General features: G+C 34.2%; 3 protein-coding genes across 3 annotated transcripts; all 3 read left to right on the top strand.

Moving 5' to 3' along the window:
• Nucleotides 1-32,923: 32,923 nt before the first annotated feature.
• LOC142334639 (stress-induced-phosphoprotein 1-like) lies at nt 32,924-34,832 on the top strand. The gene has a single exon (XM_075382837.1). The coding sequence runs from the start codon at nt 32,997-32,999 to the stop codon at nt 34,653-34,655; it is 1,659 nt and encodes a 552-aa protein (XP_075238952.1). The 5' UTR covers nt 32,924-32,996; the 3' UTR covers nt 34,656-34,832.
• Nucleotides 34,833-35,091: 259 nt separating this feature from the next.
• LOC142334640 (lissencephaly-1 homolog) lies at nt 35,092-71,170 on the top strand. The gene is made up of 8 exons (XM_075382838.1): nt 35,092-35,247; nt 36,509-36,593; nt 36,868-36,939; nt 41,247-41,431; nt 45,407-45,812; nt 46,214-46,420; nt 49,232-49,388; nt 69,909-71,170. The coding sequence occupies exons 1-8, from the start codon at nt 35,219-35,221 to the stop codon at nt 69,980-69,982; spliced, it is 1,215 nt and encodes a 404-aa protein (XP_075238953.1). The 5' UTR covers nt 35,092-35,218; the 3' UTR covers nt 69,983-71,170.
• An 8,128-nt stretch (nt 71,171-79,298) lies between these two features.
• Nucleotides 79,299-85,989, top strand: LOC142335418 (uncharacterized). The gene is made up of 3 exons (XM_075383896.1): nt 79,299-79,595; nt 84,688-84,903; nt 85,344-85,989. The coding sequence occupies exons 1-3, from the start codon at nt 79,382-79,384 to the stop codon at nt 85,892-85,894; spliced, it is 981 nt and encodes a 326-aa protein (XP_075240011.1). The 5' UTR covers nt 79,299-79,381; the 3' UTR covers nt 85,895-85,989.
• The last annotated feature ends 30,983 nt before the right edge of the window (nt 85,990-116,972 follow it).

Genomic DNA, 116,972 nt, shown 5'->3' with positions numbered 1-116,972 from the left:
AGAAATTTTTATAGAGAAACCATAAAAAAACACTGGAATTTTGTCAGGGTCTCAATATTCCTCAAAACTCAAGTACATGCCTAAAAAATTACGTAAAAGTTCATTGGGTCACCATTTCATGAAAAATACACCTATTTGGCTAAAAGTTGGCAGGAACCTGGTATTTTGTGCGGCCAACTTGAATTTGAAATCCGAAATGAAAAAAAAAAAGTTGTGGAGCTATTCCAGTTCAAACCTCAAACATATCACAAAAAAGTTCAACCTAACTTCAGGTCTGAATAGAAACTCAAGTAATGATCACTGAGGGTTGTTTATAGGCTTAGAACAACCGCAGGCCAAAGTTAAACAAGAATTTAATGTGGAGAAACCATAAAAATTAATGGGATTTTGTCAGGGTCTCAAATTACCTCAAAACTCATGTACATGCCTCAAAAATTACGTAAAAGTTCGATGGGTCACCATTTCATGAAAAATACACCTAATTGGCTAAAAATTGGCAGGAACCTAGTTTTTTGTGCGGCCAACCTGAATTTTAAATCCAAAATCAAAAAAGTTGTAAGTTGTGGAGCTATTCCGGTTCAAACCTCAAACAAATCACAAAAAGTCAGAAAAAGTTAACTTACTTCAGGTCTGAATAAAAACTCAAATATTGATGGGTTGTATATACAGAGGGTTGTATATAGGCATAAATTAACCACTGGCTAATATCTAACAGGAAAATAATATAATGAAACCATTCAACTCTCTGGACACATCTCAAAACTCTTTTCCATGCCTCAAAAAATTCTCAAGAAATGGAAGTGTCGTCATTCCACAAAAAATGATCATGTTGCTATGAAAAGTTGCAGAAAGCTAGCACCATTTATACTTAAGTTGAGATTTAAATCCGAAGTCCAAAATCTTATTTTTTGGTGGAGAAATCGGCAATTCCGTGCTGCAAAAAAGTCAAAAAATTAAAATTTCTTCGAAGGTCAAGTGGTTGCCATATCATGAAAAAAGTACTTATGATTCTAAGAATTGGCGGGACTCTAGTATTTTGTTTGACAAAACCGATTTTGAAATCCGAATTCAAAAATCTTTATTATTTGTGGAGCCATTTCTATTTGCAAACTTCTAACGAATCACAAAAAGTGAAAAAGTGTTTTCTAAAGTTAAGGTCTTAATAAAAGCTCAAATAATAGTTACATAGTATTGTATATAGGCTTAAAATAACCAACGGCTAATAGCTAACATGAAAATAATATAAGGAAACCATTCAACTCTCTGGAAATTCGATAGTGTCTGGACACATCTCAAAATTTTTTTGCATGCCTCAAAAAAAAAGTGATCATTTTGCTATAAAAATTTGCAGAAATCTAGCACTATATATACCTAAGCTGAGATTCGAATCCGAAGTTCAAAAACTTATTTTTTGGTGGAGAAATTGGCAATTTTGTGCTGCAAAAAAGACAAAAAAGCAAATTTTTTCTTCGCAGTTCAACTGATTGCCATTTCTTGAAAAATGTACTTCTGGTTCTGTAAACTGACAGGACTCCAGTATTTTGTTTGGCATAAACGATTTTGGAATCCGAATTCAAGTCTTTATTATTTGTGGAGCTATTTCTATTTGCAAACTTCTATCAATCACAAAAAGTGAAAAAAATGTTTTCCCAAGTTAAGGTCTTAATAAAAGCTCAAATTATGGTCACACAGTGTTTTATATAGGCTTAAAATAACCACTGGCTAGTATCTAACATGAAAATAATATAATGAAAATATTCAACCCTCTAGAAATTCGATAGGGTCTGGATACATCTCAAAACTCTTGTGCATGCCGCACAAAATTCTTAAGAAATGAAAGTGTTGTCATTCCAGAAAAAATGATTATGTTGCTATAAAATTTTGCAGAAAGCTAGCACTATATATACAAAAACGAGATTTAAATCCGAAGTCCAAAATCTTATTTTTGGTGGAGAAGTTGGCAATTCCGTGCTGCTAAAAAGTCATAAAAATAGATCTTTTCTTCGAAGTTCAACTGAGTGCCATTTCAATAAAAATGTATCTTTGGTTCCAACAATTTGCAGGAATGTAGTATTTTGTTTGGCAAAAGCAATTTAAAATCCGAATTCCAAAATCTTCTTTTTTTGTGTTGCTATTTTCATCTGCAAACTTCTAACGAATCAGAAAACTGAGAATTTATTTTCCAAAGTGAAGGTCTTAATAAAACCTCAAATAATGCCACAGAGTGTTGTATATATGCTTAAAATAACCACTGCCTAATAGCTAACATGAAAATAATATGAGGAAACCATTCAACTCTCTGGAATTTTGATAGGATCTGCATACATCTCAAAACTTGTGTCCTTAATTCACAAAAAATGATCATGTTGCTACAAAAGTTTTTAGAAAGCTAGCATTATATATAGAATAAATGACATTTAAATGCGAAGGTGTATGTATAGCCGTTCCAGCTTAATTAGAACAATAACTTTGACTTCAAAAAATTTCGATGTTAAACCTAAAATTTTCCGATTTTTTTTACAGGTTTGACATGTCACAACCAGTAATCAGAACTTAATAAAATATATATTGTTAAAAACTACAACTCAATTCGAGTTCACATGCAAATTTTTAGGAGCCTAAAATGTTTTCTCAGTACGATTCGACATGAAAAAAGGGTGGATATGATAATATCAAAACAGATTATGCAAAATCCGCCGTTTTTGGTCCTAGTAACACCCTAGGACCTTCTAGGGAGCTGCAATAGTAACAGTTGCCATGCCTACTTATCAATAATAAAGACAGCTGCCATGTCTCCCTATCAATATTGGGGAGACAGACACGAAACTGGGGCTTGGCGCAACCTGAGGTATAGAAATTAGCTCCGGATTGCACTTCATCAAGTTACAAGAAGTGCAAAAAAACTGCTGATCATTTGTGACACGTAGGTATAAATATGACCGTTCCAGCATAATTAGAACAATAATTATGACTTTTCAAAAAAAAAGTCGAGCTTAGACCTATAGTTTTCCTATTTTTTACAGGTTTGCCATGTCACAACCAGTTATCAGATCTTGATAAAATATAGGTTTTTGCCAACTAGAACTCAATTCGAGCTCACCTGCAAATTTTCAGGAGTCTACGATGTTTTGTTACGTTATGGCATGAAAAAATTTTTTTTGCTGATAATATCACATATGAAAAAACCGCCGTTTTTGGTCCTAGTGACCCCCTAGGACGTTCTAGGGAGCTGTAATTGTGGCAGTTGCCATGCCTACATATGAATATTGGTAAGGCATGCACAAAACAGTGGCCTGGTACCAACTGAGATATAGAAATTAGCTCCAGATTGCACTTCATCAAGTTGCAAAAAAAAGTCCTGCATACTTTTGGTCAAAGTCATAAGTAAATTTTATCTATTACTGTTCGGAGGGCAGGAGGGCAGAAACTATTGCTCATTTGTGACACGTAGCTATACGTATGGCCGTTCCAGCTTTATTGGAACAATAGTTACGGCTTTTCCAGAAAAAATCGACGTTAGCCTTAAAATTTTCTAATTTTTTGGAGGTTTGCCATTTCACAACCACTAGTCAGAACTTAATAAAACGTATAATTTTGAAAACTAGAACTAAGTACGAGTTGAGCCCCAGAGTTTCAGGTCGCTGTGACCCCTACATCATACGTTTATCTACCGCAAAAAAAATCTCGAAAAAAAAATTCCTTACCATATCAGCACAATTTGCGGGCAAATTCGTTTTTTTTTTGCAAGTAAGTCAACAATTACTAGGAATTTGTAAGATTTAAGGCCAGATTCGTGTTCCCCGTGAAAAACTGAGCAGATATGGGTGTTTTCAGAATTAGGTTGGAATTCTTTAACGTTGATGTTACATTGGAAGGTTAGAGGTCGGGTGAAAAGTAAACTTCATATTACTAAGTGATAATGGTAATCGAATTTTTTTGGGGCTAATAATTATGAGTTTGAGTATTGGCTGCAAATTACATCTCGGATAAGTTACAGAACAGTTGGAATTTTGAAGATGTGTTTACTAGAAGTGGAGAAATCAACTTTCAAAAAATTTTCGCCAGAACCGATTTGGGGCTAATTGTGAGGTCAACTTGTGGAACACATTTGACCAACTTTTAGTGCGAATTTCTTTTGAAAAGTTATATGGGCGTGCTCCATAAAGTGTTTGAAAGTTCCAGAAATGAAAATGACGTCATTGCATAAAAAATGATAATGTTGGTATAAAAAGTTGCAGAAAGCTAGCACTATTTATACCTAAGTTGAGATTTAAATCCGAAATCTTATTTTTCGGTGGAGAAATTGGCAATTCCGTGCTGCAAAAAGTCAAAAAAATAACTTTTTCTTCGAAGTTCAAGTGGTTGCCATTTCTTGAAAAATGTACTTTTGGTTCTAAAAATTGGCAGGACTCTAGTATTTTTTTTGGCAAAAACGATTTTGAAATCCGAATTCAAAAATCTTTATTATTTGTGGAGCTATTTCTATTTGCAAACTTCTAACGAATCACAAAAAGTGAAAAAGTGTTTTCTAAAGTTAAGGTCTTAATAAAAGCTCAAATAATAGTTACATAGTATTGTATATAGGCTTAAAATAACCAACGGCTAATAGCTAACATGAAAATAATATAAGGAAACCATTCAACTCTCTGGAAATTCGATAGTGTCTGGACACATCTCAAAACTCTTTTGCATGCCTCAAAAAATTCTTAAGAAATGAAAGTGTCGTCATTCCACAAAAAGTGATCATTTTGCTATAAAAATTTGCAGAAATCTAGCACTATATATACCTAAGTTGAGATTCGAATCCGAAGTTCAAAAACTTATTTTTTGGTGGAGAAATTGGCAATTTTGTGCTGCAAAAAAGACAACAAAGTAAATTTTTTCTTCGAAGTTAAAGTGGTTGCCATTTCTTGAAAAACGTACTTTTGGTTCTAAAAATTGGCAGGACTCTAGTATTTTTTTGGCAAAAACGATTTTGAAATCCGAATTCAAAAATCTTTATTATTTGTGGAGCTATTTCCACTTTTAAACTCCTAACGAATCACAAAAAGTGAAAAAGTGTTTTGCAAAGTTAAGGTCTTAATAAAAGCTCAAATAATGGTAACATAGTATTGTACATAGGCTTAAAATAACCAATGGCTAATAGCTAACATGAAAATAATATAATGAAACCATTCACTCTCTGGAAATTCGATAGGGTCTGGATACATCTCAAAACTCTTGTGCATGCCTCACAAAATTCTTAAATGAAAGTGTCGTCATTCCAGAAAAAATGATTATGTTGCTATAAAATTTTGCAGAAAACTAGCACTATATATACAAAAACGAGATTTTAATCCGAAGTCCAAAATCTTATTTTTTCTTGGTGGAGAAATTGGCAATTCCGTGCTGCTAAAAAACATTAAAATAGATCTTTTCTTCGAAGTTCAAGTGGTTGCCATTTCTTGAAAAATGTTCTTTTGGTTCTAAAAATTGGCAGGACTCTAGTATTTTGTTTGGCAAAAACGATTTTGAAATCCGAATTCAAAAATCTTTATTATTTGTGGAGCTATTTCCACTTTTAAACTCCTAACGAATCACAAAAAGTGAAAAAGTGTTTTGCAAAGTTAAGGTCTTAATAAAAGCTCAAATAATGGTCACATAGTATTGTACATTGGCTGAAAATAACCAATGGCTAATAGCTAACATGAAAATAATATAATGAAACCATTCACTCTCTGGAAATTCGATAGAGTCTAGATACATCGCAAAACTCTTTGCATGCCTCAAAAAATTCTTAAGAAGTGGAATTGTCGCATTCCGCAAAAAATGATCATGTTGCTATAAAAATTTGCAGAAAGCTAGCACTATATATATATAAACAACCTAAGTTGAGATTCAAATCGGAAGTTCAAAAACTTATTTTTTGGTGGATCAATTGGCAATTCCGTGCTGCAAAAAAGACAACAAAGTAAATTTTTTCGAAGTTCAACTGATTGTCATTTCATGAAAAATGTACTTCTGGTTCTCAAAATTGGCAGGATTCTTGTATTTTGTTTGACCAAAACAATTTTGGAATCCGAATTCAGAAATCTTTATTATCTGTGGAGCTATTTCTATTTGCAAACTCCTAACGAATCACAAAAAGTGAAAAATTGTTTTCCAAAGTTAAGGTCTTAATAAAAGCTCAAATAATGGTCACAGTGTTGTATATAGTCTTAAAATAACCACTGCCTAATAGCTAACATGAAAATAATGAAAGGAAACCATTCAACTCTCTGGAATTTCGATAGGGTCTGCATACATCTCAAAACTTGTGTCCTTATTTCACAAAAATGATCATGTTGCTACAAAAATTGTTAGAAAGCTAGCTTTAGATATAGAATAAACGACATTTAAATGCGAAGGTGTTTTCCAGCTTAATTAGAACATTAACTATGACTTCAAAAAATTTCGACTTTAAACATAAAATTTTCCAATTTTTTACAGGTTTGACTTGTCACAACCAGTAATCAGAACTTAATAAAATATATTGTTAAAAACTACAACTCAATTCGAGTTCACATGCAATTTTTCAGGAGCCTAAAATGTTTTCTTAGTACGATGCATGAAAAAGGAAAAATTTGTGGATAATATCAAAAACTCCGCCGTTTTTGGTCCTAGTAACACCCTAAGACCTTCTAGGGAGCTGCAATAGTAACATTTGGCATGTCTACTTATCATTATTGGTGAGACAGACACAAAACTGGGGCCTGGTACAACCTGCGGTATAGAAATTAGCTCCAGATTGCACTTCATAAAGTTACAAAAAAAAGTTTCATACTTTTGACAAAAATCATAAGTAAGTTTTATCTATGGCTTTTCTATGTTCAGAGGGCAAAAATAACTGCTCATTTGTGACAAGTAGGTATACATATGACCCTTCCAGCTTAATTAGCACAATAATTATGACTTCAAAAAAAATCGACCTTAAACCTGAAATTTTTCGATTTTTAACAGGTTTGTCATTTCACATCCAGTAAAAAAACTTAACAATATATATTTTCGAAAACTAGAACTCAGTTCTAGTTCACATGAAATATTCCGGGAGTCCAAGATGTTTGCTTAGTACGTTACAGCATGAAGAAGTCAAAATTTGTGGATAGTTTCAAAACAATTGATGGAAAATCCGCCGTTTTTGGTCCTAGTGACCCCTCCGACCTTCCATGGAGCTGTATGAAAGACAGTTGCCATGTCTCCTTATCAATATTGGTGAGACAGACACGAAACTGGGGCTTGGCGCAACCTGAGGTATAGAAATTAGCTCCGGATTGCACTTCATCAAGTTACAAGAAGTGCAAAAAAACTGCTGATCATTTGTGACACGTAGGTATAAATATGACCGTTCCAGCATAATTAGAACAATAATTATGACTTTTCAAAAAAAAAAGTCGAGCTTAGACCTATAGTTTTCCTATTTTTTACAGGTTTGCCATGTCACAACCAGTTATCAGATCTTGATAAAATATAGGTTTTTGCCAACTAGAACTCAATTCGAGCTCACCTGCAAATTTTCAGGAGTCTACGATGTTTTGTTACGTTATGGCATGAAAAAAATTTTTTTGCTGATAATATCACATATGAAAAAACCGCCGTTTTTGGTCCTAGTGACCCCCTAGGACGTTCTAGGGAGCTGTAATTGTGGCAGTTGCCATGCCTACATATGAATATTGGTAAGGCATGCACAAAACAGTGGCCTGGTACCAACTGAGTTATAGAAATTAGCTCCTGATTGCACTTCATCAAGTTGCAAAAAAAAGGTTCATATTTTTGGTCGAAGTCATTGGTAAATTTAATCTATGGCTTCTCTATGGTCGGAGTGCAAAAACTGCTGATCATTTGTGACACGTAGGTATAAATATGACCGTTCCAGCATAATTAGATCAATAATTATGACTTTTTATAAAAAAGTTGAGCCTAAACCTATAATTTTTCTATTTTTTACAGGTTTGCCATGTCACAACCAGTTATCAGATCTTGATAAAATATAGGTTTTTGCCAACTAGAACTCAATTCGAGCTCACCCGCAATTTTTCAGGAGTCTACGATGTTTTCTTGTTACGTTATGGCATGAAAAAAAGATTTTGCTGATAATATCAACATATGATGAAAAAACCGCCGTTTTTGGTCCTAGTGACCTCCTAGGACATTCTAGGGAGCTGTAATTGTGGCAGTTGCCATGCCTACATATGAATATTGGTGAGGGATGCTCAAAACAGGGGCTTGGTACCAACTGAGATATAGAAATTAGCTCCAGATTGCTCTTCATCAAGTTGCAAAAAAAAGTCGTGCATACTTTTGGTCAAAGTCATATGTAAATTTTATCTATGACTGTTCTAAGGTCGGAGGGCAAAAACTATTGCTCATTTGTGACACGTAGCTATACGTATGGCTGTTCCAGCTTTATTGGAACAATAGTAACGGCTTTTCCAGAAAAAATTGACGTTAGCCACAAAATTTTCTAATTTTTTGGAGGTTTGCCATTTCACAACCACTAGTCAGAATTTAATAAAACGTATAATTTTGAAAACTAGAACTAAGCACGAGTTGAGCCCCAGAGTTTCAGGTTGCTGTGACCCCTACAGCATACGTTTATCTACCGCACAAAAAATCTCGAAAAAAAATTCCCAGCTCAAAAAAAAATTTTCCCTTACCATATCAGTCCCGGGGATAGGATAAAGGTTCGGAAGTAAAAGTCATAAAGTCTCCTTTTTATACATACTTTCAAAAAGCTCCACCACACACAAAAACTATAAAGTTAATATATACAAAATAGAAAACGCACAACCCAAAAGAAAGTTTACCTAGTAGCTTAGAAAAATTTCTCCAACAGTCCCCTAATGACGCGGCGCATTAGAGATTCATCCTCAAATGCTAAACATTTAGCATAGTTCTACCCCTTCATCTGCAAGTAGCAGTCCTGCAATATCGGCCGCACTTGCAGATCCCACCAGGCCCTTTGCAACGCCCACAAGCGTTTTTCGAACTGCACTTGCATGTCCCACCTCTCGTCCACCCCCTCACTCCTTCGCCTCTCGTACAATTTTGTGAAGAACTAAAACCATCATCTGCCCCTGAATTTTTGAATGTTACACCCTCAAACTCATTCCTACGCTCTATACCCTATGACATTTTTTTCTTTTCTGTTGCCCGGATGAAGGCCTCAAATAACAAAATAAAAATTGTTATTTAGAGTTTATGACACCGAGATTAAAAGTCTTCTCTCCCAAGGACAGAAACTCCCCCTCGCCCGGAGGATTCCATTAATCTCATCATCAGTAAACGCCAATGATGAAACCCTGTAGCTCGTTGAGAAAAAGAACAGGAAATGCTCAGCTCCTAAGCGGTCAACATCTGAATACACGAAGTGCAAATATTGTTCCCTTCGAACTTGTTCAACCGATTCAACCACTGGTTGTAACTCTACACCCCGAACAGCATTGCTCCATCAAGCAGAATTTAGAGCATCCACATTCTCCTGTTGCCCGCAGATAATGTACGGTATACCAATTCATGATTAGAAGAATATGGAAACGAAAATTATAAACAGAGATGAAAGTTGAAGAATATAAAATCAGAAAGTTGAAGGAAATAAAGAAAGGCTAAAGATCTGAGATAATTTCAAGCCAAGAATCAACTGTAGTGAACAAGCGTTAAAGGCAAACAGCAAATAGCCCACTCAACGCAAATCTTAAAGTTCGCGATTAGTCACAACTGCAAGCTGTTACACACATATAACTTCATTACATATTCAACCTGTATACAATTTCAATATTTACGCAAACCTTTTATTATAAACTAACGCTGAAAACACATGCTACCCAAAGCAAAACTAAGTAGAAATTAGTCCCCCATGAGCAAATACCTTATCTAAGTTGAATACCTTAAGTACAGAAATTTGTCCCTCGCAAACTAATTAATCACGCTAAATTGCATTTTGTCAGGAAACGCACATTTAGTCAACCTATTTAGTCAGCAAATAGAACTAAACATTACTAGTTTAAAGACTCAAGGAATGCTAAAAACAAATAAGCCACATATGAGCAAACAACGAACCGTAATTATATTTACTACACATTAGAATTTTGTCACCTATGATCAAACACAGCTTCTCAACTAAAGCAACTAGACTTGAAATGTTAACTTTGTTAAGCCCAGTACTAAATCCACCTTGTTGAGCGTGCATATCAATTCTACACTAATTTCAATTGATAAATGAGCAAAACCAAAGAGGGTAGACGAAAAAAAATCATTTTTTAGATACATTTTGAGCACTCATTTAAGAACGAATTTAGATAGAAACGTAATATTTTCTACATTAACGCACAAAAACAACAAACAAAATGTTGCCAGCAAATTTTCTATATCAAGATTATAAGCACAAATATCGCACTTTATAATTAATGTTCAACACTAAAGTTTGATATTTAAATTTCTCTCGTGAAAAGAACTCTCCGAAAATATTTTATGATACTAGACCCCTGAAAAATCCCTTCAGTTGTTCATAAGAGCTAGCACCTTATTTGTACATAGGAGATTTTTCAAATTCGATTTATGGTATGTTTTTTAAGATAGAAGTTTCATTTATAAAAGACATTAAACAGCAAATCCTCGGCATTAAGTTCTAAAAAAAACTATGAAAAATTTTGCTGAAAGAGAAGTGTTACTTTTTGGCTGAACCCAATCACACAGAACTATACTATAGTCTTACATGTGGGATTTTTCAAATTCGCATTAAAACTCCAATTTTTTAAGACATATAATCTGATAACCGAGGACATATAAAATAGCAGATCCTGCGCTTTGAAATTTGCGAATTTATTGAAATGGTCGTATAACGTGACCAGTCTATCACAATGCTACATAGCACTAGTCAAGGCTAGCCGTCAATCAATCAGATTTGAGCACACACATTTTGGTAACTTAACCCTGAGAACGCACTATATATGGGCCTTACCCAAAATCAAAATCACTTTTCTCAGTTACTTTCTGAAATCAGTTACTTCTTTCACTCTCAGATTCAGCTCTAACTCAATCATCTCTCTCTCTCTCTCTCTCTCTCTCTCTCTGCCCCAAACTCTATCTTTCATTTTTTGCCCCTTTCAACTAATAACTTAGAAACCTTTTTTTGAGTTTCCAAGCATTTCAAATTGTGACTACCGGAAAATACTTGTCACAACGTATCTCCACTACACACATACCAGGTATCTCAGCTAACTACTAATTCTTCACCTTCACTCCGCAGCCAACAACTATAAATTGAACATAGTACAAAACTGACAATTCAGAAAAATTCTAGTTCATTAAATCCCAACACACACTACTCACACTAAACAACTTCATCACCAGTTAACACACCACAGTACACAATAACAACCCCCTTAAAGCTAATCATTCCTAATTTATGACCGAAGTCTCATTCGACCAAAACGGTTTTCTTATTTCTCTATCAACCCTGATACACTTATGAAAGTTTCTATTAAGGCAAACCAAAAGCTGAAATTCAATAGTGAACTAAACACCTTAACCAGTTGTCAAATTTCTAACGCAGTAAAAACTGTAGTATACTTTGCTACTAAATTTAACGACGATATTATTGCTGTGTTCTGGGGAACGTATAATCCTCAACAACTTAACAGTTTATTAATTCAAATTGATTCTTCCAGTTTAGTTGACTTAGACATTACGAATGTCCCTTGTTTGGTTTTAGAAGCACCAACTGATCAATGAATATTCCTCTAAACCATTATTGGATTATAGCGTCAAGAACAACTTTCTCAACTTCTTACAGTCCTTATAACATCCCGCATAAAACCCTGAAATATAATAACAAGGCAGCCACAATTGATCGATCATATATTTCATATAAAGAAAACATTGTTATGTTCTTCGTTAAAGACCAACTTGTAAACTTAGAAATAATTATTTGTTGGACCCACTAATAAACCAGAACAACAGAAAAGAAATAAACCTCGATATCATTGGGGCTCCCTTTACTGTACGACCCTTAATCTATATTACCACTTACCCTTGAAACACTTTACTGCTCTTGCATACGACCCGCTATCTTATATTAGAATATTTCTTCTACAGAATTAATTAAAATTCGGAAATAAAATTGTAACACTTGATAAGTGTTCTGTTTCTAATCAACAGAACTTAATTGCATTCTTTGTAACATCAGAAAACTACGCGAAGTTTGTCATGTTTTGGGTACCCTATAATCCCGCTCACGTTTACGAGCTGAAATGTCAGATTACTTTCACTGATAATATCAACCTGATTTTTGTTAGACGCACCTTATACTGTCTTCATTTATTAAATGGAAGACGGAGAAATAAAAAAGTCACCAGCAATAGACGAAGTACTAAACTTAAGTTACTAAATGTTTCTATTATTTTCTTTAGCTATGTTCTCTCCTGTTGCCACTGATATTGAATCTGAAATCGCTCAGCAAATTGCAAGATTGGAATTGTTCTTTGAATATAACGATTCCCATCCTCACTTCATAGAATGTGTTAAAAATAAAAATGTTTACCTGAAGAAATTCCGTACCTCAATTTATTACAGAGTCCTGAAAAATATCAGTTGCGGAAATTTGGTCAAAAATCAACGATCTTTCACCATTATCACTCAGTACAGATCGGTTCCTTAAAAAAGAAAAAAATACCGATAAAAAGCTCTTCATTCAAAAGTAGAATAATTTTGAACTACATAGGAAACAAGTTTCGTTCTGCTCAGTTTCTTAAACTTAATACCTCTCGATCTTCTCTGTCTTAACTGCTTGCTATGCAAATTATTTGATCTTTATTATATTTCTTGCATTACTACTCTTAACGTCTCTCACTGACGCCAGACCTATTGAAAAGATGAGTATCTATGAAAATACAGCTCCTAAAATCCGTGTTAACCACTTTGATTGATCAAAAATGATCTCAAACCAGATGTAGTCTCTCAACAAAATAGCACCCTGTGGAATTCGCCCTGACAAAATTAGCACTAATCAAGCACGAGTCACTCTTTACCAAAAATTATAAGGTTTAGTTAGAAGCAACCAACTATGTGTAAATTAACCCAACAACAATTACGTTGGTTTTGCGATTCTTTTGACTCCAGTGGCATAGATGCCAGACATAATAATGTTACTATTTCAGTTAAGTTAGATGCTCAAAAATGTAAAATTGCAAAAGAAAAAGCTTTCTCCTTCCAGATCAGTAGATTTCGATTTTGACAAATCCTTGTTCTCAAACTTTAACTCAGGAAATGTTGAAACTGGCCACAATGAATGTAACTCCCGTGGTTGGATTACACACTACGCTTATGAAACATATATGCAAAATATTAGCCTGAATGTAAACTTATGAGGTTGTACAGTTACTAACTGGCAAAATATACATCTACCTTGTCCTTTATCAGCCGGGGGCTGCGATTGTGCATCTACTGATCCATTCGCATACACTTGGGATGAACCCAATAATTGTCTTTTCAATACAGTTTGTATCTTTGACGCTCAAATGATTAAAGCAAATGAGAAGTACGATATAGTAAAGGATCCTAAACTTCACTCAGCTCATTCAGATTTTGATTTCCAAAGCTTTGTGTTCAAAGTTTATAATAAACCAGTCTTTTTGTAGTCAACCACGAATAGTATACCCTAAGCCATCTGGTTCTCTATATATTAGTCTTCGTCAGGGCTTCGATATGAGCGCTGGAGATACCGGTGCTATCACTTTAAAAAATACATTATTCCAGTAACAAAAAAACAAAGTTGATACAAAGCATTTTCAAATTTATGTAAATTTCGACCTCCAAGTGCATCTTGTATCAAAGATTGACTACTTGCACTTTAATAATCTTCGGCAACTTCAAACGTCTACTCTAGAACTCTTAAGAAATGACTGTGAATTAGAGAGCTCAATTATTTTTTAGTGATTTCTCATGAAAATCCGCGTTTAGCTGGAAATACCTTAACAAGGAACAGATCTATGTTTATCAAAACAAACGGCAATGTTGCCTGGCTATATCATTGTCCTGAATTTCATTCACCCTTACAAATTCTTAGTAAGTGCTATAACCGAATACCAATTCTTTTTGAAGATGAAATACATTTCGTTGATCCGATTTCTAGACAAACCTTCACTGAAGCCGAAGAACAACTGTGCTCTGGTGAACATTCAAACTTATTTCACCTAGATTTTTATGATGATAATTCATGGGTTGAACTAAACCCACAAATAACAAAACAAGAGGACCTGCACTCTTTAAACCACACAGTCATTCAGCAAATTGCGAATATAATTACTTCAAGCATTCAGGCTTCTATTTACACATATAAAGAAATGCTGGTTTTTTTGCGGAATTCAATGAATTTAATCTCCAATATGAAAGGAGTTCTCAAACACTTTACTAAGTCATTATCAGGTAGCAGAGAATCATTTTCAAATATTTCAGGAGCAAATTATAATTCTATAACAATTTATCTAGATTCATTTACCCGACTTCTTTAATAATCAGTTTGTTGAAACCTTTGGTAAAATACAATATATAATTGAGCGACGCGGAATATTCTTTGCCGCTATCTTGTTCATTAAGCTACTCATCGACATATTTCTATGCCTAATTCGAGCAAAGCAAATTGATAAGATTACAGATGCATCTATTCACTGTGGTAAAAGCACTCGTTGCTGCCACATTTGATTTAGTGTCAGTCCCAATTCTGACTTCTATCTATCAAGCAACTAATTCAGAGGACAATAATACTGATGAAAATAGAGAACGAACAATGCAAAGTCCAAAATCCGAGAATTCTACTATTAAAGAACGAGTTGCTCAAAGCCCACCTTTTGATAATAGAATGCGAACTCTAACCCATTAGAATAAAAGTGTTTATCCACATCTAAACGATGAGAATAATCGAGACCAAAAAAGAAACGATCATAACGTTCCTACGTCTCCAGTATAGGATTAATTCCTCTATCACTCTTAATATCAAACTATATGATGATACATACTGACTTCATATTTATTACTGATTTATTTTGAATGAAAATACAAAAAAAGTAAGAAAAGGGAATACTTGCAAAATAACTTCAGAAAAATTTAATCTTAGAATAGAATAAGAGTAGAGAATACTTGACATTTCAGGAACTTTCTTCAATCCCTAACGAACAGATCAATTACAGTACACAATCCACTTCTAAACCACAATCAGGAGTTAAACAACTTGACCGACTAGTACACTTCATAACTCAAATTAACCCACAATTAAAATTCATCTATCAAGATTTCAGCAGTACAAACTCAAACAACTAGTGCAAATACATCAACGACAGTTACATCATCTAAAAGAACAAACTAAAACCGCAGAGACAATTGCAAAGAAACAACCACATAGACAATTAATTAGAGACAATCAGACCAGCGACACCGCTAGAAGTAAATATACTCAAGACAAACAATACAGTACCCAACGTATTAGCAAACACTACAACTACTGTCATCACGACCAAATTTTCGCAATCTTCAGTACACAACTACCCCCCCCCCCCCTGCAAGACCGCCTACAAAAACAACATCAAGCTGAGATGCAAGCTAAAACCCCCGGTTTCAGTGGACACCCAAACTACGATTCGAATCTCATCTAGCAGTTGCAACCCAACTTCAATAGATTCCATCTCTTTGGTTACTTGTCGCACAAGAGATCCTATTTACTAACTAATCAAACTCAACAACGACAAACCATACAAGTCCCGTATGACAATATTACAGCAAATCTCACTCCTCAGCTTCCTACCTTTACTTATCAGGTACAGCAAGACTTTATCACAGAAAGGCAACGCTCTCAACAGCTCGATCAACGGATTACTGAGCTCTAACTGGAGATCGCAAATCTGAAGCCTCAGCTCCACATCCTCCGCCCATCACGTTGAGCACTCACGGAATGGAATAGATAATTTGTGGTTGTTGATGTTCAGTACTTCCTTCATTATTTCTTCTTTCTCCGGCGGTGAGGCAAAATTATTCCTTAAATACATTCGTTTGAATCATTTTTTATCCCCAAATTATTAGAGTCATTTGGATTATTTCTTTGGTTCCAATACTTGCATCCAGTAAAGTACCGAATAGTTCTAATGAATCCGCATTTCTATCTCCATTGAAACTTTTTTCATCGATCCCGTTTATCGCAATTTATAGTAAACAATGAGTCCGTTCTTATCATCAAATTTTGATTTTGCTCTCAATGAAGTCATTACTTTGTCTCCATCGATTCCCTTACTTATAGCTTTTAGTTAACGCGAAATTTGTTTTATATTTCATCTGTTCCATCGAAATCCATCTTATTCTATTTAATGTCATACAATCTTTCAGTAGACGTTAAGTACTTTATAACATATTGTGATCTTGCTGATTTTATTGAATCGCAAGTTATTAATACTGCAAAAACATTCTTAGTTGGAAATAAATTCTATACCCCCGTGTCAGTTCATTGGGCATTTGAGTTACGAGTATTTATCTTATTTTTGCACGACAACAATCTCCATGAAATCGTAGTTTATTTTCATCAGTTTCCTGAGTATGATTTATTCGAAATACTCAAGCTTATTCATACAGAAGAAATTCTTAACATCAATAATTAGAACTTTCGACCACTTACTTATTTCATTAAATAATTTCGTTATTCGCCTTATTATATATTGTTATTTTCCCTTCTGAACTATTGAGCGTCCTTCTTCAAGAATTAATTTGTCTTCATTTTCCCCATTGCTATTGAAACAAAATTTGATATACCTTTCTTATTCAAAATGAACACATATTTTGAAGGAGACCCGGATATCGAATGGTTTAGAGACTATTGCCGACTTTCTGAACATATTGAATCCGTATGAATAAATTCATCTAAACAGATTAATTTGAACAATAAAGTCTACATAGTCTCTAATTCGTATTACTCCGAATTCCAATGCAAAATTAAGATTTTCCTTGAAGATTTAGAACAGAAAGATATTGTTATTTATTTTGAGATGATGACAAAACGCAAAATAAATCATTTCATGAAGACAATTAAAAACGATCAACCAAGTTTTAACATTAATTCTTTGAACTATAACTTTGAACTACAACTGAAGCTTACTTTGAGTAATTCCTTCTTTAGCAGTACTCAAAATGAATTACGAAAGCGAATTCTTTTTTTTGGGAGTTATTTCCGCAACACTAACCCCTATGGTGTTGTGCGCCTTAGTTTTAATTTCATTATTTATTTACATTGCTTTTCATTGTAGACAATTAAACTAACAAGAATATTCTTCAACTTACATTATCTTTATTATTCAACTTCAGTTGTATTAACAGCGCAACTTTTATATAAAATCTACAAACGGTCTACTACGACGGCCACCAAAAAAATTGGACATACTATTTTGTACAGCTATGCGTCTCAGGACATCGGCATCCCTTCTTCAAGAACTAAAATCAGTAAAAAAGAGGCTACGATGAACTTTAACCAATTCATCAACCTCAGAGACATTTAGTGCTGAATTATTATAAAGTTAAGCTAAATAACTTATTCATCTATGTCACATTTGATGTTTTGATCTAATACCTATGAACCGGGATTGGATGTACTGAAGTGTGCAACACTCAGTAACACTTGATATTAGTGCTATTTTGAGAATTTACGTTATAGTGCGTGAAGCACAAACTTGAATTGGACAAAGTCCATTTTTAACATGTGAACAAATTGCTAAGTAGTTTTGAATAAACTACTATTTTATGATCACTAACTCAAACTGAGAATACCATGACGTGATATTGTCACGCCACTTTGAGAACACCAACTTAAACTTGAAAACTATGTCGACACCGTTATCTCTATCCTATAGAATACTAGAGAGCCACGTGTCCACAAGTATAAAAGGAGCCTGCATGCTCAACCACCAGCACCATTTGGTCCTCGATAACTTCAGATTTGAATCATACGCCCGTATTGCTCCCTCGCTTAAATCTCAACTTACTTGAGATAATTTAAACACAGAATGTTTGGTGACTAGTTCCTAACTACGAACTCTCTTAGTCAGAAAATAGAAACTTTTTCGAAACACAATTTTTGAAATCAGGTAAGTTCAACTTAACTTCTCTAATTTATAAGTTAAGATCTCTTAAATTCTATCTAAGTTACAAGTTTAACTTAGAATAAATCAACCTGTGCTAACTAGTGCTATCTCAGTCTTAATAACTAACTATTCTATCCCTTCATGCTCGGTTCATATTTGATGCAGTTGAACATAACCTATTAATTCATATTTGCATATACCAAGAGTAGAAATAGGGGTTGAACTCTCAAGTTATGCATGTGGTCTCGCGATTAACCCCGTCGTTTAAGTATCTAATGCAAAGACCAGCAGTATACAACCAACGTTGTTACAGGGATATTTACATCACAGTTATGCCGACCTTTCTTGTAATGCACATCTTGTAAACATTTCTCAACATCTACCTAATCTGGAAGTTTTCCCTTGGGATGAGATATTGAACCCGCATTGTCATTAGTTAACTTTTCAAATCTCTTTCTGTACTTTGTCTTTCATTGTCATCATGAAAGACATTCCGTTTATTAAAACTTTTATCCTTTTTATTTTTCAAAATAGCTTTTAAGAGAAGAGGCTCCATTTTTAATCTAAAAAATCATTTTTGTTCATTGCCTTTTTTAATAGTTTTACATATATTCATTTTTCTGAGCATTCACCAATTTATGTCGAAGTATAAATTAAATTAAGTCAAGTCGTTACTAAAAGATACTGTTCTAACCAAACCTGCACAAAAATTAAAGCGCCAACCTAATACAAGCTAAACCTTAAACAGGTTTCAGTCAATAAAAAGTGAACTAATGGCCCATTTCAAAGATTCTATAAACTCTGTAGAACATGTACCTGATGAGAAAGCACGTGCATTGGCACATGCAGAACGCTGAAACTCCCAACATCGTAATTGTCCCCCAACTGACACTTTTGTCTCACCAGGAACATGCACTGGCCAACGACAAACTTTTGGTCCAGACTGCCATTATGACAGCAGAAAAGCCATTTGTCGCCACACAGTCGGCGAGCAACACATGACCACAGTAAACAATGAGCAAAAGAACATCAATTTTTCAATCTAGAAACAGCAAGATCACTTACCGAGAGAACACACTTTCACTTTTACCTGTTCTCACTCTACTCAAAACAAAGAGGAGTGAAAAATTTAAATCTGAAACAAAAAGAAACAGTTAATTACATTAAAAGAACCTTTTGTTTAGATGAGGCTTGCTGACACCTTAACCCTTTTAATCCTTACCATCCTGCTTCTCAATCAAGCAGCACTCTTCAATAGTACTACTGATTATGAGCCCCACTTTGACGATGTTTTGAAGAAGGGAGTATTTTTTAACTAGGAATCTAAGATTTTGCTGGCAGAAAAATTCATTCCAGTTCAGTTTCTCGTGCCCGTCCCAACCTTCAACTTCACATTGAAAACTGTGATGCAAACATTACTGAAAGAACTTAATGATCTGTGGACGGCGCCATCACTTCAGTTTCGGCGTGATATCTCCACTTATTTTTCATCGAACGTATCTTCATTCAGTGTTGACTGGATGTTCAACCAAAATAGTTCATGAAGTAAACCTGTCCAAATGTTTCAGGCCTAATCGACTCGATTATACTTGAAACCTCCACCTTCCTTTTTACTGACAATGAACAGGCAGGAAGCAATGGAGTCAGAAAATGTGCACATTTAGGTGCCTTAGCGGTAGCTGGCATCGGACTTTTTGGATCGGGGACTACTGATGGGAGGATCGGGACAATGTGGTCTTACAAGAGTTTTGTGCTCATGTCAAGATCAAGCCAAAACCAATGCTGCTAATATTGAACATCTGAGCAGTTACAACAGTTTTAACGGACTATGTTTCAAAGATGGAAACCGACACAGACAAAAAATTCGTAGTTTGAAACAAACTCCAAGGCATGATTGGCAGATTAATGAACAACAGTTTGAAACAATCAATAAGAACTTCCATATCATGGGAGATTGCACGCAGTTGTTCTTATCCAACCAACAGCTGAAGTTCAATTTTGATATAACGTCTTCCCTGTTAACGCTCTTGTATGCGGATGTCAAGAGCTACAGATCAGCTTTTTATACTGTCCGCATCTCCATACCAATCTTACTCCAACAACATCTCCCAATGTCTTAGGATCACTTCTCGCTTTTCTCAGATCTGTTGGAGATGAGCTAGTGTTGTCTGGAAGTAGGTTGTCACTAGCAATTCCAGCAAACTCTCTTACTCTCTTATTATGACTTAATCTCTTACTATGACGCCAAACTACTGAGATTTCTTTGCGGTACCAGGATAAATATTAAACCTCTCCATACCATTGGCATCTCGACAAACAGTCTTTTCAACGTACAGCGCCAGAGATATCCCAATGCCACATGAGGAACCTCGGATGGCTATCAAATTGGTTATTGAAAACCCATACTATGCAATCTCTGAGGACCAGATGGAGTCAATCACATTGTCTCAGACTCAATTCTAAAGCTACATTGGCTCTTCTAATTACCGAATTTGCTATGAACCTCTTGCATCTCAAGCTAATCACGCATCATGCTTTGCTAAGCTTTTACTCAGTTCATGGCTTAAAGCTGGAGAAACTCACTGAGGTTGTCTATCTCCCAATACAAGTTCAAGCAGAGAAATTAGGCTAGGGTATCTGGCTCATTACGTCAGCCACTGACGCATATGAGATGAGAGAGTACAGCGTCGAATCACAACGTAAAGTTTGGAATAGTCTGATACGCGGATGCAGAATCTTCATTTTGACAGTAGAGTGTGACTAGCTAGATATTGTTCGAGAGAACATTATTATCAGATCAGACTTGGGAAGTCGTGATAAGATTCCTGCTAAGTTCGTTGACATGCAATTACGAGACTTAGCATATATGATAGCTGAAGTTCACAAAGTTGCCAAAGAAGTACTGCCATATTTCGAGTCGCTAGCACTCCACTTGCAGGAGTAAATTTGTTGCGTAAAGTTTGAGCTGAACTAATCAAACGCCCAAAAGTCAAGAAGACTAGCGATAGATGTTGTAGCTATAGCTAAACCCTTTGCAACGATATGACTTTACTCAAGCCAACGCCCAAATCTCAACTGAAGAATATGTCTCAATCAAACTCTCTGTCCTTGACTGTCATTGTGTTCATTTTGAATTTGGCTCCTCATTTTCTATTCATGTGGGCATATCATTGATTCAAAGTTATTCGAAAGTATCTGCCATCATTTTTGAATCTTGAAACCACTCAGCTACGACCTTGCTTGGTAGTACGATCTGATGCTGATGAGATTCATGAAATCCATATTGAGACATCAGTATGAAATCGTAACCATTGATGAGAATGGTCTATCCGTATATAACTGCACATCTTCAAGACGCGCAAGCAATCGATCATTGTCTACCAAGGCTGAATCTAAACCTCCAGTCAATTCTGAATCTCATTCTGCTTACATATCAAGTTCATCAAACCTTTGATGCAGTTTAATTGTAATATATGATGTTTTACTGCCACTCGACGAAAGCATCAAAGATGAAGTTTTTTCTGAGCCCATATCTATTCGAAGACAAACCGATTCTGAATCCGCCTGTTTCAACAAATTGGAGTCAAACTTCTGTATTCTATTTTAATTCAGATTTTACAGCCTTCTTTATTTGTTTGTTCAACAGTTGACAGGCATTTTGTGGCATATTTTCTGGAAATTTTCTCATGGACGTCAACAAATGATGGACAACAAATAATTGGTCCGGGAGTTTCTTCAACGACGGGAGAGTAACGTCCTGAATAAATTTTTTATTTAACAAATTACAAACTAATCTTGTCAACTTCTAAAGTAAATATCAACAAGCCCCATCAATTTTATTTTTGGACATTAGACAAGCTCTGACGATCTACAAAACAGTTTGACAAGCTACTGATTAAAGATTCTTTCCATTCTATTCTCTTGCTTCTTTATTTTAACTAATTTTGAAAGAACTCTTTTGGTTTTAAGTTTTGATTAGAAAATTATATTAGTAGAACGATACTTACTCAAAAGTTGTCGACTCCGCATCCCGAAGACAAAAATCCATAACGCTGCTCTGTCATCCTCGCTGTGTTGAAACTCCTAAACCTTCACATAAAATAATTCATGCACAATAAACGAAGCAAGCAATCACTTGGTTAAAACTGCAGAGACCACGCAAACGCTTTTTTTTCGAATTCAAAGAAAGCAAGCAAATATCGTTTAAATTTATTAGCTTTGAAACCGGGGCCAATTCTTGTTACGTCAATGCAATAACACACCTGGTACATGAGTAAAAAAATGGTCTGCCAAAGCTCTATGCAGTTTTCAGTTGAGAGTATTCCAGTTTCATCCAGCTGCCTACCATTCGCTCCTTGTTTTAAAGTGACGATTGTTTTGAAGTGGCGCAATTTCATACGAGCGTTTACTACCATCGTCGCGATCAACTACATCCTCGTCAATGTCTCTGCTTTCTTTCGGAGTGATTTTTGAATCGTCAGTAACTTTTGAAAATTTTGTGGAAGTTGCGGTTTTTTTTAGCTTGATGGTTCCAATGATCGTTGTTGTTTTAAAAAGTTTTTTTGTTGTTACTAATTTTGAACAATTTTGTGTGTTAAAGAGGATTAAAAAAGTTTTTTTTTTCTTTTATTATTTAAGTATTATTATATAAGTACCGTAAAATCTGTGCAGAATCATAAACAAGGAGGCGCGTTAATGTGCGTTCGCACATGATGTTCTGACCCGAGCTCATCTACATTTTTGACTTAATTGTCAACCAAATGAAGAGATAACAAAAACAGATATTTGAAATTATAAAATTGTTACCAAACCTAACTACTTATTGAATTACATAATGCGATGCCCCATTACAACACTCACGAGTTCTGCCATTAAAAAGACTACGAGAGAAAAAAAACAAACAACAAAATTAGCAAAAACAAAAATTTCAAGGCAAAAACTCAATATCTAAATTTAAAAGCACCTAGTAACAACGTCAAAATGCAGTCAGATAAAACCTTAACTACACAAAGTTACTATTTCCTAACTATACAGCAGATGAAAACTTTCCATAATGAGACTAGGTATCAAGTCGACAAAGAGAGGAAATAATGAGGCAGAATTCAAAAATCGACTTCTTTTATGAACATTTTTTAAACCAAATAATTTCAAGTCTTAAAAATCATTAGCTTATAGCTAAACAATTCTGGGTAAAATTAGTAAAAGTCATTATGAAAGCAATTGGACCTGTCTTTGGGTGAAAAAAGCCATGGAAACGGACTAAAGATACAGAAAAACTCAAAAAATTACAAATAATTTGCGAAAACACAAAATTATTGAAGCCATTAAAATTATTAGCTATTATCTGAATAATGTATTTTTATTTCAGTTCTTATTTATACTAATCCAGCTGAATTTATACTGCAAAAAATAAATTCATTTGGGCCACATCTGGAAATCATTGGGATCTGTTATTACGCGATTGTGCTAAAGGAAGAGAAAAAGAAACAAATACACAACTCACATAACTTTTTATCAAAACGGATATTGTCCTGCAAACAAAACAACAGTTACGTCACAATACCAATAAGAGTGTTAATTTTTCAAAATACAGGGAATTGTATGGGGCCTCTAGATGATGAAAATAAATTACAAGTTGACAAAAAGAACAACAAAAAATGAAAAATTGAAAAATCCCTAAAAATGTATAGAATCGTAAATTTTAAGACTATTTGCAGTGAACTGACTGCTTCGGGTAACATCATTCATTCAATCCTCATACTCAAGCTAATGGGACCGGTCAGCTTTTTTTCTCCCTAAAGAATGAAAAAAGCAAAAAACAGCAAATTCGAAAAAAAATTGAGCGAGAAAAGTGCGAAGCAATTAAAAATGATTTCCTGTGGCAGAAACATTTCTACTTTCAAACAATTTATTAAGAGCAATGGGATTTTTCTGACTCCAAAAGATCAACAAACATGAAAAAAAAACATTAAAACCACGAATTGTTTGAGAAAACACGTAGTATCGACGCCATTAAATTCGATAGCTTTCAACGGAAGCTAATAAATAAGCTAATTTATGCCTCGATGAGACGACAAGGGTGGGTTTACAAATACACAACTCACATAACTTTTTATCAAAAGGGATATTGTCCTGCAAACAAAACAACAGTTACGTCACACTACCAATAAGCGTGTTAATTTTTCAAAATACAGGGAATTGTATGAGACCTCTCGATGATGAAAATAAATTACAAGTTGACAAAAAGAACAACAAAAACTAAAAAAATTGAAAAATTTTCGAAAAAGTACAATATCAAGAACTCTATGACTAATTGCTATAAACTGACTGCTTCGAGTAACATCATTTATTAAATGTTTAGTTAAATGCTTATGAGATAGGTCAGCCTTTTACGGCTACATAAAGAATAAGAAAACAGGCAAAAACGGCAAATTAAAAAAGCCATAAAAGTGTCGAGCGAAAAGCCATTAAAAAACTGAAAGTTTCAGTAAAAAAGTTTCTAATTTCAATTAATTTTTTAACAGCAATGAAATTCTTCTTTTTTTACAATATGACTTCAAAAAATCAACAAATACGAACAAATACATTGAAACCAGGAAATTTTTGAGAAAACCCGTAGTATCAACGCCAATAAATTCAATAGATTTCAACGGAAGCCAATACATATGCTAGACTATGCCTCAATGGGACAACAACGATGCCTGTCATACAAACGGCATCAATAAGACATTACAACAAATCACTGAGTATGAAAACAGCAACAAATAGTCAAAATCCAAAAATTCAAGAGAAAAGTGCGAGAAAAGGTCGGGGCCATTTAAACCATAAGCTTTGCTCTGAAAACATTTTCTATGATCCACCAACCGTCTTCTCTAAGCCAACGGGAGCTATCGTTTTTAAGATAATGTGACAAGGTTTCAAAATGAACCAGGATTACGAAAAAAAATACACAAAATTAAAAATAATAACTCGTGCATGGAAGTCATAAAACTAATAGTTAGAAGATAAAACCGCTAACTAGACATATTTTGATTGACGTAGAACGGAAAACAGACCTGACATTACTGAGACTGACTTACAGTTCACGAAAATAAGTTTACGATGGGTTAATGTTCAAAAAAATTTTCGAATTTTTTTTTTTAAGTTTTGACAGCGATTAAATTCAGTAGCTTTCAACGGATGTCAATAAATACGCTCAGTTACTTCGATGAGAGGACAAATATGTATGTCAGGCATACCTAATCAATAAGTCTTAAGACTATGAAAATAACAATATATATTTAGGCAAAAACCAAAAAATCAGTAGAAAAGTGCGAGAGGAGAGTGTCGAAGCCAATTAAACCATGCGTTTTTCTCTGAAAACTTTACATATGATCCAATGAACGTCTTTTTAAAGCCAGTTGGAGCTATCAATGTTAATATATTGTTGTAAGAATTCAAAGAGAACCAATAACACGAAAACATCCAAAAATTTGGAAAAAATTTTGTGAAATCTTGTGTCATTGGAGTCAAATAACCAATAGTTAGAAGATAATACTGCTAACCAGATAAATGTCGGTTGCATTAGGAAAGAAGATGGTACTGTAATTGCTGATGCTGACTTACAAATCAGGAAGATAAGTTTATGATTAGTTAATGTTGAAAAAAAATTCCGAAAATTTATTTTCAAAGTCTTAACAGCCATTAGTTGTCCAAGTAAAGCTAGTTAGGTTAACTTACTGATCATTAAAAAACCTATTGCACTTTTAGTCAATGAGTCTATGCCATAGGACTCCAACAATTTTGTAAAACCTAAAAATGAAAGTCAAAATTTCAATTAAAATTACGAAAGCTCAGAGTCGAAGCAAAAAAAACATGCGCAATTCCCTGAAAACGAATTTTTATCATTGGGCATCATTTGTCAGTAAAGGTCTGTTAGCATTAACTGAACCTCGATGTGAAATGTGACTAGTCTCAGAGTGACTAAAAAACAAAAAAAATAGGAAAAGTTTTCTAAAAAAAACAGCAGTTGAATTGAGTTCGATTTTTTTTTGATAGTAAACTTCGTTATCATATTTTTCCAAAAAAAATTGAGCAGCTAGTGCAGCTTTCATCTAACAATTCGGAAATAGCTGTAAATTAACAAGTCAGTAATGCTCAGTTTGTCCTGATTACTCCATCCTGTTTCAGGTACGCTAACTCATATAGTATTATATATGTCGAAAAGCTTAGTAAACGAGCTTTAACATGAGCTGTATATCATTACTATTGAGTCAATATATGTATACCTTTGGTACATCAAATACATTACCTTTGTCTCTAAAGCCTAACTAGTTATTGGAGTTGACCTGAACGTGCCTAATTGGTCAAACAATGCATTTTTTAAAACTCCCCATTTTAAACTAAATAATTGTTAATGTAGTTTCATCAGTGGTGTAAACCACGATTTCCAAATAATCCAAAGCATTGGTAACAAAGTTTGTTATAAGGTGGTGCGTTTTTGTAGGAGAAGTTGAAAGAATCTTGTTCACCGTAATCGTTTTATTTATCAATTTGTTTACTTTTTATTAGCCCAGCAGAATTCACATCATCTCTTTTTCAAAAATCACTGCTACTGCTAACAAATTTGGTGTTAAGGCGGTACCTTTTTTTGATAGAAAGAAAGAAACCGAAGTTTTGTTGGTGTTAAGGTTCATCGTTGCTGTACCACGCTTTCCAAAAAATGAAATTAATCGTTAACAAGTTTATTTTTAGGTGATGCATTTTTGTAGCAGATGTTGAAAGAATTTTGTTACCATACTTATTTTATTTGTCATTTTTTTACTTTTAATTAGTCCAATTGATGCCAATTATGTACAAGGCTCATCGGAATTGATATAAATCTTTTTCAAACACCACTTCTACTAGTAAAAAATTGGTGTTACGCCGGTGCTTTTCAATATAAAACGGAAGTGAAGTGTGTTGAGAAAACATCCCAATAGCTCAAAAATAAGTAATTCTGCACTGCACTATTGAATCGCTTTCTAAAAATAATATTATGCAAACATCATGACATAGAAGCGACTTTACTTAAAAGCTGCAAGTTGCCATAAGTCACGACGTCATTTCACACGTTAAGCGGCTCTATCCGTCTAGCTGAAAAAATGAAACATTGCTGGTATCTTTGAACAAAACGCTCTAATTATGTTACGAGTTAGTAGTTCTGCTGAGTGAAGATTGGAATTCCGACGTTTTAAGCATGCCCTTCTGGATCTATGAAGCTCTGCTTAATTTTTGAAGTGCGGGAGAACGAAAGCTGCTCATTATTCGACAGAGATTTTCTCGGCTTTCCCATTATATCACTTAATACGTAAATTCACCCACACCCGTCATAGTTGTGAATAATCGTCCACTGACCCCGGGGGTTAGAATAAACGAGCCAAAATCATGGGCGAGTTGCTGCAAAAAGCACGCTGAAATATTGTCACCACCTACTGTATAGTGCTTCTAACATTTAGATAGACGCTTTTATAATTTTCTACCAAATAGTCCTTAAATTGCTGCCTTTCTCTATTTTACTGTTTGACTCTTACGATATTCGATGCTTCTCTGTAAATTGTTTCTCCCAATTAACCATGTAATTATTTAAATTAATTAAATTGACAAATGAATTTACAATATCTTTTGCTGCTCTGACCGAAATTCTTTTCGACTTTGTTTTGAACTCCGACTTAAAAGGTGACCGTGTTTCGCTGAGGAATAGAAATTATCCCTCTGGCGGAAGTGTTGTTTTCTACCATAGTACCGTGCTGCAACATATTTTATTCGAAATGGCGAGGTGGGGGATAGTCTGAATATATCGGCAAAATTATTGTTCCAACATTTTTCCAAAAGAGGGTTATGTATATACGAGGCCGGCTTTTTTGGGTAAAACTCACTTTTTGTTTACGCATCGTAGCGAAAATGGAGAATCATTTTGTAGCTCTCAGAAGCTAGTTTTGATTTTTATTTGAAAGTCATAGTTTGTGGCATGTTGAAAAAGGGAAGGGAGGTTTCCGATATAACCTAAAAGAGCAATCTAATAAAAGTAGAATTGAAAAAGTTTGAACAGGACGCTAAGATTTTATAAGCTGAAACAGATAAGAAAATCCTTTAAATTCCTTTTTCTTTGAACTCTTGAAACTAATTCTTTCAAAGAATTGAGTACATTGTTGTTTTTCTATGGCTTAAAAGGTGACCGTGTTTTGCCGAAAATTGGATCCAAATGAAAACTGTGATTGTCCTTATGTACAAGAAGACTATAGAAAACATTTTGGAGAACAAAGAATACACTAAAAAAGTACACAAAAGAACATCGTTCATCTTGCTGCTGGTTTCTGTGGCTTCTTGAAAACACCATTTTGTATACAAATTAGAGCTTCTATGTTGTAGACAAATTCAATAAAAGGAGGCATTATAAGAACAATAATAAAACTTTTTCAAGAAAGACGAAGATATATGAAAAATTTTAAATTTTAGATCTGCGATTTCTATGGGCACTTAAGCTAAACTGGAAGCTTAAATTCCATATTTGTTTTCAAAATTGTTTCAGTGAATTTTTTTGATTAATTATTGGATACTTGAGAGAACAGAACAACAAAAAGTGTTTGTATTTGAGAATAACGGAAAAAGCTGTTTTTTTTTCTGTATTCTTTTGATTGATCCTGACGTTTTCACTGACTTTCTAATTTGATCTCTCCTCTGGCTCGCATTTTACGAGGTATTACAATAAGCAGAAAATGTGAAGCAGTCAACTGTATATTTTAGCTTTAAATTAGAGAGTAAAAAACATCCAATCAGAAAATTTGTTGGGAGAGGTTTAAATTCGTGCTTGTGTATACTCGTACGTACTTGTATATACTTGTAGCAATATACATTGGATTGGAATCCTGTCTCTTAGTTTTTGTTGATTTACATGGACAATAAAACAGCTCAATTGATCGGTAATGCAAAATTATAACCAGAGAAGAGCAACGTCTTGAAGGCACAAAAATTTTTTCGATTTTTTTAACTAAAGGCTGAAATTCATTTTTTGCTTGAGCAGGTCAACTTTTTTGTCATGTAGCTTTTTGTTGGTTTTGAAAATTAGAAGTTGAGTGCTAACGAACAAAAATTGAGGTCAGGCAAATAAGTACAATTCTCCTGCAAACTTTGCAAGGAAACATTTTCTAGTGAAATTTACTTATTTGTCTAGTAAATTTATTTCTTGCTCATTGCTGATCAAATACAAGGAATGCAAATTTTACTTCTTTTTCTCCAAAGTTGGGAACTAGCGGTGCGCAATCTAAGAGGCGCGAGCGTCGTTTTTAAATCGTCTTATCTCTCTATTTTTTAAAGTCTTGGCTGCTAAACTGATCTGAATGCAACGGGCGGTAATGAAAGCAGAAATTGATGCAAGGATTGTGCAATTCTTTTATTAATTGCCGCAACGCGATAGTTGGTGCTATTTTTTGGCTTTCTCTTGATTTTTTTAATATTCAATGATGGTATTGGGAATCTTTTATTTTTGTTAAGATCTGTTCGCACATTTTCAATTTGAAGCGAAGAAAAAAATTTCTTTGCTCGGCCTGCTTTGAACTGTTCAAAATTCAATGTTAGGACAACCGTTAATTTTTTTCTTGGTTTTTAAGAAAAATTTTCAAATAGATCTTGACTCAATCCGATTCGTATTGACTTTCCTTGTACTTTAATTGAGAATAAAGTAGAAAATTGATGTTGGTGATTGTAAAGTAGAAAATTTGTTGTTGGTTTTTCAGTTTGATTTTTTGAGTTCTTAAGTATATCATTAAGATCATGTTTTGTATTTTTTTGCAATGTTTAGTTGGTAAGTTGATCGTCAAAGTTTGTCGCGATTGACAAATGACTGCATTAATCAAAACGACTGTTATGTTTTTTTGGTTTTAATAATAGAAGGTTGTGGCCGTTTGCTACAAAAAAGTGCTTCAATTTGAGGTCCCAAATAGAGCGAAGGTTTTAACAAACGTATTTGGAACATTGTGCTATGCACAATCTCACCTCAGCCGTGTTGCGCGTCTGTGCTTGCACACTGTTAGGTCCCACCTTTAAAGAAGAATAATATATGTATGCATTACCTTCAGTATTTGACCGCTAACGGGCAAAAAAAGAAGTAATGCAAATAAGTAAATTTCACCAGATTTTGCAGAGAAACTTTTTCCTAGTGAAATTTACCTATTTGCCTAGCCTTATTTCTTGCTCGTTGCTGATCAAATACTCAAGGAAATGCAAACTATTTGTAATTTTCTCCAAAAGTGGGAAATAGCGGTAAGCAGTCCAAGACGCGCAAGCCTCCTTATTTTTGTATTGTCAGTTTTTAAGGGACCCGTAACTTTCGCTGCTAAACTGATCTAAATGCATTGAGCCGTACTGAAAGCAAAAATTGATACAAGGATTTAGCAATCTTAGATTAATAGCCGCAAAGCGATTGTTGGGGCTATTTTGGCTTTCTCTTGATTTTTTTTTAATATCATTGATTGTATTGGGAATCTTTTATTTTTCTAAAGATCTGTTCGCATATTTTCAACTTGAAACAAAATTGAACCGAAGGGAAAAGTTCTCTGCTTGGTTTGCTTTAAACTGTTCGAGATTTCAAAGTATTCTATTAGTAAAGTGACAATTTTAAAAAAGTTTTTTTGTTTTTTAAAAAAAGTTTGTTTTTTTTTGTTCTTAAGTATATCATTAAGACCACGTTTTTTAATTGTTTGCAATATTTAGCTTGTAGGTTGATCGCCGCAATTTGTTGCAACTGACAGATGACTTTGCATTTTTCTTCAATCTGTTTTTGTTGCGACTGATGGCTAATTTTGAATTTACGGTTGCTGTGAGAAGCTGTTCTATATCGCTTGATAAATTCATCTAGTAAAATTTTTTGATCAAAACTAATGTTCTGTATTTTTCGTTTTTATAATAGGTCGTGGCCGTTTGCTGCAAAAAGGTGCTTCACTTTCAGCTTCCAGATGAAGAGAAGCTTCTAACAAACATATTTGGAACGTTGTGCTATGCAAAATCTCGCATGAGCCGTCTTGTTGCGCGTCTGTGCTTGCACACCGCTAGCTCCCAACTTTAAAGAATATATATTTGCATTACCTTGAGTATTTGAGAGCTAACGAGCAAAAATTGAAGTTCGGCAAATAAGTCAAATTCTCTTGCAAACTTTTCAAGAAAATTTTGCTATTGAAATTAACCTATTTGCCTAGCTTTTTTTCTTGCTCAATGCTGATCAAATACTCAAAGAATTGCAAACTTTTTTCTTTTTCTCCAAAGGTGGGAATTAGCCGTACGCAATCCAAGAAGCTCGTTTTTGAATTATCAGTCTTTTAGGAACTTGTAAGTCTTGGCAATGCAACGAGCAGTACTGAAAGCAAAAATTGATACAAGGATTCTTTACTTTTTTTATTAATTGCCGCAACGCGATAGTTGGGGCTATTTTTTGGCTTTCTCCTGATTGTTTTTTATTCAATGATGGTATTGGGAATCTTTTATTTTTCTAAAGATCTGTTTGCACATTTTCAATTTGAAAAAAAAAAATGAAGAGAATGAAAAATATTCTCTGCTTGGTTTGCTTTAAAGTGATCGAAATTCTAAAGTGCTGTAGTATAGGACAATGGTATTTTTCTTTGGCTTTTTAAGAAAAATTTTCAACTGGATCTCGATCCAATCCGATTCAAATTGACTCTATTTGTACTTTAATTAAGAATTTTTTTGTTAGTTTCAAAGTTTTTTAAACTGTCTTTTTTAGTTCTTATGTATATCATTAGGATCATGTTTTTTTATTTGTTTGCAATGTGTATCTCGTAATCTGATCATCGCAATTTATTGCAATTCATAAATGACTTTGCATTTTTCTTCTATCTGTTATTGTTGCGACTCATGGTTATTTTTGAATTATGGTTGCTATGAAAAGCTGTTTTAAATTGCTGAATAATTTCATCTGGTATTTTTTTATCGAAACGAGTGCTCTGTGTTTTTCCTTTTTGTGATAGAAGGTCGTGGACGTTTGCGACGAAAAATTGCTTCATTTTGAGCTCCTAATTAATATTTGACTCCGATTTTTACTGTTTTTCTGTTTTTGATGGATTTTTTTTTCTAAATGATTTTTCCAATCCTTTCATGGCGCATTCTGGGTCTACTTGTTTGTTTAGTCAATGGAATGTCTTTGAATTGTGTCATGACTTCTCTTGCTATGTTTTTTGTTTCGTCTTCAAGATTTTTGTTAGACCTTTAGACGTGACAATCACTTCAAATCTACTTTTGTTCATTCCTTCAGGCAAGTTAAATGAATTGCGTGCGTGACACATTTTTTTCCCCGCTCTTACTGGTTCACTCTTAGTGGAGCAAGTTTTTTGTTCATTTGCGTGAATGAATTTTTGGTCACACGTGACTCAACTCACTCTCAAAAATGACTGAATCACTCTGAAATTGATGTTTTTTAACTTTAATTCAAAGAGATAGGGTCTACTGAGTGTGTGTCACTCTAATTGAATGTTATTTGATAACAGCTATTAGAAGCGGCAATAAGTTAAACAGAATTTTAATCAAAATATAGCATCTCCTTTAATAAAAAGAAGTTTCTTTTTGGTCTGTTACTATCGTTTTGAGACTGGAGGTCTACAGAGCTATTGCGGATATTTTCTGGCAATCTGCCAGCTGTGTTTACGAACTGGTCTATATACTCGTCCAACATTTATTTTTGACCTTTATCTGAAAACTTGACTCTTTTGCCTATAGGATTGCTGGTTTAAACAGTGAAGAAATCTGATTCGTTAGTTTCTTTTCCAATTTTGATTCATGCTGTTTTCTCCTTTCAGATTGTGCTATTTGTGTGTTCGTTGCTAAAGCGAATGCTTCCTGAGTATGTCTACTGCCGACGAACTGAAAGCTCTCGGGAACAAGGCTCTTCAGAGTGAGAAATACGAGGAGGCTATCAAGCACTACACGGATGCTATTGCTCTTGATCCCTCGAACCATGTTCTCTACAGCAACAGATCTGCTGCATATGCCAAGCAGGAAAAATTCGAGGATGCTCTGGGCGACGGAGAAAAATGTGTATCGCTGAACAAATCATGGGGCAAAGGTTACTCCAGAAAGGCAGCTGCTCTGGCGTACCTAGATCGGGTAGAAGAGGCGGAAGAGTGCTATAAAGAAGGCCTGAAAGTTGATCCCGAAAATCAGGCGTTGAAAGATGGTTTGAGTGAAGTTCAGAAGAAGAAACAGAAAGGCTTTAACCCATTTGGCAGCCCAGAAGCTATAATGAAGTTACGCTCAGATCCACGCACTCGCGAGTATTTAAACGATCCGTCTTTTCTCCAGATGCTAAGCATGGCCCAATCTAATCCCCAATTAATGACGTCATTAATGCAGAGCGATCCACGATTTATGACTGCTTTAGGTGTCATATTGGGCATTAACATGACTGATCTGGGAGCTAATGGAGACGAGGAAATGGAGACGTCTCCGGCTCCTTCGAAGCGTTCTGAGCCGGCACCGAAAAAGGAAGAGCCAAAAAAAGTGGAACCTGAAGTAATTAAAGATCTTTCGCCGGCTGATCGAGAAAAAGAATTAGGAAACACAGCTTACAAATCGAAGAAGTTTGAAACGGCCTTGCAACACTATGATAAAGCAATTGAACTGGACAATACAAACATGAGTTATGTTTTAAATAAAGCTGCGGTGTATTTCGAAATGGGTGATTTTGAGAAGTGTATTGAAATGGCTGAGAAATCAATCGAAGTTGGACGAGAAAATCGGGCTGACTTCAAACAAATTGCAAAGGGTTTCACTCGAATCGGAAATGCCCATTTTAAACAGAAGAATTACAAGTCAGCCGTTACCTATTTTGAAAAGTCGCTATCTGAGTTCAGAGATCCTCAAATTGTCAAAAAATGCAAACAAGTGCAGGATTTGATTAAAGAGGAAGAGCGTTTAGCGTACATTGATCCCGTGAAATCCGAAGAAGCTAGACAGCAAGGCAACGATTTTTTCACGAAGGGCCAATATCCGGATGCTATCAAAATGTACGATGAAGCTATAAAGCGTAATCCAGATGAGCCTAAGACTTACTGCAACAGAGCAGCATGCTACATCAAACTGGGCGAGTTCTCACTGGCCGATCGAGATTGTGACGAGACCCTGAAGCGTGATTCCAAATTCATCAAGGCTTACCTGAGGAAAGCACAGTCGTGGAAAACGAGAGATCTGGACAAAGCTGCTGATATTTTGCGGGAGGCTCAAAGTATTGAGCCGGATAACAAGGAAGTGACTGATGCTCTTTTGGATATCAAGGACCAAAAAGCGTCGCGATTGATGAATACTGGGAATCTGTCCGAAGAAGAGATTCGGCAGCGTGCGATGCAGGATCCTGCGGTTCAGGAAATCTTGGCGGACCCAGGAATTCGAATGATTTTGAACCAAATGCAAGACGATCCCAAAGCGTTTGCAGACCACCTGAAGAATCCGATGATAGCAAAGAAAATTGAGAAGCTGATGGAGGCGGGAATCCTTCAAATGCGATAAGATTCAGACAGTTTGAGTTGTAACCCCTTTTTATTGCTACTCGAATTGAAATCGAATCTGAATAAGGGTGCAGATTTGTACCATTAATTTCAAGACTGCACATCTTTTGATTGAGCTTCTCAGGCGATGAGACAGTTTTGTTGATAGAGCGAGCATAATTTAATATATTCAAAGCAAGTTTTATCATTAAGTTCTTTTATTTTAACACATTGTAGCTGAGACTAACTTGCAAGAAAGTTACGTTAAAAGATTCTGTTTTCAAGGCAATATTATTAATCATGCAATATGACGATGATTTTGATCAGGCAATGTGATGCTAGATTTGCAAGATTCCCACAAAACTTATAGAAACAAACCAAAAATTAAGTCTTCCCACAAAACAAAACTTAAGTCTGATAGCAACTGCGGCAAACTGATGTTTGAGCTGATGAGTGAAATGGAACTGCATTTTTTCAGATATGAATGCGCTCTCTAAACTGTCTGAGACAAAATTGCTCATTTGTTGGCTCAACAGAAATCGTGGCCTGTAACAACAAGCAGATATCTAATTCGAATCTGGCAAAATGTTAACAGAGAAGCAACGAGAAGAGCTGTAAGTATACTTTGATCTTTGTTATATAGTTAAATGCACAATTGAGGTTTCATCGAAACAATGAGGCTCGGTAATGCGCCTTTGCACATAATGTTCCGACTCCACTCCTCCACGTTTTTGACTTAATTGTCTATGAGGAAGAGATAGAAAATTTTAGGAAATTCACATATTGTTCGAAAATAATTGGTATCCATTTAAAAAATTGCTTTAAGCTCGAACAATTATACAATTTAAATAGTAGCTCATTAGAGCGCCGACGATACCTGCCATTAAGGGGAAAAAGAGACAACACAAATAACAAAATCAAATAACCATCACCTTCAACCAAAACTCAGGGTCTATTTTATTTTTTTTTTTAAAAAAGCTGAGAAAAATGTCAAAATAGCATAAGATAAAAATTAGACTAAACCAATTGACTTGGAGTTCACTAGAAAAGATATGGGATCTGTCTTTATTTACAAGTAGACTAAATGCGGGAAAAAGTGGTAGACTTTTGCTATCATTTTGCTTCTGTTCCACTAATCTCCGGATCAATAGAAAAATGACATTTTGGCATTTCAATTTTTAAAAGGGCGTGTTTCTTCAAGTTTTTGCAGAGGGAAATTTTCAAATTTTTTGGTACAAATTTAGAGAAAATAATTCCATCACATGCGATTCCGCTGAAAATTTCTGAAAACCCAATCTTGCAAAATTTTAGCTCTTTGGTTTCCTATCCAATAGCCTGCGGCTACAAAACATTTGCTCCTCTTCTCTCTCTGAAAATGAGCAAGTTTGGAAAAACTTTTAATAACAATAAAGGCTCCTGCAATTTAAAGCTTGATCCTATGCCGAAAACTGACATATCATATTAGCAATTTGGCAAACGAGGAAATAAAGTCTAAAAATCGTCAAGTAAAAACTAAACTGATAAAAATTAATTTGTACTTCTCTAGAAAAAGCATGGGACCAGTCCTTAATTAGACGCGGTAATAAGTAGACAAAGTTAAAAATAGGTTTATACTTTTTGGGAACAATTAATTTCAAATTCATGAAAACTGAAGTCATTGAATGGATTAATTTCTACCTTCATACGAAGCCACTGAGGCCTGAATTTATACAGAATGTCTTGCGATTACAAATTTGATATTTTTTTTTCAAAATTGGTATTTCAAAGTTGTTCGTCTTTTTAATTCCCCGAAATGAAAATGGGCATTTCAAGCAGTTACGGGAGTGCCGCAAAATTAAGTCTGTGGCGTGTAAATGATTTTGGTTTTGATTTCAGGAACAAAGCAATTGCAGATTACCTGAGGTCCTCGGGCTACACGGAGACTTTCCAGTCATTTCAAGAAGAAGCCAACATTGATGCTGTAAGTTGTCAAGCCTGATTTCAGATTTGTTCATCAAACTTTTTTCAACTATGAGTCACTGATCTCAGATCTCTGGATGTCGAATTTGCATTAAAATAAGACGCAGAAATGTATTTCTCAAGGAACGCTACAAAATAGTTTCTCTAGATATAACGTTAAACCTGATTTCTTACTTATGACCCTTCCCACTTGTGGCCCACCACCGTTTCGATTGCTTCAATTAACTGATCTGAAATCTGCAATAGTATTTGGGCAGAGTTGGCATGTGTTTCAGTCCGAGCTGACGACAAAGCAAGCGGGGCTTCTGGAGAAAAAATGGGGAAGTGTGATCAGATTGCAGAAGAAAGTTAGTACACTTTTTAAATTAGTAAGTTTTAATATACTGGAAAGCATGGTCATATAAAATTAATTACAAATATGCTGTTGCCTAGTTTATTTTTTATGATTGAAGTTAGCGCCATGAGAGATGAATTGACCTTTCAAGATAAGAAATAAATTCTGAAAATTTCAGTGTTGCTTTGTTTTCACTGCAACTTCTCGAAATTGCTAAGTCATCGGCAACACAAGATTAGAAATATAGGTATAGGCCAACAGGTTTGCCCGGTTTGTTTTTTTCTGCTATTTCTTGTTTATTTGTTATCTAAAATTTCGCAGCCCCAGTAAAAAGTTAGTTTTCACATTTGAACATGAAAGATTCTTTCCGATCAGTATCACGCGAGTGAAATTAGATTGGCTGATCTTATTATCATTGAGTTGATTAAGCATGAGTTTTAACACAGAACTTTCAAATGTTCTTGTACAATTAAAATAGAGCTTGTTAATAGCCACCGTCAGCTTCTCAAAGGCCGTTTTTTATGCGCTATCCTTTTTTCAAGCCAAAGGCTTTTGGTTGTATCGTTGCTTTGAAAGTCGAGGAGTTATGATGATCGGTTTTTAAGTAGTTCAAGTGCTTCTACAACAGGATGTAAAACTCAATGCAGAATAATGATTTTCATTTGCCATTGATCAGAATTGTTGATTTGACGAGACTGTGGTGATCTGGTTCATGCCAGGTTTGGAAAGAGCTAAGCGAGAAAAATTAAGTTGTGGTTTTTTCAAAGCAGATGTTAACTTACATTTCAACAGCCGAAGGGTTTCCCAAAGTAATTATACATTTGACCAAACTTTTGACCATCTTGATTGTTATATAAGACTTTAAGACCTTTTTTGAACAGTTATGAACTTCTCGCAAGAGTACGTTTAACACTTTTTTAGTCTTCTTATTTTATGGATTTTTGTACTACCGATTTTACCTGACTCACAAATTTCGTGACTTTTCGTCTGAGCAACGGGACGAACTGGTGAAGCAAGAGTTCATTAAGTTACGGAGAAGTTCTCTAAGAGCCTTAGTAGTCTTTAAGAATGCAGTTCACCACCGATTCCCACGCCTTATGTTCTCCCCACACCTTACCGAACCGAAATCTGATGTTGTCGTTAAATTTACTGTTGATGTGGGAGTGTTTTGAGTTGGATATTTACCCTAGACTTATGATTTGAGCTGTCATTTTTCCTGCCACGTTTGTTTCCGCCTTTAAAAAACGCACACTTGTATGTCTCCTCTCTCGGCTCTTTGAGTTTAAATTAGCAACTACGAAAGCCAACCTATCGAACTCTTCTGAGTTCAATTCATCCGCTGCTAGTTGAATGTTTGTTTTTAAACAATTTGGTAGTCATTGTATGAACATGAGTTAACTACCGTGCTGCGCTGCCTTTTAAAGGTATATGTTTGGAGTCACAACGTTTCGAAAGTTTTGAGGATATGCGTCAGATTTTACGTTTTCATATTCTTTTTTCTTTCATATTTTCATTATTCTTTATTTCTTTTCATATTCTTGTTTTCGTTTGTTCATAATTAATGTATTTGTCTAAACGACTAGGTTATTTGTTTATTTCGGCCAGTAGTTTGGCAAAGATTATAATGATTTTTTTCAAGTCCATTTTGGGGTTGTCTGGTTATATTTTTTAAAATCTCACAGTATTTTTGGTGTCCATGCAAATTAAGAGAATTTGGTGTACTAACAATTTTTCAGCTATTGGGAGATTCTTTGGGCGCCGAAATTTGACTTCTGTATTCGTTTTTTTTTCCCACGAAAACTATTATTTGTTATATGTGTACTAATGGTGATTAATTGCGGTAGTTTGAGTGCTTATTTTGGCAGCTACTGCTTTTCATTAATTTCCTCTTTTTTGATATTGAATTTATGAGTCTTGGCTGCAACTGCTGTTCTTTTTGTCGTCTCTTATCGCTACAATTGGAGGTCACATTGGTTTTTCAATGAGGAATAAGTGTAAATTGTTTGGTTAATTCCGTTCCTATTTCTTTGTCTTCATTGGTTTTCTTCAAAGTTTGTCTACGAACCCTTGGAAAAGCCCGAGGATAAGTCTCTGAGTTGCTCTCCTAGAGTTTGGAGCATTGTTAGCAAAGCTGCTGAGGAGCATTCTAGCTAGAAGATATTGTTTTGCAAGCCAACTTCGGAACGCTTCCTGTGATTTTATCTTTGCCTTTGGGTGACTTCTGATTTTCCTCACTCTTATCATCGCCTGAACAGACTTTAGACTTCAACAAATCTACTCCATTTTGTGAATTTGTTCAAGGTCAAAACAGCTAAGTCAAACGTAATAGGATAAGTTGATAAATCCTGGTGATTAAGTCTTGGTTATCAGAGTTAATTGGAGCTAATCCTTATTGGTATTAGCCTTAATGTTAATATCCTTGGGTTTAGAGGCGGAGTTCTGTATGGATAATTGTTATGGCTCTTTTCATGCATTTTTTCGCTAGACCGATTTTTGCATGACCCTTTTAACTTTTCGTCCTCAAAAATGGGATAACCAGGTAAATCCCGGAGGGCATTAAGTGGCTGAGCAGCTCTCTTAGAGCCTTACGACTGACTAGTCTCTAAGTATGCAATTCATCAAAACTGTTTTGAAGAGACAATTTTCTGGTGTGAATGGCGGTGTTAAAAGTTAGATCGCCCACACCCCCTCAGAAACCCCCCTCCAATTGGTGATTTAGACCCCTTCTCGTCCATCCCTCGCAACCCTAACCTCTTTTCCCAACGCCTGACCGCTTACCCACACTAACACGTCGCGAGAGCGATGTTTTGTCGGACCCTTAAACAGGTAGGGCGCGGAGGGCAATGAGTAGATGAGCAGCTCTTAGAGCCTTACGCCTTACTGGTCTCTAAACATGTGGTTGACCATTTTATCTAAAGACAGCTTCATGTTGTGAAAGGTGGTTCTGAATTTTAAAAGAACCGCCCCTCAGTAACCCCCTATAACCCCCCTCCCCCAACGCTCCTCACGTTCGTCCACCTCCAGCTGGAGATTTGAACCCCCGTCGTGCAGCTCTCCCAACTCTACACACCTCCATCGCTTGATCCAACCCCTTCCCCTCACCGCTAATGCTAGCATTCCTAAGCCTCTGCGGGCCACTGCCGAAGTTAACTGCTCGACGGTCGTTCGAGAGCAACTCACTTGCTGTTAGTCATTTTGTTTATAGAATGTAACTAAAATTGCTCATTAATTAGAGCTCTTTTCAATACTTTGAAGAAGGCTGTTTATTCATCTTTTTCTGTTCCAACTCCAATGTTGGTCGAGGCAGATATTTTCCAGCAAGCTGTGATCTATGTTTAAAGTTCTTCCACAATTTTTTGAAGAACTTTTTTTGCTTGATACGTGTTTTATAAAGCCCACATTGAAAGTGTACAGGAGTAGTCAATAGCCCCCGTCAGCCTCTTAAAGGCTGTTATTGTTTTTGTTGCTGCCTACAGTTTTTGTTAGGGTTGTTACATTGTCCGATAGTTGCACCTCTTACTTTTAGAGGCTTCTAATGTGCAGTTTTTTATTGGTCTTAAGATAAGAAGTTCTGGTAACGTATTGTATGCCTTTTATTTAGAGAGTTTGGTGCAATTAGAATGTCTCCGAATTTTCCCCGTACTTTTTCTCCCTTTTGTTATCTACAAATGTGGTAGTCACCGTTTAAGTTCTTTTTTGGTAAACCTTTACTTAAAATCTTGTTAATGTGCCAATGACTAAACAGTTTAACAAAACTTCAAACATTTTTTAATGTTTGTAATTTTTGGTTTTATATTGTTTTTGCATTGTTAAATTTTACGTTTACTATTAAATTTTGTTTGTCTGCGGAGGCTGACAGGATTTTAGCCTTTACAGTTCTTTGGACTTACATGACATGGTTTTGTCACGACTTTCACTTTTGATATCTGACTTACCTCACTCACTGTTTCAGCTAAAAAAAACTTTGGCTTTAATTCCACAAATTTACCGAATTCGTTCAAGATTAAAAAGCCAGTTGGAAAACGGCGTACCAAGAAAGACTGAGCACTAAGATTTAATCATTTAAGACCTGTATTTATTGAAGATGTTACTAAGAGAAAAAAATGTTACTATTGTCAATTTCTTTCTCACCTGTTTCAATCGCAAAGTCAGTCCGTGGGTTCAACGGTGGCCATTTTTCCTGCAATTTCCTGGCTATGTTTATACGAAATCATTGAGAAATTTAGCTCTTGTTAAAATGAGTAATTTCTCCATCAGTTCGTTTATGCTTATTTATTGCTGTTATTTATTGTGTTATGTTTATTGCTGGTTGGTGTTCAGATCTTTGAGCTAGAGCAAAGTCTACAGGCGCATAAGAACGATTCCTCCTCATCTGGTGGAGCAGGTGGTGGTGGAAGAGGAGAGAAAAGGGACCCCGCCGAGTGGATTCCCAAGGTGCCCGCTAAGTACACTCTCACTGGGCACAGGGCAACGATCAACTGCGTTGTCTTTCACCCTAAATTCAAGTGAGTAATTGAATACGATGATGGTTGATAATTAGTTTCAACTAAGCTAGGCATAGCAAATTGTCATAGTTGACCAGGCAGTAAATGTATGCATCTTGATCGTGAAATGTTAGCATTATCCTTAAGAAAATTGATAGTCAATATACAATTCTGCAAGCTGCTGCAGACGCTCCTGAAAGATGTTATTTGAAAAGGGATGTTGTTATTGTTCCAACATTGAATGAATGAATGAATTAATTAATTTCTCCGGATTAAATGAATGTATCAAATCAATATAATAACTCAATAATAATAACTTTATCAAGAGACCTGGAGAGGACAGACAACGGGACAACACAGTCCACAAGATTCTGCCCTTCTAATTAACCACTTTACAACCTTAAACAAAAAAAAAACAAAACAAATAAAAAAGAAAAATATAAATTTTTTGTATTTTTTTCAATATTAAACGGAAAAGGGTGCTTGTAGATGTTTCCCCTTTAGCTACCACCTCCCCCAACCTCCTGGTGCATGTGGTGAAACAATTACTGGAATTTAAAAAAAAGTTTGAAAATTTTAAAGTTTTTTTCTGCCATTCACAATTTTTATTTTTGAGAAAAGTGTCCATATCTCTCGTTCTTTTAATGCTACGGGGGTCATTTTTTCACAGAAAAGCCAACCCTATTTGGCTTTTCTCCTTTCGCATGTAGGCAAGGGGTAGGGAAAAATTCCAGTTTATAGCCGGAAAATATGTTTTACCAATTCTTGATTATTTAGTATATAACCTTCTTATAATTTATGATAAAATAAGTTAACCTCTCTTGCTGTATTTTCGGTCATTGTATTAAAGAGACCTTGCCTAGCTAGAATGATGTATAGTTTAACAGCACGATATCTAACAGAACATCTTTCAAATTTAGTCTTACACAATGCTTCATTTAAAAGGCGGAGAGAGTGGCTTCTGGTATTTTTTTGGCTTTTCAAAAAAGTTATTTAATAAGTTTACCGAATGCAAATTGTTCAATGACCTTAGAAAGAACTTCAAGAGCTCATAAATATGTAGTTCATACACAGTTAGTATTCTTTTCTTCACGAATATGTCTTCTGAGTGATCAAAACGTTTACGGAAATGAATGAATTTCAAAACTTTTTTCTGAAGGATGTATTTTTTAATAGCCGCGAACCGATAGCGGCTATTATTGGGGACATCGTGGTTTTTTGTTAATTCATCGTCTCCATCGATGATTCTTACGACCTGACTTCTTGGATTTGACTTCTTGGAATTGACTTCAGTGACTTCTATTGCTTTGCAGTTAAAATTTGTGTACGTGACGTCGTTTCTGCTTTTAGGTCAATTGCGTGACTTAACTCACTCAAAAAAATGACTTCTGAACCCACTTACGGAACTTCAATTTTTTATGAAGATTTACTAGTTAATAGTGTGCATATAAGTAGTGCCAATCTTATATGCCCTAATTTGTGATTATTAGTCTTGAGTTTTTGATTTCGAATATCAATTTTGAAATAGCTCTTTAAGGGCGTTTTCCTTATAGAACGTATGTGTCAAAAAATTGACACTCCGAAGCTAACCCGAAAAGTCTAGTGGTCTATTGAAGGACTTGTGGTCGATTTGTCTATCTTATTTCTTTAGGTGTTTCAATTCACGGAAGGCCACGAGCGTCTATCGCGTCTATTTTCCGGCAATCTGCCGGCTATGTTTTGTAAAATTAAGAATGATGTATAGCGTATTGTATAATTGGATTAATGCTGCTTTTATAGTATAGTATTAACTGTTGTCTGGGAACAAAATGCTTTAACTTAGAAATTATTCTACACTGTTTTCCGAGTCTCTTTTTAACATATTCAACATGAGAAACAGAGTTTCAAGTTTAATCGAACTCTCAGATATTTTCACATGGATTTAATAGAAACTGGACAGTTATCTAATGTGAAATTGTTGTTAGAAGCTTTAGTACATGACTTAAGTTAAACAGTTATCTCTAGATTTAAGGACAACTTGTTGGCTACCAGCCAACTGCTTATATTCAATAAATCAGACTCAATTTTACTTTTATTCAGGCCCAAAGATGATATATTTGTGTCATCAGCAAAGAGAAGAATTTCGGTATGCTTGCAGCAGTTCGGTAAGTCATTCATGAAAATTATGAACAGAAGAGGACCTAATATGGAACCTTGTGGAATACCGTATTCAACTTTACACCAATTCGAAAATTTACCATTTACTTCAATTGTTTGATATCTATTGGCCAAATAGGACTCGAACCAGCTTTAGCATTTGTCTACACCATAGCTTTTAAGTTTAAGCGGTAAAATTTTTTTGATCTATCGTATCAAAAGCTTTGCGAAGGTCGAGGAAAAAGCTTACAAGGTCAATATTTCTATTTCCGAATTTTTTCAGTGAACACTACCAATGCATCAATGGTACTATTTTTTTTGCCTGAAACCGAACTGCTGACTGGTAAATAATGAGAGCTCTTCGAAGTAAACATAGAGCCTGTTGAACATAATACGTTCAAATACTTTACTCCATATTGATAGAATTGAAATTGGGCCTTTAATTATGTTCATCAGTTTTATCTTCTTTATGCATGGGAATAACCTTTGCTCTGGCCAACAGCTTGGGAAACACACCATGATCAAAAGAGATTGAGCAATTGTGTTTAGTAGGGAACTGTTTCATCAGAAGTTGTCTTCACAAGGCTATTACCTATACTGTCCACTCATGATGATTTATTATCCAAACCTTTTATTACTTTCATGACTTCATCATCATTGGCTTTATATAAATACAGTGAATGGTTTCTGGATGAAATAGGTTTTATTGGGGCCACGGGTAATTTTTTTGATGTTTTTGCCAATGCTTGCTAGTACTGGAGAGAACTATATTACAGGGCCCATCTTTTTCCTCCAGCCAAAATTGAAAACTGTTTTACGCAGCCTGTAGAAAGATAAGAGTGGTGTCATGTGGAAGGTCCTAAAGTGTGAAATTCAAATTTCACTCCCTCTCTCGCGCAGCCAGCCACCCACCCTAACCATCAATTAAACGGCCAATTGACCAACAACAATTTTATGTGTGATTTTTATTTGTCTTTTTTCGCAAATTACCCTTTACTAAAGTTCCTTCATAGGTCATGTACGTCTTGTGAGTTTGAAAACCAATTGAGTTTTATACTTCTTGAGGCATATTTTAGGTAACGCCAACTTTAACACGAAAATTTCATCCGTAGTTGTCGAGCTGAGTGGGCCAATAAAACTTAATTTTGCAGATTTAAAAAGTTGCAGTAAATTTTAGAAGCTCAATAGTTTTGAAGTCATTAATACCTAGATTTTCATGCAGTTTATAGACTTGTAGAGTTGTGCGTGTAACCTAAATTATCACTCTTTAGAATTTGTCATAACTTTATACGGGAGAATGCATTTTTAGTCACGCATTACTTAACTCTGGAAAGTTCTGATTGTTTCAAGTTGAGTTCAAATGAGGGTATATCTGTCCAATTGAAGGTTGTCAGAGGGCAGCTTTTAGAAATAGCCCTCTCTGCTAAATAGGTTTAAGATATCACATTAAATTTAAGACCTAGAAAAAAATCTTGTTTCATTTCTTATGTCTTGTTTCTTTTATTGGTATTTTGAGACTACTCTCTACGAAGCTGTCGCAGCTGTTTTTCAGCCCGCTGGAAATTTTTAGGTGAAATTGATTTGCTAATATTGTTTAAACCTTTCAAATCAGTGCTTTTGGGTCAATAGACACGCTGTTAATAGCTATCTTATTTATTTTACCTGTTTTGACTCCAATTAAGCTTAAATGTGTCTGCCGCCGTTATTTCCAGTAAATGGACAAAGATTGAAGGGTTATTTTTCATCAAATTGACGGATTGTAAATGAAGCAACGTTTTCGACTGCTCATAAACTATAATAGTTGGAAAGTCTTCGGGAACAACTATCACTCTTGATTTTCTTAGTGGTTTCTTGTTTCAGTGTTTTTGTATCTGGCTCAGAGGATACAGTCATCAAAGTTTGGGACTGGGAGCACGGGGACTTCGAGAGGACCCTGAAAGGCCATCGCGACTCAGTCCAGTGTCTGGCGTTTGACGCCGAAGGCACCCGACTTGTGTCTTGCTCTGCCGACATCACTATCAAACTGTGGGACTTCAATACGTACGAGTGCGTGAAGACGTTGCACGGACATGATCATAACGTGTCCAGTGTGTGTTGGATGCCGTCAGGTGATCACGTTCTGTCAGCCAGCAGAGACAAAACGATAAAACTTTGGGACATGAACACAGGCTTCTGCACACAGACGTACCTTGGGCACTCTGATTGGGTGAGGGTTGCGAAACCCAACGCAGACGGATCCATCATCGCAAGCTGCTCCAATGACCAAGTTGGTCTTCATTTGAAAGCTGTATAGATACTTGTTTACTTTTATAATGTGAACCTTCGAATTTCCTCCCCAGCTACCTATTAATTGTGAAACTACCTTGAATTAAGTCTAAACTGTGGAATGTTGATTAAAGTAGAGGTATTATAATGCTTGATCCAAGATTATCTGCATTTTAAACGTATTCAATTGGCAATAAATGAAGTTCTAGGTCTTCTAGATTTTATTGTGACAGAATTATCCGTTTACAACCAGTCTGTGTCCAGAGTTCCGTATTCCATATAAGTTGTATAACTTTAATATTCAGAAATGAACAGACGTAATCAATTGAGTGATCTATGCTTATATGATGGAGTTTAATAACTGTAATTTGGAGCCGGTATCATTGCTTTTTCAATGTTTAGACAGTTAGAATCTGGAACGCAGTCACTAAAGAGTGCAAATTTGAGCTGAGAGATCATACACACGTAGTGGAATGTATTGCATGGGCACCAGAGAAGAGTAACGCCAGTCTAAAGCCGGGTGCTGCTGGGCCGTTCTTGGCTAGTGGAGCTAGAGATAAAACGATCATACTATGGGATGTCAGTGCTGGCGTAGCTTTACACATATTGGTGTGTAAAATGTTTACATTATATAAATAATAGTTTTTCCCCCGATAGTTAATTGGCAATTATACCTTTCATTAGGTTGAGTCTAATATACATTATACATATCATTGGGTTATATGTTACGTGTTCGGCCGTTCAGACGGCGTTTTGACCCAAAAGTGAAAGTGAGTAGAAATATTGATCTGGGAACTATTTTTTAAGAAAGAGAAAGAAGTTCATACTCTGCGTTGAGTGAATGCTCTTGCCTTTCGAGAAAATAAAGCATATAGATAACACCACTTTTTAGCCGTTTCGGTCAATTTGGCTAAATCGTTTTGCTTGTAGTTTGTTTTACCCTATTGTTTTTTTTCTAAAAAAATTTTTTTGATCGACGCTGCATTATTATTTGACCCTCTGGGCTTATTAATTCAGTGCTCATGAGAGTCTAATAATGCGTTTAAAGTGCAAAATGGGCTCATATGGCTCAATATACATTTAATTTTTAATTGCTCTCGAAAGAAGTTTGTAGCAATTTTTGTTTACGTGTTGGTCATTTTTTATGCGAAATTTGTACTGGACCGTGTTTGCGTTTAATTGCTCTCGTCGAAAATCATATATTGTAAACGTGTGTTACGGTTTTAGCTTGACAGTTTTAACTTTTTGAGTGAATTTTACGCCCTTGACTCTTTGCGTTTCGCGTGATCTAAAATTCTCAATCACAATTTCAAGCAGCTGAACTCAATTGGCGGCAATTTAATACCAAAAATCAAATGGAAAGTGCGCCGAAACTGGTGCCATTTTTCATTTTAAATCTTAATAGTGGTATATGTTAACCTCTAATGTGGTTATTTGAAGTCCACTGTTGATCTGCTTAGTCCCATTTAGTTAGTCCCATGATTTCATTTACTCTCATTGTTTGTTGCTAATATAAAAGCGATTGTGAGCGGTTAAAGATCAAGGCCGTTGTAGCTTACTGGCTGAGATATCAGACTGCTATCCTTGTGGTCGCGGGTTCAAACCACTATGAGGTTGGAGTTTTGCGTGCATAACAAAATTATACACCCCTAGATTTAATTCCCTTCTCACTGTCTCTCCTGAGCTGCTAAATAATTCAAGATTTTTGCATTTTTGTTCGACGTTTCCGGATGTTTCTTAGAATGCAAAGTTTTTATATTAAAGAAAAATTCGTTTTGCCAGTGTTTGTCGTTTTTTTGTGGTCTGGCATCATTAATGAATGCTCTCTTTGGATCTTTAGTGAGGCTTAGGTAATCTTTAAATTTTCTGTCCATTTGTTTTGTATGTAACAGTTTTATTTACACTATTTAATTAACCGATCGCAGTTATTTGCTTTGGTTTTACATGCTTGTTGTTTTAATGCAATGTAAAAACATAGATTTTCTGAGTAGCACAACAAAACGATCCTTTTTTCTGGGTTCAAGCAGGCAGATAATAGTTACACTTCCCTTGAGACCATTTGTTTTCAAAATTTAGCAGATTTTGTTTTTAACCTGCTTGTTTTTCTGTTTTGTTTTGTGTCTCTTAGTGTCACCATTGAAAGATGTCATTGTTGCTTCTACGTGAGACGATTGAATCTTTTAATGGTTCGAGTCTGTATCTGGTGTTTTTCTAACTTCGAAATTTTTCATTTTCAAAAAAGATATCAGTGAGATTTATTGCTACCTGCTTTTGTTTTTTTTTGTATCTTACCTTATTCCTTCCTTATGTTTTTTATTGAATTATATGCCGTTATTTTCAAAGATTTGTATACAATTTGAATGTGTAAATTTGGTATTTCTCACTGCTATTCGTATTAGCTTATTGTCCTCCGATTTAGCGGCTGAATTTGCCTTATGGACTCTAATGATATCACGAACCAAATTAGCACACTTTTTACACTAAGGAATCTTTTTTTTCCTTACGGTTTTGATCGCAACATCGCTCAGTGAGGTCATCGGTGGTTGTGTTCTGCAATTTGTCGGCTATTTTTGAGTTATTTTTAAGCATTGTTTCCTTGTTTGGTGTTTTTTTGTTTAAGAAATTGTTACTGATTAGTTTAAGTATTTTTCGTGATTCAACTTAGCTGGACTCTGTTGCTTCATACATAGACATTCTTCGAGATTTTTGAAAAAGAAGTTGACTAATTTGCTTGTTTTCTGTTGTTAATGATTTATCATCTCATTATGTATGCTCTTGTTTTCTAAAGTTTGTTCTTGATTGGCATTTATATGCTAAGTGCATAGTAAACTAGCGTCAAAAGCATAAAGAAGAAAAGGAAAAAGTGTGCTAATTGCTACCTCTACCCTATTCTTCTCTGTTTTTCCTTCTCCTACAACTTATTTATGCTGTAGTGTTTTCTCATGATTTTCCCCCTACTTTCCAACCTTGCTTTAGATAGCAGATTTGTTTTTTCAACACTTACAGAAGCAAAAGCTGAGACCTTCCATTTTCATTTTTAGCCCTTCCATTTTCATTTGCTGTTTTGTGACGGATTTCTCTACATGACGTCTTTGTAGCAATTTTGCAGCTATATCTGGCGATCCACCGGTTTGTTAATTGTAAATTTTATACCAATACTTCGAAACGATGTTTTTATATACATGCTGGCTACTTTTAGTATTTAAAAATAGTCCTTGATATTTTTCCTAAATGTTTTGCTCAAATGTTACGAAGGGGTTTTTAGACCACCTAAATATTTTAAACAAATTTGCCCTGTCTTTATGACACGGAGTCGGCTGGCTAGTGCCATCTTAGGGTCGAAATAATTTCGCAAAATTAATTAATATATATGGTAAAAAGTCTAACACGAGCACATAATACCTTTTGTGCTTATTGTAGCATGGGCATGACAATTGGGTGCGTGGTCTCAAATTCCACCCGGGTGGCACTAAGCTGATCAGTGTTGGTGACGATAAGACGCTGCGAGTGTGGGATCTACCCAACAAACGATTGACCAAGTCCTTCGATGCACACTCACACTTCGTTACCTCTATTGGCAAGTCATTTCAACTATCTCAATTATTTACATTTATATTCAGGAATCTTGATTAGTCCTGTGTTCCTCTTGAATGTAAATTTTTTTGCATGACCGACTTTTCCATCGACGCTTCTGACTTTTCGACCTCAAAAGCGGGATAAACAGGTAAAGCCCTAAGCATTAAGGGCTCTTAAACCTTTTGCTTACTCGACTCTGTTAATGCGGTTCACCGAGACATACATTCATGGTATGAAGGGCGGTTCCTAGAGTTTGACCCCGCGCTATGGGTAGTAACTCACTGAGAAGCTCTCTGAGAGCTCTACTATTCTCCTCAGTGACAATTCATCGAAGATGCTGAGAAAACGTAAAATGATGATGCAAAGGCAGTTTTTTTGGGATTTGGACCCCCTCTACAGCCTACCATCAGCCTCGTGCACTCACCAATATTCCACCCCCACATTCCGCGAGCCAGACCACGCGGTCGAGCCCGCGGAATGTTTGTCAGACCATTCTGCGTGTTTTTGTTTCAGAAAAATTTTGAAGTTAAGGAAATTTCAGACTGTTTTTTAGTAGCGGCCCTCATCTTCTCAGCCGGCTATTATAGCGCTCCTAATTTTTTTACAATTCAAAGAATTTGAATTGTATTGGGGCGCTGTTTTTTTTAAGATGTGTTCACACATTTTTCAATGACTTTGATCTTTCAAAACGGGATAAACAGGTAAAGCCCAGCGGGCATTAAGTTTAATTAGAGGCCCACCAAATTGGGCTTTAGTAGTCATTTAAGTGTTTAGAGTGGTGAAGCTGCTGGGATGGCCTTAATTTAAGGTTAAAAGGTCATTTTTAGGAGTTTTTGGGCTCAAAATGGTGCAATTTTTGATGTTTATTGTGTTTTTTTTAGTTTTTTTGTTTGATTAGATAAATGAAGGCCTTTTACAAGACAATTTTAATTGTTATGAACATTTTATGAGATATATGTTTTGGTACTACAAATACAAACACGCAAAATGATACTAATTTTTGCGATTTTTTTCAAGTTTTTTGAAATTTTTTTGTCATTTTGTGAGTTTTTCCAGCTTCAAGGGCCAGGAAAGGTCCTTTTGGGTTGATAGTAGGAATAATGGATTGGTTTTCAACATTTTAATTTCTAAAAATTTGCATTTTCTGGATAAAATCTGCAATTTTCAAGTTTTTGTCAATTTTGGATGTTTTTCCTTTCTCAAGTGCCAGAAAACCTATTCCACGGTCTGATAAAAATTACTGCATAGTTGTTAGTTTCAATGGATTTGTTTTCAACAATTTAACCTTTCGAATTTAAGGAATTTGTTGACAAAATTTGCAATTTTTTTCAAGTGTTTTCAAAACATTTGTCTTTTATTGATTTTTTCTTGCCCCAGTAGCCAGCTAACCTCATCCATGGTTTAATAGTATGTTATTAGATAGTTGCTAGGGGGTAATTGAATGGTTTTCAACTTTCTAATAGAACGAATTTCTTTTTTTTGAAATATGAGATTTTTAAAAATTATTGCCTGTCGATCTTTGAGCCAATGAGTTTTTTAATGCTTGGAATTGGGTTAATGTATAGCCTCTAGAGATACAGAAATAATTCTGAAGAGATTAATTTCACGATTTTTAGCAAAATTTCCTTAAAGTTTGCAATTGATTTTAAATTTTTTTGGTCATTTTGAGTTAATTTTCAAGGGCCAATCAATTTTCTCAGGTAATGCAGATATACTGGACAGATCTCAAAAACAAAAATTGATCTTGAACATATTTTTAAGATTGCTATATTTAAAGAGATGAAATTCTGCCTAATGGGTAAAAGCTTCAAGAGTTTTAGCTTCAATACTTATTGGTATTGATAGTAGCCCCTGTAGCCTCTCTCTAAGAAACAGAAGTATGTTCAACTACGAAATGCCATCAAACTAAATCAGACTTAAAAAATGTTTTTGTACAAAAATCCTTTTTTTCAAAATCTATTCTTTTTCAATCCCAACCATGCTTATTGGAATCCACGGCGGCTATTTTCCGTCAATATGCCGGGTATGTTTGTCCATTTCTAACGGCTTTGCACTTTTCGGAAATTCTTTGTCTCTTGCCTAATCATTTTTTGGTTCTATTCTATGGAGGTGTCACTAAAAGACGCTTGAATGTTTGATATGCCTGAATTTCCTGAAAAAATTAAGTGCTTTTGTTGCTTGTTATTGAGTGTTTATTGTTCTTCAGAGTGTTTTGGGACATTTTTTGATAACAATTTTTGTTATTACAAATCTCGCTAAAACTTAGAGCGACCTGCACATTTTTCTGAAAAAAAAGTAATCAGATTTCAATTTTCTCCTAGTTGAAGTAGAAATGGCGTTATTTTAACGAGGGGGGGACTTGTCCCCTCCCCCGCGTTACAATACCGGCATGCCCTTTTTATGTTTCCTTTTCGAAAACTCGTAAAAATTTCCAAAATTTTGTTTCTCGTGGTTGGTAAAGACTTGTATTTTTTGTGAAATTGCGACTAGTGAGACTAACGAAGAACTGAAAAGAAGAAGTGACTAACCGGATGGAATACTGAGGTAAAGGTAGAAAAAGATAGTTTTAATTTGATAATTTTCTGTTCCAATATAAGAAATTTAAGTTTTTCGAGTCTCCTCAGTGACAATTCATCGAAGATGCTGAGAAAACGTAAAATGATGATGCAAAGGCAGTTTTTTTGGGATTTGGACCCCCTCTACAGCCTACCATCAGCTTCGTGCACTCACCAATATTCCACCCCCACATTCCGCGAGCCAGACCACGCGGTCGAGCCCGCGGAATGTTTGTCAGACCATTCTGCGTGTTTTTGTTTCAGAAAAATTTTGAAATTAAGGAAATTTCAGACTGTTTTTTAGTAGCCGCCCTCATCTTCTCAGCCGGCTATTATAGCGCTCCTAATTTTTTTACAATTCAAAGAATTTGAATTGTACTGGGGCGCTGTGTTTTTTTTAAGATGTGTTCGCACATTTTTCATTGACTTTGATCTTATAAAACGGGATAAACAGGTAAAGCCCAGCGGGCATTAAGTTTAATTAGAGGCCCACCAAATTGGGCTTTAGTAGTCATTTAAGTGTTTAGAGTGGTGAAGCTGCTGGGATGGCCTTAATTTAAGGTTAAAAGGTCATTTTTAGGAGTTTTTGGGCTCAAAATGGTGCAATTTTTGATGTTTATTGTGTTTTTTTTAGTTTTTTTGTTTGATTAGATAAATGAAGGCCTTTTACAAGACAATTTTAATTGTTATGAACATTTTATGAGATATATGTTTTGGTACTACAAATACAAACACGCAAAATGATACTAATTTTTGCGATTTTTTTCAAGTTTTTTGAAATTTTTTTTGTCATTTTGTGAGTTTTTCCAGCTTCAAGGGCCAGGAAAGGTCCTTTTGGGTTGATAGTAGGAATAATGGATTGGTTTTCAACATTATAATTTCTAAAAATTTGCATTTTCTGGATAAAATCTGCAATTTTCAAGTTTTTGTCAATTTTGGATGTTTTTCCTTTCTCAAGTGCCAGAAAACCTATTCCACGGTCTGATAAAAATTACTGCATAGTTGTTGGTTTCAATGAATTTGTTTTCAACAATTTAACCTTTCGAATTTAAGGAATTTGTTGACAAAATTTGCAATATTTTTCAAGTGTTTTCAAAACATTTGTCTTTTATTGATTTTTTCTTGCCCCAGTAGCCAGCTAACCTCATCCATGGTTTGATAGTATGTTATTAGATAGTTGCTAGGGGGTAATTGAATGGTTTTCAACTTTCTAATAGAACGAATTTCTTTTTTAGAAATATGAGAATTTTTCTAAAAATTATTGCCTGTCGATCTTTGAGCCAATGAGTTTTTTAATGCTTGGAATTGGGTTAATGGATAGCCTCTAGAGATACAGAAATAATTCTGAGGATATTAATTTCACGATTTTTAGCAAAATTTCTTTAAAGTTTGCAATTGAATTTAAGTTTTTTTGGTCATTTTGAGTTAATCTTCAAGGGCCAATTAATTTTTTCAGGTAATGCAGATATACTGGACAGATTTCAAAAACAAAAATTGATCTTAAACATATTTTTAAGATTGCTATATTTAAAGAGATGAAATTCTGCCTAATGGGTAAAAGCTTCAAGAGTTTTAGCTTCAATACTTATTGGTATTGATAGTAGCCCCTGTAGCCTCTCTCTAAGAAACAGAAGTATGTTCAACTACGAAATGCCATCAAACTAAATCAGACTTAAAAAATGTTTTTGTTCAAAAATCCTTTTTTTTCTATATCTATACTTTTTCAATCCCAATAATGCTTATTGTAATCCACGGCGGCTTTTTTCCGGCAATATACCGGGTATTTTTGTCCGTTTCTAACGGCTTTGCGCTTTTCGGAAATTCTTTGTCTTGCCTAATCATTTTTTGGTTCTATTCTATGGAGGTGTCACTAAAAGAAGACGCTTGAATGTTTGATATGCCTGAATTTCCTGAAAAAATTAAGTGCTTTTGTTGCTTGTTATTGAGTGTTTATTGTTCTTCAGAGTGTTTTGGGACATTTTTTGATAACAATTTTTGTTATTACAAATTTCGCTAAAACTTAGAGCGACCTGCACATTTTTCTGAAAAAAAAGTAATCAGATTTCAATTTTCTCCTAGTTGAAGTAGAAATGGCGTTATTTTAACGAGGGGGTACTTGTCCCCTCCCCCCGCGTTACAATACCGGCATGCACTCTTTATGTTTCCTTTTCGAAAACTCGTAAAAATTTCCAAAATTTGGTTTCTCGTGGTTGGTAAAGACTTGTATTTTTTGTGAAATTGCGACTAGTGAGACTAACGAAGAACTGAAAAGAACAAGTGACTAACCGGATGGAATACTGAGGTAAAGTTTGAAAAAGATAGTTTTAATTTGATAATTTTCTGTTCCAATATAAGAAAATTAAGTTTTTCGAGTCTGATTTTTTTGGTTTTTTTGCCCATGTTTGAGTTTAAGTAAGTGAGAAATCATACAATTGGAATTTCGTTTAAGTTCAAACTTAGAGAGAAATTTATAGTAGATTTTGAAAACAAATATATCGTGAAAGTTGAATGAAAAATTGAAGAAATTGGGGTCATATTGGTCTGAAATTTGGTTTAACAAGTAGTTTTATGGGTTCATCACTGTGTCGGGAAATGCATGATGTGGGGGTCAATTAATTTTGTGTGAAATTATGGGTTCAAAATAGTTTGAACTGAGCATTTAAGGTGTTTTTTGGAGTCATTTTGCGCCAAAATCAAAATTTGGAAAAAAGGTGCAACAATTGGTGTTTTTTTATAGTAAAAATTTTTTAAAAAATCGTTTTTTTCCGCCATTGAGCAGTTTTATAGATTTTTTTAAAACAACGGAAAAACATGGTAGGCTGATATACTGTTGAGTAATTGGGTTTACATTAAATATAATTTGGTGATAACCTTCACCTACATTTTCGTATTTTTCGATTAAAAAATGTCAGTTTTATGTAAAACTTTGATTTATGAGGTAAGAATGTAGAATAAAATGAATTTATGTTGTTGAAAATTGCGTTGGCAACAAAGTTGATTCAGATAAAAGTTTGGACAAATAATTAATGAGTAATTTGGTGTTTTTTAAATGTTACTTTTTGTTAGTTGTTTGTCGTTTTTTGATTTTTTTTAATTAAAAAAAGCGGAAAGTGCTGTTTCTTGGCTTAGAAATAGAGAATGGAGTTTTTTTCTTTGTTGAAACACTATTTACAAGAAATTTTTAGCATTTAACAGCTTGTTGAAACGAACAATAATGACTAACTGGGTGCTGCAAATATGTTCTTATTTAATTTTTTTTAACCATATCTATTTTTTGCGGACCAAAAGTTTAAAAATAACATTCCGCTAAAATAGACGCTGTCAAATTGAATAATCTTCATCATACAATTTAGGTTTGATTGTTTGTGTTAAAATTGTGAATGAAAAGTTTGAGAGAATAAGAAAAACGTGTTTTGACAATTTTGCCGGCGATTAACACAATTTTGTTCCTTTAAAGACCTCATCGAATTCTTCTTGTGTAACTTAACTACATGTTAGACAAAACTGGGGGACCATAAAACTTGGTTGAGTTTGAGTTCTATTTTTAGCTTATCTGTGCAATCAACAAAATAAAACTGAAGGAAATGTGCTCTTAATTAGTTTTATTGCATTTTCTTCTCAATTCAATTCAAATTCAGCCGCATCTCTTAAATATCGCTTCAAGCGTGTTGATACCATTTAAAGTATTTTTCCCCGATGGAAACAAAGTTATGACCGAAAAATTTTTCTTTCAAGACAATAGTGACTTTTAGCACGAAATTTCGTGATCTAGCAAATGAATTCTTGTTGCTTCAGTGAAAACATAAGAAACAACGGGAACATATATAACTCTACGGTTCTTCAAAAAAGACTCTGGCGAATTTCGTTTCAACGAAAGAAAAACTGTCTCAGCCTCTGAGTTCGAGCTTCTTGGCCAGAAAATGAAAAGGATTCAAGATCTATCGTCTCGAGGAACTGCAAAAAAAATAAACGCATGAAACAAACTGGTTGCGAAAGGGGATCTCGAAGAAAGACCCCCAGTACGAAAGGGGAAGAGCAAGAAAAATTACGACGAAGAATTACAAATACTGAAAGTGACAGAGGCAAGCGAAAGTGACAAAGATAAATAATTACCAAAATGGTGGAGGCAGTGTTTGATCGCAGACCGGAGTATTTTTGTCTGTTTGCCAAAGAACATCGATTATATGTGAAACTGAGCCTATCTTTGACCACACATTAACAAAATTTTGCCTACAGCTTTCATTTCAACGACGATTTGTGAAGTAACTAGAATTCATTATCATATTGGCTCCAACGATCAACTTTCTGATTCTTTAAAGTCTACAGCAAGCAAACTGTTCAGTATACGTTGTCTCTTCACCTTTTTGAAACTACTTATTAAAACTAACTTAATGAAGACAAATTTTGTGGAGAAATAATGCACAGAATTGACGGAGCGGTAAACTACAACCAGAAATACCAATTCAACTTTGGAATTTCTCTGCAGAAACGTAATTTGTATTTTTACCGTTTTTGTACAAACGTAAACTGATTTTTTGCCTACTTGTAAGACATAGTTTTTTTTAGTAATTATAATGGTTGTCTGTACGTTGAGCGTTCTAGAATACTTGATCATTTAAATAGTGGATGTGGTTGTTTGCATGTTGACAAATATTTTGATATGGAATCGAAATCTTTTAGTTAAAGTTTGTGCTCTTTGTTGTCTCTGAATAAAGATCAGCAAAAAAAAAGTTAAAACATAATGAGGCATATATTTAGCAAATGGTAGCAAATCATTATCGTTCATCTTCAACATCAAAGGATTTGCGTAACCGAACATAGCATGCGTAATATAATTGCAAAAATAGTTCGCAGAGGTTTGAATTGGCAAGTTTGAGTATTTGAGTTACTTCATTGTAAAATTGTACCGGACGGGATTAATAGTTGGTAGTTTTAAATCGGGTTTCCAAGCGGATATGCCAAATAAACTTTCGTGAAACAAAAGAACCATCTTTTTTACTTTCTGCATATTTTGATGGTGAAGCATGAATTACGAATCATTCTGTTGTTAGCTTTGCAAAATTGTCTGCTGCCAAAACTGCTTAAAATAATATGCTTGAGTTGTTGCCATTGCAATTATAATACGTCGTACTGGTTCTTTCGAGAAATTGTCCTCATCGCTCGAACTTCGTATTCCAGTTCTGGCTAAAAACGTTTGTGGCAATACTTCTGTATAGTGAGACACGGCAGGTGTTTTCAATGGCTGCAAAGGCGTGATCTGCTACTGTCAGTTTTCTAAAGTACAGATTAGCTTCAATTATTTTTATTTTGTAATGTTTGTTTGATTCGAAAAATACAGCAAAATCATTCGTAGACCTTCTGATTGAATTTTGCAGAGTTTCACCACTAAGTAAATGTTAATCACAAGTTAAATTAGCACTCGATGGCTTTCGGAAAAAAATAATTTTCCTTAGAATTATCTAAGAGCTTTTCTGGCTGCTACGTCGTCGGCCTGACCATCGGTACAGTCAGTTTTTGGCGGTTCATCCTCGTAATGTTATCCTTGACCAACTAGCTATGTATCTTTTGAAGTTTTGCCTGATGAAAACTCAGTTTCAATGAAAGCCTTGTGGGCATAGTTTCCTTTAATGTTTGATAACTTAACACCATTTGCGGATACGGTGCATTCTGAAGACAAAGAATGCAATGCATCGTTGCTGAAATAGTTTTTTTGTACCTTAAGCGTCAATGCTTGTCCTCAAATTACCATCGTTGTTTCGGGAATTTTGCATTTAATTTCTAAGTTTTGTAATTTTTTGAAGTTATTCCTGTCAACGAAAACTTCAAACTCAAGCATTGGAACGTTTGGGGAATATGATTGTCTGACTTTTTTTGAAAATGCATTATCAGAGGAAATAAGCAGAGGCTATTTACTAACAAATCAAGTGTGGTCTGTGTTGCCTCTGCGGGCAGTAAATTAATAGTCATTTGGAGTTTTAGAAGAGAAATTTGACCGACCTCTCGTCAAAGACTTCTTCTTACGAATGCCTTGATCTGCTTTTTCACCGTTGGTTTTCAATTTACCCATTCTTCTTGCTTTTGATCGGCCCATTTGTTTGCTTAAAGATTTTTGCACAGTCAATTTTGCTTTTTTGAAGATGTTTTCTTTGTTACTACCTCTATCAACTCAGCAGCTGCTTGAGCATTAATTCACGTTACAAACTTTTTGGCTACAGGCCAACAAAACTTTCTTGGAATCGGCAGTGCGGGTCTGCCAATACCTGCTGCTGAGGCTCCCAAATCACTGCCTCGTTGGTGATAGTGTCCTGAAAAATATGTTGACACTGATTGCTGTTGATAATAGGCTTCCATCTAGTCAATTTTTTTTAGAAAAAAATTCAATAAAAATCTCTTCCTGTTCCAGCGAATGGAACAAATTGTCCTCATTTTGTCCGCAATGAAAATTCAATAGAGTGCAAATTTTTCGGTAATAACTTGTATTCGAAGTTGCTAGAAACAATTCTGTGTGTTGGCTCTATTTTGCTGGGACCACCCTTATTTCAGTCGTTGCTTTGAATCAGTGACTCGATTAAGAGAGGCTTTAGTATCACCTACCTATTGATACTCAATTATGTGAATCTGTATCGAATGTGTTAACCAGAGTCATCATGAATACTGTTAGGACCTAGTATACTTCGAAATTCGTTATTTGGAAAATAATTCCTTCATTTTAACCAAAAAAGAGGATTAAAAGTCCATGTAATTTATATTGATGGTAAAAATGAGGCAATACAGTAGCTGTTTTTAAGGACTCCGAAAGATTTTCACGATTTTCATAGGAACCAATTCTGATGATAGCTCTTTCTCTTCTGAAGACAGCATCAAAAGGAATATTTTTCTCGTGAAACTTTAGGCCTTCAAAGATATCTTCAATTTGTTTTGTTGACTTGTTTTTTTGCACGAAATTATTTTCTTCTAGTGCAACTCAACAATCCCCCTCCAGATTAACTTTTTCCTTCAAATGGTTTTTAATTGAACACAAGGTGCTCTGAGGAAAAATGTTCAGAGGCCGATGAAACTAAGTGAACCGTGAATTGATATTTTGTTATTTCCCCTACTATCGTCTCTAACTTTAACTAATAAAAGTTTCCATTGACTGGCTCCTGAGTTGCGTCAATGAGACTATAAGTAGGGGGATTTGTTTTTGATATATCATAGATCTCCATCTGAGTACTTTGATTTCAAGGGTTCGACCAGTAGATATTGTTAAAGACAGTCAACCGCAACCAACAGATATTTTACGTCTTTGTTGTTTGCTAATTTATCCATCTAAGCCAAGTCTAGCGACGAAATTTCGCTTGTAGGCAACAAATTTCAGTGTTGAAAATTTTTTCTATGTTTTGTGTATTTTTGCCCTCTAAAAATAATTTCAATTAACTCAAACTCAAATTTCACTCTAAACTTAATTTCAAATTTGTGCTTTTCTGTAGAAGTTTTACGCTTCCGTATGCTGCGGGACCTTTCGTATGTTTTAACTCAAGCTGTTTTTCTCATTCGTTGAAACTCTCCCTCTTTTTCTCCTCTTGCTGCGTTCTGTCTTTTGATTTTTCGAAACCACTTCCGAGGTCTGAGGTGATCCCAGTTTTAGCATTGCTGTTGATCACCAAGTCTGGTTTTATGTTGAAAGCCTCTAGTGTCCTAAAATAATCTGGATTAAAAATTTTTTGTTGCTGCCATTCATAAATTAAAATTTGAACTTCTGTTCCTCTTCCTGTTTTGTCAACAAAGAATTTTTTGTTTTTGTCTATGGCAACCTTTTTTGACTCTTTAATGAGGTTTACTTTTTTTCGCAGTCTTGGTAAATTTTACTGGCGCAAGCACTTTTTATGAATCTTGTCCGCGTGGTTTTTTGACAACTCAATAAGATCAGTTGTTTCCATTGTATCTTATTTTTCCTGGTACTCTTTGTTTTTGCTTTTATTTGGGCACTTACGTTTGAAAAAATTCTCTGGGATTATTGAGAATTTGGAACCAATATGGCTGCTCTTTCATAACCTGATTAATCGGAATCAAAATAAACTCTCCGCAGTTGACATGGCTTAGCTCAAATGGACGAAACAAAATTTAATATTTAGTTGAATCAATTTAAAGCCGTTTGTTGTTAGTCAAAGCGCAATTGATTTATCGATGAATGACTTTCCTCTTGGAGACCTTCAAGTATGTGCCTGTAATTTTCTAAGTGTCTTACTTTTACTATAACATGACCCAGTAAAACATTGTGAAGTTGTTCACACAAAACTAGTATCACATTGCGATCACAACTACGCAAATTTTTCTGTAACTGTTTTGGTTGCAAATTCGCCGTTTGCTTCGGTATAGATACTTTTCTCTTTCATTGTATCTCTCAGTCTCGTTAACAATCAGAAGTTTTTGGATCAAGATCAATCAGCAGATGCGCAAACAGTTCTTTCGTTGCCAATTGGTAGCAATGTTTTAAAAATTTAACAAGATTTATCTGCTTGCCTAAAATTCGACTTGATTATCATTTCTTGTACGATACGACTTGCTTTTTTGATTGTGCTTCATAAAAATAACATTGATGTTTCTGTGACGCCCTGCAGTGGCCAAATCAAAAATTCTTTATGAATTTCTTCTCACGAGTCGTCAATTATCAAAAGACAGTTTGCAGAGCTGTTCAGAAATTGTAAATTGGCCTACTTTTTAAATATAACACCAAGTTTTTGCTCCATTTTGACGTATATTTGTTGCATTCCCCGGTATGAAAATATAATGTGGGTAATTTTTGGTTGATTCCACTCAACATTGTAAAAATTAAGTCTGGTCTGCCACAATGTGAAGGCCCTACAATGACTATGAAGTCCCTATTTTGTGTATATAAATTTTTGTTCAGTCTTGAATTTAGTAAAAATGTATCCAACGAAACTTGCCAAAATGTTAATTTAATACCAAGTGATATTAGCAGTAATATAACAAACGTTTGCACAAAAGATCCTGATCGTGACAAAGTTGTTTGATTACGGAATTTCCTGAAGATTGCTGCTATTTGCTTTTTCAAGATAAATGTTTTCTACAACAGCGTCAACTTGAACAACTGTTATTCCCTCCGTCTCAGGACAAAATAAATATTTGTTAAAAAAGAATTAAAAATCACTTTTCATATAACAAATCATAGCAATTGAACTCAGTTGGAAAGTCTTTCAAATGAATCATAAAGAAATCAGAGAGACTCTCAGCTTTGTCATAATGAACATTTTTTTGCACTCTTTCTTCCTTCACCAAAAGTTAAATATCTTTTGGCAGTGAAGGATCGTTATTGTGAATTTCTGCACCAGCCGGGTGCTTCGACATCAGTAAGAGTTTCGGAGGACAGACTCTGGTTGAGCTTTAGGACATTCTGCTTTCTCCATTGCAGAGAAAATTCCATACAATATACTAAATGAGTGAATGAGCGAATTTCTTTCTCAATCAGCAAAAATTTAACTTTTCTCTCTAAATACTGATTTTCGGTTTTTATGGTTTCGTCCCGTCCCCGGTAATCAAGAGGCAAATTGTTGAACTCGGTGACAGGGGTGCTTCGTCAATTCCTCTCTAATTTGTTAACCAGTTGAAATTGAAAATGGTTTTTTGCTTTGTCCAATGTTTTTTGAAAATGTGTCTGCCCTTTGAGTGATTTTGATTTTCTTGTGTAAAATGGTTAACAGATATGGAAGGACACTCAATTGAATGCAGATCAATAAAAGAGCGTTAGAGCAATTCTGACGAAACGTTTACATTATCCGCTTCCTTAGCGTAGAATATTGCACCGGGATTCCTCAAGCGAACGCTTATAATTTTTGCGACCTAAATATAGGGATAGTTTTCTCGGTCCCAATCAATACCGTGCAAATTTCCAGTCAACGAATTGATAGATTGCTTTTGTTGTTGCTAACTGACTATGATTTGTTGGTTGTAAAAGATACACGCAGTCAAGATAAACCTCCTTCAACGTCTAATAACAGTTTTACTGTTCAGCATCCCAATAAGTGAAAAGTTGACGGTTGAAAACTTTTATATATTAGCAAAACAATGTTCCCAACAAATGACCGGTAAAACAGTTGCTGCTTTTCCATGGAGCGTTTAAAAGTAAACAGCTCCTTGGTTATATACTTCGTATATGAAACCACCTGTGTCGTGTAGAATATCGTGCAAACGTAATTTTCAAACAGTTATCTGCTGAATAATATTCTATGTCAATAATACCAATGTAGGGCCTCAATTTTAGCGCTATTTAAACTGAAACCCTTCATTTTCACTCAGATATTCACTTGTAGCCGGAAAATAGTTTAATCCTACACTGTTTTTTTTGGGTATTTTGTTGATACAGATAAATAATTTTTGTAGATTTTGTTCAAAGTTTCTGCATTCAATTGACTTTTCGAGACGCATACCTCCTTAAAATGATTGGAAATATTAGAAATATGTTTTCTATTCATTACGTCATTTTGAAAAAAATTATAAGCAACAGGCAAAATAGGATTTAATTGAAAGAACTGAGTTCACATTTGTTCTAACGCTTATGAAACGCGAGTGTGTAAAAAATAAAACTTTGTGTGAAGTATCTGCGCGAAACTTTGTGTGAATTGAATTTGCCTTATTTAAAAATGAAATTTATGGCGAGAACACGTTTTAAAACCAAGATATTAAAAAGCCACAAAAATTTGAATAACATTTAATCTACAAAGCGTTCTTCCTATCAGTTGTTTTTGGTATTTAAACCGCATGTTTTTTAGTAATTACTCTAGATGAGAAAGTTAAAATTGGGTGTGTTCATACAACAGCGCTAGCACGAAGACATTGAAAACTTTGAATTAAATATTTTCCCAGTTTCACCTTAAATACAAGGATTTATGTGCAATAAAAGTTTTTGTAATAGTTACGTGAGTAAATTTTTACACCACAAACGGACCGAATTGATTGAACACGCCTTAGAATAAACTAATAACTGAAGTCTTGATTTCTTACTTTTGGCTTCAACTTTCATATGGCCCACTCCATATATTACTCAGCAGAACTGTTACGAGAGTTTAATAACAGAATTTTTTGTTTGAATGTTTTGTACAAGTCTGATATACCCAAGTAATTTGCTTCAATTTGCTTCATGTCTCGTAGCCATCCTTTTGAAGGCTGAATCAAGGACGAAAGCAGAACACTTGCTTATGAGACGTACAGAAAACAGACTGTTGTCATTGTACAATAAGATTATCAGTTAGATGAGTTGCTCAGTAAATCACATGGTTGTGCGTGTCTATTATGATTTTTGATTTTATTCAGTCATTTCGATTTGAGAAAGGCCTTTTGAAGAGAGCTCAATTCATTCTGGGTTTTGTTACGTTTTATGTCAGATTTTGTATTTGACCCGGACTTATTGGAAGATGGGGTACAAATCGTTTTTACGATTACAACGTCAAACTGTATGAATATAATAGGGCTACTGGAGAGATCTAAAACTGCTCGAAAGCGTTTCAAAAATGAAAACTTGTATAAAGAGCCCAGAAAATTTTATCGAACCGCCAAAACCTGTCACGGTCAATGATACATTTGCTTGTATACCTGAAAACAAACCAGTTGATGTTTCTAGCAGCGTGAGCTTTGCGACTCCAACCGTAAGGAAGTGGTTTCCCCAAAGAAACGAATCGGTCTCGTATCAAAACTAAATCAAACTTTTTTCTTTGCTGAGTTTGTTATGTGTGTATTTTTTTGTAAAGCTGACTTTATTGTCTTTGACTACTTTTCGTTTTATTTCTCAGATCACTTAGTTTATTTCAAGTACCAAACTCTGGAAAAAGGAACTTCAATTTTTTCTTTTTTTATTTAAAAGTCACTCTTATCTTGAAAGGAAAATTTTTCAGTCATTTCTTCCCATCAATGAATAACATACGGTTGAATTTGTATCAACAGGCTGTAAGCGAAATATAAGAATTTCGGCTATCTTTGAATTCTTTTGAAAAGAAAATGCGATAAAACTATTTGAGAGCACATTTCCTTCATTTTTATGTTGTCGATTGCACAGGTAAGCTTAAAATAGAACTCAATCTCAAAGAAGTTCTGTGGTTGCCCCCTCTCCCGAGTTTCGTCTACCATGTAGTGAAGCAATACATGAACAATTCAATGAAGTTTTTAGAGGAACAAAATTGTGTTAATCACCGTCAAAATTGTCAAAAACACGCTTTTTTCTCATATTGTCATAGGTTTTATCCACAAATTCAAGACAAATAATCCAAACATTGTACACCGAAGGTTGTACAGCGTTTACTTCAGCGGACTCTTATTTTAATTTGACAGCGTCTACTTTAACGGACTGTTATTTAGCTTTTGGTCCGCAAATTATTGATATTTTTAACAAAACACAAAAAATAACATACATACGGCACCCAATTAGTCAATTTCATGTGTCTCGGCAAGCTGTTAAATGACAAAACCTTCTTTTAATTTGTGTTTCAACTAAGAAAACATTTTCTATTCTTTAATCCTGCTCAGAGGAACATCAATTTTATCGCTTTTTTTAACCAAAAATTGTCAAAAAAATTAACAAAAGTAACATATGATCACCACCCAATTACTCATTATTATTGTGTTTATCACACTTTACCAAAAATAAATTTGTCGCCTATTCAATTTTGACTAGCAAAAACCATTTTATTCTACATTCTTACTTCAAAAAGCACAAATTTTTGCACAAATTTGACGTTTTTATCGAAAAATAGAGAAATGTAGGTAAAAGTCATCACTAAATTATATTTAATGCAATTCAAGTTTGATATAAATTATATTTAATTCGATTCCTCAACAGTACTTAACCTACCATTTTTTACATTTTAAAAAATTGTTAAAACTTTTTTGCGGCCAAAAAACGTTTCTTAAAACTTACAATAAAAAACATCAATTTTTGCCTGTTTCAATTTTTGTCTATTTTTGGCGCAAAATGACTCCAAAAAAGGCACTTAAAACGCTCAATGCGAACTATTTTCAACCCATAATTGCATACAAATTCAATTGGCCCCAGATCATGCATTTGCCGACACAGTGATGAACGCATAAAATAACTTTTTAAACCAATTTTCAGACAAATTTTTAACCCTAGTTTTTCAATTATCGTTCAGTTTTCACAATATTTTGTCCTCCATTCATTCTCATGCGCTTTTTTCAGTTCGAAATTCTTTTTGAAACTTTTCTCCAAGTTTGAAATTCAACGAGCTTTCAGTTTTATTACTTCTCACTTGTTAGTTCAAACATATGGGCAATAAAACCCGTAAAATTGATACCACTTTTCCTGTCTCAGACTCGCAAAACTATTAAGATTTTTAGGCTGGAACGAAACTTATCAAATTTAAATTATCTTTTTTTTACCTTTACCTCAGTATTCCATCAGGTTAGTCACTTTTTTTTCAGTCCTTCATTAGTCTCATTAGACTAGTAAAAGGATTCAGAATTTTAAAAAAAAAATCACAAAATTTTTGTAAAATTTTTACAAGTTTTCGAAAAGGGCACCGAAAAGAGCCCGTGCCGGAATTGTAATGCCCAGTTAAAATACAGGCATTTCTATGACTATAGTTTCTTTTTCCTTTTTTTCTCGGTTTTCTTATGTATCATTTTCTATGTTTCTGTATTATGCTGTAAATCATAGAGTGGACGCAATTAATATTGCAATGTCTGCAGAGAACAACTGAATAATTTTGATTTTTAGTTTTTGTTCTTTTTTATTATACCTCTTTCGAATTGAGTAGGTTGCTGAAACAAATAATTAATTCAAATGGGAAGTTGGCTTTGTTTAAATTGAGGTTGCACTTGGAGTCGCTTCCGGATTGTTCCGGCTATGTTTGTTGATACGTCATCTCCATCGATTCACTATAATCGTGTGCATGAAGTCTTTTTCCACTGTGCTTCAACAGTTCACAGGTTAATGGCGTGATTAGTTTTTTTTATCATACATCATTTACCTCACTATGACTTCAGAAGTCTCTTGTATTTGTTATCTTGTTTATTTTGTATACTCCTTGGTTTTCTTTGCTTTATTATTTTTCTGTTGTTTTGTTATCTCTCGACACTATTTAGCGGCTATTTTGCGTCTATCTACTAGCTTTTTTCAATTGCTCTCGAACAAAGTTTGAAGCAATTGTATTAGTCTTGCGGTGTTTTTGTGGCCGAGCAGCTCTCTTAGAGCCGTACACCCTACTAGTCTTTAAGTATGCGATTGACTGACTGAAACTGTTTTTTAGGCAAATTTCGATGTGTTGAGAGGGCGGTTCTCATTCTTGAAAGTTTGACCCCCTCAGTTGGTGATTTCAACCCTCCTCACGCAGCGCTCCCAACCCCCATCGCGTGACCCAACCCCTTTCAACGTTGACCCCGCCCCTTTCAACGCTTGGGCCATGAAATTTTGCATGCTTTTTTTAGCTGTTTTTAGTGTTCTGTTTAATGGTTCACAAATTGACGTTGGTCATGGTTTCTAGCGATCGTATTCATACTGTTATTTATTTGTTTGATTTTTGAGGTGCACGTTTTGGTAATGCCAAAATGATCATGAACACCAAAAATTGTATTTCGAATAAATTTTTTTGGCATTTGTCATTCTTCTGTAACTTTAAGGCCGATTAAACCTTTAAAGGTTTGCGCGTAGTTTTTTAAGATAGAAGTCACCCAAATAGAGTTCGTTTTGAGGAAATAAGTTTCAAGTTTTAAATAATTTTGGCTACTTTCAAAACAGAAAATAATTGTTTGTCGTTTTTTTGCCAATGTTTTTTTTTCATATGTCCAACAAGTTTCTGTTAGCCTGCAGGTTAGTCCTTCTGCTTAATTTTTCTGAATGGAGCTGGTTTTGGACGCTGAATTTCAGGCTGGCAATGATTTTAAGCGCTGACAGACCTTTGGTCGATCATGTTTTGAACATCATCGAATTAGTGACAGGAGAATCTTCGCTCGCCAAAATAAATGCTATTTAATAATACATAAATGAAAGACGTAAAAGGCTAATCACATAGCTTTTTTACGTGCTCTCCTATTTCATGACTTCTAAAGGAGTAACATTTTTAGTTGGTCGATGGTCAGTGAAACGGGATGAAAGAGCCAACGCCACATTTAGAACAAATGTTTAGCACAATTTGCTGAACAAATCTCAAAAGCAGCGCGAAAGAGATTAATTAATAGAACGAATGATGCTTAATAAAATTATTGTAGTCATAGGTTTCTAATGTAAAAAATTTTGCTTGATAGTTTTTGTTTTGGAACATTTTTTTGCTGGAGAGATTTCAGTTTGTTGTCGAAAGAAACTTGAAAAGCTGGTAATCCCGAGGGCAAAAATTCTCTGAATAGCTCATACAGTTTTACTGAGCTCTAATTGTAACTCTAGGCAAAGCTGCTTAGGAACGCTTGAAGAGGCAGAGTTTAATGGTCTGAAAGGCGCTATTCAAATTTTCTTTTTGCTATATACGCTATTTTTTGCTGTTTTTTGTTGCTGTGCAGTGCTTTGATTGGCAAGTGGTTTTTTCGATTAGCTAAGATACTGGAAATTAACTGTTTTTGTTTTGTCAACGTTTGTGGTACGACCTTATGAGTGCAGTTAAGATATATGTGGCACGTTAATTGTCGTTCTCATGAGAGTCACTCGAGTGTTCTGGCTAATGGGAACGGAGAGACAAATTTTGTAATCAAATGCTTTAATTAGAATTGATAGTTCCCAACAATGGTGATAAGCACCAAATTCAGCACCTATTTATTACCCCAAAAGTCCCGCTTTTAAATTCTTATTGATCACATTTAATTTACATCCTCCCTGACATCCCATGACATCCCGTCTTTACTTGCATTTTTCTATGATAATTTATGTCTTGAAAATGTGAAGCATCATTAGTTCACACAAACCAAAATGAATAGTTGGGGACAAAATTGTTACACGTAGCACGTGTTAGCTCCTTGTTACAATCACATTTTCCATAAATCACTAAGATGTAAAGCAGCACGTAGGTTGAGGTACGTACAATTTTTCATGCTACAACCGATTAATATTATACTTTCAATACTCCTCCTATCATGTTAAGTGTTTGTTCCGAGAAGGACATGACGAAAAGTGATACTTTGGTCCTTGGCAATACTTTTTGTAAGAGTCTCCACCGGCATCGATCGGTAGACACGTAGTATAGCTATGACAACTGACTTTCGACTAAATTCCGAACCAAGTGCAATTTTAATGCAAAGAATTTTGTCTTCTGTTTCAGAATTGTTAATAAGAGCAATAAAAGCTTGATTGTCTCTAAAGGCGTTTACTGGCTGCTGGGTTTCTAAATTCATTTCCCGTAGAAGTTTTACTGAATGTTTCGCTTCCTTACTTGCCTCGACTAAAGCGTTAAGCTCAACTTCAGCGGTTGAATTAGATATCCAGTTTTGCATGTTTCTAGACCAACTGATTGCACATGAATTATTGCTGAGTTTAAAACAATAACCACTGGTACTGTCTATGTTGCCTGCCCAATCTCAGTCTGAAAACCCTGTCAACTCCAGTTTTTCATCTTTTCTAGCATTCATTTTCTCTTACTTAAACGTAAACATCCATTTACCGCATCCAAAGTCGTCTTCCAGGGTTTTGGATAAACATACACAATAAACGAGCTGCATGCGCAATTTCCGGCCTACTTGTTAATGCCAAATAGCTCAAGAATCCCAGTAATACCCCTATAGTCAACTACATGCTTTTCTCTCTGGTCATTGGTACCTATTTCTGTTGAATAGAATTTTGACAGTTTCAAGCTTACATCTGATGATGCTTCTAGTGTCTTTGATTCGATCATGTTAAATTTCTCTGGAAATTTTTTTGCAGAAGTTTCTTGATTTAACATTATTTCGTTTTCTGTTTACCCAATTTTGATGTAAGAAGCAACTGAGATCTCTTAACTTCTAAGTTGGAAATGCACACTAACTTTGTTTTCAAAGTTTTGGTAAAAGTCGTTTTGCAAGCCTTATATCACCATATCACCTACCCAAAGACACACCATTCCTTCTATAGCATTTTCACCTTTCTTCATAAAAAGACATTCCTCTTTAATAGTAGGCGTGAAACCTAATTGGTTGAGGAGTGTTAAGTACCAATTTCTACCGGACTGTTTCGATCCATATAAACTTTCAGATTACAAATTAGTATTTATTGTTCTTTTTTGCGCTTATGCGGCCAGGATCTTCTCTGAATCTCTTTGATTGACGTGGCTGCAGATTTTTGTTATTAGTTAAGTCAATACTTTGGATTAATATTAAGCACTTGTCCTGCTATGTTCTTTCATTTCGTCGTCAAGATTTTTGTTACGACACATGACGTCACAATTTTTCAAATGTGCTTTCTCTTCATTCGCTCATGCAATTTCATTCGAATTGCGTGCGTGACGTAGATTTTGAGTCTTATTGGAGCTAATGAATTTTCTTCTGAATTTGACTTTTCAGTTTAATTCAAAAAGATAAGGTCAAGTGAATGTGTATCACTCTAATTGAAGGGTATTTGAGGACAGCTAATAGGAGCAGCAAGAAGTTAAAAAGATTCTTTATCAACATATAACATCTCTGAATTACGAAGATGCTTCTTTTTTGTTCTGCTTTTTTTACTGCCTTTTTGAGACTTTATATCTACGAAGCTATTGCGGCTAGTTTCTGGCAATCTGCCAGCTATATTTTTTATTAGGCTGTATATTCTTCAGTTTAGAAGCTGAATGTAGCAGTGAAGAAAACATCAGGGTCGTTTCCGTAGTTAACAGGCATTGTTTGTTTGTTGTTTGTCACGGTAAATATTGTTGCGACCATTTGATCTGTAGAGAGACTTGTAGGAGTCTTGCAGTTGTTCGTTATTCAATTTTTATGCAAAACTATAAAAGAGGATCAGGACTGGTACGTTCTTGAGATAATTTGCAGACGGTTTGTGGTTTTAGTTGAAGAGTTTATGAATTGTTTAGACTTCCACCATGAGAGGCCTTTTGTGATCACGGGCTCTGTGGACACGTTAATCAAGGTGTGGGAGTGCAGATGATATGAGAGGGTGCTCTATTCACGTGTCGACACTCACAAAAAGGCAGCCAACATCCCCCTCCCAAGCAAACCCATCCGACACCACCTACGACAATCCCAACTTTTTGTTACAGTGACTGGCCCCATAACTGCAGTGCACTCAAAAATTTCGACACAAAACATTGATAATCCCTGGTTCAACTCTCGAATTTCACTGTTTTATTTTTGTTTTTCCGAACGGTGTTAGATGTTTGAAATGCTGTTGTGGCAGTATTTTATCAGTTGGTGATAAGATAATTAAATTATAAGTTAATGAGGTGTAGTGTATCATTTCAGTACATCTGGCTGAACATAAAGTGTTGATATTCTGCCTGTTTTGACTCTCGTTCTAACAAAAAAGAATCTTGCCCCTAGCTATTGTCCCCTCAACCCCCCCCCCCCCCCCGTTGCGGCCGTCAGATCCATGTGTGACCTCTAATATGTTGAGTTTTTGCCTGTCTATCGCTTTTATTCAAATCTTACTTACCTTGGCCATCCCATCAAATCAACTCAATCACAACAAGTGTTGTCTTCTCCATTGTCACCGCGCTGATTCAATAACATGAATTAATACCACATTTACTTTAGTTTGCTCAATGTCAGAATCCAGTTTATTTTTTGACTTTATACGTTGGTTGATGCAGTAAGATACGAATGCCTTTAAATCGCAATTTGTGCTATCGTTGAACCACAATTTTACTACCTTTTATTAGTCAATATGCTAATTCTCTGTATCAAAATAAGGGTGTACGTTTCTTAATTTTTGACCCGAATTATTATATGCAAGTAATTGGCGAAATTATTGTTTACGCACTCCGGCAATGTTTCATTTCCATCAACACAGTCAGACTGACGTTAAAGTGTTTCAAGGCAATTTGTAAGATTATGTTCTGAATGGTTGGTGTGCAAAAGAAGAGGTTTCGAAAATGACATTGTTTATTTTTGTGCATAATTATTATAATAGTGACAAACTAATGAAGGGACTCTATTTTGCGTTTAGTTGTAATTTTTCATTGGTAAATTTGTGAGTGTGGGCAGTGGATGTAAAATTTAGAACTAACGGAGTTTTCTTTCCATCTTAATCTTGTCCCAAACTGGATGTGAGAAATGAATTTCGGAATTTCCTTACAATTACTTTACATTCTTACATGTAATTTAATATTTAATGAGACTCTTCGTTTTAACTTTGTCGAGATCCGTATAATAGTCTAACCTTAAAGCGTACTGGTTATTTTTTCAAATTTTTACCTAATTTACCACGCTTTCTGAATGCCATGTACTAAAACTTCCGAAGTTCGGAAGATTTAAATAAAATTTCATCATTTTTCAAGTGTATTTTAAATTTTGACCTATAATATTGCAAAATTTTGTATTCATTGTTCATTGTCCTACTGTATGTAACGAGTCTTTCTGTGATTACTTCAATAGAAGGAGGAGTAAAGTTCTAGACTGGACATTTTTTAAATTTTTGAAACTTTAAGCTTCAAGAACTGATGTTTTCACACGTGAACTCAACAGCTGATTGCAATTGTAAGAAATTAGACTTTGTAAAGTCCGAAAATCAAATGCATCAATTACTACTGGTGCAATGAAGTAGTAAGCCAAGTAACTTCAGAAAACGTTGTGGCGATATCAGACGAATTTCATTAACACTAATTATTGTCTTGATTTGTTATCCTAGGCTCAAATGAACTAAATAAAGACTGTCACAGAAAACAACTGAAACTGTGCTAGGACTGCAAAGCAAGCAAAATGGACAAAAATACTCTCTAATTAATGAAGCAGCTCTTTGATAAAATGAACACGCTGCATAAAATGTTGGAAAAGATGTACACACTGCAAGCACCAAAACCAAGGGGCCGAAATACTCTGTTATTAATAGCCGCACAGCGATAGCTGGGGCTATTATTGGCCTTCTCTTGGTTTTTTACAATTCAAAGAATTTGAATTGTATTGGGGCGCTGTCTTTTTTTTACGACTCGAAGAGGAGTATTGGAGAAGTCTTTTTTTAATCAATTTTATTGGAGTGATTTTTGAAGCGGGAAATGAAACGCGTGAAAAAATTTGGAGTGATTTTGTTGCTGAACAAAAGTGAAGAGCGGAGCGAAAAGAGAGTGGTTTTTGTTCATACCGCTGTTTTCGAGAGAGCCAGAAATTCATGTGTGAAAAAATTTTCTCTAAGCGAGCGAAATTTTTTTGTTCAGGTGCGGCATTTTAAAGCAGTTTTTTTCTTAATTTTGGTTAAGAGGTTTGGTTATGATTTTGTTTTAATTTTAGGCTGGTTTTGGTAGTGCTTTGAAGGTTTTTGGAAATTCATGTGAATTTAATGATAATTCGGAGGTTTTTAATGTATTTTGCTGATTTTCGGGCTAATTTTTGCGTTTTTTTAACGATTATTTTGTGTTACTGGCTCAAATGGGTATTGAAGAAACCCCTTCTACTTGATCAAATTTATGATAACATTTGGTTATAGTTTTGTGGGTAGGAATCATTTTTTTGTTGAGAAATATGACAAAAAGATGGCGAAAATTGGAACTATTTTTCTTAATTTTTTTTTTGCAGTTTTTCGTTTTTTTTCTGTTTTAGCTAAGTTTCTTAGCCTATTATGACTTGCCTATTGTTTTGCGAGCATCTGGATACCCTATTGGCTGATGGGAATTTTTCTTTGGATTTATATGCTTTTGAAATTTTAAAAAATTTGATAACTTTTTCCAGTTTTTCAGTGAAAGTTGATTTAAGAGCTTTCTTTTCATAATTTTGCCTAAAGTATTTTTTCAGAATTCACATAAGTGGTTTTAGTAAGTACTAGTTGTTTTGATGAAGTTATTTTGGCAGAGATAGTTTTTTCGGGATCTCAATTTATAACAAAATTTGATCAGATTTTTATCATATTTTAACAGATTTGATTTTATTGTCTTTACTTTTTTATTTCATGGTCTTGTTTCAAAATAATCATAAATTAGTAAAGGCACGTTTTGTTTGATGAGTAGTTGGATGGCGTTTAAACGGATTTCCACTTCTAGTCGTTTCCGGATTTCTTCCGGCTATGTTTTTAAGATCTGTTCACACATTTTCATGATTTTTGAAGTCAAATTGGAGTAGTGATTTTGGTCACGCCGAAACAGGAAGTGGAGCGAAAAAGCGAGTGGTTTTGTGGCGTGAAATTTTTTCTCTCTAAATTTAAAGTAGAGTGAGAAAACGGTGTTTGAACAAAAATTCGCTTTCTGGCTAGTGGTTTTTTGTTCACACGCGGTAATTTCATTTTGATATTTACAGTTTTTTTCAATTTTTTGGATCGGATTCTAAATGGTTTTCACTATCCATTCATAGTCCTTTCGTGGTCTATTTTTCTGTTTAGTCAATGAAAATTTTTTGAATTGTACGTCAGGACTTGTCCTGCTATGTTTTTTTATTTCGTCGTCATGATTTTGTTACGACCATATGACGTCACAGCCACTTTTTGTTCATTCGTTCATGCAATTCCAACTGAATTTTATGTGTGACGTTAATTTTTTGGTCACACTTGACTTACCTCACTCTCAAAAATGACTTCTTTACTTTGAAATTGACTTTTATTTGCTTTAATTCAAAGAGATAAGGTCAAATTGGTGTGTGTCACTCTAAATGAAGGTTATTTGAGATCAGCTGATAAAGGCAGCAATAACTTATACAGATTTTAAATCAAAATCTGGCAGATCAGCCTTCAATGAAAAGACGATTTTTTTGTCTGTCTTTTTTGCTGTTTTTTAGACTGCCGATCTACGAATCCATTGCGGCTATTTTCTGGCAATCTGCCAGCTATGTTTATTAATTGCCCTTGAACGAAGTTTGAAGCAATTATTGCAAATATGTTGGTCTTTTTTTCGACTCGAAGAGGAATATTGGTATTGTACAGGTTTTTGCAATCTTATATTTGGATTGTATTGGTGCTCTTGACTTCTCGTAGGATGTTTTCTCACATTTTCCACGACGTCGACACATCTTTCAAAACGGGATAAATAGGGAAGGCCCAGGGGGCATTAAGTTTCGTTCGAGGCCCATAGCTGGCTTTAATAGTCCGTCAAATGCTAAGAGTGGTGCAGCTGCTGGGAAGGCCTCAATTCAAGGTTAAAAGGTCATTTCTAAGAGTTTTTGAGCCTAAATTGGTGCAACTTTTCACGTTTTTTCCTTTCTCGAGTTTTTGTTTGGCCGGTAATAGATTAACGTTAAAACCTGATAAAGTTTTTATGCAAGACAAAATTTTTTGGACCATTTTGCGAGCTTTATGTTTTTGTACTACAAACGAAACACGAAAATTGATACTAATTTTAGCAATTTAAGAATATTTTTGTAATGTTTTAAGCTTTTTAGCCTCAGGGGTCAGGGTACCTCCTCTAGGCTGGTTTCTAACAATTATCATGTTCCGAGTTTTGCAATCTTTATGGGCTGGTAAAGGTTTTTTAGGCCTGAAATTGTGTTACTGCTGACAATGAATTGGTTCTAAAGATGTTTATTTCACAATTTTTGGGAAAAATTACAATAGTATTTGCAATTGTTTCTTTTGAAAATTTTGGTCATTTAGTTTATCGATCGTTAAACACCAATGAAGTTTTTGTAAGTCTTGCAGACAGTTTACTGGATAGATTCCAGAGACGAAAAATTGTTTCAACATACTGACTTTGCAAGTTTTAGAAATTTTCCATAAATTTTGCAGTTTCCAAATTTTTTAAAATTGTCAATAAATCCCTGCTTAATCTTTTGCCTTGCTTAGGGTGGGTGAATGGGTAGGTTGAAACGAATAAAATTTGGCCTCCAGTGTAAATGCTTCAAGAGTTTTTGCAATGATTATATTTTTGTTTAGTTTGATAGTTTTACTTTCTCAACGTTTGAGATTGTTTGTGTTTTTGACTGGCCTTGTTCAATTCATCTGCTTGTCAGATACAGTAGTTCTAAGTTTCATTTGAATTTTTTCACAACCTATATTCTTTTATTTCTGTAGATGAAATAGGTTCGTTCATGACGCGAACTTTTTGTTTTTGTTTTTCAACATTGATTTCTTTTATAGAACGTTGACTTCTTTTTGCTAACATTGGACTTAACGCTTAGTTTCTAATTTAGTTATTAAGAACTGGTCGTATCACTCCAGATCAAACGGGAGTTTTGAGCAGTTTTCTTTCTATTACAGCCCCCAACCTTACCGACACCGAACCCCTGGACTGAAAATTGAGTTTTCAGTTTTTTGAAAACGTTTCATTTAGTTTTATTAGAGAGTTATTTATGTAACTTTCAATCTTCCTTTTTTGATATTTCTTATTTAGGTGAGGTAAGTTTAAAGATTATGTTGACTGACTCTTCGTTTCGTATCCGGTATTCTCCCGGCTGTGTTTTGCATGCAAAATGTTTGCTTTACCGTTTTGAGATATGGAGTGATTTTTCCGCCCTTGACTTTTTCGTTTTGTGTGATTTAAATTTCTCTCTCATTCACAAGTGCTAGCAGCTGAACTCAAATGGCTGCAATTTACTACTAAAAGTCAAATGAAAAGTTGGCAGAAATTGGAGTAATTGTTTCACTTTGATTTTTAGTAATGATTATAGTGGCATATAGTAACCTGTAATAACATCATTTGAAGACCCTTCTGTGAATGTAGTTACTCCCCCTCCCCCGACTGCAAATGGCGCAGACTGCAATAGATTGGAGCTCACATTATATTGCCCGGTTGGTCTTTTTTCCTATTATTATGTTGCCCACCAGTTGGTCTTTTTTCAACTCTTCATCTGACCATTAGCTGTACAAAAGCCGACTTTATGGCGTAAATTTAGCTCGACATTTTATATCATGAGTTCTCCGGTTATAGATTCAGCGTTAAATTTGATTGATGATAGCGTTCTGCACTCTAGTGCACTTAAGTCCCAACGCTTAAGCGGAGAACAATAACACTGTCGTTTTAAAGTAATTTTCCGACGTGTTTTGGATAGTTCTGTAAATTAAAATTGAACGAAGAAATAATGTTGTTGCTGTTCCATTCGTACTGTTTTGCCATTAAGATCTAATATGATCAAAGCTCAGTCAAATCTGGTAAAGCCAGATGCCATGGTCATTTTGAAGATCATTCAGACCTTTAATCAACTCTCGTTTCGATAATAGTTGGATAACTTACCGACTGGTGAAATAACACGTTAACAATAACATGTGAATTAACACTGGTAAATTTGGTTATCAAAGGCATTTATTAACTAAAAACTTTACTAAATGGATTTTGTTGCCCTCCCGAAGTTATTATACTATTCGGTTTCGCCTCGTCGTTTGATAACTCGATGTAATGGACAGTTTTGAGACTTGGATCCCCAACCAGTGTAACTAGCCTCCCTAAGCTGACGCCAGTTTATACCGCTGTGAATACCCTGAGGGCAGTTTTAGAGTAATTCCTAGAGCAATTCATCCGGCATTCGTCCGCTATGTCTAAAAATAACCGGAGCACTGGAGAAACTAAATTTGTCGAGATCGGATCGCTCTTTGGCAGCGTTATTTAAAATCATTTGACACAATTTTTCTAGGACGACTATTTTCGCAGCTCAAGAATATTGCTTTGGTTCATGAGTAGCTGAAGAATTTTGCTGTGGTTCGTGAGTAGCTGAAGAATATTGCTTTGGTTTTGGTTCGTGAGCAGCTGACGAATATTGCTTTGGTTCGTGAGCAGCTGACGAATTTTGCTTTGGTTTGTGAGCAGCTGTAGATTATTGCTTCGGTTCGTGGTTTCATGTTACATTTCCAAATGCTCTTGAATTGTTTGTGGCAATGCGCTTGAAGTCTTTTAAGGAGCTTAGGAACACTGTAGGTTTTTGTGTTTATTGTTCCGACCCACTTTAGTGGCATGAGGAACTCAACTGTTTTTTTTTGGTCAGCCATTTTTCGCCGATCGATATATTCATCGTACAGAATTCTGAGTGGTATAATTAGAAATCTTGTCAAGCGTAGAATTTTAAATAAAAATGTTTTTTTTTTAGAATAACAGAGATATAAAGTTTTGTCAACTTTAGCTTAACTTCCGTTGTTTTGTTCACCTTTTTCGTATTTTTTTCTTACGTTTAGATCAATAATCGCTAGAATATGACAAAATTGTTTTCGATAGTCTGATTAGTTTCACGTTTAAAGATAGAAGAGAGTCGGGGAATTGTTTGAACAGCTAAATTTTTGACATTGCGGCATTTTTCTTAAAAATGCCATCAAATGTGCCTATTTGGCCCACTCTCCAGTTTGAACAAAGGTGCAGATGTGAAAGCTGCTGCCGTAGTCTTCTTTTACTCGAATTATGCAGTGCCGTTTATATCAAATAAATAAGGTCATTTTCTTATTTTTCAGGCTTTTTGTTTTTCTTATTGGTGTTTGTTTTCTCTGACTGGCATATTGGGTCATTGATCGGGTAGATGAAAATTTACAGGTTTAACTAAGCAATTTTGTAGTCAATTTTTGAAACAAAAATGCGTCTTCATTTCAGGTTCTTCTCGGTGTCCACCGTTTTTGATTTTTTTCAATTGATTTTCGTTTATTGAGTGGTAACTACTTTGACGGCAATTTTTTTTTGCCAATGATTGTTTCGGGGTCGCAATGGGTCGAATATGGGCTAATTGCACTTCCGGTTCCTAAGATAATATTCTGGAAAAAACATTTTTGGGGTCTTTCGCAAATTTTAACCTATATTTATTTAGAAATTGCATAGTTTTTTAAAATTTTAAGATTTTCGTTTGCCAAAGAAGCTATTATGCAATCTATAGCAGCGATAGCACGGTCAGTTTTGGTCTCATCGTTGGTTTTTGAAATGAAATAGTATTCGGATTTAATTTGATTGCACTTTTTGTATTATTTTGCGTTTTTCATCGCACTTACAAGGTCTTGTATGAAAAAAATATACAGATTCAATTGATAGAAGGTCTAATGTTCCGTCAAAGTCTAATGAACCAACAGTGTGTTTAATGAGTAAAGCACATGGTTTTTATGGCTCCGACAGATTGTTTTAGTAAATTTCTAATGAATTCTTGATTTGCGGGCATTTGATGTTCTTTTGTAGTCTTATGACTGGGTTTAATTAATCAAATGTCTATTTGGGTGTCTTGAGTGCTATCAAGGAAACTATCTAATGCTTTTAGATGATAAATACTGGTCTTTTTTGTTAGATAACGCGACAAGTATTCAAAAATCATCATTAAGTCTTGATATAATGTCTTTTTGGTCAATTTTTCTTATTTGACAACATTTAGATCTTTTTTAACGGAGAAGCAGCAAGAACAGTTGTGGTCTAGTTGTTGATATTTATGGTAAAAGTTTTTTTTGGATTGTAATGGGACGCTGTATATTTCTTCTGAAATATTTTGCCCTTTTTGTTATTTACAGACAAGAGTGCTTATAAATCGAGCCTTTATTATTGACTGGTCAGATTTACGTGCAAAGAGATACCATTGAATGAAGTTACCAATAATTTGAGCGAAAAGCATGTGGTGTTTTGGCTTGAACACCATTTGCATAAAATTGTTTTTAAAATTTTGAGTTCCGACTGTATTCAGTTAATATGTAATGTTTTGACTTAGTCTCACTAATGACATTTACAGCTGGCTTCCTATGCAGTAGCAAGCTAGACTATTATTTTTTCAGTTGAAAGCTTACTGTTTTTATGTCTTACGGTTTTAAATCTATTGGTTTTGTTCACTTTTCATCTGATGCTATCTTGACTTTGTCATTAAGTTTTTTAAGATAAAGTAGACAGAAATTGAGTTCTGGTCGTAAGTAATGCTTGTTGTTTCTGTGTTGTTTGTCTCTTACTCTCCTTAATGGCTGGTATCATCGGCCCTCTTATGAGTTTTTGTTTCTTTTGTATAATGCCTAGAGCTTAAAGCAATTTTTTAAATGGATACACCAATTGTTTTCGAACAATGATTTTTTGAAAGTTTTCTATCTTTTCCTCGTTTGGTGGAAAATTAAGCCAGAAACGTAGTTGAGCGGGGTCCGAACATTATGAGCGAGCCTCCGAGAACGCACATTACCGAGCCTCCTTGTTTTATACGTAATTGCTGAAATTGAAAAATGGAAAAAAATTATAATTGGCGGACAATTCAAAGGTTGCAGCTAATTGCTAACAGATTTTCCACTGTCTCAATTTTTTTTTGTTAATTTCTGACGTCCATTAACTGCTTCAATTGTCAAATAATACGTGCTTTTATATAAATGAATGGTTTAGAATATAGGCGCTAACTTTAATATGCCCATGTGGAAAATATCCTGCTTTGTGAAAACGAAATTTTTTAATGTTAAAACTCTTTTCAGTAATTGAGATGAAAATTAAACTTCCATAACCTGTGAAGAGCCATTAGGAGTTTTAGTCACCGCGGAGTTATATAAATTTGCTTGAAAATGTCTCAGGAAGACCTCAAAACTGAAGTTGGCAGTGTTCCAAAACCTAACTATGAGCTCAAGTATACACTGAGTGGACACACGCGAAGTGTTTCTGCTGTCAAATTCAGTCCCTGCGGTGACTGGCTGGCTACTGTATCAGCCGACAAATTGCTCAAAGTTTGGTCAGCACATGATGGCAAATTCGAGAAAACAATATCTGGACACAAACTGGGTAAGCTTATAATTCAGCTGATTCAGAGGAGTTAATAAAATCTTAATTTTTAATTTTGTATGCGCATCTTAAAATGGCAATGGAGAATAGTATAGTCCTTTGGTGGGCTTCTATAACTTATCCTATTCATGGAAAGGATTATATGGGACCCCAACCCGAGTTAATTTTCACCCAATATTTTGTTGCCGATAGCGGTTGTCTGCATGTATCATTCGAGATCAGTTTGTACCAAATGGACTGAGAGAGGCAGCTTTAATAGCACCGTACTGTTAATAGCATATTTTGTTCTCGTCGACTTGAAAAGCGAAGTTTAAGTTGTTTTAATTTTTTGTTTGTGGTCTAGTTTTTGTTGTAATTTTGCGCCCCGAGCTTGGGTGATAATTTAGGCGACATTTCCACCCATTTTTTGCTGTTAACGATTTGAGATGCCGTAATAGTGCCGTATAAAAATTCAGTCGAATTAAGGTGCATTTCGGATGCTAAATTAATTGATGTCTATTAATGCAAACAAAAGCTGAAGGTGTAGCTAAAGTTTTTTAGGTTTCTGCTTTTGGAATTTTTATTGGAGCTGTTTGACTTTTGAACAGCTTTTGAAAGCTTCTTAAGTTGCATTAGGTTTGATTTTGTTGATGGTCCAAGCAAAATTGTTGTTCATGGCTGGTACTACCCTATTTCAACTCCAATATTTAATATTAGCCTGACCTTTTGCTGATATCTTCTGAACTATTTTCGATTATGCGAGACGCATTTGTTTGGATTATGGTAAATTTTTGTAATTGTATTTTATTGATCAGAAGGGTAGTTCTCTGTAGAAGCTTAGGTGTTGATTTTAGAACTTAGTAAATTTACAATTTTGATTCTATAGTTTTCGTTCATGGTCAAGTTTTGGAATTTTAAATCTTTGGATCGTTGATGTCTTATAGACATGCGCTTTTTGCAATCTGGTTGTAAATTATTTAGGAAGTTTTCGGCTTATTCTGGTGGTAAGTTTTTCTAATGAAATTACTAAACTACTAAATCATCCATTACTAAATGTAAATTGTAATATTTCAATTATTGGTATAAGTTGTCATTGAAGAATGAGACTAAAGCATGCTGGAACATAATCGAGGCACCGGTCAAGAGCAGTCGTTGAATTTGAGTTGCTTGTGTTCCTTATTGGTTTCAGTTTGTTTGATTATTGGAAGATAGTGTAAGTCCTGAAGTTCTAATGGTAAATGTTTTTAGTTGTTGGTGTTTATGGCTGTGGCACCAAATATTTTCTAATCAATTTAATCTAGCACTGATTTTGAAACCCGACTTTGAAATGCAAAAAAAAAACAAATATTAAAAACGCGCCAAAAAGCTCAAAATACCTCTTCCCTATAAAGTTTTTAGGTCTTGTAGTTTTTAGGTTCATCGTCTTCATTGTTATTTTCCTCCAGTTATTTGTTAAATTAGTTAAACTGTGGGTCCTATGTTCAACCTATGAAATTCCAAATTTTTTCGATTCTTGCTTGGTATTTTTGGGATGTTTTTTGCCAACATTTTCATTTCATATTGCCCGTATTTGCAACTTGTAGCGTAGAATTCTTTGACTTCTTTAAGCTTCTATTATTCTTTGATCGTTGTGCGTCATTCGCGGTAAATGAGCTTTTACTTAGTGAACTATAATGAAGTAAACAAGTTGCTGCTAAAAAGCTGCTGGATAAAGGCCATAAAGCCGATGGTTAAATTTTCAATACTTATTTGTTATTGATTCATTTTCATGTTTACCGATTACGTACAACAATTATTATATTCATATTAAGTCCCACGGTCCGCTAAGATATGGTCTTGCCCCGAGGTTGGTGGCAGAGTAAATCAGGGCTGAATCAGTAAAGAGACATTGTTTTTTAGGATGGTCAGTACTCTGTTGAAGTCCCAATTTACACGGGCCAGTCTTGATTTTTGAGTAAAATTTACTGCATGAAAAATAGTGTGCTGAGCTTAACTCCCGCCAACAAGGTTTGATTTATATGCCTTTCGAACTTTCGCGTGGGTACTTTTAACAATTAATCTGCGTAGCAAGTCGTAACCACTAAGCTAAATGGGCTTTGTTGTAATATAGCTTATATATAAATAGTCTGTATGCTACGGCGCTAGTGAAAATGGCAGACGCACCAAAATATAGCAATTTTATTGCTGGCCAATCACAATTGAGAAAATGGGAATATTGCTTTCTGATTGGCTGATTGGTCAAGAAATTCTTCATGTTTTAAAATAGGATATAAATGTTAATTTAAAATTGCTCGGAAAGCACGAAAAGCCGAAAGATAAAAATTAAATGGGGGGAGAACTGGTCTCCATTTCGGTTGTGATAGATTCGCATCAAATCCCACGGGCCGCTGAGGCATGGCCATGGCCCGCAATGCATGGACAGATGGGGTAAAATAATCTAGAATCTGGCATTAGGCTTTGTCAAGTTTATGCTAATTGAAAGCATAAAGGTACTGTGTTTTAAATTTTCTCAACCAATCACATTCGTTGAAATTTATACATTTTGACACGTCTATTTGTTAAGACGTCATCGTATGCTACTATAGTAATTACCAGTTATAATATACAAAATTATGAAATTACTCTGCTCAGACTTAATTTTGAGGTATGAGTAATTTTCAGACTGTACAGGATAAATTTAGCCTGAGCTAACTCCATGACCTCAATATAATCATAATGAAGAAGAACTGCTCATGAAGAAAATAATCTAGAATCTGGCATTAGGCTTTGTCAAGTTTATGCTAATTGCACGCATAAAGTCACAGTGTTTAATTGCTCTCAAACGAAGTTTGTAGCAATTATATTAGTCCTGTCGGTCTTTTTATGCGATTTTTCGCTTGACCGATTTTTCGTCTGACGCTTTTGGTCGACTTTTCGTCCTCAAAAACGGGATAAACAGGTAGCGCCCAGCGGGCATTATGTGCTCTGAGAGCCTTTCAGCTCTGTTTTAGCTCAAACTGTTTTGGAGACTTAAACTTATACTTATGGTGTGAAGGGCGGTTCTTAGAGGTGAAGACACCCCCACTGTTGACCCCCCTCTCCTATTGCCCCACCCACCCCCGCCTCCCACCGCGCCAATGCCCCCCCCCCCGCCCCAGTGATGCCCCCCAATCAACCCCAGTGATCCGCAAACCCCCCCCCCCCCCCCCCCTCCGTGGCTACTGACGAACAACCGCTTGTTAAAAACGCAAATTTTTACTATTTTGCAATTTTTTTCAAGCTTTTTGAAAATTTTTGACATTTGTCAATTTTTATCAGCCCTAGGTGTCAAAGAACCTCCTCTACGGTTCGATAATATGTTACTGCTATGTTTCTAGTTGTAATGGGATGGTTTAAACATTTTAATATCACGAATTTTAGCAATTTTTTGACAAAAAGTGCAATTTTTTCGATTTTTGTCACTTATTCAGGTCTTTCCAGACCCAGGGGCCAGGAAACATACTCAGGGGTTGAATAATAAGTTACTGACAATTTTTTAAAGGCAATGGAATAGTTTTTCAATTTTTTAATGTTACAAATTATAGCAATTTTTTTTTGCTTTTTTTCAAGTTTTTTAGAATTTATTAGCCTCAAGAGGCAAGGGATCTCCTCTCGGGTTCGAAAATAGGTTACTAAATAATTTCTAGATTAAATGGAATGTCTTGCAAGATTTTCACGTCACGAATTTTGGCATATTTTTGATATTTTTGCCATTTTTTTTCAATTTTTTGACATTTATTGTCATTATTCAGATTTTTTGAGTCTCAAGGGCCAGAAAACCTCCGTTAGGGTTTGATGATAAGTTACTGGTTTTTGTTGGCCATGGATTAATTTTCAACTTTTTAATATCACAAGATTTGGCAATTTTTTAAAACAAAGCTTGCAATTTTTTGTCTTTTTTTTAGGTTCCTCTGGCCTCAAGAGACACGGAATTTCCTCTAGGGTTTGATAATATTTTATTGCATAGTTTATGGATGTAATGGAATGTTCTTTGAGATTCTGATATCAGTAATTTATAATTTAATTTTTATTTTTATATATTAATCCCGTTTGTCCTTTATGCAGTTTTTCGCTTGGCCGATTTTTTGTCTGACCCATTTGACTTTCGTCTTCAGAAACGGGATAAAGAGGTAGTGCCCTGAGGTCATTAAACCGTGGCTAGCTGTTGACGAAGCCAACCGCTCTCCGGTCGTTTGAGAGCAATTCGCCCGACGTTAGTCGGTTATGTTTTAAATTTCTCAACCAATCACATTCGTTGAAATTTATACATTTTGGTACGTATATTTGTCAAGACGTCATTGTATGCTACTATAGTAATTACCAGTTATAGGCTACAAAATTATGACATTACTCTGCTCAGACTTAATTTTGAAGTATGAGTAATTTTCAGACTGTACAGGATAAATTTAGCCTGAGCTAACTCCATGGCCTCAATATAATCATAATGAAGAAGAAGTGCTCATGAAGAAACTCTTGAATATATAAAAACTCAAATATTCCGGAGATGCAATATTTCAGAACTGAATTAAGTTTTCACACTTGAAATGTGCAGGTTCAGCGCTGAAATGCTCTGAGACTCAAGTCCGGGTGGTTCCCAAGTATCATTGCTTGCTTAAAATTTGTCCCACTCCAGTTTTCTTCTGATAAATGAAATACAAATTCTCGCCACTTCATTGCGAATGATTCAGAGTTTTTGCGCTCAATTTTTTGACAATTCGCTCAATTCAGTTAGAGTGATCTGATTGGTTTAGAACTTTATCCGGTGAAATATTTTACAAATCTTTGGCATTCTTATAGTCGGAACAGTCATACGTTGGCATAGCTGTACGTCACCGTGTTTACTAAATGTAATGCTGTTTTGTATTTGTACTAATCCGTTTCTAAATTGTACTAATCAAACACCGCCAATTTCATCTTTTTTCTTTTCTCTGCGTGATTCAATTTCAAGCTAGATCATATGAGTCATTCGCGGTTTTTTTAAACATTTGGCCGGCTATTTTTCAAAGTTTGCAAATTTGTTTGTGCACACTTTTGCTCAAACTGGCTTGTAATCAAGATTGTATTGGTTGAAAATGAAACAGATTTGAAATTTCAGGAATATCAGATGTTTGTTGGAGCTCGGACTCGCGTCTTCTATGCACTGCGTCTGACGACAAAACCCTCAAAATGTGGGACTTCAGCTCTGGAAAGTGCGTCAAGACCCTCAAAGGTCACAACAGCTATGTGTTCTGCTGTAAATTCAATCCGCAATCCAACATAATCGCCTCTGGCTCCTTCGATGAATCCATACGCATCTGGGACGTGAAAACAGGTATTATAAATTGAACAGTTTGAGTCCTTTACCAAAATGAATTTTAAAACTAGCGTCTTTCAGTTGTAGTTTTCAAATAAACAACGCCCAAATTATAAACAAAAAAAATTAATTGCCAATTTTTGCATAATTCCTTTCACAGTAGTAATTGTAACTAGTCTAAAAGCCACTTTGAAAATCGAAAAAGAATATAGTGTAATATCAAATTGACTGGCATTTCCTTGGTGTGATTTACTAACGCAATTTTTAAAAGTTAAAAACTCGGCACCCATTATACTGAGAATTGCTTTTGTTGTACAATTTGCGTAATGTATATTAAATATTAGTCAGTTGAGGTCAGATGACTTTCGTCGAAAACGTTCTTCATATATAGAATTTCTCTTCATGTCTGTTTTTCTCTGTGCTATTTAAAATTTATCACATGCTGTTGGATTGTGTAGGTGCATCTCTGCGTTTGTTGCCAGCGCATGGGGAGCCAATAACCTCGTGTGACTTTAATCGAGACGGTAGTCTCCTGGTATCTTGCAGCTATGACGGACTCTGTCGCATTTGGGACGCCGGGTCAGGTCAGTGCTTCAAAACCATCGTTAATCACCCAGACAACCCCTCTGTGGGCCACGTCAAATTCACACCAAATGGAAAGTTCCTGCTTTCGTCAACTATGGACAGCCACATAAAACTGTGGGACTACAGCCAAGGGAAGTCCAAGAAACGGTACACTGGACATAAAAACGAGAAGTATTGTCTGTTTTCCTGTGTGTCTCATACGGGTAACGGAGTTTACATTGTGTCTGGATCGGAAGACAACCTCATTTATATTTGGGAAATGAATTCTCGTCAGATTGTTCAAAAACTTTCGGGACATTCAGACATTGTTGTTAGTGTAGATGCGCATCCTAAAAACAACCTGATTGCATCTGGCTCCCTTGAAAACGATAAAACTGTGAAACTTTGGAGGTCCAATAATGAACGTTTTGTTTCTAGTTCTTGATTTTTGATGTGATAACTGCCTGCCTAGCTAGATGTTACTTTTAGTTGTAATTGTTGAAAGATTGATGGATCGTGTCAATTGACTATATGTTCTGTCTTTTTTAAGCGGCGAGTCAGACGTTTCCGTCGGCTATTATTGCGCGTCTGTTAATTTTACAATCGAATAAATGAATTGGGTTTATACCTCGTTTCATCTTATACAAACGTTCGAGAATCCAGAGAACTTAAAGTTGTCTTTTCACGTCATATCTGAGGAGTCTCGTTTGACGGTTCGCAGGTTTGTATTGGGGGCGTTTCTTGTGATTTTCAATTTTGCGGACTTACGGTCGTGCTTTTTGCGAACAGAAGAGAGCAATAGCAATCACTTTTTAATGCGAACTCCATAGTTATTGTGGTCTACTTGTTTTCGAATCATTTTAGTGATTCTTAAGTAGAAAATAACGTATTTTATGCCAAAAATGTATTCAGGTTAATCTGTAGAGCAAAAACAGATATCGAAAAAAGGCTAACTCATCAGCCTTTCTATATTTTATTTAATCCATTGGTTTAATTGGTATACTTTGAGTTTGCATAAAAAGCTTTTGCATATGAAGCTATCCAAATTTATGCCAATGTTGTCCTGTCTGTTTCCTGTAAAATTTTAATTGCTCTTGAACGAATTTCATAGCAATTATTGTAGACGTGTGTGTCTTTTTATGCAAAATTGAGCGTGATCGTTTTAACTTTTGCGCCCTTGACTTCTTGCGTTTCGCGTGATCTAAAATTCTCTCTCAATAACAATTTCAAGTAGCTGAACTCAATTGGCGGCAATTTAATACTAAAAGCCAAATGAGAATTGCGCCGCAACTGGTTCCATTTTTCACTTTAAATCTTAATAGTGGTATAAAGTAACCTCTAATGTGGTTATTTGAAGCCCACTATTGAACTTCCAAGTCCCATTTAGGCTCGCCTCCCCTCCCTTTCCTTTATAATTTGGGCTAGAAGTGGTTCCAACAGTCTATTTTTGCTATAGACAGCAATCTGCCGGCTTTGCTTATAGGTTTTAGCCGTAATTTTAAGAGTTTCCGATTAAAGGAACTAGTTTGTCCTTCGATAGAAAAAATGGGACCAGTTTTTAATGATAATCGGTAACAAGTATACAAAAAAAACCACAAAAAGTTTACAAAATATACGTTTTTTTATCTTGAAAACAATTAATTTACTATAATGAAAACCATGAGATATCAATTGAACTTTAAATGATTTTCTGTTCATTCATACTGCTTTATGAATACTTTGAGACCTGTCATTATCTTTATCCAGATTATTTCATACGTCTACAAAAAAAAATAAGAAGTTCAGACGAAAAATGAAATTGTTGCAAACTGCTTCTTCCCAGAATAACCATAAAGAGATATTCGCCCTCTGATTAATGAGACCATGTAACAAGTGAAATATAAGAACAAAAAGAGAAAAGCTTAAAAATCTCATTTGTAATTTCCGGAAACAATTATATTCAAAGCTATAAAAACATTTGCAAACAACTGAAATCATTCAAAAGGTTTTCATTCCTCATTCAGATCTGTCATTATTCAAAATATGTAAAACGTCTAATAAAAGCGACAAATGGACAAACAGTAAATTTTTTAGCGAATAACGTGTATCGAAGCCGTTAAAACAAAATCATTGCATTAAAATTACCCGATTTGTTCAATTTTTCTTTCCTTCAAAAACTTTATTTATTATGCAACCTGTAATTATTGAGACCAGGTAACAAGTAGACAAAGAATTGAAATGTAAACGTCAAAATACGTCTATATCTTTTTTCATAACATCTGGTTTGAGTTATTAAAAGTTGTAGCTATCAACTGAAGTCATAAAAATACTGCAATCATTGCATAGGTTCATCCAAAAAAGCCACTAACATCTACAATTTCTGGAAATTTTTAAACGACCACAGAACAATTACGAACAACGACATAATAATGAGATGCATTAATTTTGAAGCTGGACAGTTTCGAAGCGCTTAGAACCATAATCTTCATTGAAAAGCGATGTGCTCAATTTGGCCTTGCTTTTGAAAATCAAAAATGTAATACCTGAATTGTCAATTATGTGACAAGCGAGAGAACAAAAAGCTCTATCATGGGGAAAAGGTCCAGAAAGAAACAAAAATGTTAAAACTTGAGTATCGAGGGCAAACAACCAGTACCTAAAATATAAAACCGCATTTAACATGAAATTTTTTAATTATAAACACGATCAGACTTGTTTCGCTGAGCTTGAGCGACAAAAAGTCCGCTTAAAAGCTACATAGTTCCCTTGAAATCCGTAGGAAGGCAATTAGGTCTGTCATTAGTACGCGTTGGGTTGAATTTCTCTTTCCTGTTATTAGCGTAAGAAAGAGCAAATAATGCGAAACTGATTTAAAGAAACGGCCACTGATCGCAAACCGACTTCAAGAAATAACGGTGATACCAAAATTAGCCTTGCAATTGCCGTTCGTTCATTAGGAAGACGTAATTGTTCTGAATTTTATGGATATGGATATTTTGACAAAAAAGCCAATTTACTATAAATGAAAGCAGTTTGCATTATTATTGTGTTAAATTAACAGAAAGGACAATCGAAAAGGATTCACAAGTAAAACTAGCTATCTCTCGAGTTAACAAAGAATTTGACAGCTTTTGTTAGGAGTTTTGATCCGGTAAATACAAATAAAGTGGACTAAAGAAGCTGATTTTGTGTCATTTTTGACAAAAAAAATAGCTAAATATTGAGAAATTGGATAAAACAGTTTAACAAAAGTCTGTTCTTTTTGTAGGTAAAAAAGGAACAACACAATAGATAATAAATTTAACATATTTTTCGCAAAATTGGCAAAATATGCGTGAACCTACATAAAATGTAGCACATTAAGAACGAAAATCAGTCAAATGTCTACACAATTCTAAACCTCGGTAAGTCTGCGAAATAAAGAAATTCAACCGTCATACACAACCTTGAACAATGAACACCTCGATTGGCCAAATTTGACTGAACCAAATTCTTTCCCAATCTTTGCGTCGGCTGATTAATTCTTCATTTGGATACCAAAAAATATCATTAAATTTTGACTGAAACAAGGATGCGCGTTAATGTGCCTTTGCACCCGAGCTCATCTACATTTTTGATTTAAGAGATCATCAAAAATAGATGTCAGAGTTTGCACACCCAAACTAAAAATTGAAATAAAAAATGCCATGTCTCATTAAAGCGCTCAAGAGAGCTGCCATTAAAAAGACAACGAGAAAAAAAACAGACAAAAAGAATAAGCGAAAACAAAAATTTCACGGCAGAAACTCAATATAAAAATTTAGAAACACCTTGTAACGACGTCAAAATGCAATCAGATAAAACCTTAGCTACCAAAAAAAAAATTTAACTACAAAGCAGATAAAATTTTTCTTTAACGTGACTAGGTAACAAGCCGACATAAAGAAATTATTTGGCAGAATTCAAAAATCAATCAACATTTTTAGAAACGTTTCTTATTTTCATGCGTCTCTAAAAGCTTTAGCCTTTAACGAAATAATACTTGATAAAGTTACAAAAAAGTCATCAAGAAACCAATAGGACCTGTATTTGTGTAGACTAAGCCATAAAAACGAAATAAAGTTGTAGAAAAACTCAAGAGTAAACAAAAAAAAATTGCAAGAATACAAATTTTTGAAGCGATTAAAATCATTAGGTTTATCTGAACATTGTTTCCTATTTCCATTTTATCTAAAATAATTCAGCTAAAATTATTTTGAAGGATTAAGTAAGTTCACTCGGGTCTTTATTTGAAAATTATAGAGATTTCTTTTAACAAGAATATTTTAAAAGAAGAGAAAATTGCTGACAAAAACAACAAATACTGAAAAACAAAAAAATGCGAACACTATTAATATCATAATTTTAAAGCTATTCGCTGTAAACTGACTGCATTGAGTAACATCATTCATTTGGTCCTCAGTCAGAAGCTTATGATACCTCTCATTGTTTTATGGCTATTAAAAGAATAAAAAACAGTCATAGAAAGCAAGGTGAGGAAAAGAGAGAAAAATGTCGAATCCATTAAAAATGTTAACTTTTCAGTGAAGATAAAAAACTTCAGTTATTTTTTAACAGCAATCTCCGGTTTGTTCAATTTTAATTTTCTTGAGAAACGTTAAATTAATATGCAATCTGTAATTTTTCTGACTAGGTAACAAAGAGACGAAAAATTACAGCAAAGTGCAAAATTGAAAAATACGTCTATACCCTTTTTGAAACGTTTGATTTCAAAGTCATGAAAAGTTGTAGCTGTCAACTGAAGTCAGTGCATAGGTTCCTTTGTTCATCCATAGAGAAGCCACTAAGACCTAAAATTTTCCCGAAAATAGCTATACGTCTACAAAAAGAACGTCAAACAAAGGCAAGTATCAAAAATTAAATAAAGTTCTAGCAAAAAAATCCATTACAGACCGTTAAAACATTACGCATGGCGCTGACGCTTTTCTCGATTTGTTCATTTGGGCCTTTGTTTGTTTTCAATATATTGATATACCACCAGTACTAATTGAGATAGGGTAAGAAGTAGACAAAATAGTGCAAAGTGCAAACGTCATAAATACGCTATTAGCTATTACTTTTTTAAAACTTTATCTTAAAACTGCAATCATTACATAGGTTCCTTTATTCATCCAAAAAATTCACCAACATCTACAATTTCTGGAAATTTTAAAACGACCACAGAACAGTTGCAAACAACGACAAAATAATAGGATGCAATAATTTTGAGGCTGGACGGTTTCCAAGCGCTTAGAACCATAATCTTCAGTGAAAAGCAATGTGCTCAATTTGGCCTTTCTTTTAAAAATCAAAAATGTAATATCTGACTTGTCAATAATGTGACAAGCGAAGGAACAAAAAGCTCTATGATGCGGAAAAAGTCCAGAAAGAAAAAAAAGGTTATAACTTGAGTATCGAGGTCAAACAACCAGTACCTAAACCATAAAACCGTATTAAACATGAATTATTTTTTAATTATAAACACGATCAGACCTGTTTTGCTGATGTTGAGCTACAAAATGTCCGTTGAAAAGCTGCACAGTTACTTTGAAACCCGTAGGAAGACAATTAGGTATGTCATTATTACGCGTTGATTTGAACTTTTTTTCCTGTTATTAGCGTAAGAGAAAGCAAATAATGCAAAACTGATTTAAAGAAAGGGCCACTGATTGCAAACCGACTTTAAGAAACAACGATTAGACCAAAGTTAGCCTTGCGATTGCCGTTCGTTTATTAGGAGGACGTAATTGTTCTAAATATTATTGATATGAATAATTTCACAAAAATGCCAATATACTAAAAATGAAAGCAGTTTGCTGTATTATCGAGTTAATTCAACAAAAAGGCGGCACTCGAAAAATATTCACTAGTAATAGTAGCTATCTCGCAAGTAAATAAGAAGTTTAACAGCAGTTGTTAGGAGTTTTGATCCGGTAAATACAAACAAAAGAACTAAAGAAGCTGATTATTTTCTGCCATTTGTGACGAAAAATGGCTAAAGTTTGAGAAATTGGATGAAACAGTTCAACAAAAGCCTCTTCTTTTTATAGGTAAAAAAACGAACAACACAATAGTTAATAAGTTTACCAAACTTTTCGCAAAATTGGCAAAATATGCTTGAACATACATAAAATGTGGCCCATTAAGAACGAAAATCAGTCAAACTTTTACACAATTTTGAACCTCGGTAAGTCTGCGGAAAAAAGTATTTAAACCGTCACTCACAACCGTGAACAATGAACACCTCGATTGGCCAAATTTGACTGAACCAAATTCTTTCCCAGTCTTTGCGTCGGCTGATTAATTCTTCATTTGGATACCAAAAAATATCATTAAAATTTGACTGAAAAAAGGATGCTCGTTAATGTGCATCTGCACCCGAGCTCATCTACATTTTGATTTAAGATATAATCAAAAATCTTTGCACACCCAAATTACAAATTGAAATTATAATTGCCATTTCTCATTAAAGCACTCAAGAAATCTGCCATTAAAAAGACAACGAGAAAAAAACAGACAAAAAGAATCAGCGAAAACAAAAATTTCACGGCAAAAACTCAATATAAAAATTTAGAAACACCTTGTAACGACGTCAAAATGCAATCAGATAAAACCTTAGCTACCAAAAAAACTTTTCCTTATCTACACAGCAGATAAAATTTTTCTATAACGGGACTAGGTAACAAGCCAGCAAAAAGAAAATATGAGGCAGAATTCAAAAATCAATCAACATTTTTAGGAACGTTTCTTAACTTCATACGTCTCTAAAAGCTTTAGCCTTTAACGAAATAATTCTTGATAAAGTTACAAAAAAGTCATTAAGAATTTTGTTTCTTATTTCGATTTTTATCTAAACTAATTCAGCTACAATTATATTGAAAAATTAAATAAATTCACGCGGGACCTCGTTTGAAAATCATTGAGACCTGTTTTAACAGGAATATGCTGAAAGAAGAGAAAAGAATCAATTGTTGACATAAAAAAAACTGAAAAACTATTAAAAAGTTTACACTCTTATTATCATAATTTTAGAGCTATTTGTTATGAACTGACTGCATTGAGTAACATCTTTCATTCGGTCCACAATTAGAAGCTTATGAGACATCTCATTGTTTTATGACTATTAAAAAAATAAAAAAAACAGTCAACGAAAGCAAAGTAAAGAAAAGAGAGAAAATTGTCGAATCCATTAAAAAACTAACTTTTCAGTAATAATCTTCAGTTTTTTTAACAGCAATGGGATTCTTTTTTGCTTTAAAACAGTGGCCAAAAATTGACAAATATGAACAAGTATATCAAAACCACGAAATTTCTACAAAACACATCTTATATCAAGGCCCTTAGGTTCAATAGCTCTGAAAGAAAATAAATAAATACAATAAGTTATGCCTCGATGGGAAAACTATGATGTTTGTCATTCAAGGCATCAATAAGACATCACAATAAGTCTTATGGTTGTGAAAACAACAATGAAAACAGACAAAATCCAAAATTTCAATAGAAAAGTGCGAGAAGAAATTGTCGAAGTTACTTAAACCATAAGCTGCGGACTTTTCTGCAGACTTTTTCTATGATCCATTAAACATTATTTATTAGCAAATGAGAACTATCAGTGTTATGATAATGTTATAAGATTTCAAAAGTAACTAAAATAAGGTGAAAAAAGTATCCAAAAAATTAAAAATTACGATAACTCGTGGCATCGAAGTCATAAAACCAACAGTTAGAAGTCAAAATTGCTATCCAGATTAGTATTGGTTGCAGTAGTAAAAACGGTGGTCTTGTCTTTATTTAAAATGACAAACAGTTCCAAAAATTGGTTTTTGATTGGTTGATGTTCAAAAAAATTCGAAACATTTTTTTAATGACTTAACAGCCATTACCTGTCCACTCAAAGCAAGAAAAGATTCATTTAAATCTCCTTAGGGAGCCTCTTGCACTTTTAGTCATGGAGTCTATGCTATAGAACTTCAAAATTTCATTAAACTCTCAAAAAGGAAATCAAAAATTCATTAAAAATTACGAAAAGTCAGAGTAGAAGCCAAAAGGAAACAAGTGCGAGCCCTCGAAAACGATTTTTTTGTTCCTTGGGTTTCATTTGACTGTAAGTGATGTTCGGCATTAACGAAATCTTGATATGGAAATTGACTAGTCTAAAGATGACTTTAAAAACAAAAATTTCAAAAAGTTCTCTAAAAAGCAGCTCTCAAAGAGAATTTGAGTTTTATTTCTTATAGTAAACTTACCCATGAGACGAAAATTAGCATTTTTGTCGCCTTTCGTCTATTAGGAATGAAAGATGTTCCGTTTAATAGCCTGAAATGTAATCTTGAATTGATATTTTAATTGAAAAAATCTTATTTTGAACAAAAACTAAGCAAAAAGTGAACAAAGACATGTCAAATGTCCTTTGTCCACACAAAAATTTAAACCTTGATAACTCCTCGATAAAAAAAGAAACTCAAAAAAATCTTTTCAATTCCTAATTCTATGCTGGACGAGCTGTTTGATGATACCACTCACATTTCTCTACGATGAGTATATCGAGCGGCCAAAATTATCTGAACAAAAAAACCGGTTTGATTATACAGTTCCTCCCCCCAAAAGTGGGGTCGGAACAAATACCTGAGGAGTGAATTAGCAGAGGTCTTAAGAGATGGAGTTTAAAAATTTAAAAAGTTAGTTAAATTGGGATTATGAAAAGTAGAATCATTCGTTGCAGACATTAAAAGAACTTTTGCTCTTTTTAACAACTGAGAATAGCGCAAAACTGACGGCAGACAAAAGGGTATTTGTTGTCCGGAACGTAAATAACGGAACGCTTAATTGAATAACTTTGCTTTTGACTAAAAGTTATATCAAAATTGTTTGGAAAATTACTTTTTTCCCAAGTAGTTTTGCCTAAATACATTTCAGCTACCATTGGCCTTATTTTCCAGATAAAAAATAGCTTTTTTAAACAAAAATATACTTAAAATAACGTGAAAATAAATGTTCTGGCAGGTTCATCAGATAACAGAAAAGATAGAAATTGTCTAGATATAAAATCTGTACCAAATTAGCTTTATAAACTTTTAGGTGTCAGGTGTTGCATTTTTTGTTTTTAGTAACACAAGAAGATAGTTAACATGGGACTGTTAACGCAATTTAAACATGATTTCAAATTGTTTAACTGTTTCTTTACTTAAACTTTTGAATGATTCCACCATTTTCTTTGGTAACTAACTGTTCTTATTGCATTTTGTTTGTCAACAAAATTTACTATCTGGAATCTGAGCTTTTGAACTGAACTTTCTATCGCTTAGCTAGGGAAATTTGACAATTGGATAGAGAAATTTTCAGCGTGCCTAATTTAACATGCTCATCGATTTGTGTACTTTTGTGTTTGTATACCTATGCCTCACTATTATATAGCTGGAAAATATAAATTGGAACTAGAAGAAAAACAAATTTATAAAATTAGTCCCATCAGATATACTTATCTTGCGTTCATGACTTAAAATTCGTTCATGACTTAAAATTCGTTCATGATAAAAAAAGAAGGTTGAATACACAAAAAATGTTTCCGCGACAACTTAATTTTAAGTAAATAATATCACGATATGGATCAAATAAGGTGGTTTTCGTCTTAAAATTTTTTGGTTCTTTAGACAAATGTTGACCAATTAAGAACTGATTTTGAATTCAGTGACATTAGACAAAAACCGGTAAAGGAGCATCGAAAAGACCTTGTCAGCTAAATCACTTGTTGCTTTCACCAATACGTATACGTTGCTTTGTTCATTAGTACAGTTAGTTTGAAGCTTACGTCAATGCTGATACTTTGCTTGCTAAAAGGATTAATTGAAACTTGAATTTCGTAGTCTGTTTTACCGTACATGAATACATCGATTGGCCAAAATTGAATGAACCCAAATCGTTCCCAATCTGTACGTCGGCTGATTAATTCTTCATTTGGATACCAAAAAAGATCATTAAAATTTGACTGAAACGAGAATGCTCATAAATATGCGTTTGCACCCGAGCTCATCTACATTTTTGATTAAAGAGATAATCAAAATTAGATGTAAGAGTTAAAAAATCTTTGCAATCCCAAATTACAGAATGATAAAAAAAATGCCATGTCTCATTAAAGCGCTCATGAGAGCCGCCATTAAAATACTACGAGAAAAAAACAGAGGAAAAGAATCAGAAACAAAAATTTCACGGTAGAAACTCAATATGCAAATTTGGAAACACCTTGGAACGACGTAAAAATGCAATCAGATAAAACCTTAGCTACAAAAAATAACTTTTTTTTAACTACACAGCAGATAAAACTTTTCTTTAACGTGACTAGGTAACAAGCTGACAAAAAGAAATTATTAGGCAGAATTCAAAAATCAATCAACATTTTTATAAACGTTTCTTAACTTCATTTGCCTCTAAAAGCTTTAACCTTTCACAAAATAATTCATGATAAAGTTGCAGAAAAATCATCAAGAAACCAATAGGACCTGTCTTTGTGTAGACTAAGCCATCGAAACGAAATAAAGTTGTAGAAAAACTCAAGAATAAACAAACAAATTGCAAAAATACAAATTATTGAAGCCATTAAGGTCATTAGGTTTATCTGAATATTGTTTCTTATTTCGATTATTATCTATACCAATTCAGCTAAAATTATATTGAGGGATTAGGTAAGTTCACTCGGGACCTTATTTGAAAATCATTGGAATTTGTTGTAACAAGAATAACCTAAAAAAGAAAAGAAACACAAATATTGACGAAAACAACAAAACCTGAGAAACTTAATTAATTTTCGAACACTAATAGTATCATAATTTTGAAGCTATTTTGCTATAAACTGTCTGCATTGAGTAATATCAGTCATTCGATCCTCAATTAGAAGCTTATGAGACCTCTCAGCGTTTTATGACTATTTAAATTAAAAAAAAAACAGTCAAAAACAGCAAAGTAAAGAAAAGAGAGAAAAGTGTCAAATCCGTTAAAATGTAAACTTTTCTGAAAATTTGTTTGATCTTCAGTTTTTTTGGACAACAATGGGATTCTTCTTCGTTTTAAAAGAGTGACCAAAAAAACGACAAATGTGAACAAGTATATCAAAATCACGAAATTTCTGCAAAAAAACACGTTATATCAAGGCCATTTCAATTGCTCAAAGGAAATCTATAAATACGATAAGTTATGCCTCGATGGGAAAACTATGATGTTTGTCATTCAAGGCATCAATAAGACATCACAATAAGTCTTATGGTTATGAAAACAACAATAAAAACAGGCAAAATCCAAAATTTCAATAGAAAAGTGCGAGAATAAATTGTCGAAGTCACTTAAACCATAAGCTGAGGACTTTTCTGAAGACTTCCTCTATGACGCATTAAACTATTTTTCCAGGTAAATGAGAACTATCAGTGTTATGATAATATAAGATATCAAAAGTAACTAAAATGATGAGAAAAAATATCCAAAAATTAAAAATTATGAAAACTCGTGGCATCGAAGTCATAAAACCAATAGTTAGCAGTCAAAATTGCTATGCAGATTAGTATTGGTTGCAGTAGTAAAAACGGTGGTATTGTCATCGCTTAAAATGACAAACAGTTAAAAAAATAATTTGTTTTTGATCGGTTGATGTTCAAAAAAATTCGAAACATTTTTTTAATGACTTAACAGCAGTTACCTGTCAACTCAAAGCAATAAAAGATTCACTTAAATCTCCATAGGGAGCCTTTTGCATTTTTAGTCATGGAGTTTATGCTATAGAACTTCAAAACTTCAGTAAAATCTCAAAAAGGAAATCAAAATTTCATTAAACATTACGAAAAGTCAGAGTAGAAGCCAAAAGGAAACAAGTACGAGCCCTCGAAAACGATTTTTTTGTTCCTTGGGCTTCATTTGACTATAAGTGACGTTCAGCATTAATGAAATCTTGATATGGAAATTGACTAGTCCAAAATTGAATTTAAAAAACAAAAATTTCAAAAAGTTCTCGAAAAAACAGCTCTCAAAGAGAATTTGAGTTTTATTTCTTATAGTAAACTTACCCATGAGACGAAAACTAGCATTTTTGTCACCTTTCCTCTATTAGAAATGAATGATGTTCCGTTTAATGGCGTGAAATGTAATCTTGAATTGATATTTTAATAGAAAAAATCTTATTTTGAACGAAAACTAAGCAAAAAGTGAACAAAAACATGTCAAATGTCCTGTGTCCACACAAAAGTTTAAACCTTGATGACTCCTCGATAAAAAAAAGAAACTCAAAAAAATCTTTTCATTTCCTAATTTTATGCCGGACGAGCTGTTTGATGATACCACTCACATTTCTCTACGATGAGTATATCCAGCGGCCAAAATTATCTGAACAAAAAACCGGTTTGAGTATATAGTTCCTCCCCCCAAAAGTGGGGTCGGAACAATTACCTGAGGAGTGAATTAGCAGAGGTCTTAAGAGATGGAGTTTAAAAATTTAAAAAGTTAATTGAATTGGGATTAAGAAAAGTAGAATCTTTCGTTGCAGACATTAAAAGAACTTTTGCTCTTTTTAACAACTAAGAATAGCGCAAAACTGACGGCAGACAAAAGGGTATTTGTTGTCCGGAACGTAAATAACGGAACGCTCAATTGAATAACTTTGTTTTGGACTAAAAGTTATATCAATATTGTTTAGAAAATTACTTTTTTTCCAAGTAGCTTTACCTAAATACATTTCAGCTACCATTGGCCTTATTTTCCAGATAAAAAATAGCTTTTTTAAACAAAAATATACTTAAAATAACGTGAAAATAAATGTTCTGGCAGGTTCATCAGATAACAGGAAAGATAGAAATTGTCTAGACATAAAATCTGTACCAAACTAGCTTTATAAACTTCTAGGTGTGAGGTGTTGCAGTTTTTGTTTTTACCGTGAAGATAGTTAACATGGGACTGATAACGCATTTTAAACATGATTTCAAATTATTTAACTGTTTCTTTACTTAAACTTTTGAATGATTCCACCATTTTCTTTGGTAGCTAATTGTTCTTATTGCATTTTGTTTGTCAGCAAAATTTACTATCTGGAATCTGAGTTTTTGAACTGAACTTTCTATCGCTTAGCTAGGGAAACCTGACAATTGGATAGAGAAATTTTCAGCGTGCCTAATTTAACTTGCTCATCGATTTGTGTACTTTTGTGTTTGTATACCTATACCTCACTATTATATAGCTGGAAAATATAAATTGGAACTGGAAGAAAAACAAATTTATAAAATTAGTCCCTTTAGATATACTTATCTTTCGTTCATGACTTAAAATTCGTTCATGACAAAAAAAGAAGGTTGAATACACAAAAAATGTTTCCGCGATAACCTAATTTTAAGTAAATAATATCATGATATGCATCAAATAAGGTGGTTTTCGTCTTAATATTTTTTGGTTCTTTAGACAAATGTTGACCAATTAAGAACTGATTTTGAAGTCAGTGACATTAGACAAAAACCGGTAAAAGAGCATCAAAAAAACCTTGTCAGCTAAATCACTTGTTGCTTTCACCAATACGTATACGTTGCTTTGTTCATTAGTACAATTTGAAGCTTACGTCAATGCTGATACTTTGATTGCTAAAAGGATTAATTGAAACTTGAATTTGGTAGTCTGTTTTACCGTACAGCTACTCTATCACATCGGAGAATTCTAACCAGATTTCATTGCATCGAAGGCTATTTACCAATTCCAATTGGCGTCCAAAGAATGCATGGTCTACAAAGCATAAAAAATGACATGAATTAACACTTTGTATAACTAATTCTAAACACAGTGAGGTATATTTTCTTGTCAATTTGCAGCCTAAAAGAGTTTATCAGTTTCAGGGCAGTATTTTAAATGGTAGCACGTTTCAGTTTTGGACCAACTTTGGACTCTGACAATCAAAAGGTTTCAGATTGTAATCAGTCTGTCTTTTTTTAAAAAAAAAGTTGATCTTTTTTATATTAACTAAAGAACAGAACATGTCAAATCAAAGCTCAGGAGTGATAGGTCCAATTGGCCTCCTAAACAGCTCCAAGTTAATTGTTTAAGTTTTTTACTCGAAAGCTTATGGTCGTTTTGACTTTTAAAATAATTGATTTTTAAATAAATAATGGCTTAATGCTCTATTTTTTCCCTAAATTTGTCAAAATGTATCTTGGTGTCAGCAAAGACAGAAAACTTCTACTTACTTAAAATTTAATCTCTATGCGGTTTTAAGCCTTAAGTTATTGTTTTCTGGCTTTGGTACTACTAGATTTCAAAATTTTTACTAGATGCTTGCAGTTTTTCACGTTTTCTAGTTTTTTTAACATTGTCGCATTATTGACAGTTCTCATATCACAATAATGGCGTTCAAAATAAGTCAACGTTGAATATAAAAAAGTCCTCAAAGATATAGGTTATCGTTTTAACAGCTTCGAGCCTTCTTTCTTGAAGAATTTAATTGAATTTTTTAATTGTCTTCAACTGTCGTTTTTACTTTGTCGTTTTAGTCGTATGAAATTTCCTGTATAAAGACAAGTTTCATTGGCTTTTCATAGAAGAATAGAAAAACCGATATTCTGATATTAGTAGATAGCTGATGGCTTTCATGACTTTGAAAACAATTGTTTTCCAAAATAAAAAAATATTTAACGTCGCAATTTTGTTCTTATTGTCTTTTTGTTACCTAGTCTTGCTAATTACAGGTCAAATATGATATTATTGGTGTCTGGGGAAGGTGCCAAAAGGTAGTACTGTCGTAAAATCTAAGAATTAGTTATGACATTAGTGGCTTCAACACCAGTTTTTTACACAAAAATTATTTTAATTTGATTTTTGTCATATTTGACGATGATTTTGTACACGCAAGACATATTCTGGATAATTGCAGGTCTTAAAAGCTTCCTTTGGACAAATAAACGAACGTATTTATTTTATTTCTTTTTGTAATTATTGGCTTTCATGACTTTGGAAGTAATTGAAACGAAGAAATCAAAAGTGGCTTTACGGCTTCGAAAGCGTTTTCCGACAAATTTTAACTGATTTTTTTTGCTTGTTGTCTATTTGTTGTTCTTTTTTAATCGCTTAAAAAATTGATTGCCGACAGTTTTTAATTTCAATCTTTAGAAACACCAATAATCGTAAAGTTATGGGATCTTTTACTTCATTTCTAATGATTTTCTCTACTTTGAAGCTAATTGTTTAAAAAAGCAAATTTTTTAAGTCTACTGTCATTGTTCTTTTTGTCTAATTGTTACCAAACATTTTTGTGTACTGGTCCCATTTTTATTAATTCTGCGCTTTATACTTTTTGTCTACCTGTTACCTAGTCTCATTAAAGAAAGGTCACATACTACATTATCAGTGCTTAAAGAAAGCACAATCGAACATAATTTTTAGGGCCAAAATATGGCTTTAGGGCTTCGAAAGCGTTTTCTGGCAAATTTTAATTAATTTTTTGGTTGTTGTCCATTTGTTGTTTTCTTTTAACCGAATAAAAAATTGATTGCCTACAGTTCATATTTTCAATCTTTAGAAACACTGATAATCGTAGAGTTATGGGAAATTTTACTTTAGTTCCTATGATTTTCTCCAGTTTGAAGTTAATTGTTTAAAAAATGCAAATTTTTTAAGTCTACTTTTATTCTTCTTTTTGTCTAATTGCTACCAAACATTTTTGGGGACTGATCCCTTTTTCATTGGTGATTTATAAGTTATTTTGTTCAGTTTCAGTTTTATCTGACGGTATGTTGACTTTGTTATTACGTTTTGTTTTTTAAAACGGACATAAAGTTTTTGATGTAAGTAATGTTTGTTGTTGTTGTTGTTGTTTGATATTGCTGTTCGTCCTAACTCGCTTTCTTAATATTGGCAAATCTCATTAATCTAGTTCATCATTTTTACTCCACTGAGTTACTTGCTTTGGAGTCTATCTTTTCGCTCAAACACTATCTTTTTTAAGAAAAATTCTGGTTTTTTGGGTTTTTTTTGGGGATTCCAAAAACTAGTTTTCTGTTTTTCTATTTGTTCCTCATTTGGTTTTCAATTTTGCCAAAAATAAGGATGAGCGATGTCGGAACCTTATGTGCGGTCGAACATTACCGAGTCTCCGTGTTATATATAAGTTTATCTGGCACTTTGAGGATAGATTGTAGACTTACTAGAGGTGTGCACATCAAAATTTTCAAAAAAATTCAATAAAATCTCATTTTCAGATGATTCCTCCTACTTTCTCATGGAGGAGCTTGCTCTGGTGTCAACGTTTTGCCAATTTGTGTTATTCCTTTGGGCGATATTTCAATGTTTGAGATCGCTGACAGTGCCATGAAATAAGCGCCATGGTTAAAATATCATTACTATCCTACTGAGTATGATTAGATGTGGAAATTGAGTAGGCATTCCTAAATCCGACTGCAATAGTGTTTTTGCTACCTAAACACAAAGTAAGAGAGAAAAATAGAAAGAATTAATTTCTCTGATAATTTATGTTACAAAATTATTTCTTATGTATAATTGTTATGCAAATCACACAGTCGTATTATAAACGATCATAGAGAGGACAGTAGAAAGATACCAAGGTCCCAAGACCTAATTAACACTGCCTTGTAAGTAAAATAACGAATGCTGCAATCCTTAAATAGCGAAAATTTACTAATTCGAAGGAAGGTCAGAAAGATGATTGAGCTATAGGCTGTTAATTGAAAGATTCTTCATCTTATCATGAAATAGGTATGAACATAAACTGATAGACAACGGAATTCACTAATACGGATAAGCACAGTTAGTCAGAGATGTTTTTGCTGAGTTGTTTTTTGCAAAACAGCTTTCAGAGTCTTTTGATTCTTAAAAACAATTCTAAGCTTTAAAATATTCTTAGCACAAGAGTATGATTGTGGCTTTCAAACTTTTTGAGAAAATGCGCACCATTAAGATTTAATTTGGATTACAGGGCCATTGTGCAGAGAACAGTAAAGTTATGGGTTTCGGGCGTTCTCAGCGTGTCTTAAATTGAATATTGTTTTTGGAGGTTTTTGGAACTTTTTGCTTCGTCCTGCTAAAATGAAAATTACAGCGACGCATAGTTTTTCTAGTAACCTACCAAATACATTATTTTGATTATATGATTTCAGTTACAAATGTGGCAACCGTCTGTGTAATTCATGTTTCCTATTTCTTAAATGGCTTCCTTATTTTTTTTTCTGCAAATATATTGTTTCCCAATGCTTGGCGTGTTTCGTGTCGTGATTTGGTGTCGTTATTTTTCACATTTTATATTAAAACAGTCGAGTTAAGTTTTTCAATCTGTGACCGTTTATTCAAGACTTGTAAGTGTCTAAACAAAAGTTCACTTGGAATAGATTACAATAATGATTTTAACGCTCAGTTCAATCATAAGCAAGAGCTTAGCTAGATCACACAGCTGACTTAATTCGCGTGATATCTCACAGCCAGTTGTCTCTGGTAATTGTTGAAAACTGAGAAAATGAAAGTTAATGTCATTTCTATTTACAGAAAGCGTTCAATGAACCTGTCTCGATAATTAATATTATAAATTGTGCACACAGGATGAAAAAGTGACCATTATTAATAACATAATTTGTAGCAACAATGATAAAAGAAACATTTCAATTTTCTTTTGCTATAAACGTCTGGAACTTTAAGAAACGCAATGTAACATTTGAACTCCTTCCTTTCCCTTGGTAGATTTTGACACTTCATAATTTATATTTTCGAATCTTTTTAATCGTATATATAAATTGCAATGGATAGTCCTATCTCGTATTTTTGCAGCCTAGTCCTTATTATTTTTTTGTTGGCTCAAGGGTTGAGAAAAAAATTATTTACACGGAAACGAGAGGAACCGGTTCTCATTTTAATAGGTGTTACTGGTTCTTCAGTTTGTACAGTAAAGATGTTTGAGAGAATAGCTACACTTATTGACAAAAGAGAAAGATCAAATTGCAATGTTACATTATAAATTGCCGTTTTTGAGAAGAAATTTCTGTACGAACCCGATTTCCGTTTCTTCATTACGATGCAGAGGTATACCCAAATCGTCACGGGCAGATATGCCCGATGCGTGTATCTCGTGTTCGTTATTACTATGTTAATACATTGAAAGTGGAACAGTATTGCAGAAAATAGCTACGTTAGAAGAAACCGGCAAAATGGAAAGGGATATCGTATCCCGTGTTCGCAAAAGTGTCCTAATTTTAGCCGCGAAATACAAGTACAAACTTGATAACCTATTTTTCGCGCGAGTTGTATCACGCATCCGCAACATTTATGTACCAATTTTTCGCACGCAATGTAGCTCGATTTCGCATATAATCCGCAATTAAGCCTAACTTAATTGCTACTTTTTTAATTAAGCCTAACTTATTACTATTATTAGTACTTTATTACTATTTTATTACTACTTGGAGTACTTTATTACTACTTATTACTACTTATTAGTAAAATTTTAAATAATTTTTTGGTTGTTGTCTATTTGTTGCTCTTTTTCAACCACATAAAAAGTTGATTACCTACAGTTCCTATTTTCAATCTTTAGAAACACTGATAATCGTATAGTTATGGGATATTTTACTTTATTTCTTATGATTTTCTCTACTTTGAAGTTAATTGTTTAAAAAATGCAAATTTTTTAAGTCTACTTTTATTGTTCTTTTTGTCTAATTGTTACCAAACATTTTTGTGGACTGATCCCATTTTTATTGGTGATATATAAGTTATTTTGTTTAGTTTCAGTTTTATCTGACGGTATGTTGACTTTGTTATTAAGTTTTGTTGTTTAAAACGGACATAAAGTTTTTGATGTAATTAATGTTTGGTGTTGTTGTTTGATATTGCTGTTCGTCTTAACTCGCTTTCTTAATATTGGCATATCTCATTAATCTAGTTCATCATTTTTGCTTCACTGAGTTACTTGCTTTGGAGTCTATCTTTTCGGTCATACACTATCTTTTTGAAGAAAAATTCTGGTTTTTTTGGGTTTTTTTTTGGGATTCCAAAAAACAATTTTTGGGTTTTTCTATTTGTTCCTCATTTGGTTGACAATTTTGCCAAAAATGTGGATGGGCGATGTCGGAACATTACCGAGCCTCGTGTTATATATAAGTTTACCGTGTTATATATAAGTTTATCTGGCACTTTGAGGATAGATTGTAGACTTACTAGAGGTGTGCACATCAAAATTTTCAAAAAAATTCAATAAAATCTCACTTTCAGATGATTCCTCCTACTTTCTCATGGAGGAGCTTGTTCTGGTGTCAACGTTTTGCCAATTTGTGTTATTCCTTTGGGCGATATTTCAAAGTTTGAGATCGCTGACAGTGCCATGAAATAAGCGCCATGGTTAAAATATCATTACTATCCTGCTGAGTATGATTAGATGTGGGAATCGAGTGGGCATTCCTAAATCCGACTGCTATAGTGTTTTTGCTACCTAAACACAAAGTAAGGGAGAAAAATAGAAAGAATTAATTTCTCTGATAAATTATGTTACAAATTTATTTCTTATGTATAATTGTTATGCAAATCACACAGTCGTATTATAAACGATCATAGAGAGGACAGTAGAAAGATACCAAGGTCCTAAGACCTAATTAACACTGCCCTGGTAAGTAAAGTAATGAATGCTGCATTCCTTAAATAGCGAAAATTTTCTAATTCGAAGGAAGGTCAGAAAAACGATTGAGCTATAGGCTGTTAATTGAAAGATTCTTCATCTTATCATGAAACAGGTATGAACATAAACTGATAGACAACGGAATCAACTAATGCGGATGAGCACAGTTAGTCAGAGATGTTTTTGCTGAGTTGTTTTTTGCAAAAAAGCTTTTAGAGTCTTTTGATTCTTAAAAACAATTCTAAGCCTTAAAATATTCTTAGCACAAGAGTATTATAGTCGCTTTCAAATTTTTTGAGAAGTTGCGCACCATTAAGACTTATTTTGGATTACAGGACCGTTGTGCAGAGTACAGTAAAGTTATGGGTTTTGGGCGCATTTAGCGTGTCTTAAATTGAATATTGTTTTTGGAAGTTTTTGGAACATTTTGCTTCGTCCTGCTAAAATAAAAATTACAGCGACGCATAGTTTTTCTAGTAACCTACCAAATACAGTATTTTGATTATATGATTTCTGTTACGAATGTGGCAACCGTCTATGTAATTCATGTTTCCTGTTTCTTAAATTGCTTCCTTATTTTTTTCTGCAAAAATATTGTTTCCCAATGCTTGGCATGTTTCGTGTCGTGATTTGGTGTCGTTATTTCTCACATTTTACTTTAAAACAGTCGAGTTAAGTTTTTCAATCTGTGCCCGTTTATTCAAGACTTGTTAGTGTCTAAACAAAAGTTCACTTGGAATAGATTACAATAATGATTTTAACGCTCAGTTCCATCATAAGCGAGAGCTTAGCTAGATCACACAGCTGACTTAATTCGTGTGATATCTCACAGCCAGTTGTCTCTGGTAATTGTTGAAAATTGAAAAAGTGAAAGTTAATGCAATTTCTATTTACAGAAAACGCTCAATGAACCCGTCTCGATAAATAAAATTATAAATTTAGCACACAGGATGAAAAAGTCACCATTATTAATAACATAATTTGTAGCAACAATGATAAAAGAAACATTTTAATTTCTTTTGCTATAAACGTTAGGAATTTTAAGCAACGCAAAGAAACATTTGAACTCCTTCCTTTCCCTTGGTAGATTTTGACACTTCATAATTTATATTTTCGAACCTTTTTAATCGGATATATAAATTGCATTGGATATGGTCCTATCTCTTATTTTTGCAGCCTAGTCCTTATTATTCTTTTGTTGGCTCATGGTGTTGAGAAACAAATTATTCACACGGAAAGGAGAGGAACCGGTTCTCATTTTAATGGGTCTTACTGGTTCTTCAGTTTGTACAAAGATGTTTGAGAGAATAGCTAACTACACTTATTGACAAAAGGGAAAGATCAAATTGCAATCTTACATTATAAATTGCCGTTTTTGAGAAGAAATTTCTGTACGAAGTTTCTTTTGAATTTTAGTGTATTAGTGGAAATATTTAACGATGTGAAATCAATAACAAACGGAAATCAGGTTGTACGGAAAATGATCCTCAGAAACGGTTCATTATCATGTAAACTGCATTTTGATCGTTTTATTTTGCCAAAGAGAATCTTTTTTCTGTCCAGTGGCAACTGAACGAGATTGCAAAAGTATTTATATTTAATCAAGGTTGTGTTTTGATTGAGCAAATATACTCCGAATAACCGTTAGGATGAATATCATGCATAAAAGCGTTTGGCTCAGTTCTGTATTCTTCGTCCCACATTGCTACGTGCCCGTAGCCGTAACTGGGCTGACCAGACGCCCATAAAATGTCATCAGAAGGTACAGCTTTCCCAGTTTCAGTTGAAACCCATTCATTATCTATTCTCGAAATGCCCAAATATATAAATCTGTCAGGATCATCGCGTTTTTTCCCTATTCTCCAGTACATGTCCATAAAAGCCTTCACTGTCTCCCCAAGTTGTGCAAAAAGGGTACCTCCTAGTTGTTCACAATCACTCTTGCCAGTATCCCATGGCTTTGCATCAAGCTTCAACAACACGCTCTGGTTTGAGGATTGTTTGGGCGGGCAACCTTCGCAATTTGATCGCATCATCTCCGAATTTTCACCGTTCAGACAGACTGGAACCATGAATTTATCCCAAAGCTCGCTATTTTCTTCGTTTATATCAAAAACTGGCTTATAATGCCAGTGAAATTCTTCTGAAAGAAGATTGCAGTTCTCCCAGAAACAGGTCTCATTTCTCGGGTCCTGTTGAAAGCAGTCATCGGGGGTTCCCATATACTCGCACGAGTCTGAATACACCCACGCACTTTCGTTCACATCTCCACCCGCTGCAGAATTCAATTCGCACGATTTTTTGCCACAAAAGTTAAAAGAATAGCAGCCCTCTGTTCTCAAACAAACAATTGCACAATTTTTTCGATCTCGTGCGGGGACAGTCGCAATTATGTAGCCCTCAAGTCGAGTGCTGGGCCTTTTATCGTCGAAAAGTTTCGAGCGTTGTCGCAACAGGCAGTTAGCAAGGAAATGTATGGAGAAGCAAAGAAGTATAAGGTAAATTTTCTGTAGCATTTCGTTTTAGAATAAAGTAATTAACTTAACATTCGCAGTCGGGTAATAGTTTTTTTAAAAATAATCTTTACCTTTTTCCGCAAAAGCTCGACAAAAATTTACTGCTGCAAAATCTGCTAATAAGCTGTTAACATCAATTAATTTGTAATTTATATGTATGTAGTATTTTTGATTGAAAAACTTTTTTATTTATTCATCCATGCGATTGATATTCAGTGACAAACCATAAAAATCTAAACAAAAACTGTAAGAAATGAAGCATGTTTCTATGTTCCTCAAGTAAATAGTTCTGCAGTCATGTAATGGCTACTTCTCCGATACTCGATCGATTTAATTATCCTTGCTGTGAGTGGTATCATTAGAAAGCTCGTTCAGATTGGGATTTAATTTGGAAGAGGGTTTTTGAAATTTTTCTCGAGTAATTATTGATATTCAAAAATTTTGTATGCATCGGAGATTTTTTCCTTATTTTGCATTTTGTCCGAAACTTTCTGCTGAAATTTTCTTCAAAACATTTAAAACATGCTTCAAATTTTTGTTTGCTTCTTAAGTTGACAAAGTGTTGCTGAAATTTTTATCTGACAATTTTTGCGAAACTTCTGGCAATCTTTTTTCTCACGTTGATTCTTAGTTGAGCTTCGATTGTCTAACAACGTTTACAATTGCTTTTCCGCTACCTTTTTGCAATTTTAATCCGATTTAAATTTGATCCTCTTTAGCGTCATTTAGTTTATTTTGAAATTTATTTGAAAAATAGGTCAATTTTTTCTTGGCCAAAGTTACTATGCTTGAATAGGTTTTTATAGAATAACAAGATCCAGTTTATCTTGTTTTGATAGTTGATTAGGGAAGCGCAAAAAGGAGCAATTGAAAATTCTTTGGCATTCAGTTGATCAGGGAAGGTTTTTTTATTATTTGTTTTAATTTGCTTTTTTTTCTGGAATCTAAGTCTAAAAACCTTTGCAACATGTTGTACTGTAAATTGAAACTGTTGAAAAATAAAACAGTTGTAGCAAAATTGAAATGAATTTGTAGATTCGGAGTTAAACCTGGTGGCGTTTTAATTTATTTGACAAAGATAAATAATAGACAATCAAATGTGTAAGAATTGACGTTGGCTTTGTTGTTGCTAATTTAGCTGATTTTTCTCACACTGGATAGTTTTGAACGCTCCAAAACCACTAAATAGAACATTGAAGCTTGGTAATGTGTGTTTGTGCATAATGTTCCGACCCCTCTCAACCACGTTTTTCGCGTATTTGACCACCAAAAGATTAATAGATTTTTCAAAAAGGCTTTTTTTTATAGAAGAAAGTTGTATCTATCTAAAAAAAACACTTTAGTCTCGAACCAATAGACAAACTAAAAAGTGGCTATGCAAAAAGTTGATGATACTGGCTATCAATAAGACTCAGAGACAAGACAAGCAACAAAATGAAATAAAAAGAACAATTTGTATTTACGACCGAAACTCAATGGCTACCTGTATAAAAAAATAAAGACAAAGTCAAAATAGCAAAAGATAAAATTGCAGAAATTGACTGGAAATTCATCAAGAAAGATATGTGATCTGTCTTTATTGAGAATGCTTAGCAAGTAGACAAACATAAAGGAGCGAAGTTAAGAATTACATTTTTACTTTTTGAAAACAATTAATTTTGAAGTCATGAAAGGCATTAGCTTCAAACTGAAGCTATTAAATGGTTTAATTTATAACTCCACACAAAGTCAGTGAAAGCTGTTGTTGTTCAGAAATTAAGCCGGCTAAAAAAGAACAAATATATCCAAAAAACAAAGAACCATTTAAGTTTTGCGAGAAAATGGGGTTGAAGCCCAACAATCATATACTTTTCGCTATAAAATTTTAAATGCAATCAACGGCACCTTCTTTGAGCGTCATTTATGTGATATGGGACTCGTAATTAATGTGTCTTATATTTTGTCGAGAAGACATTAACTGGTTTCTCTGTTTTCCCATTCTGATATTTTTGGCACTGACGGTATATTTGATAATTTTTGGGTAGATTTTGAACTCTTCCTTCCTATGAAAATTGTGACGTCAATAAACTCTGTTGTTGTTATTCTAAAACGTGATATAGAGGGAAGTAATTTGTTTTTGGTACTAAAGTAAACTAATAAACCCATAGCAGTCTTTACATGTTGAGTAGGAATAGTGGGTGTCAATTTATGGGTTTTAAAAATGATAAGACTAATATAAAAAATTTAGTTTGAAGATAAAATATTTTAAAGCATTTGGCGTAATTCTTATAACAGAATTATTATCAACGACTTTACCACCAATCTTTTGCGTTTTTTGCGGGTGATTGTTATCGAAAAAATCTCAATGAAACAGATATTCCAAAACCCAGACATTTCACGCGTGACACACCGCTACGGAATACACTGTGTTCGGAAGAACCCGTACAAAACAACTGCAAAATGGTAAATGACAAAACTCCAATACTAAAAACTGAGTCAAAAAAGCACCAAAAAATTGCAAAACCGAGTTAGTCTAGAACGTAGTAAATCAAAACTTAAATAACTAAAAACTGTTACTCAGTTATAATGTTATGAAATAATTTCTTACCGAGGTAGTGACAATGGTTTTTTCGTGCAATTGTTACGAAGTCTTTTGGCCGTCTTCCACATCTTTTAGGAAAACAGAACGGCAATCGCGGCGGCTAACAAAACGTTTGGTAAATGAGTTTTTCATGAGTTGGGTTGCCCAAACATTGCTGAAATATGGAAACATTTGGTTCTCTAAAAAGCCCTCCCTTTTAAAAACCTCAATAACTGAAAAAACCAGGAGATTTCTTGACCGGCGGTAGAACATGCAAAAACTGCAAACAACGCTCCTCCTGAAAAAAATTTTGTCATTGAAGAGACCTATAAGCTGAAACAACTAGTTTAAGTCAAAATACATTTTTGGAATGATGAAAACAAACAAAACTTGATAAAATTCTTATGAAAGATAAAAGCTATTAACTGATAGCTTCTATTTCTATTTTCTTGCTTTGAGAAATTTTTAGAGCAAAGCAACAATCAGTTCCTAGACAAATCTTTGTGGCCAAGAGGCCAAATTTACTATTACTTGCCAAAAGCAGTCATAATTTATCTTTTTTTCACGAAACCTTATTTCTCATAACAAAATTTTTTCGTCTTTTTTTCGACCTAACCCCACCCCTCGTTTAGTGCGTTTATTCCTAATTTTGCCGTCTTCAACATAACTGATTGATGGGAACAATAGTAGAACAGGAGAAAAGATATAATGAGGTAATAAAAATTATCGCGAGTGATGTAGGTTGGGTTTCTAGCGTGAGAGCAGAAGTTTTTATGAGGAAATACAACTTTTGTATTTGTTTTGAATCTATGAAAATTTATGAACATTTTAAAACTAAGATGCAGAGAACGGTTACGCTTAAAACCGATCGTTATTCTTTTAGATTCAATCAATTTACAAATCATGTAGTCTATGATCACATGAAAAAATCTTTCTCATAGTAAATCTCACGAGAATCATTATAACAAGATGTTCAAAAAATAGAATTATATGAATAAATTTAAAGCAAAATTTTTACCGACTTAGATTGCAGAAAGAAGGAGTTAAATCAATAACAAAAAACAGCTTCTCTGATCAATTGAAAACCGAACAATTTTTAACTGTTTCCTTTTGCGCTGCTCTAAATTACAACCAAAACAACATAAACATGATCTTTTAATCTTGTACGGGCTCTTTCAACCTCAGTAAATTTGACCAACACAGATTTTAAGCACTTTGAATTTTGCATGTCGTAAAGAACCATAAAATTATTTAGCCGAAAAAAATTTTTGATTTCTTGTTCATACAATTTTGGTCCATCGACGTGCCTGCTGTACTGTAAATTGATTTATAGGAAATATGAAACAGTGGTAGCAAAATTGCACTGAATTAGCTAGTTTAGTGGATTAGAATTGCAGCCTGAGTTTTCTAGACTGGGTAGTTGTGAACGGTCTGGCAACCAAAAACAACTAAATAAAGTAAGCAAATTTTAGCAGTTGTTTGTTGTTTTAGTATAATTTTTCCGACCCCACTTGTTGGGGGAGGAACTATAGACTGAAATGGGTTTTTTTGTTCAGTCAATTTTGGCCGATCGATACATTCATCGCAGAGAAATATGAGTGGTATCATTGAAAAGCTGGTCCAGCCTAGAATTCAAAATTAAAAAGTTTTTTCTTGATTTTCGTTTTTTTCGGGGAATTATCGAGGATTGAAATTTTGAGTGAACACTGGATATTTGTTCACTTTTAGTGTAACTTTTCTTCAAATTAGGATATTTTTTATAAAAATATTATATCAAAATTATTTTTCACTCCAAAAAGTGAACCAATTTTGTGTTCCTAATGGACAAAAGGCGGTAAAAAGACTAGTTTTGGTCTCAAAGGGAAGTTCACTATAAAAAAAATGATTTCTATTTGATACCTGTTTTTTTATAAAATTTTTCTACTTTTTTGCTTTTTTAAGTCACCCAGAGACAAGTCACTTTTATCGAGGTTCCGTTAATGAAAAACTTCCTTTACAGTCAAATGAAGCGCAATGAACAAAAAACTCGTTTTCAAGGAATTGCTTATGTTTTGGCTTCGACTATGAATTTTCGTAATTTTAAATGAAATTTTGGATTTCTTTTTGAGGTTTTACTAATTTTTTGGAGTCCTATGATATTGATTTTTTGATTAACAGTGCAACATGTTCCTTAATGAGTTTTAAGTGAAGATATCTTTTGCTTTGAGTGGATATCTAATGTCTGTTAAAACATTAAAAAAAGTTCGAAATTTTTTTTGAACATTAACCAATTATAAACCTATTATCGTGAACTGTAAGTCAGTCTCAGTGATTACAGCACCCTCTTTCTTCCTAATGCGACCAAATTTAGGCGGGCTGGCGATTTTACTTTCTAACGTTTGTTTATATGACTTCTGTTGAAATCTTATCACATAATTCAAATATTGATAGCTCCCATTGGCTTAAAGAAGACGTTAGTGGATAACAGATAAAACTTTCAGGCAAAAAAGCTTATGGTTTAAATGGCTTCGACATTTTCTGCCTTTTTTCTTCGGAATTTTTGGTTTTTGCATGTTTTTGTTGTTGTTTTCATAGTCATGAGACTTATTTTGATGTCCTATTGATTACCTATGGAGGACAAACATCCCTGTACTCCCATCGCGGCATATATGAGCGTATTTATTGTTCAAATTTTTTTGAACATTAGGCGATGTTAAAATTGTCGTGAAACTTTAGTCAGTCTTGACAGGACCCTCCTGCTTTGTATTGTAACTAAAATTAACCTTGTCAGCAGTTTTATCTTCTAACTATTGGTTATATGACTTCAATGACACAAGATTTAAGCATTGTTAAATTTTTTTGGATATTTTCGTATTATTGGTTACTTCTGGTTTCCTATAACATTACGCAAATATTATTCACATTATTCAAATGTTATTTTAATTCCAATGGCTTAGAGAACGCGATCAATGGATCACAGATAAAGTTTTCAAAGAGAAGCTTATGGTTTAATTGGCTCGACACCTTCTTCTCGCACTTTACTGAATTTTGGTTTCTGCCTGTTTTTATTGTTGTTTTTACAGTCATAAGATTTATTCTGATGTCTGATTAATCATCTATGCTTGACAAACACCCTTTTCCTCCCATCCGGTTATATCTGAGCGTAGTTATAGAGCTCCGTTGAAAGCTTTTGGTTTTAGTGGTGGTTAAGACTTAAAAAAAAAATTTCGAAATTATTGTTTGAACATTGACCAATCCTAAATGTTTTCTCGTGAACTGTTAGCCAGTCTTAATTCTGACAGGATCCCTTTCTTTTCTACTCCAGCCAAATTTAATCTGGTTAGCTGTTTTATTTACCTCTTGGTTTTAAAACTTCAATGCCACGAACTGTTTTTTAAACTTCCGGGTTCTTTTTCTTATTTCTGGATCCTTTTTTGAAATCTTATCACATTATCCTATTACTGATAGTTCCCATTGGTTTAGGAAGACCTTCAGCAGATCGTAGATAAAGTTTTCAGAGAAGAACTTTTGATATAAATTGCTTCGACACTTTCTTCTGGCATTTTTCTATTGAATTTTTGGATACTTTGCTTGTTTTTTTTGTTGTTTTCATTGTCAATAACTTGTTGTAAGGTCCTACTGATAAAATATGACTGGCGAACAAACTCGTTGTCTCATTGAGGCGGAGTATTTACTGATTTTCGTTGAAAGCGAATGAGTTTAATGGCGTTGATACTATGAGTTTTCTCAAAAAATTCGTGCTTCTAATATATTTTTTCATATTTTGTTGATTTTCTGAAGTTAAAATGATGAAAAAGAGAAATCCCATTGCTGTAAAAAATAATTGTAAAAAAGTATTTAATGAAAAATTCCTTTGAATGCCTTCGATATTTTCTCGCTAATTTTTTTTCTTGAATTTGCTGTTTTTACCTGTTTTTGTTTTTAGGTAGCCGTAAATTGCTGACAGGTCTCATAAGTTTGTAATTGAGAACTGAATGAATGATGATTACCAAAGCAGTCAGTTAAAAGCGAATAATCTTAAAGTTTATGATATACAATTTCAAATATTTTTCAAACGTTTCCGTTTTTGTTGTTCTTTACGTCAAATTGTAACTTATTTTCATCAATGAGAGGTCACATCTAGTTTCCTGTATTTCAAAAAAGAAATATCTACTGATATTATATGCCACTGATGTTTTGTTTGGTGGACAATATGCCTTTTATAAACGTTTTTTGAGTGGTCACTTTTTGTGTTTGTTTTTCTCTTCTTTCAGAGCAATCGCGTAATAACAGATCGGAATGGTTTTCAAATGTGGCCTAAATAAACTTATTTAATCTCTCAGTATAAATCATTCAACTGAATTAGCAGAAATAACAACTGAATTAAGAATACATAATATTCAGATAATAGCTAATGATTTTAATGGAAGCAATAGTTTGTGTTTTCGCAATTCGTTTTTAATTTTTTGTGTTGTTCTTTAGTTCGTTGTTATAGCATAGTCTAATCAAAGACAGTTGTTTTTTTGTTATGTAAGGATTATTGGTAAATTATCAAGGATTATGTAGTCGAAAGCTAAAGATTTATAAGACTTTTGAAGTTTCTTGGTTTAAAAAATGTTGATTAATTTTTGAATTTGGCCTCATTGTTCGTTTTTTTTGTCGACTTGTTACCTATTCTCATTAAGAAAACTTTACATCTGCTGTATGGTTAGGATAAAGTAAATTTGAGTAGTTAAGTTTTATCTGATTGCGTTTTGACGTTGCTACTAGGTGCTTTTAAACTGAAAAATTCAGTTTTTGCCGTGAAATTTTTGTTTTTTCTAATTATATTGTTTGTTTTTTTTGTTCCGACCCTCTTGAGGGGGGAGGAACTATATACTCAACTGGGTTTTTTTTTTGTTCAGTGAATTTTCGCCGCTCGATATATTCATCGTAGAGAGTTGAGACTGGTATCATTAGAAAGCTCGTTCAGCGTAGAATATGGAATTAAAAAGATTTTTTTAATTTTCGTTTTCTACAGGGAGTTATCGAGGCTTAAACTTCTGAGAAAAGAAGAGTGAATTCACGTTGTTTTTATTCACATTTTCCGGAATTTTTGCCTAAATTTTCGTCAATTTTGCTAAAATTTGTTATAATATTTAAGAATAGTGTCGTTGATTTCATTTTTGAAGACGAACAAGCATTTTTGATTGTTTTGATTTAATTTTTTGGTCAAAAAATCTGGATAAACATTTCAAAAATTAGCCTTTTTCATCAACAACAGCACGAAATAAGCTACTTTAGTCCACTTTGATTAAATTTGCCTACAGTACACCCCCAAACAACACTCATACAATCTTTGTAGACTCAGAGGGGGGCTATTTCTACTTCAGAGTCCGCAGAGAGTGCCTTGTAGTTAAAACTTTGCCGTTTTTTGCTAACTTTACTCGTTGATTATCAAAAATGCAAAATTTATTTTGAGTTTCAACTCAGAAATTATCTATATCTACAACATTTGAAAAATCAATTGTTCTTAACGGACATTAAGTATTAACAGGGGTAGTTTTGGGCCATTCTTGGACTGTTACAATCCAAAAAAAAAAATCGGCTTGTAATCAGTCGGTCTTTTTTTTTAAAAAAAGACTTTTTTTTAATAATAAAGAACAGAACATATCAAATCAAAGCTCAGGAGTGATAGGTCCAACCAATTCGCTTGCGAAACAGCTCCAGGCTAATTCATTTAGTTTTTTAATTGAAAGTTTATGGTGGTTTTTTTAAAAAATAATTGACTTTTCAATAAATAATGGCTTAATTAACTTTTCCTCTATTTTTTTCTTAATTTGTTCAACTTCCAGCTTAGTGTCAGCAAAAAAAGACTGCTTCTTCTTTCTACTGAGTTAACATTTATTCTCGGTTGCAGTTTTAAGCCTGAAATTATTGTTTTCTGGCTTTGATACTACAAGATTTTAGATTTTTGTTTGTTTTGATATTTGCCAGTTTTTCATGTTTTCTAATTTTGTCACATTATCACATTATTGACAGTTCTCATGTCACCTTATTAGCATTCAAATTAAAACACAATTGAACATATTAAAATCTTGAAAGATATAAATCATCGTTTTAATGGCCTCGACGCCTCTTTCTTGAAGAAATCAATTGAATTTTTTAATTTTGTCTTAACTGTCATTTATACTTTGTCGTTTCGGTCGTATGAAATTTCCTGTTTAGTGATAGCTTTCATTAGCTTTTCATGGAAGAATAGAAAAACCGATATTCTGATATTAGCAGATAGCTGATGGCTTTTATGACTTTCAAACCCATCGTTTTCCAAAATTAAAAAATAATTTTTTAACTTCGCAATTTTGTTCTTTTTATGTTTCTTTTTGTTACCTAATCTCGTTAGTTGATTACAGGTCAAATATGACATTATGGGTGTCAAGGGAATAAAAGGGATTAGTGTCCAAAAATCTTTTTTTTAAAGATTTTGTTATGACCTTACTGGCTTCGACACCGCTTTTTCACAAAAAAAAATTAAATTAATTTGATTTTTGTCATATTTGACGTTCTTTTTGTAGATGCAAGAAATATTCAGGGATAATTACAGGTCTCGAGGGTTTCTTTTTCATGAAAAAACGACGATATTTAAATAGTTCTTTTTGTAATTAATGCCTTTCATGACATTGAATGTAATTTTGTTTCGAAAAAAAAATTAAAAGTATTACATACTTTAGCACTCCGCTTTTTTGTCTACTTGTTACCTAGTCTTACTAATGAATGGCCACGTACTACATTATAACTGTTTGAAGAAGGCGCAATCAAATATATTTTGAGTGCCAAAATTTGGCTTGACGGTTTTGACAGCGTTTTC

This window comes from Convolutriloba macropyga, chromosome 2 (assembly GCF_964194025.1).
Source record: "Convolutriloba macropyga chromosome 2, txConMacr16.3, whole genome shotgun sequence".
In the NCBI taxonomy this organism is placed as follows: Eukaryota; Metazoa; Xenacoelomorpha; order Acoela; family Convolutidae; genus Convolutriloba; species Convolutriloba macropyga.
Note: the sequence above shows the minus strand (reverse complement) of the source record. Positions and strands in the feature narration are given on the sequence as shown.

Bases quoted from the DNA above. Each gene is read 5' to 3' on its own strand.
- LOC142334640 (XM_075382838.1), top strand. From the start codon at position 35,219: ATGTTAACAGAGAAGCAACGAGAAGAGCT. The intron at 46,421-49,231 runs GTGTGTAAAATG...TGCTTATTGTAG, and splicing joins GCGTAGCTTTACACATATTG to CATGGGCATGACAATTGGGT. The intron at 49,389-69,908 runs GCAAGTCATTTC...TGAATTGTTTAG, and splicing joins ACACTTCGTTACCTCTATTG to ACTTCCACCATGAGAGGCCT.
- LOC142335418 (XM_075383896.1), top strand. From the start codon at position 79,382: ATGTCTCAGGAAGACCTCAAAACTGAAGTTGGCAGTGTTCCAAAACCT. The intron at 79,596-84,687 runs GTAAGCTTATAA...TTGAAATTTCAG, and splicing joins AATATCTGGACACAAACTGG to GAATATCAGATGTTTGTTGG. The intron at 84,904-85,343 runs GTATTATAAATT...TGGATTGTGTAG, and splicing joins CATCTGGGACGTGAAAACAG to GTGCATCTCTGCGTTTGTTG.
- LOC142334639 (XM_075382837.1), top strand. From the start codon at position 32,997: ATGTCTACTGCCGACGAACTGAAAGCTCTCGGGAACAAGGCTCTTCAG.